Source organism: Epinephelus fuscoguttatus, linkage group LG23 (genome assembly GCF_011397635.1).
Source record: "Epinephelus fuscoguttatus linkage group LG23, E.fuscoguttatus.final_Chr_v1".
Taxonomy (NCBI): Eukaryota; Metazoa; Chordata; class Actinopteri; order Perciformes; family Serranidae; genus Epinephelus; species Epinephelus fuscoguttatus.
The window spans coordinates 23,576,859-23,679,285 of record NC_064774.1 but is presented as its reverse complement, the minus strand read 5'-3'; the positions used below and the strand labels follow the sequence as shown (position 1 = coordinate 23,679,285).

Sequence of the window (102,427 nt, the reverse complement as noted above, 5' to 3'; positions counted from 1 at the left end):
AGAGGATGGTCTGAAGAAGAGAAAATATCCAGTGAGCGGCAGTTCTCTGGGTGAAAATGCCTTGTTGATGCCAGAGGTCAGAGGAGAATGGTCAGACTGGTTCAAGATGATAGAAAGGCAACAGTAACTCAAATAACCACTGGTTACAACCAAGGTCTGCAGAAGACCATCTCTGAACCAACAACACGTTGAACCTTGAAGCAGATGGGCTACAGCAGCAGAAGACCACACCAGGTGCCACTCCTGTCAGCTAACAACAGGAAACTGAGGCTACAGTTCACACTTGCTCACCAAAACTGGACGATAGAGGATTGGGAAAACGTTGCCTGGTCTGATGAGTCTGGATCTCTGCTGCAACGTTCAGATGGTAGGGTCAGAATTTGGTCAGCATCCATGAAAGCATGGATCCATCCTGCCTTGTATCAACGGTTCAGGCTGCTGCTGGTGGTGTAATGGTGTGGGGGATATTGGCACACTTTGGGCCCCTTAACACCAACTGAGCATGGTTGAAACACCACAGCCTACCTGAGTATTGTTGCTGACCGTGTCCATCCCTTTATGACCACAGTGTACCCATCTTCTGATGGCTACTTCCAGCAGGATTTCTGTTGTTGTTATTTTTATAGTTATGTCCTGTTGTTTGTAATTTTTATGATTATTTTGTTCACTTAAACAATCAGTATTCCAATTATTGCAGTTTGTCTAGTCGTCAGCAACTTGAATGTACCGTCATCCACCATTGCAACTTGTCAGTCAGCTGTCATCTGTTTGCAGGTCAGTTGATGTGATGTATCGTCCGCTGTGCAGAGGATTGTGGGTCAGAATAGCCAGAAAAGCCAGAAAAGCATGTCAGCTTGCATACTGAAAAATTGGTCCAGATGTATTAGAACATCTTGGTATTTTTGGCATAATGCCTTTGACATACTATATATCGGGACATACTAAATCTTTTTCTGGCATACTCTATAGTATAGCAGAATGGGTATTGGAATGCACAGCAGATCTTGCTCCCTAGAGGGCGCCGTTAAAAAAATATTGGTACTGAAATTTTCAGAATTGGGGTCAGAGGTCACCAACAGGGTCATTTCAGAAGTCACACACTTGGCATTGAGGTGAGAGGACTTTCAGTGTTTTTTATGTCAAAATGTACATATCTAGCTCTTCAGTGTTTCTCCTATTGGCTTTTACACAATGACCTTATAACAAAAGAATTCCACCATGAAAAAGTATGAAGAGACAGCTTTTGTTTAAATAGTTTTTTCTTACGCTTCAGCATGTGGTTACTTGCTTAGTTGCTTGCGGAAAAAAAATCACCGTTGTAGATGCTTGTCACATTCTCCTCAGGGTTGATCGTCACATATATTTTGCTTTGTTTTGTTCTTTGTATTTTTATGTTAGGATGAAAAATGCCCTTATAAGAATGACATTTCCTGCTTATGTTTTCTCAATGTATGAGCTGGTTGGGTTGTTGCATGTCAATGAAAATGATCACTCCATTCCTACCTGACACTTCAGGCTTCCGTTACATATTAAAAGGGAATCTACTAAGGATACAGTTATTGAGGGGTTCAAATGAAAGTACAAAGTGTGGCAACCAACCCAGTTCTCCCCAACTACTTTGCCTGTCAAAGCAGTAGTACAATGACTTGTATGGCTATGGAGGGAGTTTTATAGCGTGTGAACAGAAAATTGTGATGATGTCATCAGAGTTATCTGATGTGGATGGCTGTAAGCATAAAACACATGCAAAATGTGCACAGGCCTTCACATTTCTTTTGTTTGTTTTGCATAAAGAAGACTAAACACTTCCTGCAGATGTCAGATGAATAGACTGCATTGTCTGTAAAGTTTTTTTGATTTCTCTGCTGTTGACTTTGTAAGAATATTAAAAAAAAGAAATTTAAAAGCCCACTTTTATTAGGAAGCTTTCCCCAAACTCAAATGCATCCATTTTCGAATGGAGGTAGCTTTACTGACGATCTCAAGTAGCAATCAGTACTGTAAAATACAAGAAAAGTACTGTTTCAGCTTCAGACAAGGGCAGTGATTTGCTTTTCTTCCCTTCTCATGAAGCGTCTTCCTGCATGTACACTATCAAGACTAGCTGTGGATTTGGGCGCCCTCCTGTGACCAAACTGTGACACTTCAAGGTGACTCAGAACAATCATGATGCAATGCAGTCCCAGTTGTCCACCCACCTAAATTGTCCTCCAGCAGTTTTAAAGGTTTCTGCTGAACTGCACCACTTTTATCTTTCCTTGGAATTGTGTCACATAGCTTTTCCCATACTTCTATAAGATATACTCTAATTTCCCTTCTATTACCTGGAGGAAAACACAACATGAGTCAGAATTCTTTCTCTTAGTCATCTCTCATGGTACTTCCCCTCTGGGAGACTTTGCATGTTAACCTCTATTTTGTTGTTCCAAAAATGATCTTGATGGACAAGTGCTGTGAGATAAGTGTATTTCCAATGTAGAGTGGAGGGCGTTTGATAACCTTTAACTGTCTGTGAGTGTGAATAAAGTGTGAGTCAGTGCTGCATGGTTACCAAAAAAAACACATTGTCACCACTGTTCATCATTCATAAAACTGACTCTTAAGGGGCAGTGGGGGGTAAATGAAAACATAGGAACAGACATGGAGGCTGACCTAGGTCAACCAAGGGCACCTGTAGCGTGACGTAAAAACCAGTGCATCCACACATATCCTTGTTAAATACTGGTTTCAAATACAAGAATGGCACTTTGACATTTGAAGCCAAAGGGGTAAGTACCATGTGGGTGAAACTCCATGGAGTCTGAATTTCTGAACTTGATAAGACATGCGTGAGATTCCGTTAGGTAAGGATTCCAAAGCATTGTTTGTGGTGTACGGAATAACAATTCCCAGGGAGACACAGAAATCCCAGGGTGTTTCCTGCGAACTACTCAGCTAAGTCTTTTTTTTAATCTGTTTCCTACAGCTTGAACACCTTTGTCTGCACACTTACATCATTGCAGAAGGAAATTAAAGAAAAGATAATGAGGTTATGGTCCATATCTTTCCATGTACAAAACATTTTTATCCACTTTTGAGGATTCGTGGAAGCACCTAAGAGCTGGCATTGCTAGAACATGTAGTGTGAAGTCTGTGGTGTGTGGAGCATGTCATAATTGTATACCCTCAAATGTTGATACAAAGCACCCCATATTAAATAAAAAAAGGGGTCTAGCTTGTGATAGGTGTTTCTCTTTAAGGACTTTGCAGACTCAAATGATCCAGAACCTCATCTCTTATCTTTCTTCAGAACTGTGCTTCCTTCTTCCAGATTTTCCCCTAATTTTTGATACAGTAAGCCCAATGACTCGTCCCCTGCACCTTTCACTGGAAACTGCCCCAGCATGTGTGCATCCACTGCAGTGATGATTCAACACGAATCATCACTGAGATAATAATGTACATTAACCAACTTCAAATTTGATTTTGTAAAAAAGATACATCATCAGCAGTTGTTTTAATCACTGGTACTGACAGCATCCTTTTGACCACTGTGATGCCTTTTAATGGCATGTGGCTTCAAAATCCTGGATAGCTTCCTCTTTTTTTTTTTTCTCTGGATAGACATGGGACTTTGGTTTGGAGGACACAATGATGCGGTAAGTCTAATGAAGTCCTGTAAAGAGGAGCTTTTTCGGAGTGTTGACTTGGCTGGCGGTCACGGTCAATTTTGTTTAATGAGTGGTAAATGGGCAGCACAGTGGCACTAAGGAGACAGTAGATTATATATTTGGCAGTAAAGTACATTTCAAAGTTAAACAAAAGTAGCTTATTTATGGCCAAATAACCATTTACACTTCAAAGACGGAATCACAACATTAAATCAATGGCTGGATAAAAAATATGTAAGTTGAATTGATGAGAAAAGTTAAAAGAAACTATGATAACTTACTTTAAAACTGAAGTCAGAAATTGAAGGACAGTTATTTAGTGTGTCCCGTAATGGATGTAAGCATGGTATGATCTATCTTACGTCTTGTTTACACCCTTCTATAAGTCTATGCCATGATGGTTTGTGGGCTCCAATGTGCTGTTTCTTCATTGTAGTTAAACTGGGATTTTTTGTGTGTGTGGTAGTTGTAGTTTCTTTTTCATTCTGATTCATCTACTTTTGGTTTCAGTAACTGTGTGTATTTCAGAATACACCTATGTGAAGTACAAAACCCTTAACAGGTAAATTACAGTGGTAATCATAGGTGTGGTGGTAATCATAGAATTATTAATAATAATAGAGGTAAGCACAGTTGTAAGGTAAGGCTAGGCAACAGACGCTCCTAGCACCTTCAACTACAAGGCAGTTCACAGTGCTTTAGATAAGATATGAAATGCATTGAAACAGGATATAAAAAAGACACAGGGTAAGATAAAAGGACACATGTAAATAGGAAGACACAAATGAGCTGTGATTGAATACAACAGGAGAAAAAGTAATAAATGTGCTCCAGACTCTTGCACCAGTAAACTGAATTCAGTCTGTTCAGCTAAAATCACATTGTGAAAATTATTTGTCGCTGATCGGCTGTACCTGGACTTCAACATATTTTCTGACTTGATATGTATATAAACTTTGTTTTCCTAAATATCTAAAAGAGTGTTAGACTTAAAAAAAAAAAAAGTCTCAGTGCTGCTTTAATTTTAGTTTATAAGTGTTTAAATACTTTAGACATAGAAGTTACATAGAAGTTACATAGAAGTTACGATGACTTAAGCAACCACGTAACTACCCTTTTTTATACATAATTATGGGAGGCCCCAAAACTGACACACTGAGGACACACCCAGAAATCTCAAAAGGTGTTACTTTTAGAAATGCCTATATATTTATTTATACAATATTAAAACTAATTTAAAGTAATATTTTAGGCTACATCTTTTTAATTTAATTTAATTTAATTTAATTTAATTTTATTTAATTTTATTTAATTTTATTTTATTTTATTTTATTTTATTATTTATTTTATTTTTTAGTATAATTATTTATTTTATTCTATTTTTTATTATTTATGTATTCATTTATTTATTCATTTATTTATTTATTGCTTAGCCAGGTCTGTGCTGTTTTCCAACATCAATGGAATTTACCTGGTTAACTATTTAAATTATTAAATAATAATTTCATAAGCTTTTGATACTCTTTCACACTTTTCCTCAGAATACTATTGAATTGTACAGTGTACACAGAGAGTGATTTAATCACTGTAAATACAAGAGAGACTGTCTTGTTTGCAGTACGTACATGTACAGTTTGAAGTACATACTGTCACTCTGGATCAAAGCAGATTCAGGTGAATTTACTGTAGTGTGCAACTTCATATCAGGGTGATGTCAATACTGTTTTGTAACATTAAGCAGCTCCAACACACGCGCATTGAGAAATAAGAATATCATACACTTTTCGGAGAGAAATCATGCAGGCTGATTCATCAAGTTGACTGAAAAAAGGACAAATCAAGATTCCTTTTAAATTTGTGAGTCAATGGCAGTGCTGGCAGAGTCTGTGGGGATTTTCCCTCTTCCAGCTCACATTTTACAGCCGACCAACTCACTTTCTAAGTCATTTGCCAGCAGTTAATAAACTCCACATGCTTCTGAGGGCAAGGTTAGTAGCACCGAGGGCGGCTTGTTCGGCGAGTCAGCTTACTATCGGCCAGACTTTGCTCAGTGACTTCATCTGCTCGCTGTTACAGGGTGTGCTTGCATTTGACTCAGCAAAAAAAGAAAGAAGAAAAGGTCCCAGAGGAGGCTCCAGGCCGAATCCTGCACACTCACTCAATCCTGTTACAAGCTTGTCTGAGGCAGACTTTGGCTGCACACTGACAGAATAGTTTGAAAATATCTCAGACACAGGCGAGTCATCACCAAAAGTGCCCTGTTTGGCTGTTTTTGGGGGATTCATGTGGGGAGTTATTTTCATGACTCTTTAAAAAAAAAGGGGCCTCAGTGGACTTGAGACCATACGATGACTCACGAGAGGGTCTGTGTTGATCTGAATTGTAACTGCTGCACACATGTGGCTCTGTGATTCAGCTCGGGAACCGTCTGAGAGAGGGTTTTGGTTTGCAACGTAGAGAAAATGATGGACAATAATAGCCATACACGCTGACATGCATTGATATGTCATTATGACTGAGTCAGAAACAGTGGAACAACACCAAATAAGGAGAAAATAGAACAATGTGTCTGAACCTTTCTGAACTGAGCCTTCAAAATAAACAAGTAGTCCTGTAATGAACAGCCGCTCAAATCTAACAACTTTTATCACCTTGAAATGACCACCAAAGGTCACTTGGGACTTCAACTACTGTAAGAAAGGATGAGACATGTCACAAATGACTGGGTGCTTGTCTTTAGTGTATCACTGTGTGTGTGTTTTGTGTGTATTTCCTTGTTGAGTTGTGTATTTGTATGAAGGCCCATCTGGGCAGTCCAAGCTTCGTGGCATTCATCCATGTTGTATACGTGTCCCTGTAAAAATAAACACTCCATAAATAGAAGAAATAAAAAGAATCTAATAAGAAAAAGTCAAATAAGCAGTTCACGTGTTAATAAGGTTGACACTTTGGATTCATGTATAATCACAGCCAGGCACACCTTTACATTTGCCCTGCAGCAAAGTTACAAGCACCTGAGGATTCCTTCATAGTGTGTGTGTGTAAGTGTGCGCTTATGGTATGTGTTACATGTGTCGCCTGCAGTTTGTTGACACCACCACATTATTATTTATTCCTAAACATCCATTTTCTTTTTAGATCATGTATGAAAAATCTGTCTTTAAATCTCCACCTTGTGATATGTAGCAGTTATTGTCTCGCTCTGTCAGTATTTACCAGTGTTATATGCGACACTGCTTTCGTGCTGACAGCTCACAGAAAGGAGAGTCTCCACTTCACTGGGCCTGCATGCTTCAATAGATGTCAAATTAAAATTCTTCGCATTGATTATTACGACCCACAATTTTTATTTACAACGCGGTAACCAAGATAAACAAATGCTTACAGTACGTAATGGAAATGTTAACCCTGTCAGGTGCTGTAATTGTCTTTTTCCTTGAACATGTTTGCTCTGTGGGAGTCGACAGGTGTGGCCCGTGTTGACACCCTCGGAAGTGAGTCATCAGCGCCAAAAGTCAACGTCAGGATTGTCAAATTGTTTGGAAAGAAAGAATTATGTCTCGTTCATCATCGCAGATTCACTCACAGGGCAATGTGATATGTGGACTTAGAAATGACATAAAACAGTCTGGTCAGTGGCTGTGAACAACTCCTTCCCAAAAACAGAAACTAAGGGAACATATTTCTCATCAGTGATGTAGCACAGCTTTGTATCTATGGCATTTTAAATTAGTTAGGAGGAAAAAGTCCTGAGCGTCTGTGGAGAGAGTATTCACATGTTTAACTTCAGTAAAAGCACCAGCACAATGTAAAAACACTCATTCACAGGTAGACGTCTTACAATAGAAATCTTATTTCAATACAAAAGTATTAACAGAATAAATGTAGGCCTACTTAAAGTATAATAAGTAAAAGTCCCATTTACAACTGACACCTTCTGTGACCAAATCCTCCTGGGGTGCCTCAGGGAATTACCCCAGTAGAAATTTTTGGAAACTTTACAGCTAAAATTTGCATTTTAGAGCATTTTGAAACAGAAATCTTCGATCAGGGGTTCCAATCATTTTGATGGCTGAGTGCCATTTTGGGGAGCTATCATATGACTTAGGATCGCACAGGATAAGGGCGCACACTCTGATACAACTTCTTTATTTTTATTTTTTTTTTCAATTATTTAATGACGTACAATACTCTTAACTTTTTATAACATATTATTCTGTGACTTTTTGATGAACTTTTTATGATATAGCAACACTATAGTACCACTACATTCTAACTGTCAACCTTTTAATTCATTTGAAAGTCATCAAATAGAGACAGCACAGTGTTTGACATTGGTTGTACCTATACAGCAGTCTGCTGGGGTACGGCAACACCACATGGACAAACCACAACCAGAACTGCAGCACACTGTAATACTAGAGCCAGTGTTAATATTAATGACAATTTATGTCTATCACTCTAAAGAATTATTCATGGGCTTTATGGATAACACCTAAAATAGACATTTTCAGCATAATTTTTTTTTTTGACATTTTTGAGTGGGATGGAATTCAAATAAATAACTCAGTATGACTTAAAATAATCTGACCACTAAACGTTTGGATAAATATTAAGTTGGTTCAACTTAATTAAGTTAAGATTATAAAAGAGTCATAGGATTTACTCAGTAAAGCCATAATGGAGCTACTGAAGATGCGTGCAAAGTGTCAGATTAATTTTTTTAAGTTGAACCAGTGGATTCTTTTCAAGGTGTTTTCACTGCATTTGTAGCATACTTTTTTTTTAATCACAGGGTGCATTTTGAGCATATTTGAATATTAGTGTGTGTGTGTGTGTGTGTGTGTGTGTGTGTGTGTGTGTGTGTGTGTGTGTTTCTACCACCTTATAGCAGTGGTTCCAAACCTAGGGGTTAGCCACCCCTGAAAATCTGATACACAAGTTTCTATTCATTTTTCTGTCATTTCTCCAATTTTATTTTATTTGTGTGTTTGTACTTGAAATAATGGACACTTATTTGAAATGTTCGTTCAATTAAACCGTCTGAGAAGTTTGGTGGGAAAATGTGTCTTTGGTAAAACTGCTAATGACTCATAGAAATCTGAAGCATGACGAGTGGCCCCAATTAGATGCTGCTGTGTTGTAAGCGGTGAGGGGTAAGGGGTGTGTGTGTGTGTGTGTGTGTGTGCGTGTGAAAAATCTTAATCTGGAAGTAATGTAAGGTGTTAAAGTAGTGGATTAAAAGTCCAATATTTTTTCTCTGAAATGTGAAGTAGAACTATAAAGTGATACGCAAGTGTAGTATCCCTTAAACTGTACTTAAGGAGTCTATGGTAATTCAGTAAATGTGCTTACTTACTCTTCACCCCTGCTGGAGGGGCACAGATGCTCTTTGGTCTGGTTGGTGACTGTTCGCCATCATGAATCAGTTCCAGCTGTAATCAAGTGTTAACCCTTTGTAAGAGATTATAGGCATGGAGGTAAACATCCACATGCTGTCTGATTTGCATTGAAGAGCCAGTGATTAAGGGCCATAAACAGGTCTCTCACAAAATGGTGTTTCCTGTCCTGGATGGCCACCACTCTCTGGTCTAGACAGCTTTTGAATCACTCTGTGTGATTCATTAATGAACCAGTTTCTGCAGTCAGGGTTTATTTTGTGTGTGGGTCAGCAAGTGGGACTTTTGAAGCAGAGTTTAGTTTATGACAATCAAAAAAACAAGAAGGTTGATTTGGCGCTCTCATAGTATGGGATCAATGCTTCCTTGAGTTTTATTTTATGATCACATGTCTTTGTAGATCCAAAAGTTGTAGCAGGGTTGTACTCTATAGACATATTTATAGTCTATTTTGACAATGATCAGTCCAAACAGGTTTGCTCTCTCCTCGGAAGGGTGTCCCCCTCCGAATTAGGCCAATCGGATTCCTCGTCAGCGCCCAAAGGTGCAGGAAGCCACGCCAGAGCTGCCCCGCCAACCCCAAACACACCTACTGCGCTGCGCGCTGCTGTGATAGATAGTCATCCACTGACACACTGGCCGACACACGAGTGGGCGGCGGAGGACAGACTTATCTCTTCCACCCTCAGCCTACTTTTACTGTGCTGGCGCCGGATACCAGCGCACATGGATCTGGGACAACGAGCGAGGGAGAGCTGGATATGGGAATTCCACTTCCACACCTCAACAGGTAGGTGAGAGGATCCGCGTAACAGGGCAAAGGCCTACAGTGGTTTTATTACTCCTGCGTTTTGGTCGTGTTGTGAAATTGTGTATCGCTTTCATAATATCAGTGATAACAGGACCAGATCTGATATCTTATTTTGAAATATCACAGTGTGTTTGTGAAGTTTATCCAAAGCTGGGATGTTCAGTGACGCACAAACCTGTTGGATCAGCATGGCTTTGCGCTTGAGCCACTCCACGTTTTACGAGTCCGGCGTGTCTTCAGCACCATCAGCAGTATGTTGATTTGCCATCCCAGCACTCGCGGATGGACTGTGCCATGTATCCGAACTCTGGGTCCAGGAAGGAAGGCAAGATGTTGGCATAGCTGTTGAGTTGAGAGCCCTGCTATGCCATCAAATTGCCATCTTTCTCTCCCCTTTGCAGCACAGCAAAACCCCCATGGATGTAAAGTGTACCTGCTCACACTGAGGGATCCTGCAGTGAGGCTGGTGGCTTGTGCTCTTGGTTTCATTTTTGTTTAAATTGTGGCCATTTTGAATGCTGTGCATGTGTGATGAATATAATACTTTTGCTCTGGGTGTGTGTGTGTGTGTGAGGATAAGTGTGTGTTTTTGTCACTGTGGCTACTCTTAGGCAGGTTAATATAGCTAATTACTACAACATTTTTTAAACAAACATTGTGTAACCTGTGTGTGACTGTCAATTTTCAAGAGGTATTTAAGGTGTGTCACTAACTCAATTTGCTGAATTGTTCGTTTTTGTTAAATGTATGATGAAGATATTGTATGTCTGACAAAATTTTAGTTTTTTACGTGTATAGATTTGCAGGACAGTGAATGCAACACTGTTTTCTTTCTTTCTTTCTTTCTTTCTTTCTTTCTTTCTTTCTTGATGCATTCATGTGATGTGTGATAGTGTTATTAGTGGCATTCTTATTCATTTCAGCCATATTGCTATTTTGATATTAGCATAATGACAACAAGATAAGGCAAAGTGACAAAAATATGATGCACTGTTGTAGATTTATGTGCCTAATAGTAAATAAAATCAATGTAATTTGCTTCAGCTTGACCTATTTCACCATTAAAATGTTGCATGTACATACATGTAATTTATATTGATGGAGTTAAAATGTTTGAAAATGCTATAACACTGAATGCAGGAGTTTTTTGGTGACGTAGTGCATTTACGTTGATATTTTCTTGCTACTTTTACTTAAGTTCAAGATTATATACTATGTTGGTCCCATTACTGTCAACCTTGCACGTAATGTAACCTTTAATTGTTCCTTTAACAATTATTTCTAATAAATCAGATTCAAGAGGTGAAGTGGAGGTTTGTTTTGTGAAAGTGTTTCTGAAGGCTTCAAAATCAAAAGTGTGTATATGTATGTGGTGGTAAATGCCACTGAGTACTTATTAAATTTAACATCAACTCATTAATAAAACATACCTGTTTAAAAAAAAAAGAGAAAATTAATGTGTGTAAAGTTCTGCTTTTTTTGTATTCTCCTAAAACACACTAGCCACTTTAAACATATTTACAAATTACATTTAAATATTATTATTCACGCACACATTTAAGTTTAATTAAGGGTTTATTTATGTATTGCAGCAATATAATAATAACTTAAATTAAAAATAAAATTTAAATGAAAATTAGTTTTTTTGAAATGATTACATTTTCCATTAAACTGTAAAGTCGGCGATGAATGATGAACAGGCTTCGTGACGTAGCGTTTGAGGAATCATGGCTGAATCATGGTTGAAAGGACGGAATTAGTGTCTGTGAATTATTATAACCCCCTGTGGTGACCATTAGGCAGTCTTTTGTAAAATAAACATTCATGCATCAGTGGCTGAGGTGGACATTGGGTGGAAAATGGGTGGGAAGCAAAGGTTAAGGAGGAGAGCGACGAATATCTGATTCAGATTAATGGCGCTATGAACAAAAAGTCTTGATGATAAGGTGAAAGAACGTCTCAGAACAGCTGAGATCCATCCCTCAGACGAAAGCAGGACCATAGAGAGACAACAAATGTAAAAACAGGGCATTTAATGAAAAGCACTCATCATTTTCAGCACAATACTCAGTGTGCCCTACAAGTTGGGACAGGAGAAAGGCCACTGAGTTTACACAGAAAACACCAAGCAGTCAACTATTGGATGAATTTAAGAAGTTACGAAGATGGTTGCCCAACCAAAAAAGTGTTACAGTCCTGTCGGGAAAGGGAGAGAACACAGAGATCATGTTTTGGCAGGACAGGAGAAGGAGATCTTAAATTTCTTTAATCAAGGCGAGGCATTGTGTTGAAACAATCCAAAGATAAGCAGCAGCACTGGGATCAGGGATCAGTTCAAAATAGAGTGGGCATTGTAAGAAATAGAAAGGAGTAGGTAATAATGACTATATGACATTACACTTCACATTACAGAGAATCATCCGATCGATGTTCATCAACATTGTGAGGCACTACAAACTGTTGAAGGAAATATATCAGGCATAAAAGACATGATGGAAGACATGGAAAAATTAAGGCTAACAGTAACAGGATGAAGAGCATGGTAAAGGTGTATCTTTGGTCAGCTTCCTAAAGAAAACAGGTCTGGTGGGAAACTCTGGCCAACACTGTAGGAGCTGACTAACTCCAGCAGATGGCAGTGTTGCTACGCTGAGAATGTAAGCTACCGTTAACCCCAGAGAAGAAGAAGAAGAGCTCCGCCCCTTCCAAGCTACTGTCGCCTCCTGTCTGTTTCCATGTGTGTTTGGTAGTTTGGAGGCGGGTTGACAGTGTGTGAAACACGGGAGAGACTCACAGGAAAGCTGTGAGGTAAGAAGATATAACAACTGTCATTTCCCAAAGCAGCCCTGTTGGACCTGTGCGCTCTTGTTCCCCGCGTGAAAACATTAGCTTAACTTAGCAGAGCTGCTAGCTGCTTTGCTAACAGATACACCTCGAGTTAGGCGGTTATCATGTTGTAACCGTGCCCACAACTAACTTTATCACGTGCTGACTTGTGTACAACTTTTGTGGTCGGTAAGAAGTTGGTTAACATAAGTGAAACACGAAGTGTCCCTTTGGTTTGTGCTTTTCTTTGGTGTTCTGCTGGCTAAGGAAGATTGGGTAACATTAGCAGATAGACATGCAGCGTTTGCGTGGTGTAGGACTTTGTGCATCCTAGCCTCACAGAGATTGGAAGTATATTTTACAGGAGTGTCCTGGCTTGCTGTAGACCTTTTTTTCAGAGATATTTGGTGTTTCTCAAAGTCAAGGACCCACCCCTGGTAGGACAGGTCCTTTGTAGCATTTAGTGAACATGCTAAGTGTCCCCAGGTGTGCGTCATTAACCCTCAGTAGACTGTGAGGGTTTCAGGTACTGTGGTAATTTTGGCACTCTCTAATGTTGAACAAGTCACATGACTTTTAGGGAGACTATATTTCTGGATTATACTTAAAATACAGGTGGGTTATATGAAACTTTTGTAAAAAGTAGTTTCAGAATTCTGCCAAAATGTGTAAAACAACATGACATTACAATTATTTCTTCGATTAGTCGACTAATCATTTTATTGAAAAATGTTGAAAAATGTCGGTCTGTCTCTCCCAAACCCCAAAATGATGTCATCTAATCTCTTGTGTCTTACTCACGCCAAAGGGTTTTAGTTCACCGTCATGGGAGTGTGTAAAGCTGCCAATATTTGAATGTAAGAAGCTGCAGTAAGAGTATTTTGGGGTACTTTTATAGTACTTTTCTAAGAAAAATGACTCAAACTGATTAGTCAACTACTAAAATATTCACCAATTATTTTAACAGTCGATTAGTCATCGATTAGTTGACTAATCGTTGCAGCCCTAGTGTTAGGAATGTTTGAAGCGTCAGGACTTTAATCTGTTCCAGTAATAAAATGGCTATGGCAGGATAATTAAATGGCTATCTAAAAATGCTCTTCACAGGTGAGGCCAGGTAAAGCCCCCCTCACACACACATATCCACATCCACACCCTAATCCCTTTTTTAGTTTGTTGGTTAGTAGCAGATTATTTCAAGCACATAAGTAGCACATAAACTAAATAATCACACAGTAGTAGACAGGCGTAAAGAAAAGGTTACTAAAGGAAGCATGAAAACTGAAAGAACATATAAAGATTTCATTTATGTCCAAAAAGTAGTGGGAAGGAAGATTCACACTCTAATCACTTGTCAGATGATATAGACCTTCTGTGGCATTGCTTTAAATCACCACACCTGTTACAGTATATATACAGACTCACACTGTGATTCCAAAATGTTCCAGATTTTATACATGTATCACCACACACTCAGCTACAATAATCAGAAAAGCAGATCTGATCTGATGAGCTGCATTGCTCTGAAACACCAGACTGTGCCGATTGCACGTTATACCACCAAATATGTTCACTGCAAAACAAATGAGTGGTGCTTTGACCTGCAGGATATTCCAATGTGTTTACTGTGGCTGTTCTCATAACAATTCCCCAGAAAATACACCAACTGAAACCAAAAGAATGAGAGCAGTTATCGTGGTGTTATCATGTGAATAGTGGGTGGACACTTAACATGATATCAGTGCTGTGACTGATTCATTAGAAATGTTTTGTTAAGATATTTCCGGACCCCACCCACAAGTAACAGCTAATAGACGACATCCAATTCAGATAAGTAGTGTTGGAAAAAATTGTGGCCCGCAAACTGGAAATCACATTCATATTTTTTGGTTCTGCCATCAGAATATCCGGGAAGTGGGAATGACATCACCTCCGAGTTGACAACAGTTTTTGCATTCTCGTTGACAATGGTGGACAAGTCATAAAAAAACATGGACGCCTGCAAGAAAGTCTTGTTGCCCTTGCACTTTCGGAGTATAGACAGCTTCAAAACCATCATGCACTCCAACTGATGAACGCCGCAGATGAGGCTGACCTAATGTAAAACAAATAAGATAAAATTGCTATAAACAGTACTTTAGCAGAGTGTTTACTCGCTGTGTATGTGACCGGCAGCCATCTTGGATTCGTAAGTCGGGGTTGATGCGGCTGCTCCGAGTTTCCGAGTTGGAAATCCGATCTCAGGGTGCGTTCAAGTTTAAACTTCCGACTGGGAACTGGGAATTTCCGACCTCCGAGTACAAAATGAACGCACCATCAGCTCCAGCAAATCATGCGCAAAGAATTGTGGGTACTTTACACCCTCTGAGGATACACACATGCATCCTTGAAAATTCCCTGAATCTCTGTCCTCGGTAGAATTTGAAGAATCCTTGACATTGGACCAATCCGTAGGCGGGATATGATGACATAGCGTCCTTGGAATTCAGCCATTTAAGGACCCCACATTGACTTTGAGAAACCCCTATTGTGACATGTTATAGTAGGAAAAGCACAGGTGTGTTCAGTAACATTGATGATAGCTACGTTCCACTTGTATTAGGGGAACCCCTGGTATTGTGCAAGCTGTGACACTTAATGGAGCATAGCCATTGTTACTGTTAATCAATTTCACCTGTGCTTCTCCTACTATGACAAGTCTCCTGTGATAACGTGACATTTCAAAGAACCAAAGAATCTTGAGAGGTTTTCTCGGTTTTCGCGCTCATGCTTTCTACAGACGTTTTTATTTGAGTATATCATAGCAGACATGTCTGTTCAATGATGGGGATGAAAGGAATTTAAGATGTTTAACCCTCTGAGACCCACATAGAGCCTTTTTGTCTTTTTGAGGGGGATCTGTATGAGTAGATTGCAGGCCAACAATATAAGGCACATAGAAGTGGTATTTACATTCTCTGAAAGCTGGGAACCAGAACACTAATGTGAGATGCAGCCAAGCACTGTGTGTCAAGTTTTTCGAATCATAAATATGTAATAAACATTTTATTTGGTGAGGCACTTATGAAAACATTTTAAATTTAGAGTGTATATGGGCTTTAAACATTATGATGGAAGCCTGTGATGGCAATTCCCATGCTCAATTATGTCTCATACATTGTTGCAGCAATTTTGGGGTTGATATAATTTGTTACACAGTGTTTGCACTAAAATTTAAGCATATTTACTGACACAAGAATCGCTAAAAATGGTAGAAACTCTTCCAAAATACCACATTAAGACACAAAACCCTGTGATTTGGTATCAGCAACTTTGCACATTTGGAGATTTCTGTAAGAACTGTATTTTCGGTGATAGCATGGCAAGTATTTCTGTTCTGGAAACTGCTGAGAAAGTAAAAATTGTAAAGTTTCATGAGGCTCAGATTATCCCAGAGGTCACAATAGGGCCTATTACACAGTGATGTCCATCTTAAAGAAATTGTCTAGCTACAGTGAAATGGCCACTGTGGGGACTAACATCATCAGACATGATTAAAGCAGGGCTCATTGAATCCACAAGGGTCTCAGCTTTACAGTCATAGCTAGTTTATGCAATTCTAAGACTGTTTAGGGACCTCAGTGTGCAGAAATATTCAAATGCAGTAGACAGAAATAACACATGTGTACTGCATGCAAAAAACTGCATGTGACGAGCATAAAGTGGGCATGTCTTGCAAAGTGGAGTTTTGTGGGCACCCACAGAACCCATTTTCATTCAGATATCTCAAGGTGAGAGTTCAAGGGACCCCTGTGACATGGCCAAACTTTGTTATCCTTCTTATTTTCTGCAGTCCGAGACATGCTTCTGAACTGAAACATTATATATGTGTGCACAATGCATAAACAAGAAAAGTACCCGATGGTTGTCAGCTAATGCTAACATAAAGCTGTTTGTTTGACAGAGATGAACAGTGAAAATTTCAGCCTGAGTGAGAGGATAGTGTCGGCCTCCTACATTCGACAGGGGAGCCAGGCTCGTCGTGGCCATGAGCAGCTCATCAGACACTTACTGGAGCAGGTGAAGTCTACAGCTGTCTGCATGTCTCCTCAAGGTCACTGCATTAACCGCAGATTCATTCACTTTTTATATTGTGCATGTTGCAGGGTAAGTGTCCAGAGGAGGGATGGAGTGAGAGCACCATCGAGCTCTTCCTGAATGAGCTGGCTGTGATGGACAGCAATAACTTTCTCGGTAACTGTGGCGTCGGAGAGAGGGAAGGCCGCGTGGCATCCAGCCTTGTGGCAAGACGACATTACAGGTTCAAGCTTGGCATTAACTTTATACTCTACATGATGTCGTATTCAGTCAAATCAGCAAACAGCTGAAGGTCCCGTTCTATCGGTCGGGCTCTAATCAACATATTATTGAAGCATACTCCAAAGTCTGAGTCACACAAATCAGTGGTAGTGAGCAGTGTTAGATTTGAGGATTCTCAGAGTTTAGGAAGTTATTTAACGGTTCCTGTTGTGACATTCAGCTGTTTTATGTAGGTTGATCCATGGCATAGGACGGTCAGGTGACATAGCTGCTATTCAGCCCAAAGCTGCAGGGTCCAGTCTGCTGAACAAGCTGACCAACTCAGTGGTGTTGGACATCTTAAAGCTCTCAGGTGTGTATATGCTATTATTATTTACTTTGCAAGAACACTCAATATTTGTGCCAAATAATGTTTTTATCGACCAAAAGATGTGTTTTGACTACATTTTCCTTAATGCAACTTGATAGCACCTATCACGAGACCCTCTCTGCCTCCTAAATGACCTCCAGTTTGTAACATAGGCCAAGTATTATGTCACTATTCCCTCTAACTTGTAGCTGTTTTTTCATTATCTTTTGAATTTAATATGAATTATGGAACCATTTTTGTCAACGTTTGTTTCCCCCATTTTGTACAATAAATTATTGTTTAAAGTTTCAACAAGTTTCTTTTGGAGTGCAAGACACAAGTGTGTTTTGAAAACGACCGTGGATTGTCACCTGCTCAACGCATCAGTACCTTCGGATGCTGTGACAGTAATAGCCAATAATGTCAAAATATCATTTTAGATTTAACAGACGATCGCTGCTGCCCGACCTGCAGGTCCATTTGCGGGTTCCGTGGGTTATGGGTCGACCCGGGCATCACTACTCAGCTCAGTCTATAATACTGTACACAACAGTAAGGCTACAGACATTATATTCTATTCAGGCCGGCAGAACCAGCAGCGCATCGGCTCTACAGTGCACGGCACTGCTGATTAACCATTTTATTGCAGCACAGAGGGTCTGCCAGCAACCAATTACTTGCAGAGGCTTCCTACAACTTGTTTCAACGGTTCTGATTTAATCAGAAGACAAATTAAACAGGATGACTAGCCAATGTGAAAAAGAAAAAGAAAGAAAAAGAAAGCATAGAATAATGTACTGAAGGAGACTGTTGCGCCATCACATTTTTTTGTGGTTTGAGAGCAAAGATCCGGTCGCCACTGTGCAAAACTCCGCAATACAATTAGGTCAGAAAACCCCCCCGGAGTCCTCAGAGAATTGTTGTGTTTTCATTACCTTAGAATAAGCCATTTATATCCACATAGGGGTCGGGGTCCTCGTCTATAGAGATCGCCATGTTGCACCGCCATGTTTCTGCAGCAGCCCAGAACAGACAAACCAAACACGGGCTCTAGATAGGGCCATTCATGTTTTAGCATTAGCCACAGTTGTGATGAGAGCGTCGGAAAAACTGTTTGGGGGAGGAAGAGACCTCTTTGGGTAATTGGTGTCCCGGTAAAAAGCCTTCTGAACCTCTGGATCCTAAGTTATCAGAGATAAAAGGTGAGCACGCATTAGCAGGTGCTGGGCTAGTGGCTTGCCTCCGACATGCCAGTCAGTGTTGGAGAAATACTGATTTGTGACATGAAACTGCTTCATTCAGTGTTTTTAAATCACCGGTTCTGTTTATTTTGGAGAGAAAGAGACCCCTGTGGGCAGTTCAGCTCATGGTAAAAACTGGTCTGTTTGTTTTGAGAGGACGAGACCTCTGCAGATAATTCGGTGGAGAGACATACACTTAACTTTGTGTGTAATAACACACAATAAGCATTCTTTGTTCCCTTTGGATAACAGGTGTCCGGAGTGTGGCGAGCTGCTTTGTAGTTCCCATGGCAACAGGAATGAGCTTGACGCTGTGCTTCCTAACCCTTCGTCACCGAAGACCCAAGGCTCGCTACATCATTTGGCCTCGCATCGACCAGAAGTCCTGTTTCAAAGCCATGATCACAGCAGGTGATAATGACATCAGCGTCCGATGCCCTGTCGCCCTCACATCCTGCTCACACACTGGATTGGTGTCAGAAATATGATAGTAGACAGCGATTTCTTTTTGGGGGGGGGGGGGGGGATCTCTCTGAAGTAGGGCCTTGTAAAGTTTCTGTTGTATTACTAGACACAATCACACCTGAGGGCTTTCACTGCATCTTGCTCATCTCTGACTGTTCTAACAGGCTTTGAGCCAGTGGTGGTGGAGAACGTTCTTGAGGACGACGAGTTGCGGACAGACTTGGAAGCAGTTGAGCGCAAGATCGAAGAGCTCGGAGCCGAGAACATCCTGTGCGTTCACTCGACAACGTCCTGCTTTGCCCCGCGGGTCCCTGACAGGTAAAATGAAAAGCGCGGACACGGCGTCTCACATCTGCCACAGCGTGCTCGCATTAATCATTCACTGTCATTATCATCTTGTCTTTCAGGCTCGAGGAGCTGGCCGCCATGTGTGCCAGTCATAACATTCCCCACATAGTTAACAATGCATACGGAGTACAGTCGTCCAAGTGCATGCATCTTATACAACAGGTGGGTATCTGTCACTCCCAATCCCATCTCGTATTCATAGGTGTCTTTACTGTCATCATCTGTCCTTCACTCATTGGTGGCAGATATGTTTGCTTAGTTGTCTCTTGGCCGGCTCTCCTCAGGGGGCTCGTGTCGGAAGAATTGATGCCTTTGTGCAAAGCTTGGACAAGAACTTCATGGTTCCAGTAGGTGGCGCCATTATTGCAGGTTTTGATGAGTCCTTCATACAAGAGATAAGCAAGATGTACCCAGGTGGGTAATAACAGTACTGTGGCTCAGCTGCATAAAGTGAGATAATGGAGGTAAAATGTGAAATACCAGATAAGTGCATGTGTTTGATTTAATTTTCTTCTTTTCTTTTTACTTTTCCTTCTTTTGTTTTATTGCAATTGTAATCTCCATATGACTCGTACATTCAGATCTACACTATGTTAAGTACGATGACTTTAGGACATACATGAGATGCAAGGCGTGAATATTTATTCCTTTAATTATTTTTGCACACAGCAGATTCTCTTGTTTTTATTGCTGCTTAATAAAGTCACGTGTTTGCCCTCTCTGTCCAGGTCGCGCATCGGCCTCACCTTCCCTCGACGTCCTCATTACCCTTCTAACTCTGGGTGCCAGCGGCTACAAGAAACTCCTATCAGAAAGAAAGGTGAGAGCACTCACGCATCACCTTTTTAAATATAGCTTGTCACATACTTCAGATGGGCTGTGATATCTGCAGGATGCCTCCAGATGGTGTGATCAGAACAGTATGGATCGGTACAAAAACACTGCAGCAACGTCAGGCTGAATATGTTTCTGTGCGTGCTGTGTCAACATCTTTCCTCCAAAGACTCAAACGAGCAGCTTACATAAGTTGTATTGAATTGCAGGGGATCACATGCTATGACTGCGTGTGTGTGTAGCTCTTTACCTGCACACTGACTGAGGAATGAGACTTTCAACTTGAGCGAGCAATGAGCTTTGTAGAGGGAGGAGTACGCTATAGGAAGATAAAATTGATCCAGAAGTTTCAGAAAACATCCCCTGGTGGCTCCCTGCTTTAAAGCAGACTTGCTCACAATGCAGCATCCCCCTCTTCAAATGGTAGGCACTGCAGCATTCTCACACCTCTAAACTGCTGTACCATAGGCGTACTGTAAATGTACTGGACTAAATCTGTTTCTATTGATGCTCAGACCTCGTACAGATACAGACATTAGTCTTGTTTAATCTTTAAAAATTGAAAGAGGACATTTTTCAGAAGGAACCTCAGATGGATTACATCTAGTTTTATAACATGCTCTGTAAGTAAATTTAGCAATCATTATAAACTGTATCTCAACTTAAAAATGACACTCTTACAAGATGGCATTCAACACCCCGAATGAAATCTGTGTAAAAACCGACTGAAATATACATCTAGGAAATACCTCTGGCCTCTCGCATGACCCGATGCCATCAAGGCTTATTGATTCCTCTTGGTCCACATCATGCATATTTAATGTACAGGACCAGTTTTCCATAGTGTCTGCAGAAGTGAGTGATTTCCTCACACCCCCCCCATGGGGTCAAAAGCTTTAAATAATTCAGACATTTCATCTGTTAATGTTCATTTACAGCCTCATGTAATCATTCGAAAAGTGTCTAGATGTTGCAAAGAACCAGCCGATGATGTGTGCTTTTTGGTTCGGACGGGCTTTAGTCATCACACACGCACTTATTGTCTGCAGAGACGTAGCCGTGCACTCTCTCCACCACTTGCACCCCTCCTCTCCAGGGTTGATAAAGTCACCCATTGTTAGTGGAGAACAAGGGACACTTAGAGACACTTGACATCATTGAAAGGCTGTTTGTGTTTGACTCATGACAGAGAAAATATTTTCCTTCTTGATGCTTTCAAATTAGGAAAGTATGAGTCAGCAGAGTACGCACTAGACACACACACATACACACACACACATACACCCACTGTTGCAGAGAGCAGATCCTTTAATGTGCAGTGCTTCACTGGGGAATCTTAGCCCGCAACAAAAACACTGCGATTTGTTGTAGTGCAGCTCTTCCCCGCCAGGCCCGGGGCTCCTAACACCTGTGTACGTTGCCCTTATTCTGTTTCCGCACACTCTGAACCAAACACACTTTGTCAGCATATTTTAAACATGTTGATCTTAAAGTCTCAGGATAAAAGCACGTGTTCCGCCTCTCCTGCACCTGTAATTGATCCCAGAGGTGGATGTGTGACGGGAGTGAAGATCCTGGCCAGAGAGGGAAAGGAAGTGGACACATTGCTTGTGTTGATGCAGAGAAGGAAACACACACAGTTAGGAAGGGGGAAGGGAAGGGAGGGGTTTGAACATGGACCGGCCTGCCTGCAGGTAAATCTGCTTGATTAGCAATAAAACCAAGGCTGCTGCTGCTAAAATAAGAAAGGAGCATTGTGTGTCTATTTATAGTTCCTTCGCATGGCCCCTGCTCTCGCTAGTTCTGTCTCTCCATGCGTCTTCTCTGTGTGTGCATGTCCTGCAGGAGATTTATTTGTTCCTGGCTCAGGAGCTGAAGAGTCTAGCCTCTGCACACGGGGAGAGATTGCTTCACACCCCACATAACCCCATTTCACTGGGTAAGCACAATGCACTGGCTGCAGACCAGCACATCTACAAGCTGTTTTAATGTATTTTGGTTTATTTTGGGAGTGTTTTGAGTGGTGAAAGTCACATTTCTGACCCTATATTAGTCTTAAGTCTTGTACATTTCATGTAAATTTGTGTATGTGTGTTGGGTGTGGCACCTCTTTCCTCCAGCCATGTCTCTGGATGGTCTCCAGGCTGGGAGCGACAAGGCGGTGACTCAGCTGGGCTCCATGTTGTTCACGCGGCAAGTGTCAGGAGCCAGGTATGAAAACTTTGAAGGGCCACAATCTGGCCTGTAAATGGAAACATGGTGGGGAATAAAAAAAACAAACAGGAGAATAAGGAGGCGCCTGTGTTCATGTGTGTTTTGAGTAGAGAGTCCATCTGTTATAAAATTAAAAAATGGGTTTGTGTGTGTCCTCGAAAATGTGTGGATGAATTGTGCGTTGCCAGACAAAATGGCCAGTGGAAGTCAGTAATCAGCCAGATGGATCTGCTGAATCTGGTTGAGCAGAAACTACTTTAGATGATTAGACTGCCCATCCTATCAGAGCTGCATCCTAATTTAACCTGATGTTTCCATTACGATCCGCAGAGCTCTGTCGTCTCCACCGAGACAGCAGGCACAAGCAGTGACAGCCATGTTCTCGCTCCCACTGGTGGTGTTATTCCTTAGCAGGCAGGAGGAGGATTTGCCAGTCCTTCATTGTTTCCTTCTGCCTCAGTCGCACCAAAATGCTTTCTGCCATTTGTTTTTTCCCTTTTTCCTTTCAATGGTTTTTGACCAAGCATGGAAGCCCATCTAAATATTTTAAATATCCTGAATGAATGATTTATTTATGTCATTGTGTCATGCATGTTTTGTGTTGTTCAGATTTTAAAAGCATCAAAGAAATAGCCTCACTTCCGTCCTCACTCTTGATTTCTTTCAAGCGAGCATTTTCCCATGGTCAGAGCACAGCGCTTCCTCAAATCTTTTATCCTTGTATCTCAGTAGCATACACAATGAGATGCAGCGACTTTATAGATCCATGCTTCAATGACACACACTGTTTCTACTTTATCGCAGGATATGATGCATGTTTATTACAAGAAGTGATTCAGCGATTACCACGATTACCGTGCGAGGGAGCTGGCTGTTTTCACATCAGCCATGAGCTATACAACATATTAACGGAGATCTACATCTTATTACAATGCATTTCTCAACCGTAATGGTCTCTCTCATCCCCGTAGTCCTAATAGCTTGCCAGTAATTGATTTCACATTAAAGTGAGTCTAAACTGTGCTGACGGTGGGGAAACCCTGCCAAATTTCAGCAGCATGTGTATTGTTTACAGTATACCAACTGCAGCTCAAAAGTTGACCTGTTTCTCACTTCAGATATCCACATCTGAAACACTTAAAGGTTGCAATACGTTCATAGTAAAGCATCATTCCTCTCATTTCTGCTTCTATGAGTTTGTAAAGGACACTTTTTTTTAACTTGCAGTAGCTGAATTGTGAGGTAAAGCTGTCATGTGAGGATCTTGAAGCTCTAATGACACAATGAATCACATGCTAACTGCTAATGGTTACCTGGCCAGATGGGAAGCCATCAAGCCGGGCCAAGTATGATCTCCATTAAAGGAATTTGCACTTTAAAACCACTATAATCAATATTAACAGTGCAGTTCTGCACTCTGCGATTCCCCCTGCATCTTTCAGCTTATTGTTACGGTTTGCCGGTTGACTCTTACGGCTTTCATAGTGTTTTCGGCAGCTGCAACAGTTAGCTGTTTTCAGCAATAAAATCCTACTGTACTCCACCTGCCCAGCACCAAATGGAGCTAAGGAACATATTGGAGCGTTTAGCAGCTAAAGTGCCAGACCTTTTCCTCAGGAGGTGGAGACCAAAATGTAGCAAATACGAGAGTGAATAATTCAACACAGAAATATTAAGCATTTCCAGTGAAATATACATCACATATGACATTAACAGTAACGTTTTCTGTATAAGTGAGGAAAGATCATCAAAAATTCTTGCAAGTACCACTTTATGGTTTCCCACACGTTAGATGTGATAGACAGGAGGCACAGAGTTGTGGGTGATGGGGCTGTTGGTGAAAGCAAAATAATGCAGCACTTCTAATTAGACTAGTTAGATAGTTAGAAAACGTTTAGTTTAGTGTAGTAAATGTTTTAATTGAATGCCTAGGCTGCTGCCTTCACTGCAGTTAATTTGTCCCCTTTTTTGTTTAAATATTAGTTGTTATATTTCAAGTGAGTAACTCAGGCCTTAGCAAGGTCATAGTTTTTAAAGGTAAGAAACTGTAGTTGTGTCCCAGCAGGTCAAATAATCATTATTCTGCCACATTATCCTTGTTTTTCACCCATGTCTCTAGGGTGATACCACTGGGCAAGGAGCAGACCGTAAGCGGACACACGTTTCGCGGCTTCATGTCGCACTCTGAGGCATACCCCTGTCCTTATCTCAATGCCGCCGCAGCTGTGGGTATCACTCGAGAAGATGTGACACTGTGCGTCAAAAGGCTTGACAAGTGCCTGAAGACCCTGAAGAAAGAGGGAGACAGCAGGAAAAGTAGTTCGCCAGTGCTTCCACAGAGCCAGGAGGGCACTAATGGAGAGGCACTGACTGAGCTGAAGTAACTTTAACGGGAAGTGTAGACGAAGTGAGTTCTAGTTAGTTTGAGCCCTCTGCTGCCTGAACTTTCCTCTCACTGTGATTTGAACTCACCTATGGATTATCAATCCAGATTTTGTTATCAGGTCAAAGACTCGAGCTCAGCAGCAACAGCTGGCGATGAAACTGCGTGCAGGATTACAAACAAAGTGACACGAGCTGATGTCACTGATTAATTCCCTCCTCTGTGAAGCTAATTAGTAGATACTGTAAGGACACAAGCTGCATACAAATGTTCCTCGGGAGCATATGGTCGTTCACCACTGATCTGTAGTTAGACCAAAGCGTTGGATTGTTGTCTGTATATGCTGAAAATGTTTCGTTAAATGGATAATGGATCAACCATTTACATGGCATGTACTTTCTGTGTGTTATGTCTCCTAATTAAACCCATCTTAAGTCTCCGCAGTGCAGTTATGGGATTACATATTCTGCACACCATCCAGTTTTACAGTTTGAAATCAATGCTGGAATATAATTAAGTGTGTTTCCTCTTTTTTTGTTTGCTAACATCAGGCAGACACATGGCTATCTATATTTGGGAACACATTATGCTTTTCCACCATATTGATATGTGAAACAATATAGCTTTATAATGTAGTATGTTGTGCCGTGTCTTCTGCAGTGTGATGTAATGTGATACAAAGCTGCTGAGCCATTATCTGCACTCCATTTGAACCCAGTGTATTGAATTAGCTCATTTACTTTCAGGCTGTGAAAGCGATCGCAGGGTACAGATAATCAATGAAGTACACCAAACGCGGATGACTCTTGTGTTTAGGAAAGGTTCACTGAACCTCAACTTTATGTTGCATTAAAGGGATAGTTTGGGTTTTTTAAGCCCCACTACAAAAAATCCAAACTATCTGTTGAACAATTTAAGAGATGGGGAGTCAGGTGTTAAACTATTACTGTTATACAGCATTTGGATTTCAGTCATCTTCACTAGGGGAATTGATCGTCAGTCAGGTTTTCTTGCGTCTTTTGTCTCATTCCCCCCGCTCTCCAGTCTCAGTCATTAGAAAGCAGAGCAAGTAGTGCCCCGAGGCACAAAAATAGACTCCTACTAAAGCCTCACTGACTGATGACTAATCTATATTTCGATACTTAACTGTCCAAGTTCTTCCTGTGCCCTCCCCTTCATGTGCTGCAAATTATCAAGGTTGCTTGTTAGAAAGCTTGGGGCATGTAAAGTAGATGCTGCTGCATGCTCTGGAGTTGAGACACTCAGCTCGGGTTGGGTACAGCAAAGTATTATGCATGTTGTTTTTGTAACTGCAGTTGGATGCATGTATAGCAATAGCAACAGCACAACCAATCCACCCAGCAGCCTGTGAGAGTGGACTGGAGTCAGATAGATACTGCGAGGGTGCTGTATCAGCACACTTTGACTGTTCCCAGGCTGTACTGAACCATTAACGAAATATAGTGGAAAAACACTGTGACGGCTCTGGTACAGTGCCGCACTCACATAACAGCTATTCTCTTGATGTTGGCTTCTTTTGTCGCAGCAAATCTTGCATCAGCTTTGGTCGGAATTAAGAAATAATCAGCTGTGGATGATGTGTCTGACAGATTCAGCATATGGAACATTTGGTTTACATGAACAGAGCTCACTGCCTCAGGAAAAAAAAATAATTCTCTTCTCTTTGCCATCACCAGTTTGAGAGGTTTCCCCATCTTTTGCTGAGGTTGCAGAGACGCCGTGGGGAACCAAGAGCATCAGACCCGCTTTTTTTGTGCCTCTCCTCCCCTATTGATCAAGTGTGCTGCAGTGTGTAAATCAGAAAAGGTCTGCCACTGAAAATCTTGCACACAGCATCCAGTTATCGGTGCATCAGATGCCAAGTGTTGCAATAACGAAACAGCCCAGGTAAAAATAAAATGGTCAAAATTATATGATGAAACTTGGCAAAAGACACTCGCAGCCTCTTGTTCCCCTCAAACCCCAATGATTGTTTACCTCCATTCCTCCTCAACAAAACAGACTGCCTGAAAATATTCCTCCTAAGTCTGCTCTCACACACTAAATCATAAGTGTAAGTACCCCAGGGATGCTGCTGGATGACAAATGGCCCCTTGCTCCAGGCTCTCAGCAGCTGCCAGGTAGAGTTTGGCAATGATGAAGTGCCATAGTGGCACAAACAGGGCCACAGATTAACCAAATTGTTACCAAAGGGGCCACAGTTTACCAAACCAGCAAGGGTCATGGATTACCAGACTGGGAGCAGTAGTGACATCGGGCCTGGCTGGTACAACAACACTGGCCTTCTCCGCTTCTTACTAAGAGAATGAGTATTGACCTGGCTCTGCTTTTAAGAGTCACTTGAAATAGCCAATCAAATAAATTGTCAGTAATTACTTAATTGTTAAGAATCCACAAAACATATATAATTATATGTATATTTTAAGTTAATTTTATTTGTATGGAATCTCTAACATATCTAGTAGAAGTTAACATGTCAACAACAATCTTCTATGTTTGTTGCATGTAAGTAGGAATAAAATAATGTATAAAAATGGCTTCAATGGAAACAAACGCACTCATTTAGCACCACACTGACAAATGCAGACTGAAGATGCAGTGAAACATTGTCAGCTCTGTTCTGGACTGCTTTGAACCCTTAATAAATGCAAATAAATTAATGAATTTCAAACATGTAATGTTCAATCTTGATTATCTAGCAGCCAGTTAAGAGCTGCTATTCTTCCTCTGCGCTCTGAAAGTGAGTGACATTTTCTTTAGTATGAAACATATATGGTGATAATTTAAGAATGTCAATTTGTACACGAAATGACTCGATAAAACCCTGAAATATTGTGGTGTACAGATGATCGGGAACTGGAATTTTTTTCTCTCGTAAGTCTGTAAAAGAAGCTCAGTGGATCATTTCATACATTACATTACATCATACATTGTTGTAGACTGACAATGAAGGTTTGACAACTTCAACAATTATGTGTTTTTTCTTCCTTTTTTAGTGGTATTGTTTTAAAGTGTTTCTTTAAATAGGTAGTTTCAGATAGCAATATTTTTTTTAGATTTATTTTATTTTTTAAATTTTTTTAAGAACTATCTGGGGCTCCCTTGCATATGTCACATGTCATTTTTTATCTTTTGTTTTTAACGAATAGGTTTTATTCTTACGTTTTCAAACAGTAGTAACAGTGTCTACCTTTCACTAAAGTCCCGAATTCCACTTCTAGCAGTCTTAAAAAAATATTTGTGGCTGCAGATGTCCCCACATATCCTGTCAGTGTATACTCTGACTGCAGATGCAGCCACTGGGATGATCACTGTATCCAGCTGAAGAGCCCCAGCAGCTGAGCAGAGGCGCTGTCCATGGTGCTGCAGTTATGCGCCTCTCGGATCCTTAGTATGGAGGAGGGGTACTGTACAGCTGACTGTGTTTAAATTCCCCTCAGTAACAGTATATCACTTCCTCTCTGGTCACACAGGCTGGCTTCATAAAGAGACTGCCTTTGATTGTGTGTCAGAAATAACCGAGATAGGTGAGAAATTACGTCAAAATCGGCACCAGCTTGTGCATGTGTACACAACTGACGTCATTAGAAATTTATTTTGGAAATCTATATATGTATATACAAGCCTGACCACACGCGCTAATACAAAAAAACTAGTCTGTATTTTCGTAAATGCCACCTTTATTTAAATAACCATGTTTGAAGCGCGTCTTTGAAAGCAGCATTACTGTATATGACATGTTCAGGTGATCTGTGGCCACAAGCAGCCTAATACCGCCTTATCCCCGATGTATGGCGCATGGTTGTTTAACCAACAGTTACCCGACTGGAGCTCTGCCTTAATAAATAATGAAAGTGGACGGAGGGGAGCTGCAGCTGATTTGCTGATGTCAGGGAGCCAGTGCAGCATTTCATGGTGCAGGGTGTAAACGCGCGGTGCCATCTGCCTCGATCGGTGCTCTCAGAAAAAGCTCACACATGCACGCCCGGCAAGAAAGATGCTGCCAACTCTCAAGATTTGGGCATTGTTTTCCGTGTCGCTTTGTTTCCTGTCTCAACCGGGTCATTTAAAGAAGGTTTTCCGATGTCCTTCAACATGCAGCTGCTCCAGGGAGTCCATCATTTGCGTCGGGTCCTCCTATGTCCCAAGGATTAGCCTCAACGACATCAGCTCTCTGTGAGTACCTCTAAATATACTGTTTTTATTTAACATTCAGGCTTATCACATACCAGTTGTCCCTTGCTGTATTTTTTTTTATAATGTGCACAGTCTTAATAAGAGCTGATGTTGAAATGCATTGCAGTCCATTCCATTTTCTCTGACTGATCACTTTTCAGCATTTTCATTTGCTCTGGTGGCTTTATGATCAGCGTTTCTGCCTCTTCCTTTCAGGAGTATCGTCAATGGGACTTTCTCCGAGGTCAAAGAGGCAATGTTTGCCCACATGCCATCCCTCCAGCTACTGTAAGAGCACTTCAGCTGCATATCACTCCTCTGGGTTGTGCGATTTTTAGGAGCTTCCCTAACCTTGTAGCAAAGGATCCCGTGCAGACAAATGAATTCCAAAACAAACTGCTGACTTTCAAAACTTAGATGTGTCTTTAATGTGGGTGTTTGCCCTGACAAACTCACCTGGCTGTGCACGACTAAGCTGCAGCACATGCAAAACCCTAATCATTACATATAAAACTATAATCTAGTGATGCACACATATGGCCAGCATCAAACTTTCTGCTGTGCCTTACTTTAATACACATACATTAAAGTCTGTTTGCTGAAAGCAATTAGCGGGGGGAGGTTGTAAAAGGCTGGACACCTGAAAAGCTTTCAGTGCCATATTGTACTTACCAGAGCCATCAATCTCCTTTGTTACTCCACGAGTGATGGCTGTGATGCCAGCAGAAGCAAAGGCGTGGCAGATACAGGGAACCAAATCATAACACACAGGATGATTTAAAGCTAAACATGTTGTGGTGGCTGCTGCCATAGCTTTGTTTTTTAGTGTGTTCTGTATTTCCCCCCACTATTCCCCTTAAAATTGACTGTTTCCCAATTGTCTTTTACACGTGTTACATCTTGATACAGAAGGGGTTATGTTTAAGTTCAAGTAGGAACACTATTTTTGCATAGAGTTTGTTTGGCAAGTTGTGTTTGTCTTGACATTTACCAGGACCACTAGTGTACTGACATTGAGATAGAGGCCATGAATCATAATTATAGTGATATAATTACTCATCCCACGTTCGACTTCACATGTCAGCTGTAAGAGCTGGGCTGAGAGCTTTCTGATCACTGAATGCTGAATCACATCTGAGAAACTTCATTGTGTTTTTCAGACAGAGGCTTTAACAGTGCATTGTGTTGGCAGCCAGCATCTGTTAATGTGAATTTCATTTTTCATGACAGGCTTTTGAATTCCAATTCTCTAACAACTGTAAGGGATGATGCATTCTCAGGCCTTCCACATCTGGAGTATCTGTAAGTATTTCTTTCTTCTTCTTTTTTTTTTTTAAATCAAAGACATTCAGTGAATCAGTGCAATAAAAAAAACACGTGTACAACATTAATTTATTCAGTTATAACTGGATACAGCCGCACACTTCAGTCTGACATCGTAAAATAGTCTTCCAGGAGTGTCAGTATGGACAAGAGGTTACTGTATGTGGTTGGATGTTGGTCTTTCAGAGGGTGAATGAGGCAGGAAAGTATCGATCGTACGCCCTCTGGTGGTTCAAAGACTCTTCACCCATTTGCCCACAAACAATTTCCAAATAAATGAATAATAATAATGATACGATTCTGAACCACTATTGTTGCTGGCATCACAGGCAGTTTGGAAAATAGTGTGTTTATTTATGTTCATAACAATCCTCAAGCCTGATTGAACTGAAATTTGCCATATTTGTTAACGAAAAATATGTACTCTATTCACCAATACAGTATCTACAATATCCTGAAAGCCAAAGCCTTGTAAATAACAAATCATTTTTTTCAGCACGTATAGATGGTATTGGTAGTTTTTACACAACTGTGTCAAGTTATTTTTTTCATAAAAGTCAAAGTGATTCTTTCTGAGACAAGAAAACCCCGAAAATGACTCGATCACTTTCACTTTCCGTTGACAAACACATGCTAACTGTGTTCATAGTATGTGTATGACTACTTTTTCTTTCATATTTTTTGAGGATTACTGCAGTCGCGTACAGCATTATTCATTTTAAAAAGGTGTAGTATTTTTATCGCTTATAACTAACATGCTTTGTTATCTTCCACAGGTTCATTGAGAGTAATAAGATTGAGACTGCAGCCAAATATGCCTTCAGAGGACTCAGGGACTTGACACACTTGTATGTTCAAACCTTTAAAATCATTCTCAACATTGTTAAAATGTTTAATTTGTAAGATTTATTTGCTAAAATGATTTTGATGTATAGAAATTTGACTATTTTAAGTGATGCAAACTAGGTCACTGTTTCATTAGGAAGAAGGGTAACAGTGACAAACATTAATGGAGATATATCAGAATTATATCAAGTTTTTTATGTCAGAGTTGTCCAGACCTTCAAATATTACTTTGACTTCTACACAATAAATGTGAATCATGTTTTTTTATTTTCCTGTAATGGAGTTGTGATATTCTAAATAGGTGCAATTTTCTGTATTGATTCATTGCTGTTGCTTCTAGGTCTTTGGCAAACAACAACATTAAAGCATTGCCCAGGGATCTCTTCATCGACTTGGACTCACTGATAGAGCTGTAAGTGTTGGAAAAGTATGCAAATAGTGCCCTCTGCTTTCCTTTTCATGATCTGAAAATGAAAATGTATCCAAGTTTCCAAGCAAAATTCTTCCTTGTCCTTTTTCCTGGTGCCTTCTTGCTTGTTTGCTTTGTTTATCTGCCCTGATATACAGTACTCCTCTCCTGCAGGGACCTGCGAGGCAATGCCTTTGAGTGTGACTGCCGTGCCAAGTGGCTGATGACGTGGCTGAAGAACACCAATGCCACAGTGTCAGATGTCGTGTGTGCTGGACCGGAGGACATGAAGGACAAGCGGCTCAATGATATGACCAGTCTGCACAACGAATGCATCTCAACGGGTGAGAAACACCTGAGCCAGCTGGCCTTGTCTCTGTTCTAGCTGGCATCAGTATCACGTGACTCAACCGGGTCATCCAAAGAAGTGTAAAGAAAAGATGTAGTTTTCTTTGGTCATTCTTTTAATGGGGCTTTGCTTTTAGAATTTTTGTTTTGTAGAAAATGAAAATCAGAATTTGCCTTTCCACAGATTTTGTCCTCCATCAGTCTGTGGCATCTGAGTCTCTGTCTGTTGACACATTCAGCTATAAGAATGATGTCTATGTGACCATTGCTGCCCCGAGTGCAGAGAGTTGTATGGTTTTCCAATGGGACCACATAGAAATGAACTTCAGGACTTATGATAACATCACAGGTACAGCAATCCCCAGACAAACTGTTTCAGAATACCATGGTTGAGTTTTACATGTTATACACCTGTTCGTTTCCTTTTCCTTGACTTCTAGGTCAATCTATTGTGGGGTGCAAGTCAGTTGTCATCCAGGACCAAGTCTTTGTCATCGTGGCCCAGCTCTTTGGTGGTTCCCACATCTACAAGTTTGATGAAGACCAAAGCAGGTTCAGCAAGTTCCAGGACATTGAGGTGTCCAAGATCTCCAAGCCCAATGACATCGAGGCATTCCAGATTGGCTCGGACTGGTTCTTTGTGATTGCTGACAGCTCCAAGGCGGGCCTGTCCACCCTCTACAAGTGGAACGATAAGGGCTTTTATTCATACCAGTCGCTACATGAGTGGTACCGCGACACAGATGCAGAGTTCTTGGACTTAGATGGGAAGGCCCACCTTATCCTGGCAAGCCGCTCACAGGTGCCTGTGATCTACCAGTGGAGCCGCAGCAACCAGAAGTTTGTCCTGCAGGGTGAGATCCCCAACATGGAGGATGTTGTAGCTGTAAAGCACTTCCGGATCAAGGAAGAACTCTACCTGGCTATGACACGCTATATCGGTGACTCTAAAATTCTACGTTGGGGTGCCAAACAGTTTGCGGAGATCCAGGCCTTACCCTCACGAGGCTCCATGATTCTTCAGCCGTTCTCTTTCAAAGAGCGTTACTACCTGGCCCTCGGGAGTGATTACACCTTTTCACAGATCTACCTGTGGGATGATGAAAACAAACTCTTTGACCGCTTCAAGGAGGTGTATATCCAGGCACCACGCTCCTTCACTGTGGTTTCCACTGACCGCAGGGACTTCATCTTCACCTCTAGCTTCAAGGGAAACACACAGATCTTTGAGCACATCATCATTGACTTGAGCTTGTGAGGGGTTGTGCTTTGTTGCCCTTCCTGCAATCGAACGTCTTCCACTAAAAAGATCCATTTGTGAAGGGAAAAAAAAGGACCAGAACAGACTTAACAAACTGTTAAATATCAATTCCTCCATATCTATCTGTCAAAAGTAAGAGCTGGGTCAAGTGGCATTTGGGATCCTTTTAGTTTGTAGGGTTTCTTGACTATTTTTCAATGGCCTTGGCCTATCATCTGTTCACATGGTCTCTCAGACTTTCAGAGACCCTACTATTTTGCATAGACTGAGAGGGGGAGTCAAGAGGGTGCGCAGTTGTACAAGGAGGCTGGTATTCTTCTAGAAATCCTGCTGATATTCCTGAGGGCATAAATATGAAATACAATTTTATCTATTTGGACAAATACACTTCAGTTTAATCTCCTGTGCTCGTGGTTTTATGCCCAAAAAATATACTACAGGACCCGAGTGAAAAATCATATTACCAATATTGTTTCTCATTTAGGGCATGTAACAGGTGTGGTTGCTCATCTATGTGCCACTTACCCCATGTCTCCATACCGTGTGGTAATGTACAGTTTGTTGCCTTATCTGCACTGGGGTTCTGTGTTCTGATGGGCCCACAGTGCCTCCCTCTGGCCGTGATAAAGTATCACACCCCTTTGCTTTTTCCATACAGGGAATGTCTTGAAAGCACAAACCTTTAATTATCGTAGCTGAGACCCCAGCCCTTAGAGTGTAGTTGTTACGTGGAAAATGTTACTGTAGGTGCTATAGATTATACTGCGTACAGTAAAAAATGAAGATGTGGTTTGTTGTTTTAGAAGGTGAAATATTCAGGACCGGATATAGCTAATGCCTTTTTAGACTAACAAATGTGAATGGAGGAACCTTTTAGTCCAGAGGAACTATAGGTGGCAGATAGGAGCTCTTTTTATCCATTTAATGTTTAGGTGATGTCAGGGAAATTAAACCTACTTACAAGTTTGAAAAAATAACCACAGTTGTTTGACTGACATAATTAACTTTTCTTTTTAGACTATGACTAACAAAAAGTCTCTTCACCGCAGAAGTCAGTGGATTCAAATATCCAAATCTGATAAAAGGACATATTTGCTTTTGTCAAAAAAATGAAGGCAACAAAACGTTGATGTAAATATATTCACCCAAGTTGAGAGGCTTTTTCTGTCTGTCATTCTGTTCTTACTAATACTGAATGTTGACTTACAAGCGACAAAATGTACATTAAATTAAAAAAAATGGACTGCAATGCCACTACCTGTTTGTCACACGGAAACCTAAACAGATCTTTGCACTTACTTAAAAAGAAATAAATCGTTATTGCAGCTTGCAAGAGCATGACATTCAAAAAAGGGTGTTTGCCAAATTCTTTTTAGATGAACCTAACAAACTCAGAAGTCTTAAAGTGCGTCTACTTATTACGTGAATGGTATTGTAATTTAAAACAAAACAAAACAAAAAAAAAAAACCATAATGGAATATGCAAGCTTGACAAAATGCAGATTCTTTTATATGATTTTGTTTGAAGCATATTGAATGTTACTCTCAAAATATACTGTAAATCTAATCATTTGAGTATCAAAATAAATGTGTAAAAGTATGATTGTAACAAGTGTTTTATCATTCATTGGAAAATTTCTTATACTTCCTTAACAAAGGCCATAGGGATTGTAAAGCTGCACCAATCAATATTTTTATGTTGATGCGAGTATGTTAATGTGAAAGAGGTCACTCATCATAACAAAATCCACAGTACATTAAAACGATGGCAGGCCCTCTCAGTTCTATTGAGCATTTTGGTGTCTTTCAGCATTTGTTTTGGTTTTATGGACAGCAGCTTTACTATTTGGGTTCAGTTTTGCTGCTGTTTTTAGCCCAAAAGAAAAAAAAAGCCACTGTACACTGCCTGCCCAGCATTTATCAATACACACAATATGATGTCACCATTTCATATGCTGGGGCTACTAAGATGGCCCTGTCCCCTCTGAAATCAACCCCAGTCCGACTTAACCACCACAATACTACTTTATACACAATCATCACATGTGTGTGTCTATATTACAGAGTTACATAATTTGTCTTTCTCCAATGAAATGGCGCACTCCAGTACAAAACAGTTGATACCCTGCCAACTCAGCAGGCTTCGTATCTACATTGTATGTGTTCAGCTGTGACGAACCACTCCATCAGAATGTCAGAGTCTCCTGCAAAGCATCATACACCTTTAGACTTTGAACTCTTACCAGATGACCTTGTTTTTCTAACTGAACAAGAAAAGGTCCTTCAACTCCTGAGGAATATGTCAGTGAGCATACTGTAGTACTGGACTTTGGTGACTGAACAGTCAGAGAACAACTCACAGAGAGTGAAATGGGCATGTCCCTCCATTTTCTGTGGAAACGCAACCCATCTCTCCCAGCAAGTCACATCCAACCTGTGGCTGTAAATGGGAGGAGCGACAGAGACAGAGAGAGGGGCAGAATGAGAAAACGCGGCGTCAGAGTGACAGACAGAAACACAGAAAAAGCACAGCATGTTAAGTTTTGGTAGATATAAATACTACTGCATCAGACAGCGTCAACATTGTAAGTACATCTTTCTATAATCCTCTAATATTTACCTAAAATGGTATTGTGAAATAATCAGCATTGCTTTAGAGAAGTACATTTATATTGCTTTACTGTTATTCATAATCCATCCTTAGGGGTATATGATATCATAATGAACGTTTGTTAGGTAACAGTATTTCATCCATGTACCTACTACAACCAAAAATAATATTCATAGACATGTCACAGCTGTGCACAATCAAAGTTTCTATTCTGGTTTCTGGCCTGAATGAGGAAGTTCAAAGTCTAAAACAGTCAATGACGGCAAGGTGTGGCACTTGTTGTGCAATTGCAGGTAAAAACTATGAAATCATTGGCATTGACAACTGTAGAATTCAGGACCAGTGCTCACTCGACTGTATTTGTTTCCAAATGAAATTACTGCTCAACCTGATGTTCAGCAAATATAGGTGAATTTTCAAGTGGTAGGATGAAATTATTTTGCGTACATATCAGTATTTGGCTGAGGGGTTTGTAAATCTCAACCTTGGTGATTTATGTCACCTCTTTTTCAGCAGTACTGTATGTAGCCATGTCGAGGCTTTCTGATTAAGTTGCCCTCAGTTTTGGGTTATCCATCTTCTGTACCCACCTAAATACAATGGTAGTAAATGGAATTTGGTTTGTGCTTCTTAAAGCACTGACAAATTACACTTGAAAATGAAATAAATATCATGAACCCTTAATTCCAATGAGAGCTTTTGGCTACTTGTCAGAAGTTTAAAATGGCACCAAATGTGACAGTAACATCATCATTTTGTCTTCTTTTTTTTTTTTACAGTTCCTCTGAAGTAAAGAAATGAGTATCTTTCAAATTCCATCAATCCATCTCTCCACACAATTCCAAGTCCCAGTCCCCCCAACAGAAACACATCCCATAATACAGTGTATTATTAACAACAATCTCAAGAAGCTCAAAAAAATACTTAAGGACAACAACGTTAATGACGTTTACCCATGCCAAGAGAGGAATGATTACATAACCCCACTGACTGCTGCTGTTGTAAGTCACAACAGAGATATTTTTACTTTCCTTTTGCAACAAGGTGCAGACCCAAACAAGGCTTCCCAAAATAACTTTACACCTTTGCATTATGTCTCAATATCCAAAGCACCACTCCTTTTTGTGGAGAAACTGCTTGAAGCAAAAGCTAATCCAAATGGATCGAGTGCCAGACAACGATTCACACCACTGCAAGCTGCTGCCATCAGTGACAGGGATGATGTCATGAAAGTGCTCATATCTGCTGGTGCACCGATACCACTGTTGCCTGTCACTGATCCTGAGCACAATATTCACAATGAAAAAATATCTCAGATGGTTCATAACCTTGCATCAAATGGAAATAGGTTTTGCTCCAAGATCAGATATTTTTTGGATGTGGCAATTGCAGTGCGAGGGAAACCGCTCGAAGAAGTGTTCAAAACTTTTCACAGTCACATGCTGCTCGAGGATCCCCAGAACCATCTTGCAATGATTGAAGTACTCTTTAATGTAAATGGGCTGGATGCAGAAAAATACCGGCAGGCAAGTATCAAATGGCTGAAGGACACTGGAAACCTGAACTCTTACATTGCAGGTGCAGTCAGTCGTTTCCCAAATATTCCCCAGGATTATGTCATTCACACAGTTTCCAGTTTACATGCAGTTTTCTGCACAGTGGAAGACATAACAAATGAGCAGGCTTTGGCTATAATCCCCCATCTACTGAAACAGCTTGGCTCAAATAAGAGACATGATACATGTCAACTTGCCCTGCAAACACTATATGTGATAACACAGAAGACAAGAGACACAAATGGCTGGGATCCCAACTTTATTGATAAATTATGCCAAACAGTTGCTCCTTTTATAAAGGACCAGCACTTCTCTGACGCCAGAGTCTTCACATACGGCGTATTTGCAAACTTACTGTCAGTTAAACATGCGGCCAACATCTTTCCATCAGTGGGGATAACTTCAGTACCTGAGGACATACTAACATCTGCAGACATGAAAATGAATGACAAGCTGAAAGAGGTGCTCAGACGACTGAAAGATCACGTCAGCAAACCAAACTCAGAATGTGAAGACTCTAAAGCATCACCTGGATCCAAGAGAAAGAAGAAAAAGAAGAAGAAAAAGAGGGGAAAGACAGAAAAGCAAGAAGACACGAACAATGAAGTTTGCACTGCCACAACTGATCAAACAGCAGCTCCTATTATGGACTCAACTTCAAATCTGCAGCCATTCCACATCAGCACCACCATGTCATCAATAAAACACAAATGGCTACAAATCAGCAAGAGGTGGAGAGGACAACTGGAAAAACTTCTGAGCACTGATGACAGTAAAGTCACCAGAGTTGGGAGCATGAGTTATGTGAACGATGCAGAGTTCCGCATAGCAAAGGGAAGTGATGGCACTGAAGTTTTCTTGGGGCTGAGAGATGACGGCACTGAAGTTGCTATTAAGAGAATGACTAAATGCAACTATCAGGAGCTGAAGAATGAAGAAGGATTCCTGCGACTTCCAGAGCTGGATCATCCATCTATTGTACGATACATTGACTTTGCAGAAGATGAGAACTTTGGATATCTTGGTCTTCAACTGTGTGAATACACCCTGGAAGAATACATAAAAAATAAATCTGATTGGCTGCTGAGGAAGAGTCTTGTGTATCAGGTCCTTGACAGTTTAAAGGTGCTTCATTGTCAAAGTCCTCCAATTCTCCACCGGGATCTCAAACCACAGAATGTTTTGATCGGTAAGACAAGTTCAAAGTATACTGAAATGATGGACTCCACTGTCTGAAATTCAGGAAAAATCATTGTTATTGTACTTAATTTGTTTGTTGAGCTTATCCCCCTGATTTGTTCTACAGATGTTAACAGGAGGGCAAGATTAGCTGATTTTGGCATAAGTAGACGTTTAGCCAAAGGCCAAACAACTTATCGCACAGGCAGTGCAGGAACAAGATGCTGGATGGCCAAGGAAACTTTGGCAGACGATGGTGACATACCTTACAAGTCGAACACTGATATACAGGTCAGTTTTTCTGCTACACAAACTTCATTAATGGCTTTGTGAAAAATACTTCCCTAACTGGTAAAATGTTTTTATTTTTAAGGTGGCAGGGATGCTCACTTATTATATCCTCTCTGGAGGACACCATCCTTTCGGTGACAAAACTCATAAATGTGAGAACAACATTGATGAGGGGAAGTACAGTTTGGACCATGTTCAAGATGTGGTAGCAAAAGATCTTATTGAGGGGATGATCCATGAAGAACCAAAGAACAGACCTAAAGTGGAGGAATGCTTGAGTCATCCCTTCTTCTGGACCTCTGAAAGGTTAGAAAGAAATGGAAATTGATCGTCAGTCATTGGTAGTTCTACAACTTTGGTCCAGAGTGAAATACTGTATTTCTACATTTACTGGATAGAGTGGAACCAAATTTGGTACAAACATTCATGGTTCCTAGGTGATGCACCTTTTTATCCTGAACCAAAAATGTCAACCTCAGACAGTTTCATGTCTTTTGCATGTCTTTGTGGTCTCTATGCAATAAAGTGTGCAAGCTGGGACAATGCCCACTAACAGTCTTTTCTCAAAAGCATTCATGGTGATTCACTGAGTTGTACATACAAGAAGTAATGGAAGTAGAGTCGTGATGTGACGAACGAAACAAGACTGAGAGTCTAACATGATGTCCATGGCTCTGTGAAGTCGTTCTTAAAGGCACACAGAGGTGCTTTCAGCTAAATGGTATCATCAGCATGCTAAACTACTAGTTTAATTACATGTAGTTTACGACTCCTCAGCACTGGAAATAATTTACCTAAAGTCAGTTTCTTCTTCTTCAATTGCTGTTATTTCCCTGTCGACTAATTCCATGGCTTCTCTATACCACAATTGTTTTATCAGTATGATATGACAAAATGGTTTACCTTGTTTATATTTTGTCAAACATGCACTCAAAATGTATATTTTATTTTTCAGGAAAGTTGAATACTTGAGAAAGATTGGAAACAGGAAGGAGGTTGAAAACTGTCGAAATGCTGACCAGGAACTGATCTCTTCACTGGAAAAATGTGCTGAGGATGGATCCTTCAAACAGTGGAAAGATAAGGTGACCGCAACATAACAACTTCATTCTTCATTTGGAACCTAACTAGTTTGTATTCCTGAGGTCCACTTCATTATCTGTTTGGCATTACAGTTTCCACCAGAGTTGCTCCAGAAGATGGATGGCAAGAAGAAACCCTATCCTGCAAACACACTGGGATTACTGCGCTGCATACGAAACCTCCATGAGCACTAGTAAGTCAGTTTTGCAGTTGTAATATTTCATTCCCCTGAGCTCCACAAACAAAATCCCATTCACCTTCATTGTATTGAGCTGAAGGCAGATAAAAGTCAGAAAATATGCTCTGAAGACTGAGCTTTTGTCATTTTGACAAGTTGTAGTTGTTGGTGTTGTTGCCCCACTGTTTCACTGATACCTTGGTGTGAGTTTAATCATGATTCTGAATTAAATGTCCAGCTTTTTATCTCCTTTGATACCAAAAGAGATCAATTAGATTAGATCATGGATGTCATTCTCATTAGATGACTGTCAAATATTTGTAAGCCGGGTGTTCATTATTACTTTATGTTAAAATATTCCTTTTTGCTTGCAGTGAGGAAGATGCAGCCCAAGTTGATGTGATGGAGATGTTTCCTGATCTCTTTGGATGTGTTTACAAGTTTGCCAAGACCCGAGGGTGGAATTCAGAGACACCCTTAAAGCAAATGTTTCAAAGAGAAGACATCACCACCAGCTTCACAAAGCTGTCCATAAGTCCTGAGGAGCATCTGACTGTCCCAGTTCAAGAGTCTCTTCCCAGTGACTTGAAGTTAAGTTGAAATCAGAAAGGAAATCCACAGTTGCCACTAATGACCTTAACAATGGCTACTTTCTATTCAAGTGTCCCACTTAAGTGATGTGCGTGAACCATCATGAACTACACCAGGATGCTGAAACTGAGGCAGCTAAATGGAACTCAACCATCATTCATTTTGTTATTTACATCTGTGTTTTCTTCTACTGTGACGTGTCAACACGACCTATGTGAAATAAGAATGCAAGGTTGGCATGTGTATTGTACATAAATGCTCACAGTAATAGTAAGTTTGTTAAGTTTTGGTTTCTGGTTGGACCCCAAAGCAGAGATGGATTTCATTTTCGTTTCTTGAGCTGGTCTTGACTGCACTTCAAATAGGGGCACGAGCTCACCTGGGAGAGCAGGCGCCTCATGTACAAAGGCTGTGTCCTTGCCACAGCAGCAACATGCCATGATACTGGGTTTGTATATATTGTGTTACCCTATGGACTTTGTTTAGGAGTTTTCTCTTTGTGTTCTTTGTTTCATGTTATGCATTAATTTTTAATCTGCTTCCTGTTTTATTTTGTAAAATCTCTCCGTATCTGGTTTTACTTCCTGTCTTTGTGTGTTTTAGCGCCTGTTTTCTGTCACACCTGTCTCGTTAGTCTTTCCCTGTTCCTAGAGTATTCCCTTCACACTTGTTCTGTATTCGTCTTGTTTTCTCTACCCAAGTGTTCCCCTCCACACCCTTGTTAGCCAGTCATAATTTACCTCCTTTTGCCCATGTCGTCCGAATCCAGCTGTCTCGTTCTCGTGATTAGTTTTTTGTGTATATATATATATATATATATATATATATATACCTGTGTGTTATTTGTCAGTTCGTCTGTGCTCCTCCCATGTTCATCCCGAGTTCATCCCTGTGTTTTTCTTGTGCTCGTCCCTGTTGTCGAGCACAAGTCCACGTTCATTTGGACTTTCAGTTACCCGCTGAATCTGGATGGGGTGTTTTTTTCCAGCTGTATTAAAGCTTGCATTTTGCACATTTATGTCATCAGTTGGAGATCAAGACTTAGCTTTCAAGATAACCTACTGTCTTACTTTGTTAATTTTATTTCTCTAACAAAAGAAATTGGTCTAATATTCCTTTATGCTTCAACAATCAGACATGGTTCCCATTGAACAGCCATGTTTGTTTTTGTTTTTTTTTTTAAAAATCACTACGACAATATGAATAACTGTTCATGCTGTAAAATCACATTATTGCGTTACTTTAACTTTGCTCCCGGATGGCAGGCAATCCAACAACAACCAGTCCTAACATGCATGGCATGGAATACTTGAATGCACTGGAGTGGGAGGAACAAGAGACAAAAAAAGACTACACTGAGGCAGACAGTGCTGAGCTCAGAGTTAGCCGTCCTGATGCCACATGGGATCCTGGATGTAGATTTTTGAAAGATCATTCATATTCAAAGAAGACATTATACTTCAAATGTGTAAGTTATTATTATAAGTATTGTCATTATTATTGTTATTATTATTATTATTATTATAAGTATTGTTATGATTATCATTACCATTATAAGTATTATTATCATTATTATAGGTATTTTTATTATTATCATTATCATTATTATTATAAGTATTCTTCTTCTTCTTATTATTATTATTTTATTTTACTCTTTCCACAATCTAAGTTCTAAACCTAAGGAAGTTGAGGTTTAGCTTCTAGCCTGCATGCGTAAGTAGGAACGAGGGCAAGATGTACTTAAACATTCTTCCAAATTAGTCCATTATTAATGCTCATTTGGACTTAGTCTCTTAGTTACGATTGTGCTGAAGGAAACTTATTATGCCTGTGCATGTAGCCACAACCTGACAAGATGAAACAAGTGTCTGTGGATGGGGGGAGGGGTGTCAGCAGTGTTAGTTTATGTGTTTTTTAAAACTTCAATGGTTTAAGATTTGATGACATCAGCAATGGTCAATGTCATAATGTTCATGTGTTTAAGAGTCTTTGGACAAGAGCTATAGTGTTATACCACGCATTCAGCATTTTGGAAGTGGCAAATGTTTGAATCACCACACTTTCGAAAACCGGCAGTGCTTGGCAGTGATACAAGCTGGAAGTTCCAGCCGAGAAACTGAAACTTAAATGGGAAAAAAGGCTTCTCTCTTTTTTCTTAAAAGAAAACTGAAAGTACCTCCTCTTTGGCTTTGACTAAAATAAAGATGAGACGAGATGTGTCTTGCAGCAGCACTGGTTACATCATATCCTAAAGCCACATGACCCTGCTCACCTAGTATGTGTGTGTTCCCCATTGGCTGATTTGTATATGTACTACTTCCTAACTACTGAAACAGGATTCCATGTCTTGATTAAATACCTGAAAAAGGTTCAGACATGAGTGAAGAAGAGATAACCTGCACCATGTGTCAGGCGTGTCGCAAATTTATAAAAATGCTCTTCATATCCAGATTTATTTGGGCTGGTAAGAGAACAAAACACTTAAATTAAGTCAGGATGAGGGAGGATTATCTCTGCCCAATTTCAGAGACTTTATCTTTGCAGCACGACTACAATTCTTAGTATTTGCATCCTGCCCTCAGTCCTGCGCTAAATGATGTAGAAAGCAATATAGAGACTTCTTAAATCCATGCAGCATTAGGAGACAAAGGGAACAAACTGCATCATAACAGAAATAATGAAATTATTAAGCAAACATTGAGCATCTGGCGCAAAATTGTAAATGAGTATAACATGAAGAGAGACATCAAAATCTTAACTTGGCCTGCACTACACCAACAGCTTCATCCCAGGAATCACTGACATGGGATTCAGACAATAGTCAGGTAAGGGCATTACAGCAATGCGTACATTGCCTCAAGGGAATCAGTTCAAGCGACTTGTTTGTAGTGATCAAGATGGCACCTCTCTCCACTGATGTTTCACTGAGTTGACCACCTCTCAAAGGCACAATGTTGTTCAGCTTCACTCCCTCTGAAATCAACCCCAGTCCTACATTACCACCATAATACAAAGTGCTACTTTATACACTGTCATCAGATGTGCATGTCTTTATTACAGAGTTACATGCTCCAGTATTAAACAGCTGATACCCTGCCAAGTTCAGCAGACTTCATATTCACATTGTATGTGCTGAGTTTGGCTGTGTTGGTTTGACGGACGGTTTTATCAGAATGTCACATTCACAGCAGAATTATACAACTGTGGACGCTGAACCATGGTTTCAGAATTTATCTTTACAGTTATGTACGTTTATATCAGTCTATCAAGTAGCAGATTACTATTATGGAAAAGCTTATTGTTCTTTTCAGAATAGTGGTTGTTTAACCAAATTGTTAAAACGCAAACCCTAACTAAAATCATTTTTAGTCTCCTTAAATGATTGGCCTGCACATGATAACAACTGGAGTCACTCAGATGAGCATATCAACATTGGTGTCAACCCACATCCTCTCATGTATGGACTTTGGAGACTGGACAGTTGGACAACAATGTTTAGAGAGACTTTAGTAAGAGAACCAACGAGAATCAAAAGTGAAAGGGTATGTGGCCCTGTTGTTTGCTGTGGAAACACGTCCCTCCCAGCAAATCTTGTCCAACCTGTAGCTGTATTTGGGAGGAGCAAGAGAGAGAGCAGCACAGTCAGACTCAGAGACAAAGAGTGTCAGAAATACAGGAAAAGCACACTGTGTTAAGTTTTCATTCATACTGCAGTGGACACCTCATGTCAACAATGTTAATTAAATATTAAGTTAATTTTCAACATTTCTATAACATGTAAACCTTAAAATCACCTAAAAACTGTATTTTAAAATAATCTGTGTGCTTACCTAAGAGAGGCACATTCATGTAGCCCTATTCTTATTCATAATCCATTCTTATAGTTATGTGTTTGTTTAGCAGCACAACATTTCATCCTTGTTGGTGAAGATTCTCAGTCATCCAGGTCATGGCAATCTGAAGTGCTGTATCATAGGCAACTGGACTTGCTTCTCGAGGACATTTCACCTTTCATCCAAGAGTTCTGAACTGAAGAAGCCTCTTGGTTGAGAGGGGAAACGTCTTCAAGAAACTCAAGTGAGTCCAGTTGCCTACAGTATTTCATCCATGTACCTACTAAGACCAAAAATTATTAATGGACATTTCATAGCTGTGTGCATTTAAGTTCAAATCTGTTTTTCTGAATGTGGAAGTTCAGTCGATGAGGGCAAGGTGTGACGCTCTCTGTGCAGCAGCAGCAGTGGTGGCTGCTGGTCTTTCAAGGAAGGGAAGCTCATTTTCGGCCTACATCATAAAATGTGTCCGTTTATTTATACGTAAATTCTACCCTCTGGGGCTGCTGCGCGAGGCTAGTGTGACCGCCTGTGAGTGCTTTGGGACGGTGGAGGGGCTCACAGCATCACCTGCTGCTGGTTGGGGACAGTAACTGCAGAGCGACAGAAGTCAGAGTCTCCAAACATGAGTACAGTCTCCAATAACACCAGAAAAAGAAGCTAGATTTGTCACTAGTCGTTTTTAAGAAAGAAAAAGTCACTAAGAGGATTGGAAAAGTCTCCAGATCAACTCAGGACAACGGAATGAAACTTGAAAAATGCTCCGGTGGTGGTTTATATTTCAAGATCGCTGATTCGCTCATTTCGCTGTCAATCAAAAAAGGATTCAGCCTCAGACAGATCATCCAATCATCATGCAGAAGCCCAGCGTCCAGGCCAGCTGAGGCCAGCCCACTGCCCCATAGACCCCCAGAGACGCTGAGCATCCGATGGGCGGGACAAAACTGAGCATTTATCCAATGACTGTCTAGTTTCGCTGCAGTGGAACAACCCACTCTATGCTTCCCCATTGAAGTCTTTGGACGCTGAGCTTCCACTGTTTAATGCACCGTGACGCTACGGGAATAATGAGACGAAAGTTGCGTCAGTGACCTGTGATAAGTAGCTGCTTCTGAACAAAAGTTGAACACGTTCTAGCGTATATTTAGTCAATGAAATGTAAACACAACGGTACATATTTGACCACTTCAAATGGAGGCGCAGCGCACCTGCACTTCGCCAACTGGGTGTGGCCAGGCAGATTTTGCAAGTTTGGCACACCGTGCGCCTGGCGCAGCTACTCCTCTTTCCCACCTCCGTCCCTCCTACCGGCACAAGTCGGAAAGAGGGAGGAGAGAAGGCGTGGAGTGGGTTTTACACACAGCACACCAATCAAATGAGCCCCTCTCCTTGCCCTTAAATGCGCCGCACGAAGGTGTAATGAGAGTTTACTCAATTCGCCATGGCAGAAGAGAGCAGCAGCGTCAGACGGCCAAACTTCTCCCAGGAGGAAACTGATGTTTTGGTCCGGGAGGTCCAAGCTCGCAGTGTCCGTATATACGGAACTGCGAGCAGACCTCCACGGGCTGATGATGCAAAGGTAGCCTGGGAGGAGGTCACCACAATTGTAAATCAATGTTGTTTCTCTCGTGCACGCGCGTGCTCTCTCTTTCTCTCTCGCAGTCTCACTCTGTTTCTTTTCTTTTGACTTTTCTAAGATGACAGATGCTGAATATATACTCCCTATCTGATGCTGTGGCTGTTTGTGGTTGGCTGAGAGGGATGTGAACTCATTAGTTTGCAGCTGTGTTAATCAAATCAGATTGGGTTTCCATTACGCGTGCCAAACGTGCCAAACGGTGCCAATCCCCTTTGATCTGACATCAGATGTGACAGGACAGTTGATACAGAGATACATTTATGTTCTGATTGCAGATAGTTGCATTCAATAGTGGTTTTTGTGGCTATTTATTGCATCGTTAATGTGCCTGATATTCTGGAGACCTGCCTGTGAGGTTTTGGTGACGTGTGCGCACTGTCCGCTGGTCAGCCAAACTTCGGCTTACACCGGCTGCGCTTCCCCTGCGCTGACAGTAGACCTGGTTTCAGTTGGTGAGCTTTTAGCGCACCTTCGGCGAAGCCTTTTGGCACAAAACTTTCACTGCGCCAAGCTGGATCTGTCGACACCTCCCCCTGCTGCACCGCCACACCCATCTCAATGCACCTTGGTCTGCCAAACTACCAAACTGAGCGTGCCTCGGGTTGCGCTGCTCGAAACTAGCTCTGCGTGGGGTTTGCCACCCTGCGCCACGCCAGGAAACTAGAGCCCATAGAATTAAAATTATTTTGCCATATGTATGGAGCTACATTAGGGTCAAAAGTTTTGTACTTGAAAAAATAAAATTTGAAACTGAAAATTCATGTGTTGATCTTGAATTTTGAAAAATACAACAATGTATTCAAAATAAAAATAAGTGTATGAAACGTTTTTTCAGGTTAAATATAATTTTGATTCACTTTGGTAATTCTTTTGAATAAATAATTTATTTTCACTTTTCACTTCCATATATATTTTAACATTTGAGGTCTATCTTTTCAGATTCAGATCTTATTTTTTACAGTTTCAAATCTTTTTTTCACTTTCAGATCTTTTTTTTCAGTTTCAAATCTTTTTTTTTTAGTTTCAAATCTTTTTTCACTTTCAGATCTTTTTTTTCAGTTTCAAATCTTTTTTGTGACAGCGCCTTCAGGCAACGTAAGAACTAAAAAAAATTCTGACTCAACACTTATATACACCATATTCATGTGATTGGCAGTGTAAAAATTGATGCCAGTGACAAACTTCCATTTAGAAATCTGTTTTAGACAGTACTGAGCACCACTTGCTGTATAAGAGTGATAAATTATGCCAGATTTTGCAGTTCAACAGCCACATTTTAAGTGGTGATATGTCCGATTTCCACGTAGCACTGTGAAGGCAGCGTTGTGTCCACTTCGCTTGCGATGATGGCGTCTGGTTGGTCGGGTCAAAATGCTGGAGCCCATACATCCAGCACACAGGTGAGAAATGTTAACTAAGTTTTGGGAAATCATGACAAATATTAAGGGGTCGTTTCTGTGACGACATATATTTCCACAGCTCCATCGTCACGGCCCTGTTGATGCTTCCACATTCCACGTGTCCCCTGGATGAAACCTTTGAGCTTGGGGAAAAGGAAACAATCCTAAAACACCTCCCTACTCACAAGACCTGGCTCCAGGTGATTTTTTTTTTTAAAGATATTTTTTGGGCCATTTTGCCTTTAATGGACAGGACAGGTAAGGGTGAAGGGGGGAGAGAGAGAGGGGATGACATGCAGCAAAGGGCCACAGGCTGGATTCAAACCCGGGCTGCTGCGGCAACAGCCTTGTACATGGGGCGCCTGCTCTACCACTAAGTCACCGACGCCCCACTCCAGGTGATTTTTGTGGCTCCAGGTGATTTTTTTTTCTTCAAGGTCAAGCTTGGGGGAAAAAAAATTACCTGGAGCCAGGTCAGGTGAGTAGGGAGGTGTTTTAGGATTGTTTCCTTTTCCCCAAGCTCAAAGGTTTCATCCAGGGGACACGTTTACTGGATGAGGAAGCATCGACAGGGCCGTGACGATGGAGTTGTGGACAATCACACTTTCCAGCTTTGACAAATTTGCCACTTAAAAGACGTCACAAAAAAACACAGTATGTTGTCACAAAAACGACCCCTTAATGTTTGTTATGATTTCCCAAAACTTAGTTAACATTTCTCACCTGTGTGCTGGATGTATGGGCTCCAGCAGATTGATCCAACCGGACGCCATCATCGCAAGCGAAGCGGACACAACGCTGCCTTCACAGTGCTATGTGGAAATCGGACATATCACCACTTAAAATGTGGCTGTTGAACTTGTGGCAAAATTTATCGCTCTTATACCGCAATTGGTGCTCAGTACTGTCTAAAACAGATTTCTAAATGGAAGTTTGTCACTGGCATCAATTTTTACACTGCCAATCACATGAATATGGTGTATATAAATGTTGAGTCAGAATTATTTTAGTTCCTAGGTTCCCTGAAGGCACTGTTACTCATGATTCCACATCCCTCTCAGTTGATGCCACACCCCCCCATGCCACATCAGGGTCAAAAGTCTGAAACTGAAAAAAAATATTTGAAACTAAAACAAAAAAGATCTGAAAGTGAAAAAAGATTTGAAACTGTAAAAAATAAGATCTGAATCTGAAAAGATAAAACATGCAACTGAAAAAAAATAAGACCTCAAATGTCAAAATATATATGGAAGTGAAAAGTGAAAATAAATTATTCATTCAAAAGAACTACCAAAGTGAATCAAAATTATATTTAACCTGAAAAAACGTTTCATACACTTATTTTTTATTTTGAATACATTGTTGTATTTTTCAAAATTCAAGATCAACACATGAATTTTCAGTTTCAAATTTTATTTTTTCAAGTACAAAACTTTTGACCCTAATGTAGCTCCGTATATATGGGGTCCTGAATGTAGATTTTTGAAAGATCATTCATACTCAAAGAAGACATTATACTTAAAATGTGTAAGTATTGTTATTATTATTATTATTATTATTATATTTTGCTCTTCCCCAAATCTAAGTTGAGGTTTAGCTTCTAGCCTGCATGCGTAAGTAGGAACGAGGGCAAGATGTACTTAAACATTCTTCTAGATTAGTCCATTATTAATGCTCATTTGGACTTTTAGTTGCGATTATGTTAAAGGAAACTTATTATGCCTGTGTATGTAGCCACAACCTGACAAGATGAAACAAGTGTCTGTGGATGGGGGGAGGGGTGTCAGCAGTGTTAGTTTGTGTGTGTTTTTTAAAACTTCATTCGTTTAAGATTTGATGACATCAGCAATGGTCAATGTCATAATGTTCATGTGTTTAAGAGTCTTTAGACAAGAACTATAGTGTTATACCAGTCATTCAGCATTTTGGAAGTGGCAAATGTTTGAATCACCACACTTTTGAAAACCGGCAGTGCTTGGCAGTGATACAAGCTGGAAGTTACAGCTGAGACTTTATTTCTGCCTATAAACTGAACTGACAACTGAAACTTAAATGGGAAAAAAGGCTTCTCTCTTTCTTCTTAAAAGAAAACTGAAAGTACCTCCTCTTTGGCTTTGACTAAAATAAAGATGAGACGAGATGTGTCTTGCAGCAGCACTGGTTACATCATATCCTAAAGCCACATGACCCTGCTCACCTAGTATGTGTGTGTTCCCCATTGGCTGATTTGAATATGTACTACTTCCTAACTACTGAAACAGGATTCCATGTCGCCACGATTAGATACCTGAAAAAGGTTCAAACATGAGTGAAGATGAGATAACCTGCACCATGTGTCAGGCGTGTCGCAAATTTATAAAAATGCTCCCCTTATCCAGATTTATTTGGGCTGGTAAGAGACCACGGGTCAGATACAAAACACTTAAATTAAGTCAGGATGAGGGAGGATTATCTCTGCCCAATTTCAGAGACTTTTTTTGCAGCACAACTACAACTCTTGGTATGTGCATCCTGCCCTCAGTACTGCGCTAAATGGAAAGATGTAGAAAGCAATATAGAAACTTCTTAAATCCACGCAGCATTAAGAGACAAAGGGAACAAACTGCATCATAACAGAAATAATGAAATTATTAAGCAAACATTGAGCATCTGGCGCAAAATTGTAAATGAGTATAACATGAAGAGAGACATCAAAATCTTAACTTGGCCTGCACTACACCAACAGCTTCATCCCAGGAATCACTGACATGGGATTCAGACAATGGTCAGATAAGGGCATTACAGCAATGCGCACATTGCCTCAAGGGAATCAGTTCAAGAGTTTTTGAGGACTATGGGGGAATTTGAATCCGAAAATAAAGATTTCTACAGATATTTACAAATAAGAGACTAAACCAGGAATGTCTGAGGAGGGACATCCAGTCATGAAGATTCTAATTGACGCTTTTAAACAGGGCAGTAAAAAATTTTTTTCCAAATTATATCAGGGCATACAGAAGCAGAAAGGGAACAATACTGCGAATATGAAAGTTAAGTGCGAAACAGAATTAGAGATAGAAATATCACAAGAGGATTTGCATTTAATGTGGAAAACACTCAAGCACTCATACTCAATTTCCAATAGATGGAGATAATTTGGCTGGAAAAATGTGATCCGCTTCTTCGTTACACCTCACATTAAGAGTAAACTATCCCAGCTACAACAGCAGTGCTGGAGACAGTCTGGACACATGAATGCCAATCACTCCAACATTTTATGGACTTGCCCAAAAACTCAAATATTATATACTCGTCCATACCCATTGAGTGCACAGTTGCCCACGTACAGTTTCACATGGTGGTGTGTTTGGGATACAGGTCGTAGGAAATTTCAGATAAAATATTCAACTGAACCCATTAAGCAGAGCAATGTATTCAGACAGAGTTTTTGTGAATTTGATAGTACAGTTGCTTTATTGAAAGTACAGTAGTACCATTGCCAATAGTGGGATAGTTAGTGGGCTAAAACTGTACATTAGTTGTTGAGGTAGCACGTTGAAAGGCAGATAGTTGAACTGTTTATATGTTGTATTGACTTAAAAGTGGGTCGCACTGGTAGAATGACTGACTGACCGACAGAATGACAAACTGATAGTTTCCGTGATTATGTACAGCATACCATACCATGACTTAGTCGTACCAAAAATTAGAAAAACAAAAACCAAACATTCAGCCACAGGGGGAGCCACAGCGATTGGTCGCATTTTAGCCATTTTTAAGCATTTTTCTGTTGTTATAGCGTCACCCAGTTGCCAATTAGAGTTAAATTTCTCCAGTCACCTTGAGGCGTCCTGTTCTACATATCTACCAAGTTTAGTAAAAATCAATATGGCGGTTAGGCCTAGAAAAGAAATTAGCTCTCTAGCGCCTCCATTTTGTTTGATCGGGTCAAAAATGGAGGGGTCCCCTCAGACTATGTGTGGTCATATGCCTACAAAGTTGCGTGGTGATCAGTGAAACCCTTGAGATGTTATACACCTTTATGTGATGAGCCATGCCCTCCACAATATTCATTGCCTTACAGAAGCTCAGTTTTAGTAAGTTTTCCAACTTTTGCCAAGAGGGAACTTTAGATATTGGTCCCTAGATTATGTTCACCGACTTTCATGCAGATTGGTCAAACTTCTTGGGAAGAGATCGATTTTAAATGGTTTCAAAAAATGCAAAATGGCGGAAAAGTTATGGGTTCTTGAGGCAAATTTGTTCCTCATGAGGAGAGGCATCTCTGTGCAAAGTTTCATGTCTCTACGACATACGGGGCATGAGATATGCCCATTCAAAGTTTGCAATTTCAATCGGTTGCTATAGCTCCCCCTTTGGCCAATTGATGTAATATTGCTTCATTGGCATCCTCCCATTACCCTCTACCACTGTGCCAAATTTCACATGGATTGACCAAGTCAGTGAGGAGAAAAACGTGGAACAGACACACAGACACACACACACACCCACAGACAGAGTTTTCATCATTATACTGTATAGTAACATAAGATAAGATACTATAAAAAAAGATCTTGGGATATGAAATACCTTTTGATGTCAAGATCTTGTACTTTGGTGCAGTACAGAAAGATGTAATTAATGGAAAAGATAAATATCTGTGTAAAATGCTGTTAATTGCATGCAAAAAAAGCAATTACAAAGAACTGGTACTGGGGCGTCGGTAGCGTAGTGGATAGTGCCGGCGCCCCATGTATAGAGGTGATGCCTCGCTGCAGCGGTAGCGAGGTCAACTCCGGCTTGCAACCCTTTGCTGCATGTCGTCTCCCCACTCTCTCTCTCTCTCTCTCTCTCTCCCCCATTTCACACACTATCTTGTCCATTAAAGGCAAAACGCCCCAAAAATAATCTTTAAAAAAACAAAAACAAAGAACTGGCACAAATCTGAACCTCCAAGCCTTAAACAATGGATGGACATAATCAGGGAAATCTTTCTCATGGAAAAGATTACTTTCTCTCTGAGGTCTAGAGGAGCAATATTCCTCAACAAATGGGAGAAGTGGAATGTCTTTTTTTTTCAGAAAAAATGGGCGCAGTTTCACAATGAATGTCTGAACAATGAAAGAACATTTAGCATGTGGACTTATGAACACTCAACCCGTGTGGCCCCACACAGTGTTTATGTTGTTTATGTTCTGTCTGAAAATACTTTAAATAAAAAGTTTAGATTTAAAAAAATAAAACAAACAAACGCTTGCCTTGGCCTTGTTTTGGCAAAGTTTTGCACACCTCCAACCTAGTTTCAGCACAACAGCAGGCCATTGATTAGGCTCCCTTAGGGCTCTGCAGGCACCCTTAAAATTGTTGTTTCTTATCGTACATATCTCTGGATACTTTTTTACACTCCACACGCCAGACTTCACTTGATAGTGTTGATGTTGTGTTTCATTCAGTCAGTGCATGCATGCAGCTTTGGCATGTGGAGCAATTTAAAGCATACCATGCCTGTCATGCGTTGTAAGGGATGCTCAACTATGATTGGACAACTGTTGTTTGGAGGAGGGGGTAAGCAAATGCTCAGTTTCCATCTCTGAGTTTTTTGGGGTTTTTTTTTAACCAGTATCATATCAGAATTTTTTGAGGTTACCCTTTTTTTGCAATTCATATATGCTAGAATAAACTCTTTTTTTTCAGGAGAGTTCATTCATTCATTCATTCATCTTCTAACCGAAAGTGATACAGGGCCTTAAGATGTCACCAAAAAGCAATTCTTCATAATATATCAACACTGACCTGTTACATATACATGTTCATTTATTTAATATACAGTATACAATAATATGACATTTTTCTCTTTGTTTGCAGTGCTAAGGATGAAGCTCAAGTTGATGGGATGATGACATTTCCTGATCTCTTGGATGTGTTTACAAGTTTGCCAAGACCCGAGGGTGGAATTCACACTGCCATATACCCTGCTCACCGTGTATGTGTGTGTTCCCCATTGGCTAATATGTATATGTACAACTTCCTAACTACTGAAACAGGATTCCATGTCTCCACCATTAGATACTTGAAAAAGGTCCAAACATGAGTGAAGATGAGATAACTGAACTCATTAACAGTGGCCATTGTGACAGAACTGTTTTTGTAATAGCTCTATATTTGGTAGTCTTGTTTTGTTTGGCATGAAATGTTAAACAGTAACCTTATTGTGTTGTCTTCCAACAGATACCCTGAAGCAAAGAAATATATTTCATTACACAGTTACAAATGGAAGTCACCCCAAAAGAAACATGTTGCTCTCTCATGCAATGTATCATCAACAAGAACCTGGAGGAGCTCAAGAATTTACTAAAGGACAACAACATAAATGAAGTTTACCCATGCAGAGAGTGGAATGACTATATAACCCCACTGATTGCTGCTGTTGTCAATCACAATGAGGAAATTTGTATTCTCCTACTACAAGAGGGTGCAGACCCAAACAAGGCATCGCAAAATGGCTTGACACCTTTGCATTATGTCTCACTGTCAAAAGCACCCCTTGCTGTTGTGGAGAAACTGCTTGAAGCAAAAGCTAATCCAAATGGATGTGATCTCATCCAACGAAATTCTCTGACACCACTGCAGACTGCTGCCATCAGTGACAGGGATGATGTCATGAAAGTGCTCATATCTGCTGGTGCTCTGGTAACCATTTTACCTGTTACTGATCCTGAACATATTACTCACAATCAAAAAATGTCTCAGATGGTTCACCTTGCATTGAATGAAGATGAATTATGCTCCAACCTTGGACATTTTCTGGATATGGAAATTGCTGTGCGAGGGGGACCACCTGAGGATGTGTTCAAAACTTTTCACAGTCACATGCTGCGGGAGCATCCTCAGACCCATCTGACAATGATTGAAATGCTTTTTAATGTAACTGGGTCAGATGCAGAAAAATACCGCCAGGGATGTATCAAATGGCTGAAGGACACTGGAAACCTGAACTCCTACATTACAGGTGCTATCAGCCGCTTTCCAAACTTTCATCAAGAACATGTACATTGGGCAGTTATTACTTTACATGCAGTTTTCCACACAATGGAAGACATACCAAATGAGCAAGCATTAGATGTAGTTATCCAACTATTGAAACATCTTGGCTTAAAAGAGGGACCTTATGGTAAGTTATATGAAGTTATTCTGCCAACACTACATGTGATAACACAGAAAACAAAAGGCACAAATGGCTGGGATCCCAACTTCATTGAGAAATTATGCCACACAGTTGCTCTTTTTGTCTCTACAGACACAAATGATATTACAGCCTCCATTTATGGCATATTTCTAAACTTACTTTCAGTTAATGCTGTTGACATCTTAGATATGAGTAGTCAGAAAGATGTGAGAGAGGTGCACAGACGTTTGAAAGAACATTTCAGCAAACAAGCCTTGGAATGTGAAGATGGTACAGCCTTTACAAGATCTGAGAACACAACTGGCAAGCAAGGAAGTCCAAACGACCAAGTGGCTGCTCATGTTGTACAATCTACTCAAACTGTGTCAGACCAATCAAACCTAGGACATCAAAAGCAACCACAGAAATGGTTTCCAATCAGCAAGAGGTGGAGAGGACAACTAGAAAAGCTTCTGAGTACTGCTGAAAGCAAAGTCACCAGAGCTGGGAGCATGATTTATGTGAATGATGCAGAGTTCCGCATAGCGAAGGGAAGTGATGGTACTGAAGTTTTCTTGGGGCTGAGAGATGACGGCACTGAAGTTGCCATTAAGAAAATGACTAAATGCCACTATCAGGAGCTGAAGAATGAGGAAGGATTCCTGCGACTTCCAGAGCTGGATCATACATCTATTGTACGATACATTGACTTTGCAGAGGATGAGAACTTTGGATATCTTGGTCTTCAACTGTGTGAATACACCCTGGAAGAATACATTAAATTGCCTTGGGGGGAAGTTTGTCCGTTTCTGAAGAATCTGGTGTATGAGGTCCTTGACAGTTTAAAGGTGCTTCATTGTCAAAGTCCTCCAATTCTCCACCGGGATCTCAAACCACAGAATGTCTTGATCAGTAAGACAAGATAAAAATATCCAAACATGTAATTCATGAACTGAAATTCCAATAATATGAATTAAAATTTGTTTGATATGGCCTATAATTTTGTTCACTGAATCAATCCGCACCATTTGTTTTGCAGATGTTAAAGGAAGGTCAAGATTAGCTGATTTTGGCATAAGCAGACGGTTACCCATGGGACAAACAACTCTACGCACAGGCTGTGCAGGAACAAAATGCTGGATGGCCAAGGAGACTTTAGAAGGAAGACCTGACACACCATACAAGTGGAGCACTGACATACAGGTTTGTTTTCTGCTACACAGATTTTCTTGATGGTTTGGTGAAAAATCATTCAGTAATTCAACTTCTATGCTACTTTTCAGGTGGCAGGGATGCTGGTTTATTATATCCTCTCTGGAGGACACCATCCTTTTGGTGACAACTTTAAATGTGAGTGCAACATTCATGAAGGGAACTACACTTTAGACCATGTGCGAGATGTGGTGGCAAAGGATCTCATCGAGTGGATGATCAATAAAGAACCAAATAGCAGACCTAAGGTGGAAGAATGCTTGAGTCATCCCTTCTTCTGGACCAATGACAGGTAGAGATACTTTTATTATGACCAATTCATTCAGATTAATGAAACTGTTTTGCTTTTCTTTATGCGTATGTTCAAGTTTTGTAGCTAACGTGGGGTTAACAAGACTTTGTGTTTAAAGCCAAGATACTGTAGTGCCTCTGTGAGGTTGTGCTTAGAGGCACAGAGGTACTTCAGCTAAATAGTATCATCAGCATGCTACACTCACAATGGCAATGCTAACATGCTGATGCTAAGCAGGTTTAATGTTTACCATGGTCACCATCACCATAATCTGAAAGGTTTTTTTTAATGTGTCATATTAAGAAGATAATGAGCTGGGGAACATAGGACCCTGGGAGCAAAGAACCATGGGAGAGTGCAGCAGTGTCAGCTTTGGTTTTGTAAACAGTGTACATCAGTCTGACACCTGCCTTCAGAAACTAGAGTTCAGGTGGGGGTATTGCACCAAGCAGAGTTACTCAGTTTGCCAGGTAATCTATAAAATAGCATGCAACAACTTGTCTGAACATTTGTTACAAAATCCCAATGATCAATACTGTAGACTAGTTTGGGGTTCAATTACAGAAGAGAAGCAATTTTACATGAAAAAATTGCTTTCCCTTCATGGCCCAAAACATTTTGTGGTTTCTAAAGTTAACTACACAAAAGTGGCAAAAAAAAAGCAAATAACTGTGTGAATCAACATACAAATATGAATTACCAGCAAACTACTGCAACTTGCTGTAAAACTACTAGTTTAATTACATGTAGTTTATGACTCCCCAACACTGGAAATGATTAACTTAAAGTCAAATTCTTTTTCTTCAAATGCTGTTATTTCCCAACACATTTCCATAGCATCTCCATATCACAATTTCTTATCAATGTTATATGAGAAAAGGGTTTACATTGTTTATGTTTTGTCAAACATGTACTCAAAATATACATTTCATTTTTCAGGAAACTTCAATACTTGAGAACGATTGGAAACAAGAAGGAGGTTAAAATGTATGGAAATGCTGACCAGAAACTGATCTCTTCACTGGAAGAATTTGCTAAAGCTGGATCCTTCCAACAGTGGAAAGATAAGGTGACTGCAATATAGTTTGGCATAGCTTTGTTCTTCATTTGGAAGCTAACTAGTTTGTATTCCTGAGGTCCATTTCATTATCTGTAATTCTAACGGGTTGGCATTTCAGTTTCCCCAACTGTTGGTCCAGAAGATGGATGGCAAGAAGAAGGTCTACCCTGAAAACACATTGGGATTACTGCGCTTCATACGAAACCTCCATGAGCACTAGTAAGTCAGTTTTGCAGTTGTAACTTTTCATTGCCCTGAGCTCCACAAACAAAATCCCATTCACCTTCATTGTATAGGCCTGAAGATAAAAGATTGGGCAGATAAAAGTCAGAAAATATGCTCTGAAGACTGAGCCTGACAAGTTGTAGTTGTTGGTGTTGTTGCCCCACTGTTTCACTGATACCTTGGTGTGAGTTTAATCATGATTCTGAATTAAATGTCCAGCTTTTTATCTCCTTTGATACCAAAAGAGATAAATTAGATTAGATCATGGATGTCATTCAAATTAGATGTTTGTCAAATATTTGTAAGCCAGGTGTTCATTATTACTTTATTTTAAAATATTCCTTTTTGCTTGCAGTGAGGAAGATGCAGCCCAAGTTGATGTGATGACAATGTTTCCTGATCTCTTTGGATGTGTTTACAAGTTTGCCAAGACCCGAGGATGGAATTCAGAGACACCCTTAAAGCAACTGTTTCAAAGAGAAGACATCACCACCAGCTTCACAAAGCTGTCCATACGTGAGGAGAATCTGACTGTCCCAGTTCAAGAGTCTCAATCCAGTGACTTGAAAGTTGAAAAGGACACAAGTTGAAATTAAAAAAGATCAAGGACTTTAAAATGACTTTAGAGCCTTATTAACAGTCAAAGGTTTGTATTAACAACAAGCAGTTCTGATGTCATATTTTCCTGTTTGACAGTTACAGTGTATCGCCCATATGTCAAGGTTTTAGCAGCACAGGGCAACAAGACTGCACAAAAAACAAGTGCCATGGGTCTTTTTCACACTTGACATTATCAGACTCATAAAAGGAAAAGCACAGTTGTAACAAATAACATTAACAAAGGCTACCCTCTATTGAAGTGTCCCAGTAAGCCATGACAATGTGACCAACACCAGGACCCGGAAACTGAAGCAGCTGAATGGAACTCAGCCATCATTCACTGTATTATTTACACCTGTGCTTTTTCTTCTGTGACGTGTCAAAATGTCTTCTGTGAAATAAGCCTGTAAGGTTTTGCATATCTATTGTACATAGTAACTATTTTCCAAAGGTTATAAGATACTGTGCAGTCGTTTAGTTTTAAGGGACTTTCTTTTTACTTTTGACTTGTTTTGAGGAATTGTTCTTGACCATTAATATTAATATTATTATTATTATTATTATTATTATTATTATTATTATAATGTTTGACTTTTTTTGTTTAGATTTTACTGCTGATATATTTTACCACTATAGTTATGTTTAACATTTTACAGTTTAATGTTCTTTTATTCCTGCATATTACCGTGATATTGCTACATTATATGGGGGTGGAAGAAAAGGAAATTTAATGAATTACAGTATCATATTCTATGTTGATTTCTTTCACAAATAACTGCAGGGACAGATGGTGTTTTGTGTCATTTTAGTTTCTTGAGCTGTTCTTGACTGTCCCATTTGCCTTGTCTCATTACCTGCTGTCATGGCCTCTTAGAAGTACCACTGTTTCAGAAAGATTGTAAAAGGAACAATGAATGTTGAATGACAAGCTAAAAAATGTGCGTAAAACAAGGGCTGCAATTCCACTCCCTGTTTATAAAACAAATCTAAACAGATCGTTGCACTGACTTCAGTTAAAGATTAAAAATTGTAATAGAATATACAAGCTTTTGTATGATTTTTTCTTTGTTTACAATTAATGTTACTCTCAAAATATACTGTAAATCTTAATAAATGTGTAAAGGTATGATTGTAACAAGTGTTTTATCATTCATTGATCATTATGATATAGTGGGGAATTTCTTTACTGCACCAATCAATATGTTTATGTTGATGTATCCAAATATGTTAATGTGAAAGCGGTCACACATAATGACGAACCCACAGTAAATTCTGAAGAAATGACTGCAGTCCCTCTCAGTTCTAATGAGCATTCAAGCGTCTTTCAGCTTTTTGTTTTGTTTTTTCTTTTGTTTTGCATCAGTTTCCACTCTCATCAACTCTGCCTGTTGAGCTATTTGTCAGTGAAAAAGCTCAACAAAGCCACCGTACACAGCTTGTCCAGCATTTATAGATACACTCAATGTGACATCACTGTGCTCACTGTTGTCCAGAGCTCATTTGCCACAATGCAAATCAACTGCAAAAAAAATGGCATAAATCAACAGGTCTACGGTCAGGCAGGGTGTGTTTGTGGCAATCAAGATGGCACCTTTCTCCACTGATGTTTCACTGAGTTGACCACCTCTCAAAGGCACAATGTTGTTCAGCTTCACTCCCTCTGAAATCAACCCCAGTCCTACATTACCACCATAATATACACAGTGCTACTTTTTACACTGTCATCAGATGTGCATGTCTTTATTACAGAGTTACATGCTCCAGTATAAAACAGCTGATACCCTGCCAAGTTCAGCAGACTTCATATTCACATTGTATGTGCTGAGTTTGGCTGTGTTGGTTTGACGGATGGTTTTATCAGAATGTCACATTCACAGCAGAATTATACAACTGTGGACGCTGAACCATGGTTTCAGAATTTATCTTTACAGTTATGTACGTTTATATCAGTCTATCAAGTAGCAGATTACTATTATGAAAAAGCTTATTGTTCTTTTTAGAATAGTGGCTGTATAACCAAATTGTTAAAACGCAAACCCTAACTAAAATCAATTTTAGTCTCCTTAAATGATAGGCCTGCGCATGATAACAACTGGAGTCACTCAGATGAGCATATCAACATTGGTGTCAACCCACATCCTCTCATGTTTGGACTTTGGAGACTGGACAGTCAGACAACAATGTTTAGAGAGACTTCAGTAAGAGAACCAACGAGAATCAAAAGTGAAAGGTTATGTGGCCCTGTTGTTTGCTGTGGAAACATGTCCCTCCCAGCAAATCTTGTCCAACCTGTAGCTGTATTTGGAAGGAGCAAGAGAGAGAGCAGCACAGTCAGACTCAGAGACAAAGAGTGTTAGAAATACAGGAAAAGCACAGCATGTTAAGTTTTCATTCACACTGCAGTGGACACCTCATGTCAACAATGTAAGTTAATTCTTGAACATGTAAACCTTAAAATCACCTAAAAACTGTATTTTAAAATAATCTGTGTGCTTACCTAAGAGAGGCACATTCATGTAGCCCTATTCTTATTCATAATCCATTCCTATAGTTATGTGTTTGTTTAGCAGCACAACATTTCATCCTTGTTGGTGAAGATTCTCAGTCATCCAGGTCATGGTAATCTGAAGTGCTGTATCATAGGCAACTGGACTTGCTTCTCGAGGACATTTCACCTTTCATCCAAGAGTTCTGAACTGAAGAAGCCTCTTGGTTGAGAGGGGAAACGTCTTCAAGAAACTCAAGCAAGTCCAGTTGCCTACAATGTTTCATCCATGTACCTACTAAGACCAAAAATTATTAATGGACATTTCATAGCTGTGTCCATTCAAAGATAAATTCTGGTTTCCCGAATGAGGAAGTTCAAAGTCTAAACCAGTCAAAGAGGTCAAGGTGTGGCACTCTTGCTGTCTTTTCTAAAAACAGTACATCATAGGTATGCAGTAGCATATCTGAAATTAAGAACCAGTGTTCACTTGACTGTATTTGTGTCCACATTAAATTACCACTCAGCCTGTTGCAAATCTGAGTAAATACAGTAAATAGCCGTAGAAGAGTTTGAAAGTTGTCAAAGTAATTCTGTTACATACATGTTGGTACTTTGCTGAGGGGTTTTTGAATTGCAGTTTTGGTGATAAATGTCACCTTTGTACTTTATGTAGCCATATGGATATTTTGTGATTTAGTTGTCCTCAGATTTAAATTATGTAGAATCTGTACCCACATTAATACAGAGGCGGTAATTTGAATTTTGTGGAATGGACCCTCTCAAAACACTTAAAAATTACACTTGAACATGAAATAAACTTAATGAACTCTTAATTCTAGTGAGAGCTTTTGGCTGCTTGTCAAAAGTTTAAAATTGCATCAGCTGTAACAGTAACGTCATAATTTTGTCTTTTTCATAGTTCCTCTGAAGCAACCTAATGGACATCCTTCAAATTCCACCTGCCCATTATGCAGAAATCCAAGTTGCAGCCCCCCCAACAGAAACACATCCCATAATACAATGTATTATTAACAACAACCTCAAGAAACTAAAAAAAATACTTAAGGACAACAACATTAATGACGTTTACCCATGCACAGAGTGGAGTGACTACATAACACCACTGACAGCTGCTGCTGTAAATCACAACAGAGACATTTTTACTTTCCTTTTGCGTCAAGGTGCGGACCAAAACAAGGCTTCTGAAAAGGACTTAACACCTTTGCATTATGTCTCACTATCCAAAGCACCACTCCTTTTTGTGGAGAAACTGCTTGAAGCAAAAGCTAATCCAAATGGATCAAATCCAATGCAGCTATTCACACCACTGCAAATTGCTGCCATCAGTGACAGGGATGATGTTGTTAAAGTGCTCATATCTGCTGGTGCGCTGGTAACCATTTTACCTGTCGCTGACCCTGAACATAATATTCACAATGAAAAAATATCTCAGATGGTTCATAACCTTGCATCAAATGGAGATGAAGTATACTCCAAGATCAGATATTTTGTGGATGTGGCAATTGCAGTGTCATGTAAACCCATTGAAGAAGTGTTCAAAACTTTTCACAGTCACATGCTGCTGGAGGATCCCCAGAACCATCTGACCATGATTGAAATGCTTTTTAATGTGACTGGGCTGAATGCAGAAAAATACCGCCAGGGATGTATTAAATGGCTGAAGGACACTGGAAACCTGAACTCCTACATTGCAGGTGCAGTCAGTCGTTTCCCAAACATTCCCCAGGATCATGTAGTTCACACAATTTCCAGTTTACATGCAGTTTTCTGCACAATGGAAGACATACCAAATGAGCAGGCTTTGGCTATAATCCCCCATCTACTGAAACAGCTTGGCTCAAAAAAGAGACGAGATACATGTCAACTTGCTCTGCAAACACTATATGTGATAACACAGAAGACAAAAGACACAAATGGCTGGGATCCCAACTTTGTTGAGAAGTTATACCAAACAATTGCTCCTTTTATAAAGGACCAGCACTCCTCTGACACCAGAGTCTTCACATACGGCATATTTGCAAACTTACTTTCAGTTAAACATGTGGCCAACATCTTTACATCAGTGGGGATAACTTCAGTACCTGAGGACATACTGACAACTGCAGATATGAAAATGAATGACAAGCTGAAAGAGGTGCTCAGACGACTGAAAGATCATTTCAGCAAAGCAAACTCAGAATGTGAAGACTCTAAAGCATCACCTGGATCCAAGAGAAAGAAGAAAAAGAAGAAGAAAAAGAAGGAAAACTCAGAAAAGCAAGAAAAACCAATCGATGAAGTTTGCAATGGCACAATTGATCTTACAGCAACTCCTATCATGGAGTCAACTTTAAATGTGCAGCCATTCCACATCAATGCCACCATGTCATCAGTAAAACACAAATGGCTACAAATCAGCAAGAGAGAAGGAAGGTGGAGAGAACAATTAGAAAAACTTCTGAGCACTGATGAAAGCAAAATCACCAGAGCTGGGAGCATGATTTATGTGAATGATGCAGAGTTCCGCATAGCGAAGGGAAGTGATGGCACTGAAGTTTTCTTGGGGCTGAGGGATGATGGCACTGAAGTTGCTATTAAGAGAATGTCCAAATGCAACTATCAGGAGCTGAAGAATGAGGAAGGATTCCTGCGACTTCCAGAGCTGGATCATACATCTATTGTACGATACATTGACTTTGCAGAGGATGAAAACTTTGGATATCTTGGTCTTCAGCTGTGCGAATACACCCTGGAAGAATACATTAAGAAAAAAGATGGTGGTTTGCTGATAAAGAAACTTATTTATGAGGTTCTTGAGAGTTTAAAGGTGCTTCATTGTCAAAGTCCTCCAATTCTCCACCGGGATCTCAAACCACAGAATGTTTTGATCGGTAAGACAAGTTCAAAATACACTGAAATGATGGAATTTAACTGCAAAAAATACAAACTCAACAAAATATTTAACTTTATTTTGTTCAGTATATGATAGTGTTTACTGATTTAATCTACAACATATGTTGTGCAGATGTTAACAGGAGGGCAAGATTAGCTGATTTTGGCATAAGCAGACGGTTACCCATGGGACAAACAACTCTACGCACAGGCTGTGCAGGAACAAAATGCTGGATGGCCAAGGAGACTTTAGAAGGAAGACCTGACACACCATACAAGTGGAGCACTGACATACAGGTTAGTTTTCTGCTACACAGATTTTCTTGATGGTTTGGTGAAAAATCATTCAGTAATTCAACTTCTATGCTACTTTTCAGGTGGCAGGGATGCTGGTTTATTATATCCTCTCTGGAGGACACCATCCTTTTGGTGACATACCCTTTGAATGTGAGTACAACATTCATAAAGGGAACTACACTTTAGACCATGTGCAAGATGTGGTGGCAAAGGATCTCATCGAGTGGATGATCAATAAAGAACCAAATAGCAGACCCAAGGTGGAAGAATGCTTGAGTCACCCCTTCTTCTGGACCAATGACAGGTAGAGATACTTTTATTATGACCAATTCATTCAGATTAATGAACCTGTTTTGCTTTTCTTTATGCGGATGTTCAAGTTTTGTAGTTAACATGGGGTTAACAAGACTTGTGTTTAAAGCCAAGATACTGTAGCGCCTCTGTGAGGTTGTGCTTAGAGGCACAGAGGTGCTTTCAGCTATAAAGTAACATCAGCATGCTGCACTCACAATGGCAATGCTAATATGCTGATGCTAAGCAGGTATAATGTTTACTATGGTCACCATCACCAAAACAAACGTAAAGCCATCATCAGCATTGATGATGGCTTTACGCTGAAACGCGTTCCGCTTTCTGTCCACAATTAAAATACAAAAGAAGATGGATCAGTGAGTGCCGTTGTTTTGTTTGATTAGTCTTTATCGCAACTGTAACACCTGACATTATCTTGAGACTTTGAGTTGTGCGCACTGTTTCTAAGTACCATTTCCCAACATATTTCCATGGCGTCTCGACATCGCAATTGTTTTATCAGTATGATATCACAAAAGGGTTTATCTTGTTTATATTTTGTCAAATGTGCAACTGTGGGGAACATAAATTAGGCATCACATGGAGGCACCAATTATGTCGGGAACAACAATATTAGGCCTCACCAAGGGGACACCATTAATGTTGTAAGTTGGCTATCGGAAATAATTAATAATTATTATGATAGTAATTAATAATTATGTTAAATAAAATGACTTAAAGCTGCAGCAGGTAGAAAGCCTGAAAACGATTGATTTTTGAGTCTCATTTGAGTTAAGTTTCATTCGTCTCCGCCCTGAGCCCCTCCCTCGCGGCCCCACACATACTCCCGAGCCTCGGCTCTCCCTCACCGCGCAGCAGCCCGACCCGCACATACCCCCGAGGCTCGGCTCCCACGGCCGACCCTTGTGCCCTCCAGCTGGGCCCAGCCCCACCTCACCCTTCCCCTCCCCCCGGGGCTCCGGGGAACCGAGTTCTGTCTTCCTTTTTTTGGGTTGTTTAGCTGTGTAGACAGTTGTAGCCAATGCTGGAATAGCTATTTTACTTGGTGCACTGTTCGCCATGCACATCGGCACGATACTGATTCTTCAGAGGCTGAACACAGAGCCATGGTGAGGTACAGAAACCTATTGTTTGTCACAGACCACTTGATTTACATTATGCTTAGAGGATATAAAATTTTTACTCAATTATACCAAAACAACGTTGCCTACTGGAGCTATAATTAACATTAAATCACCTCGTGGGACAACATTCCCGTATGGGGAAAAATGATAGCCAATTGAAAATATCACTCCCATAAAACACGCTAAACTATTAATTTGGAATTTTGATTAATAATTAAATAATAACCATAACCCAACTAACAATACAACCTGTGTGTGTGTGTGTGTGTGTGTGTGTGTGTGTGTGTGTGTGTGTCACAGAGACACACAGAAAGAGAGAGAGAGAGACAGAAAGAGAGACACCGAGACAAAGGTGGGTGTGGTGATCAAAGGGCCGTTTGGCCTACAACACAAAATGGCTGACAACAGAGAGATGGCTTTATCAAAGATTGGGGGAGGTGTTTCTCTGACCATGTGGTCAGGACAAAGACAAAGGAAAAGAAGCGGGAACTTTGAGATGCCTCTCTGAGTGTAGCTCTGTTGAAAGCCTATTTGTTAATGAGTCTCTGTGAATGTGATTTGTGTTGCAAACGGTCTGGATTAGTGCAGAGATTGTTTAGTTGTGTGCAAGAATCTGTTTGTGAACAGCATTAATCCCCCTGAGGGTAAAGTCAATTTTTTCACTCCTTTTGTCTAGTTTAGCAAACTAAACATTTAGCTTTGGTGAAGCCAACTAATGACCTAACTGCAAACAATCACAATAATTACAGGGTGGCAGTAGATCAGTCCATAGGGACTTGGGTTAGGAACCTGAGGGTCGTCTGTTCAAGTGCCTATCTGGACCAAATATGGAGCTTGAACTGGTGGCTGGAGAGGTGCCAGTTCACCTCTTGGGCGCTGCCGACCACCAGACCCTTCAACCGCTCGGGGCGCCTGACCAAGGCAGCCCCCTCACTCTGACATCTCTCCACTTTGTGCATGTATAGGTCCTGTTTGTGCATGTCTGTGTCTTTCGCACCTGTGTGTTAACATGTGTGTTAATGACAAAAAGAGTGAAAACTGACTTTCCCCTCAGGGGGATTAATAAAGTATATTAAAAAATAACTCAATAGCCCCTTTTCCACCAGCATTTCCAGGAACTTTTATTACCCGGAATTTGTTTACCTGGGTAAAATAATTCCCGGTAATCTGTGTGGTTTGCTCTGCAAGTTCCGGAAAATGTATTCAAATTAGCGTGATGACGTAGATGATTTGACGTGTGCCCTGTATTTGGCTCCGCCAGCTCGGTGGTATGCACTGGTAAAGAATTTGGGCTGTTTGTCTCAGTCAGCAGCTAAGTTTAAAAGTATTTTAAGATAAGTTTCAAACTAAGTTAGTCAACATACAGACAGCTGTCATGTGAGCTTTTTAGTAACAATTCGCTATCAGCAGAGCTAGCATGCTGTCCTTGTGTAAGACAAAACGTTAGTGTCGGTGGATGAGAGACTGTGGACGGAGCATATTGAATATTGCTGTCTGCATGTCTACATGTTCATGCCTGCTGAACACATGTCTTGATAAGGTATTGGCTGCTTACCCACTAAAGTTTAACGTCACCTACAGTAATGAGTCTAGCTGCAGTAAACTCGAGTCATTTTCGAGTTATCTTCACTTTGTTTCCAAAGCAGCCGCTCGGCTGTTCATCGGTTACCGTGTGGCATCGGCGTGTGTGTGTGTGTATGTGGAGGAGATTAGAACCGGCACAAAAGAACCGATACCGTTAGCGCTTATCAATACTACGGTCTCTGATAATTTAGCCCCGGAGCTAATTTAGCACCAGGTGTTGGCACCCATCCTTAATCAAAACACAAACGAAGTGAAGCTTGTAGAAATGAAATAAAGCCTGCAGGGGCTGCCCATACCAGGAAATGTGGAACGCTGCAAGTGTGTGTTCCACCGATCAGTGTTCTTCAGCAAACAGCCCCACCTCTCAAGAATTCTGGGTAATCTGAAAAGTCCTACACCCTTACTAGGTACTTTTTCCAGGGTAAATTTGGGGTTGAGGGAAAGTTTTTACCCGGGTAATTTCGGTGGAAACGCACAGAAGTTTTTCAAAATTCCGGGTAATTGATAGAAGTTCCTGCAATGGAAAAGGGGCTAATGACAGCATTAAATCACATACAACAAGTTAAACAGTCTTGCTTAGCCTGTAAAGCTGTGATAAGCTATGCCCAGTTGTTACGTTACCGATCCTTGAACGGATGGAAGTAAGAGTCGCTTTATGGTGTGCTGCTTTGTTAGCTGGCAGAGGAAGGCGGGAAAGAGCTGTGGTTCCAGCTGCAGTCTTTAGCCCTATTCGGACGGGATTAGTTTTACATAGGTACGTGGGGTAAAGTAATAATTACCAGAGATTTTAGTCCCATCCGAATGTGCCATGTCAGTAATCATTACCACACGATGTCAGTAAAGATTACCGCGACTTTTATCTTCTGTAAAAGGGTCACGGACAATTACCTTCACACCCCGTGCGAATAGACCAGCAGTAAATATGTGTGTTAGGGCTGTCAAAAAAAATCGAAGTTAGAAATATATTTGAATATATATATTTTTTTATAGGTTCGAACCTAAATTTGATAATTCAAATGTCATTAATAATTAATTAATACTATCAATAACGTTGTATATCATGGCGAATCCCGTTCGGGCAGAGATGGCTCGCGCACAAGCCGGGCCAAAGAGGGATGCAGCGATGGAGGGAGAGGCGCCGACGGAGGAGCCCGCTGCGCCAACACCACCCACTGCGCTGTCTGCAATATGTGACCATGTTCGGGGAGACATACAGGGAGAATGTTGCACCTGCTGCCTCCCTGCCTACCCTTTTTGAAGAAGAGATGAAACGTTACCAGAATGAGACACCACTACGAGCCGACCACGATCCACTCTTGTGGTGGAAAACTATGCACTGAATTATCCAAACATTGCTCAGATAGTGAGGCAGAAGTTGATCATACCTGGCACTTCAGTGAGGTCAGAACAGATGTTTTCATCCGAGTGTAAAGTGACATTACTCCACATGCCCATGTAAAACTAATCCCATCCTTTTGTTGTGTCCTTTGTTCCAAACTCAGATGAAGCTGGAGAAAGAGAGTCTGTGAGCAATTGCCCTCCCTTTAGTGGTTTGGGGCAATGGTCTCTGAGTTGGTCAGAGGTGGTGTGTCCTGCTCGGCATGTCACGAGCAAGAGAGCATCTGGGCTTTTCCAGGCCCAGCAGAGAAGAGATGTAAGAGAAAGACTGTCTGAAGGGAGCAGACCTTCTACAGATGCTTGTGACATCACAGAGTCACATGTCACTGTAGCAGTCCTGTCCAATCAAGTTTTGAGACTTGTGTCTCACTGAGGTGTGAGGTGACCTCCTGTAGAGATGAGTGTCAAATAGCTGTCTTTGTTTTAAGAACAAAGAGCATGCAGAGAGGAAAAGCTTTCACATGTCCAGTTTAGATTTTAACAAATGACAAATCATCTGTGGTCCTGTGAATCCCAACACACCTAAAATGTATATTTCATTTTTCAGGAAAGTTGAATACTTGATAAAGATTGGAAACAGGAAGGAGGCTGAAAACTGTCGAAATGCTGACCGGGAATTGATCTCTTCACTGGAAAAATGTGCTGAGGATAGATCCTTCCAACAGTGGAGAGATAAGGTGACTGCAACATAACAACTTTATTCTTCATTTGGAACCTAACTAGTTTGTATTCCTGAGGTCCACTTCATTATCTGTAATCATAACTAAGGGTTGGCATTACAGTTTCCACCAGAGTTGCTCCAGAAGATGGATGGCAAGAAGAAGTCCTATCCTGCAAACACACTGGGATTACTGCGCTTCATACGAAACCTCCATGAGCACTAGTAAGTCAGTTTTGCAGTTGAAACATTTCATTCCCCTGAGCTCCACAAACAAAATCCCATTCATCTTCACTGTATTGGACTGAAGGCAGATAAAAGTCAGAAAATATGCTCTGAAGACTGAGCCTGACAAGTTGTAGTTGTTGGTGTTGTTTCCCCACTGATACCTTGGTGTGAGTTTAATCCCCCTCACTTCACTTTAACACTGACCTATTTTACACCCACATTGGTTTTTGCCAATGTCTGATCCTTTACTGTTTTAAAATGATTTTGGTTTTTTTGCCCTTATGATGATTCTGGATTAAATGTCCAGCTTTTTACCTCCTTTGATACCAAAAGAGATACATTAGATTCCTGGTCAGTTTACTGCTAGTTGTTTTATTATTATAAAATAGATTAGCAGTAGAGGATACATACAAAAATCGAAACAGAACGCATCAGTCACAATGTCTACTGTAAGACAGCACACAGTGTAATCATGGGATCATGGTGCCATTCACAAATTAGATGTCTGTCAAATATTTGTAAGCTGGGTGTTCATTATTACTTTATGTTAAAATATTCCTTTTTGTTTGCAGTGAGGAAGATGCAGCCCAAGTTGATGTGATGAAGATGTTTCCTGATCTCTTTGGATGTGTTTACAAGTTTGCCAAGACCCGAGGATGGAATTCAGAGACACCCTTAAAGCAACTGTTTCAAAGAGAAGACATCACCACCAGCTTCACAAAGCTGTCCATAAGTCCTGAGGAGCATCTGGCTGTCCCAGTTCAAGAGTCTCAACCCAGTGACTTGAAGTTGAGTTGAAATCAAAAAAGTGCCATGGGTCTTTTTCACACCTGACATTATCAGACTCATAAAAGAAAATGCACAGTTGTAACAAATAACATCAACAAAGGCTACCCTCTGTTGAAGTGTCCCAGTAAGCCATGACAATTTGACCAACACCAGGACCCTGAAACTGAAGCAGCTGAATGGAACTCAGCCATCATTCACTGTATTATTTACACCTGTGCTTTTTCTTCTGTGACGCGTCAAAATGTCTTCTGTGAAATAAGCCTGTAAGGTTTTGCATATCTATTGTACATAGTAACTATTTTCCAAAGGTTATAAGATACTGTGCAGTCGTTTAGTTTTAAGGGACTTTCTTTTTACTTTTGACTTATTTTGAGGAATTGTTCTTGACCATTAATATTATTATTATTATTATTATTATTATTATTATTATTATTATTATTGTTATTATTATTATAATGTTGACTTTTATAATGTTGACTTTTTTTGTTTAGATTTTACTGCTGATATCTTTTACCACTGTAGTTATTTTAACATTTTACAGTTTAATGTTCTTTTATTCCTGCATATTACCGTGATATTGCTACATTATATGGGGGTGGAAGAAAAGGAAATTTAATGAATTACAGAATCATATTTTATGTTGATTTCTTTCACAAATAACTGCTGGGACAGATAGTGTTTTGTGTCATTTTAGTTTCTTGTGCTGTTCTTGACTGTCCCATTGGCCTTGTCCCATTACCTGCTGTCATGGCCTCTTAGAAGTACCACTGTTTCAGAAAGATTGTAAAAGGAACAACAAATGTTGAATTACAAGCTTAAAAATGTGTGTAAAACAAGGGCTGCAATTCCACTCCCTGTTTATCAAACAAATCTGAACACATCGTTGCACTGACTTCAATTAAAGAAGCAAAATGGTGATGGAATATACTAACTTTTGTATGTTTTTTTCTTTGTTTATATTTAATGTTAATCTCAAAATATACTGTAAATCTTAATAAATGTGTAAAGGTATGATTGTAACAAGTGTTTTATCATTCATTGATCATTATGATATAGTGGGGAATTTCTTTATTGCACCAATCAATATGTTTATGTTGATGTATCCAAGTATGTTAATTTGAAAGGGGTCAAACATAATGACGAACCCACAGTAAATTCAAATGACTGCAGTCCCTCTCAGTTCTAATGAGCATTCAAGCGTCTTTCAGCTTTTTGTTTTGTTTTTTATTTTGTTTTGCATCAGTTTCCACTCTCATCAACTCTGCCTGTTGAGCTATTTTCAGTGAAAAAGCTCCACAAAGCCACCATACACAGCTTGTCCAGCATTTATAGATACACTCAATGTGACATCACTGTGCTCACTGTTGTACAGAGCTCATTTGCCACAATGCAAATCAACTGCAAAGAAATTGCATAAATCAACAGGTCTATGGTCAGGCAGGGTGTGTTTGTGGCAATCAAGATGGCACCTTTCTCCACTGATGTTTCACTGAGTTGACCACCTCTCAAAGGCACAATGTTGTTCAGCTTCACTCCCTCTGAAATCAACCCCAGTCCTACATTACCACCATAATATACACAGTGCTACTTTTTACACTGTCATCAGATGTGCATGTCTTTATTACAGAGTTACATGCTCCAGTATAAAACAGCTGATACCCTGCCAAGTTCAGCAGACTTCATATTCACATTGTATGTGCTGAGTTTGGCTGTGTTGGTTTGACGGATGGTTTTATCAGAATGTCACATTCACAGCAGAATTATACAACTGTGGACGCTGAACCATGGTTTCAGAATTTATCTTTACAGTTATGTACGTTTATATCAGTCTATCAAATAGCAGATTACTATTTTGAAAAAGCTTATTGTTCTTTTTAGAATAGTGGCTGTATAACCAAATTGTTAAAACGCAAACCCTAACTAAAATCATTTTTAGTCTCCTTAAATGATAGGCCTGCGCATGATAACAGCTGTAGTCACTCAGATGAGCATATCAACATTGGTGTCAACCCACATCCTCTCATGTTTGGACTTTGGAGACTGGACAGTCGGACAACAATGTTTAGAGAGACTTTAGTAAGAGAACCAACGAGAATCAAAAGTGAAAGGGTATGTGGCCCTGTTGTTTGCTGTGGAAACACGTCCCTCCCAGCAAATCTTGTCCAACCTGTAGCTGTATTTGGGAGGAGCAAGAGAGAGAGCAGCACAGTCAGACTCAGAGACAAAGAGTGTTAGAAATACAGGAAAAGCACAGCATGTTAAGTTTTCATTCACACTGCAGTGGACACCTCATGTCAACAATGTAAGTTAATTCTTGAACATGTAAACCTTAAAATCACCTAAAAACTGTATTTTAAAATAATCTGTGTGCTTGCCTAAGAGAGACACATTCATGTAGCCCTATTCTTATTCATAATCCATTCCTATAGTTATGTGTTTGTTTAGCAGCACAACATTTCATCCTTGTTGGTGAAGATTCTCAGTCATCCAGGTCATGGTAATCTGAAGTGCTATATCATAGGCAACTGGACTTGCTTCTTGAAGACATTTCCCCTTTCAACCAAGAGTTCTGAACTGAAGAAGCCTCTTGGTTGAGAGGGGAAACGTCTTCAAGAAACTCAAGCAAGTCCAGTTGCCTACAATGTTTCATCCATGTACCTACTAAGATCAAAAATTATTAATGGACATTTCATAGCTGTGTTCATTCAAAGATAAATTCTGGTTTCCCGAATGAGGAAGTTCAAAGTCTAAACCAGTCAAAGAGGTCAAGGTGTGGCACTCTTGCTGTCTTTTCTAAAAACAGTACATCATAGGTATGCAGTAGCATATCTGAAATTAAGAACCAGTGTACGCTTGACTGTATTTGTGTCCATGTTAAATTACCACTCAGCCTGTTGCAAATCTGAGTAAATACGGTAAATAGCCGTAGAGGAGTTTTTAACTTGTCAAAGTAATTCTTTAACATACAAGTCGGTACTTTGCTGAGGGGTTTTTGAATTGCAGTTTTAGTGATAAATGTCACCTTTGTATTTTATGTAGCCACATGAATATTTTGTGATTTAGTTGCCCTCAGATTTAAATTATGTAGAATCTGTACCCACATTAATACAGAGGCAGGAATCGGAATTTTGTGGAATGGAGCCTCTCAAAACACTTAAAAATTACACTTGAACATGAAATAAACTTAATGAACCCTTAATTGTAGTGAGAGCTTTTGGCTGCTTGTCAAAAGTTTAAAATGGCAGCAGCTGTAACAGTAACTTCATAATTTTCTTTTTTTTTTACAGTTTCTCTGAGGCAACCAAATGAACGTCTTTCAAATTCCACCTGCCCATTATGCAGAATTCCAAGTCCCAGTCCCCCCAAAAGTAACACATCCCATAATACAATGTATTATTAACAACAACCCCAAGAGGCTCAAAAAATTACTTAAGAACAACAACATTAATGGATTTTACCCATGCAGAGAGTGGAGTGACTATATCACCCCACTGATTGCTGCTGTTGTATGTCACAACGAAGATATATTTACTTTCCTTTTGCGTCAAGGTGCGGACCCAAACAAGGCTTCCGAAAAGGACTTCACACCTTTGCATTATGTCTCACTATCCAAAGCACCACTCCTTTTTGTGGAGAAACTGCTTGAAGCAAAAGCTGATGCAGATGGATCGAATCTGAATGGACCCTATCCATTTGGATTCTCAACAAATGCATGGGATCCATGGGATTTATTGGAACAAGATACACAGCTATTTACGCCACTGGAAACTGCTATCATCAATGACAGGGATGATATTGTGAAAGTGCTCATATCTGCTGGTGCATCGATAAAATTGTTGCCTGTCGCTGACCCTGAACGGAATATTCACAATGAAAAAATATCTCCGATAGTTCATAACCTTGCATCGAATGGAGATCAATTTTGCTCCAAGATCAGATATTTTTTGGATATGGTCATTGCAGTGCGACGGGGACCACCTGAAGTAGTATTTGAAACTTTTCACAGTCACATGCTGCTGGAAGATCCTCAGACCCATCTGACCATGATTGAAATACTTTTTAATCTAACTGGGCCAGATGAAGAAAAATACTGCCAGGGATGTGTTAAATGGCTGAAGGACACTGGAAATCTGAACTTCTACATTGCAGGTGCAGTCAGTCGTTTTCCAAACATTGACCAGGATCATGTATGTAGGGCAATTGTCAGTTTATATGCAGTATTCTGCACAATGGAAGACATACCAAATGAGCAGGCTTTGGCTATAATCCCCCATCTACTGAAACAGCTTGGCTCAAAAAAGAGACGAGATACATGTCAACTTGCTCTGCAAACACTATATGTGATAACACAGAAGACAAAAGACACAAATGGCTGGGATCCCAACTTTGTTGAGAAGTTATGCCAAACAGTTGCTCCTTTTATAAAGGACCAGCACTCCTCTGACACCAGAGTCTTCACATACGGCGTATTTGCAAACTTACTTTCAGTTAAACATGCAGCCAAGATCTTTACATCAGTGGGGATAACTTCAGTACCTGAGGACATACTGACAACTGCAGACATGAAAATGAACGACAAGCTGAAAGAAGTGTTCAGACGACTGAATGATCATTTCAGCCAGCCAAAATGTGAAGACTCTGAAGCATCACCTGGATCCAAGAGAAAGACGGAAAAGTCAGAAAAGCAAGAAAAACCAATCAATGAAGTTTACACTGCCACAACTGATCAAACAGCAACTGCTGTCAAGGGGCCAACCATGTCATCCATAAAACACAAATGGGAAGAAATCAGCAAGAGGTGGAGAGGACAACTGGAAAAACTTCTGAGCACTGATGACAGTAGAGTCACCAGAGTTGGCAGCATGAGTTATGTGAACGATGCAGAGCTCTGCATAGCGAAGGGAAGTGATGGCACTGAAGTTTTCTTTGGGCTGAGAGATGACGGCACTGAAGTTGCTATTAAGAAAATGACTAAATGCAACTATCAGGAGCTGAAGAATGAAGAAGGATTCCTGCGACTTCCAGAGCTGGATCATCCATCTATTGTACGATACATTGATTTTGCAGAGGATGAGAACTTTGGATATCTTGGTCTTCAACTGTGTGAATACACCCTGGAAGAATACATAAAAAAAAAATATGATTGGCTGCTGAAGAAGAGTCTTGTGTATCAGGTCCTTGACAGTTTAAAGGTGCTTCATTGTCAAAGTCCTCCAATTCTCCACCGGGACCTCAAACCACAGAATGTTTTGATCGGTAAGACGAGTTCAAAATACACTGAAATGATGGACTCCACTGTCTGAAATTCAGGAAAGATCATTATTATTGTACTTAATTTGTTTGTTGAGTTTATCCCCCTGATTTGTTTTACAGACGTTAACGGGAGGGCAAGATTAGCTGATTTTGGCATCAGCAGACGTTTAGCCAAAGGCCAAACAACTTATCGCACAGGCAGTGCAGGAACAAGATGCTGGATGGCCAAGGAAACTTTGGCAGACGATGGTGACATACCTTACAAGTCGAACACTGATATACAGGTCAGTTTTTCTGCTACACAAACTTCATTAATGGCTTTGTGAAAAATACTTTCCTAACTGGTAAAGTGTTTTTATTTTTAAGGTGGCAGGGATGCTCACTTATTATATCCTCTCTGGAGGACACCATCCTTTTGGTGACAAATCTCATGAATGCGAGAACAACATTGATGAGGGGAAGTACAGTTTGGACCATGTTCAAGATGTGGTAGCAAAAGATCTCGTTGAGGGGATGATCCATGAAGAACCAAAGAACAGACCTAAAGTGGAAGAATGCTTGAGTCATCCCTTCTTCTGGACCTCTGAAAGGTGAGAAAGAAATGGAAATTGATCGTCAGTCATTTGGTAGTTCTGCAACTTTGGTCCAGAGTGAAATACTGTATTTCTACATTTACTGGATAGAGTGGAACCAAATTTGGTACAAACATTCATGGTTCCTAGGTGATGCACCTTCATGATTGGTGATCCACTGACATTATATCCAGCCCACTAAACCCAGAAAATAGTTGACAATTTTGATTAAGGATGAAATGTGTTCATGCCTTTTCTCAATAGCCACACTTAAAGGCAGGCTGCTATGATAGCCTCATCCTGGCTGCATCCAATTGATTTCACAATCTCCAACAGTTCCATGTCTTTTGCACGTCTTTGTGGTCTCTATGCAATAAAGTGTGCAAACTGGGAAAATGCACACTTACAGTCTTATTTCAAAGGCATTCATGGTGATTCACTGAGTTGTACATACAAGAAGTAATGGAAGTAAAGTAGTGATGTGAGGACTGAAACAAGACTGAGAGTCTAACAGGATATGAGCGATTCTGTGAAGCCGTTCTTAAAGGCACACAGGTACTGTCACTAAATAGTATCATGAGCATGCTGTGGTTGCAATGGCAATGCTAACATGCTGATGCTAAGCAGGTGTAATGTTTACCATGCCCACCATCACCATAATCTGAAAGGTTTCCTTAATGTGTCATAATAAGAAGATAATGAGTTGGGGAACATTGGGAGCAAAGAACCATGGGAGAGTGCAGCAATGTCAGCTTTGGTATCGTACACAGTGTACATCAGTCTAACACCTGCCTTCAGAGTCTAGAGAGGTGGGGGTATTGCACCAAGCAGAGTTACTCAGTTTGCCAGGTAACCTCTAAAATATTATGCAACAACTTCTCTGGACATTTCTTAATAAACCGCAATAATCAATACTTAGACTAATTTTGGGTTCAGCAATTGTGAAATAAAAAAAATTGCCCTTCATGGCCCAAAATTGTGTGTGGTTTCTAAAGTTAACAACACAAAAGTGGCAAAAAAATATATAAGTAAATGACTGTGTGAATTACCAGCAAGCCACTGCAACTTGTTGTTAAACTTCTAGTTTGATTCCATGTAGTTTACTACTCCCCAACACTGGAAATGATTTACCTAAAGTCAAGTGACAAAAGGGTTTACCTTGTTTATGTTTTGTCAAATGTGCACCCAAAATGTATATTTTATTTTTCAGGAAAGTTGAATACTTGAGAAAGGTTGGAGACAGGAAGGAGGTTGAAAACTGTCGAAATGCTGACCAGGAACTGATCTCTTCACTGGAAAAATGTGCTGAGGATGGATCCTTCAAAAAGTGGAAAGATCAGGTGGCTGCAACATAACAACTTCATTCTTCACTTCATTTGGAACCCAATAATAATAATAATAATAATAATAATAATGATAAAACATTGGATTTGTATAGCACTTTAGGGGTTGGCATCAGCAGACCTGAGAGTGCAGGAGGGAGTTTGCTGGTGGAGGAGCTCAGACAGGTAGGGGAGGGCCAGGTTGTGGAGAGCTTTGAAGGTGATGATGATGAGGTGTTTGAAGTGGATATGCTGGGGGATGGGGAGCCAATGGAGGTTATGAAGAACGGGGGTGATGTGGTCATGGGTATAGGAGTGTGTGAGAAGACAAGCAGCTGAGTTCTGGATACACTGAAGTTTCTTGAGTGTTTTGGCTGACAAACCGAGGGGGAAGCTATTGCAGTAGTCTAGTCTGGAAGTGAGGAATGCGTGGATGAGGGTCTGTGCAGCTAAGGAGAGGGATGGACGCAGGTGGGCGATGTTCCTGAGATGGAAGAAGGCTGTTTTGGTGATGTGTTTGATGTGTTGGTCAAAAGAGAGGGTTTGATTGAAGATGACACCAAGGTTAGGGACATGGGAGGAGGAGAGCACAGTGGAGCCATCGATGAAGAGGGAAAAGTTATGGGTGGATTTGATGACAGATTTGGGGCCGATGATGATGACTTCTGATTTGTCACAGTTTGAGGAAGTTGGTTTGAAGCCAGGATTTTATTTCAGTGATGTCATCGGCAAAGCAGTGAAACTGAAGTCCATGATGACGGATTATTTGACCGAGGGGGAGAATGTACAGGATGAAAAGTAAGGGGCCAAGAACTGAACCTTGGGGAACACCTTGGCAGAGGGCAGCAGTGGGGATTTGCAAATGTTAATGCTGATGAACTAGTATCTGTCGGAGAGGTAGGAATTGAGCCAGGAGAGAGCAGTGCCGGTGATGTTAAGAGTGGTTTCAAGGCCGGAGAGAAGGATGGAATGGTTGATGTGTTGAATGCTGCACTCAGGTCAAGTAGAATGAGTATGCTGAGTTTGCCGCCATCAGAGAAAAAGAGAGGGTCGTTTGTGACTTTGAGGAAACCGGACTGCAATGATTCATAGAGGTTATTGACAGAGAGGTGGGCTTTGAGTTGTGAAGCAACAGCACATTCCAGAAGTTTTGATAGAAAAGGGAGGTTGGAGATGGGTCTGTAATTGTTCGGGATGTCAGGATTGAGTCCAGGCTAACTGGTAAACAAAACCGAACTAGTTTGTATTCCTGAGGTTCACTTCATTATCTGTAATTATAACTAATGGTTGACATTACAGTTTCCATCAGAGTTGGTCCAGAAATTGGATGGCAAGAAGAAGGCCTACCCTGAAAACACATTGGGATTACTGCGCTTCATACGAAACCTCCATGAGCACTAGTAAGTCAGTTTTGCAGTTGTAACTTTTCATTGCCCTGAGCTCCACAAACAAAATCCCATTCATCTTCACTGTATTGAGCTGAAGGCAGAAATCGCAAAAGTGTGAGAATATGCTCTGAAGACTGAGCTTTTGTCATTTTGACAAGTTGTAGTTGTTGGTGTTGTTGCCCCACTGTTTCACTGATACCTTGGTGTGAGTTTAATCATGATTCTGAATTAAATGTCCAGCTTTTTACCTCCTTTGATACCAAAAGAGATCAATTAGATTAGATCATGGATGTCATTCACAAATTAGATGACTATCAAATATTTGTAAGCTGGGTGTTCATTATTACTTTATGTTAAAATATTCCTTTTTGTTTGCAGTGAGGAAGATGCAGCCCAAGTTGATGTGATGAAGATGTTTCCTGATCTCTTTGGATGTGTTTACAAGTTTGCCAAGACCCGAGGGTGGAATTCAGAGACACCCTTAAAGCAAATGTTTCAAAGAGAAGACATCACCACCAGCTTCACAAAGCTGTCCATAAGTCCTGAGGAACATCTGGCTGTCCCAGTTCAAGAGTCTCTCCCCAGTGACTTGAAGTTAAGTTGAAATCCAAAAAGATAAAGGACTTCAAATGACTTTAGAGTCTTATTAACAGTCAAAGCTTTGTATTAACAACAAGCAGTTCTGATGTCATATTTTCCTTTTTGACAGTTACAGTGTATCGCCCATATGTCAAGGTTTTAGCAGCACAGGGCAACAAGACTGCACAAAAAAAAAACAAGTGCCATGGGTCTTTTTCACACCTGACATTATCAGACTCATAAAAGGAAAAGCACAGTTGTAACACATAACATTAACAAAGGCTACCCTCTGTTGAAGTGTCCCAGTAAGCCATGCCAACATGTGACCAACACCAGGACCCGGAAACTGAAGCAGCTGAATGGAACTCAGCCATCATTCACTGTATTATTTACACCTGTGCTTTTTCTTCTGTGACGTGTCAAAATGTCTTCTGTGAAATAAGCCTGTAAGGTTTTGCATATCTATTGTACATAGTAACTATTTTCCAAAGGTTATAAGATACTGTGCAGTCGTTTAGTCTTAAGGGACTTTCTTTTTACTTTTGACTTATTTTGAGGATTTGTTCTTGACCATTAATATCATTATTATCAATATTATTATGTTTGACTTTTTTTGTTTAGATTTTACTGCTGATATATTTTACCACTATAGTTATGTTTAAAATTTTACGTTTTTATGTTCTTTTATTCTTGCAGATTTCCATGATATTGCTACATTATATGGGGGTGGAAGAAAAGGAAATTTAATGAATTACAGAATCATATTCTATGTTGATTTCTTTCACAAATAACTGCAGGGACAGATGGTGTTTTGTGTCATTTTAGTTTCTTGAGATGTTCTTGACTGTCCCATTGGCCTTGTTTCATTGCCTTTCTGTCATGGCCTCTTAGAAGTGCCATTGTTTCAGAAAGATTGTAAAAGGAACAATGTTGAATGACAAGCTAAAAGATGTGTGTAAAACAAGGGCTGCAATTCCACTCCCTGTTTATCAAACAAATCTGAACAGATCTTTGCACTGACTTCAATTAAAGATGCAAAATGGTCATGGACTATACTAGCTTGACAACATGCAGATTCTTGTGTATGATTTTGCTTTAAGCATACTGAATGTTACTCTCAAAGTATACTGTAAATCTAATCATAAGTATCAAAATAAAATGTGTAAAGGTATGATTGTAACAAGTGTTTTATCATTCATTGATCATTATGATATAGTGGGGAATTTCTTTACTGCACCAATCAATATGTTTATGTTGATGTGTCCAAGTATGTTAATGTGAAAGGGGTCACACATAATGACGAACCCACAGTAAATTCCAATGACTGCAGTCCCTCTCAGCTCATTTAAGTGTCTTTCAGCTTTTTGTTTTGGTCTTATGGGCAGCAACTTTACTGTATTGGTTCAGTTTTGTTGCTCTCATCAACAAAAAAAAAGCATAAATCAACAGGTCTACGGTCAGGCAGGGTGTGTTTGTGGCGATCAAGATGGCACCTTCCTCCACTGATGTTTCACTGAGTTGACCACCTCTCAAAGGCACAATGTTGTTCAGCTTCACTCCCTCTGAAATCAACCCCAGTCCTACATTACCACCATAATATACACAGTGCTACTTTATACACTATCATCAGATGTGCATGTCTTTATTACAGAGTTACATGCTCCAGTATAAAACAGCTGATACCCTGCCAAGTTCAGCAGACTTCATATTCACATTGTATGTGCTGAGTCTGGCTGTGTTGGTTTGACTAACAGTTTTATCAGAATGTCACATCCGCCATCATAAACTAATATAGATTAAAGCTTCAGCAATAAGGAGGAGTATGGTGTGTAACTGAGACACCATATTCCCTCAGGAAATTTTGAGCATCAGCCACTTAATTTCCAGCATTCTGGTGAGGTTTTTTGCACCAATTTATGCTGGAAATGTCTTTATTTATGTGATGTAGGAGCCAAGTAAGTCATTTCACTCAGCAGACATTGGTTGTATTTACTATGTATATACACTGGGTGGTGCTGTTTTGGTATTTTGAGCTTAGTGTACAAAGGTAGGAAGGACGTTGTTGCTGTCAGGTGTTTTGACTCTGGGGGGGAAATGGTTTTTGACCGCTGTGGCACGGACCAATGTTGAATATGCTGAAAGTTGTGTGTTCGGTTTGGATGAAAGATAAAGAAACTGACATTTACTCATCCTATGTTTGCTGGCATGAATACATTCAATGGTTGTTCTGTAACCGGAGCCTGCAGCTCGTTTTCTGAGCACAATACACCAAGGAAGCCGTGGCATCAACCAAGGCAAGCATGTCAACCAGGTCAGGCCTGTTGACACATCTCAGTAGCTGCAAGTAATAGACTTAGCTCCTACATGTAAAGCAAAGCATTCAGGCAATGCAATTCAAAATATAAGATAGGGTATAGAATATAATACAGTAAGGCTCTCAGGCATTCTGTCTCCTGCAGATCAACTTTTCTTATTTAATGTTATCTCTGCTGAGTCAACACATGAAGGCTTAGTTTACTTTTCCAACCTACTTTGTGTCTTTCGTTTGGGAACAACCTCTTTAGATATGCAAGTGGCACTTATTCACATCAGTGATTAATTAATCCATTTTAATTAATTAAAAAAACCTGGACTTGAATAGCTCACAGGTGTTTCAGCAAGATTTCTGTTCATGTTAAAAACTTTGTGTACATTCAAAACATATCTCACATATCCCCACAACTGTATACTTGTACTTGAGACGTAAACCCTGTCCCACTACATTTACCTAACAGCATGTTACTGGCTATGTTGCAGATTCAGATTATAACTCAAAAATGTAACAATTAAAACACAATCATGATTATTTAATAAACTTTCCAGCAGTTATATAAGACTTAAAAGCTCCACCTTGAACAGACTTTATGGTCAGGTTAAATCGAACTCAGGTTCGCTTTGCCCCTGAGTGCGTTCGTTTGGGCAGGTGTGAACACAGCAATCGCACCATGTGCACCAAAACAACCGGACTGAGACCTTCTTGAAGAGGTGGTCTCGGTCCAGTTACAAACAAACTCTGGTGCGGTTTGAGAATGTGCTCCAACCTTGATCTGAACCAACTGCAGTCACATGACACATTGTTTGGGTTAAACATGAGCATGTTACAGTCCTGGAGGATTATTAATGTGCGCCTCCTCCTGTACTGCCTTAATATGCACATTCAGCACATCCAATGCATCACAACATTGTTTTCTAGTTGGAGCCGCGCCTCATTTTCAAACTGTATGGTTTGACTAAAATGAACAATGACAGCAATATAGTCCACGATGAGCAGCGCTAAAATCAACCTGCGTGGTTGTCCCTCCATTGTGACAACACAAAGTGTCACATTTATCTTGCAAGTGTACTCTTCTTCAGTTTTTTTTTTTTACTTCCCAAGTGGAAATTCTGACCAATCAAGAGCAGCTTTCAAGGCATTTGATGTAGTTCGCTTGTAAATACTGCCGTGAGAAAACGAAGCAACTCTAGGCAATTATGCAACTTTGTCACAAAATGAATCTCTGATCTGGACAAAAGCAAGTGAACTCTAGGTCTGAAAGCACCCTAAGTAAATTAAAACACACTGTGATAATAAAACCTCTCCTTTAACTTTTGCTGTGTGCTATTAAGAGTTTTACTTGAGAAGAAAGTTTTGAGTAGGCCTACTTCTGAGTGCTAATAGCCTACCAACATTCTCAGTTAGAGAAAGGGGGGGAAATAAAGCAAGGCACTTTGCTTGGGGTCCCAGGCCCCCATAAACACTAAATCCGTCCCTGGTGGTAAGGATAATTAAGGCACAGCAAAAAGCAGCTGATGAAAGGAGAACGATGCGTCCCCGTATTAGTAAAGAATCCCATTTAAAGTCTGACAAAAACAATTAAAACAAAGAAGTCACTTTTCACAGCTGAAAGTTTGACTGTTAATTCAGAGACTGAGGAGCTGTCTGGAGAGGCTTCACTGTGTTTGTCTGCCTCTCTCATACGCTGCGCGACCGGGCACTGTTCTGATCGATTGATCAGTGATCAGGGAGGTCCAGAAATGTTTTGGCAAAAACGTTTTCTTCCCCTGACCGAATAATGCATTTGCTTCACTTGTTCCATTGCTCAGGCGCCTGTGAACCGTGTGTCACATTATTGCTGTGGTGATATAGTATCCTCTTGAGACTCTCTGAAAGGCACACAGTCCAGTTTGAGACTCTGTCAGGACCAGGGAAGGTTTAAGCCGCTGTGCGCTGCTCTTCATCTGAGGTGGAATACCAAAACCTACTGAAAACACTTCTGATCAGATATGATACAGGATCATCCCGTATTGAATACTGAATCAGTACAGCCTACATGACGCAGTCTGTCCGGTATTTTCATGTACAGAACAGTTAGACTGAGAACAATCTGAACCAGTTTGTTCACATATTGGTTGGAACAATTCTGTCCTCCCAAGATACATGCAAACCAGCTGAAGGCACTGAGATGAACATATCAACATTGGTATCAGCTTAGATCTTTTCGCATTTGGAATTTGGTGACTGGATCATCAGTCAGCAATGTTCAGAGAAACTTCTGGAAGAAAATCAGCCTGGAAAAAATAGAAGTGCAGGAGCATGTCCTGCAGTTGTTTCCTGCTGAAGCCCAACCCATTTCCCCTCACAAGCATGTTGAAACCGTCTAAACGCCCAGGGGAGGAGCAGGAAACAGAGACAGAGGCAGAGTCGGAGACAAAGAGTGTCAGACAGAAATACAGGAAAAAAGCACAGCACGTGAAGTTTTGGTAGATATAATTCACTCTGCAGCGGACACCCCACGTCGACATTGTAAGTGTCTTACAATCCTTTAACATTTACCTTAACATTGTATTTTAAAATAATCTGCTGTGCACATTCAAGTTCTGGTTTCCAGCCTGAACGATGAAGTTCAAAGTCTAAAGCAGGAAGCAGGGAAGTGAGACAGAGAGAGAAAGAGCTGTGAAAGAATGAAGCAGAAAGAAAGCCTCCCTAACTGAAGATACGCTCAGCTTCATTTGTGTCCCAGTGAAATCACTACTTAACCTGTTACTTTCCTCAGCAAAAACAGCAAAAGGAGAGTTTTCAAGTTGTAGAATGAAATTATTTTGCAATAATGTCAGCAGTTGGCTGAGGGCTTTTTGTTTCACAGCCTTGGTGGTGAATGTCACCTTTGTACTGTATGTAGCCATGTGGATAGTTTGTGATTTAGTTGCTCTCAGGCTTGTATTATCCACCATCTGTACCCACCCAGAAACAGTGATGGTAATTAGGATTTTGTGAAATGGAGTACTGAAGTACTGAAAAATTACACTTGAAAATGAAATAAATATATGAACCTGTAATTCTTTTTGCTGCTTGTCATAAGTTTAAAATGGCACCAAATGCAACAGTAACGTTATAAATTTGTCTTTTTCATAGTTCCTCTGAAGCAACCAAATGGACATCCTTCAAATTTCATCTGCCCCTTATCCAGGAATCCAAATTGCAGTCCCCCCAATAGAAACACATCCCATAATACAGTGTATTATTAACAACAACCTCAAGAACCTAAAAAGAATACTGAAGGACCGAAACATTAATGACGTTTACCCATGCAGAGAGTTGAGTGACTACATAACCCCACTGATTGCTGCTGTTGTGAATCACAACAGAGATATTTTTACTTTCCTTTTGCAACAAGGTGCAGACCCAAACAAGGCTTCCAAAAAGGACTTAACACCTTTGCATTATGTCTCACTATCCAAAGCACCACTCCTTTTTGTGGAGAAACTGCTTGAAGCAAAAGCTAATCCAAATGGATCAAATCCCATACAGCTATTCACACCACTGCAAACTGCTGCCATCAGTGACCGGGATGATGTCATGAAAGTGCTCATATCTGCTGGTGCACCGATACAATTTGTGCCTTTTATTGATCCCGAACATAATATTGACGATGAAAAAGTATTTCAGATAGCTCATAACCTTAGATTGCAAGGAGATTTCTTGAATATGGAAATTGCTGTGCAACAGAAATCCATTGAAGAAGTGTTCAAAACTTTTCACAGTCACATGCTGCTGGAGCATCCTCAGACCCATCTGACCATGATTGAAATACTTTTTAATGTAACTCGGCCAGATGCAGAAAAATACCGCCAGGGATGTGTTAAATGGCTGAAGGACACTGGAAACCTGAACTCCTACATTGCAGGTGCAGTCAGTCGTTTCCCAAACATTCCCCAGGATTGTGTAGGTCGCACAATTTCCAGTTTACATGCAGTTTTCTGCACAGTGGAAGACATACCAAATGAGCAGGCTTTGGCTATAATCCCCCATCTACTGAAACAGCTTGGCTCAAAAAAGAGACGAGATACATGTCAACTTGCTCTGCAAACACTATATGTGTTAACACAGAAGACAAAAGACACAAATGGCTGGGATCCCAACTTTGTTGATAAGTTATGCCAAACAGTTGCTCCTTTTATAAAGGACCAGCACACTGTCATCAGAGTCTTCACATGCGGCATATTTGCAAACTTACTGTCAGTTAAACATGCAGCCAACATCTTTACATCAGTGGGGATAACTTCAGTGCCTGAGGACATACTGATATCTGCAGACATGAAAATGAATGACAAGCTGAAAGAGGTGCTCAGACGACTGAAAGATCATTTCAGCAAACCAAACTCAGAATGTGAAGACTCTAAAGCATCACCTGGACCCAAGAGAAAGCAAGAAAAACCAATCGATGAAGTTTCCAATTCCACAACAGATCTTACAGCAACTCCTATTATGGAGTCAACTTCAAATGTGCAGCCATTCCACATCAGCACCACCATGTCATCAATAAAACACAAATGGGAAGAAATCAGCAAGAGAGAAGGAAGGTGGAGAGAACAATTAGAAAAGCTTCTGAGCACTGATGACAGTAAAGTCACCAGAGTTGGGAGCATGATTTATGTGAATGATGCAGAGTTCCGCATAGCGAAGGGAAGTGATGGCACTGAAGTTTTCTTGGGGCTGAGAGATGACGGCACTGAAGTTGCTATTAAGAGAATGTCCAAATGCAACTATCAGGAGCTGAAGAATGAGGAAGGATTCCTGCGACTTCCAGAGCTGGATCATCCATCTATTGTACGATACATTGACTTTGCAGAGGATGAGAACTTTGGATATCTTGGTCTTCAGCTGTGTGAATACACCCTGGAAGAATACATTAAAAAAAATGATAGTGGTCTACTGATGAAAAAACTTGTTAAAAAGGTTCTAAAGAGTTTAAAGGTGCTTCATTGTCAAAGTCCTCCAATTCTCCACCGGGATCTCAAACCACAGAATGTTTTGATCGGTAAGACAAGTTCAAAATACACTGAAATGATGGAATTTAACTGCAAACAATTCAAAGTAAACAAAGTATTTCAATTTACTTTGTTCAATATATGATACTGTTTGCAGAATCACTCTACATTATTTGTCCTGCAGATGTTAAAGGAAGGGCAAGATTAGCTGATTTTGGCATAAGCAGACGGTTACCCATGGGACAAACAACTTACTACACAGGCAGTGCAGGAACAAAATGCTGGATGGCCAAGGAGACTTTAGAAGGAAGACCTGACACACCATACAAGTGGAGCACTGACATACAGGTTAGTTTTTCTGCTAAAAGAATTTTCTTGATGGTTTGGTGAAAAATCATTCACTAAATAAACTTCTATGTAACTTTTCAGGTGGCAGGGATGCTGGTTTATTATATCCTCTCTGGAGGACACCATCCTTTTGGTGACAACTTTAAATGTGAGTGCAACATTCATGAAGGGAACTACACTTTAGACCATGTGCGAGATGTGGTGGCAAAGGATCTCATCGAGTGGATGATCAATAAAGAACCAAATAGCAGACCTAAGGTGGAAGAATGCTTGAGTCATCCCTTCTTCTGGACCAATGACAGGTAGAGATACTTTTATTATGACCAATTCATTCAGATTAATGAAACTGTTTTGCTTTTCTTTATGCGTATGTTCAAGTTTTGTAGCTAACGTGGGGTTAACAAGACTTTGTGTTTAAAGCCAAGATACTGTAGTGCCTCTGTGAGGTTGTGCTTAGAGGCACAGAGGTACTTCAGCTAAATAGTATCATCAGCATGCTACACACACAATGGCAATGCTAATATGCTGATGCTAAGCAGGTTTAATGTTTACCATGGTCACCATCACCATAATCTGAAAGTTTTTTTTTAATGTGTCATATTAAGAAGATAATGAGCTGGGGAACATAGGACCCTGGGAGCAAAGAACCATGGGAGAGTGCAGCAGTGTCAGCTTTAGTTTTGTAAACAGTGTACATCAGTCTGACACCTGCCTTCAGAGTCTAGAGAGGTGGGGGTATTGCACCAAGCAGAGTTACTCAGTTTGCCAGGTAATCTGTAAAATAGCATGCAACAACTTGTCTGGACATTTGTTAATAAACCACAATAATCAGTACTTAGATTAATTTTGGGTTCAGTTTCAGTAGAGAAGCAATTGCAAAATAAAAAATTGCTTTCCCCTCATGGCCCAAAATTTTTTGTGGTTTCTAAAGTTAACTACACAAAAGTGACAAATAAATAAGTAAATAACTTTGTGAATCAATATACAAATATTAATTACCAGCAAGCTACTGCAACTTGTTGTTAAACTACTAGTTTAGTTACATGTAGTTGATGACTCCCCAACACTGGAAATGATTTACCGAAAGTCAAGGTCTTTTTCTTCAGTTGCTGTTATTTCCCAACATATTTCCATGGCATCTCAATACCACAATTTTTTATCAGCATGATATGACAAAAGGCTTTACCTTGTTTATGTTTTGTCAAACATGCACTCAAAATGTATATTTTATTTTTCAGGAAAGTTGAATACTTGAGAAAGATTGGAAACAGGAAGGAGGTTGAAAACTGTCGAAATGCTGACCAGGAACTGATCTCTTCACTGGAAAAATGTGCTGAGGATGGATCCTTCAAACAGTGGAAAGATAAGGTGACTGCAACATAACAACTTCATTCTTCATGTGGAACCTAACTAGTTTGTATTCCTGAGGTCCACTTCATTATCTGTGATCATAACTAAGGTTTGGTATTACAGTTTCCCCAACTGTTGGTCCAGAAGATGGATGGCAAGAAGAAACCCTATCCTGCAAACACACTGGGATTACTGCGCTTCATACGAAACCTCCATGAGCACTAGTAAGTCAGTTTTGCAGTTGTAACATTTCATTCCCCTGAGCTCCACAAACAAAATCCCATTCACCTTCATTGTATTGGGCTGAAGGCAGATAAAAGTCAGAAAATATGCTCTGAAGACTGAGCCTGACAAGTTGTAGTTGCTGGTGTTGTTGCCCCACTGTTCACTGATACCTTGGTGTGAGTTTAATCATGATTCTGAATTAAATGTCCAGCTTTTTATCTCCTTTGATACCAAAAGAGATCAATTAGATTAGATCATGGATGTCATTCACAAATTAGTTGACTATCAAATATTTGTAAGCTGGGTGTTCATTATTACTTTATGTTAAAATATTCCTTTTTGTTTGCAGTGAGGAAGATGCAGCCCAAGTTGATGTGATGAAGATGTTTCCTGATCTCTTTGGATGTGTTTACAAGTTTGCCAAGACCCGAGGATGGAATTCAGAGACACCCTTAAAGCAACTGTTTCAAAGAGAAGACATCACCACCAGCTTCACAAAGCTATCCATAAGTCCTGAGGAACATCTGGCTGTCCCAGTTCAAGAGTCTCTTCCCAGTGACTTGAAGTTAAGTTGAAATCAAAAAAGATCAAGGACTTCAAAATGACTTTAGAGTCTTATTAACAGTCAAAGCTTTGTATTAACAACAAGCAGTTCTGATGTCATATTTTCCTGTTTGACAGTTACAGTGTATCGCCCATATGTCAAGGTTTTAGCAGCACAGGACAACAAGACTGCACAAAAAAAAACAAGTGCCATGGGCCTTTTTCACACCTGACATTATCAGTCTCATAAAAGGAAAAGCACAGTTGTAACAAATAACATTAACAAAGGCTGCCCTCTATTGAAGTGTCCCAGTAAGCCATGACAATGTGACCAACACCAGGACCCGGAAACTGAAGCAGCTGAATGGAACTCAGCCATCATTCACTGTATTATTTACACCTGTGCTTTTTCTTCTGTGACGTGTCAAAATGTCTTCTGTGAAATAAGCCTGTAAGGTTTTGCATATCTATTGTACATAGTAACTATTTTCCAAAGGTTAAAAGATACTGTGCAGTCGTTTAGTTTTAAGGGACTTTCTTTTTACTTTTGACTTATTTTGAGGAATTGTTCTTGACCATTAATATCATTATTATCAATATTATTATGTTTGACTTTTTTTGTTTAGATTTTACTGCTGATATATTTTACCACTGTAGTTATGTTTAACATTTTACAGTTTAATGTTCTTTTATTCTTGCAGATTTCCATGATATTGCTACATTATATTGGGGTGGAAGAAAAGGAAATTTAATGAATTACAGAATCATATTCTATGTTGATTTCTTTCACAAATAACTGCAGGGACAGATGGTGTTTTGTGTCATTTTAGTTTCTTGAGATGTTCTTGACTGTCCCATTTGCCTTGTTTCATTGTCTTTCTGTCATGGCCTCTTAGAAGTGCCATTGTTTCAGAAAGATTGTAAAAGGAACAATGTTGAATTACAAGCTAAAAGATGTGTGTAAAACAAGGGCTGCAATTCCACTCCCTGTTTATCAAACAAATCTGAACAGATTTTTGCACTGACTTCAATTAAAGATGCAAAATGGTCATGGACTATACTAGCTTGACAACATGCAGATTCTTGTGTATGATTTTGCTTTAAGCATACTGAATGTTACTCTCAAAGTATACTGTAAATCTAATCATAAGTATCAAAATAAAATGTGTAAAGGTATGATTGTAACAAGTGTTTTATCATTCATTGATCATTATGATATAGTGGGGAATTTCTTTACTGCACCAATCAATATGTTTATGTTGATGTGTCCAAGCATGTTAATGTGAAAGGGGTCACACATAATGACGAACCCACAGTAAATTCCAATGACTGCAGTCCCTCTCAGCTCATTTAAGTGTCTTTCAGCTTTTTGTTTTGGTCTTATGGGCAGCAACTTTACTGTATTGGTTCAATTTTGCTGCTCTCATCAACTCTGCCTGTTGATGAGAGCTATTTTCAGTGAAAAAGTTCTACAAAGTCACCGTACACTCACTGCTTACCCAGCATTGCAAATGAGTATTGTGATGAAAAAAAAAAGCATAAATCAACAGGTCTACGGTCAGGCAGGGTGTGTTTGTGGCGATCAAGATGGCACCTTCCTCCACTGATGTTTCACTGAGTTGACCACCTCTCAACGGCACAATGTTGTTCAGCTTCACTCCCTCTGAAATCAACCCCAGTCCTACATTACCACCATAATATACACAGTGCTACTTTATACACTATCATCAGATGTGCATGTCTTTATTACAGAGTTACATGCTCCAGTATAAAACAGCTGATACCCTGCCAAGTTCAGCAGACTTCATATTCACATTGTATGTGCTGAGTCTGGCTGTGTTGGTTTGACTAACAGTTTTATCAGAATGTCACATCCGCCATCATAAACTAATATAGATTAAAGCTTCAGCAATAAGGAGGAGTATGGTGTGTAACTGAGACACCATATTCCCTCAGGAAATTTTGAGCATCAGCCACTTAATTTCCAGCATTCTGGTGAGGTTTTTTGCACCAATTTATGCTGGAAATGTCTTTATTTATGTGATGTAGGAGCCAAGTAAGTCATTTCACTCAGCAGACATTGGTTGTATTTACTATGTATATACACTGGGTGGTGCTGTTTTGGTATTTTGAGCTTGGTGTATAAAGGTAGGAAGGACGTTGTTGCTGTCAGGTGTTTTGACTCTGGAGGGGCAAATGGTTTTTGACCGCTGTGGCACGGACCAATGTTGAATATGCTGAAAGTTGTGTGTTCGGTTTGGATGACAGATAAAGAAACTGACATTTACTCATCCTGTGTTTGCTGGCATGAATACATTCAATGGTTGTTCTGTAACTGGAGCCTGCAGCTCGTTTTCTGAGCACAATACACCAAGGAAGCTGTGGCATCAACCAAGGCAAGCATGTCAACCAGGTCAGGCCTGTTGACACATCTCAGTAGCTGCAAGTAATAGACTTAGCTCCTACATGTAAAGCAAAGCATTCAGGCAATGCAATTCAAAATATAAGATAGGGTATAGAATATAATACAGTAAGGCTCTCAGGCATTCTGTCTCCTGCAGATCAACTTTTCTTATTTAATGTTATCTCTGCTGAGTCAACACGTGAAGGCTTAGTTTACTTTTCCAACCTACTTTGTGTCTTTCGTTTGGGAACAACCTCTTTAGATATGCAAGTGGCACTTATTCACATCAGTGATTAATTAATCCATTTTAATTAATTAAAAAAACCTGGACTTGAATAGCTCACAGGTGTTTCAGCAAGATTTCTGTTCATGTTAAAAACTTTGTGTACATTCAAAACATATCTCACATATCCCCACAACTGTATACTTGTACTTGAGACGTAAACCCTGTCCCACTACATTTACCTAACAGCATGTTACTGGTTATGTTGCAGATTCAGATTATAACTCAAAAAATGTAACAATTAAAACACAATGCATGATTATTTAATAAACTTTCCAGCAGTTATATAAGACTTAAAAGCTCCACCTTGAACAGACTTTATGGTCAGGTTAAATCGAACTCAGGTTCGTTTGCCCCCTGAGTGCGGTTCGTTTGGGCAGGTGTGAACACAGCAATCGCACCATGTGCACCAAAACAACCGGACTGAGACCTTCTTGAAGAGGTGGTCTCGGTCCAGTTACAAACAACCTCTGGTGCGGTTTGAGAATGTGCTCCAACCTTGATCTGAACCAACTGCAGTCACATGACACATTGTTTGGGTTAAACATGAGCATGTTACAGTCCTGGAGGATTATTAATGTGCACCTCCTCCTGTACTGCCTTAATATGCACATTCAGCACATCCAATGCATCACAACATTGTTTTCTAGTTGGAGCCGCGCCTCGTTTTCAAACTGTATGGTTTGACTAAAATGAACAATGACAGCAATATAGTCCACGATGAGCAGCGCTAAAATCAGCCTGCGTAGTTGTCCCTCCAGTGTGACAACACAAAGTGTCACATTTATCTTGCAAGTGTACTCTTCTTCAGTTTTTTTTTACTTCCCAAGTGGAAATTCTGACCAATCAAGAGCAGCTTTCAAGGCATTTGATGTAGTTCGCTTGTAAATACTGCCGTGAGAAAACGAAGCAACTCTAGGCAATTATGCAACTTTGTCACAAAATGAATCTCTGATTTGGACCAAAGCAAGTGAACTCTAGGTCTGAAAGCACCCTAAGTAAATTAAAACACACTGTGATAATAAAACCTCTCCTTTAACTTTTGCTGTGTGCTATTAAGTTAAATTTAAGTTTAAGTTAAGTTAAGTTTATTCACTTTATTAATTAAGAGTTTAAGAGTATTAAGTATTTAAGAGTATTAAGAGTTTTACTTGAGAAGAAAGTTTTGAGTAGGCCTACTTCTAGCTGCTAATAGCCTACCAACATTCTCAGTTAGAGAAAGGGGGGAAAATAAAGGAAGGCACTTTGCTTGGGGTCCCAGGCCCCCAAAACACTAAATCTGTCCCTGGTGGTAAGGATAATTAAGGCACAGTAAAGAGCAGCTGACGAAAGGAGAACGATGCGTCCCCGTATTAGTAAAGAATCCCATTTAAAGTCTGACTTAAACTGAAACTAAAACAAAGTCTAAAGAAGTCACTTTTCACAGCTGAACATTTGACTGTTAATTCAGAGACTGAGGTGCTGTCTGGTGAGGCTTCACTGTGTTTGTCTGCCTCTCTCATACGCTGCGCGACCGGGCACTGTTCTGATCGATTGATCAGTGATCAGGGAGGTCCAGAAATGTTTTGGCAAAACTATTTCTTCCCCTGACCGAATAATGCATTTGCTTCACTTGTTCCATTGCTCAGGCGCACAGTCAAGTTTGAGACTCTGTCAGGAGGAGGCAAGGTTTAAGCCGCTGTGCGCTGCTCTTCATCTGAGGTGGAATACCAAAACCTACTGAAAACACTTCTGATCAGATATGATACAGGATCATCCCGTATTGAATACTGAATCAGTACAGCCTACATGACGCAGTCTGTCCGGTATTTTCATGTACAGAACAGTTAGACTGAGAATAATGTGAACCAGTTTGTTCACATATTGGTTGGATCAATTCTGTCCTCCCAAGATACATGCAAACCTACGTAACAGCTGAAGGCACTGAGATGAACATTTCAACATTGGTATCAGCTTCGATCTTTTCGCATTTGGAATTTGGTGACTGGATCATCAGTCAGCAATGTTTAGAGGGACTTCTGGAATAAAATCAGCCTGTAAAAAATAGAAGTGCAGGAGCATGTCCCGCAGATGTTTCCTGCTGAAGCCCAACCCATTTCCCCTCACAACCATTTTGAAACCACCAAAACGTCAGGGGAGGAGCGGGAAACAGAGACAGAGGCAGAGTCCGAGACAAAGAGTGTCAGATAGAAATACAGAAAAAAAAGCACAGCACGTGAAGTTTTGGTAGATATAATTCACTCTGCAGCGGACACCCCACGTCGACATTGTAAGTGTCTTACAATCCTTTAACATTTACCATAACATTGTATTTTAAAATAATCTGCTGTAAACATTCAAAGTTAAGTTCTGGTTTCCGGCCTGAATGATGAAGTTCAAAGTCTAAAGCAGGAAGCAGGGAAGTGAGACAGAGAGAGAAAGAGCTGTGAAAGAATGAAGCAGAAAGAAAGCCTCCCTAACTGAAGATACGCTCAGCTTCATTTGTGTCCCAGTGAAATCACTACTTAACCTGTTACTTTCCTCAGCAAAAACAGCAAAAGGAGAGTTTTCAAGTTGTAGAATGAAATTATTTTGCAATAATGTCAGCAGTTGGCTGAGGGCTTTTTGTTTCACAGCCTTGGTGATGAATGTCACCCTTGTACTATATGAGTCCATGTCATTGGTCCGACATCCCATTAATCCGACGGTCCGCGGTGCTGAACGGCTCCCGGCGGGCGTATTTTTTCTGCCTTGACGGTGCACCGCGACCGGCTCTGGGTCAGCTGGGAAAGGCTTGAGGTAAAGCAGGCTCACAGCTTATGTGTTTGTCACTTTCTTTTTCATTTTAACCCACACCATGATCTTTTCCTGACCCTAACCAAGTGTTTTTTGTGCCTAAACCTAACCAGACCTTAACCACAGGGCATCATGATGATTTCGGAACAACGGGACTTCGGAACAATGGGTTTAATATGGTCGGAACAATGGGATGTCGGACCAATGGGCTGTCGGACCAATGGGCAGTTCCCGTACTATATGTAGCCATGTGGATAGTTTGTGATTTAGTTGCTCTCAGGCTTGTATTATCCACCATCTGTACCCACCCAGAAACAGTGATGGTAATTAGGATTTTGTGAAATGGAGTACTGAAGTACTGAAAAATTACACTTGAAAATTAAATGAATATATGAACCTGTAATTCTTTTTGCCGCTTGTCAAAAGTTTAAAATGGCACCAAATGCAACAGTAACGTTATAAATTTGTCTTTTTTTACAGTTCCTCTGAAGCAAAGAAATGAGTATCTTTCAAATTCCACCTTTCCATCTTAGCACTGTCCCAGTCCCCTCAACAGGAAGACATCCCATAATACAGTATATTATCAACAACAACCCCAAGAAGCTCAAAAAATTACTTAAGGACAACAACATTAATGACGTTTACCCATGCAGAGAGTGTGATGACTATATAACCCCGTTGATTGCTGCTGTTGTAAATCAGAGGGAGGACATCTGTACATTTCTTTTGCAACAAGGTGCAGACCCAAACAAGGCTTCCCAAAGAGGTTTAACACCTTTGCATTATGTCTCACTATCCAAAGCATCACTCCTTTTTGTGGAGAAACTGCTTGAAGCAAAAGCTAATCCAAATGGATCAAATCTAATACGGCTATACACACCACTGCAGACTGCTGCCATCAGTGACAGGGATGATGTCGTGAAAGTGCTCATATCTGCTGGTGCATCGATACAATTGTTGCCTTTCATTGCTCCTGAACATAATATTCACAATGAAAAAATATCTCAGATGGTTCATAACCTTGCACTGAATGGAGATCAATTTTGCTCCAAGATCAGATATTTTTTGGATGTGGAAATTGCAGTGCGACGGGACCCGCTTGAAGAAGTGTTCAAAAGTTTTCACAGTCACATGCTGCTGGAGGATCCTCAGACCCATCTGACCATGATTGAAATACTTTTTAATGTGAATGGGCTGAATGCAGAAAAATACCGCCAGGGATGTATTAAATGGCTGAAGGACACTGGAAACCTGAACTCCTACATTGCAGGTGCAGTCAGTCGTTTCCCAAATATTCACCAGGATCATGTAGTTTACATAATTGCCAGTTCACATACAGTTTTCTGCACAGTGGAAGACATACCAAATGAGCAGGCTTTGGCTATAATCCCCCATCTACTGAAACAGCTTGGTTCAAAAGAGAGACTTGTGATAATATGTGATGTTATTCTGCAAACACTATATGTGATAACACAGAAGACAAAAGACACAAATGGCTGGGATCCCAACTTTGTTGAGAAGTTATGCCAAACAGTTGCTCCTTTTATAAAGGACCAGCACTTCTCTGACACCAGAGTCTTCACATACGGCATATTTGCAAACTTACTGTCAGTTAAACACGTGGCCAACATCTTTCCATCAGTGGGGATAACTTCAGTACCTGAGGACATACTGACAACTGCAGACATGAAAATGAACGACAAGCTGAAAGAGGTGCTCAGACGACTGAAAGATCATTTCAGCAAAGCAAACTCAGAATGTGAAGACTCTAAAGCATCACCTGGATCCAAGAGAAAGAAGACAAAGAAGGAAAAGTCAGAAAAGCAAGAAAAACCAATCAATGAAGTTTGCACTGCCACAGCTGGTCTTACAGCAGCTCCTGTCATGGACTCAACTTTAAATATGCAGCCATTCCACATCAGCACCACCATGTCATCAATAAAACACAAATGGCTACAAATCAGCAAGAGGTGGCGAGGACAACTGGAAAAACTTCTGAGCACTGATGAAAGTAAAGTCACCAGAGTTGGCAGCATGAGTTATGTGAACGATGCAGAGTTCCGCATAGCGAAGGGAAGTGATGGCACTGAAGTTTTCTTGGGGCTGAGGGATGACGGCACTGAAGTTGCCATTAAGAGAATGTCCAAATGCAACTATCAGGAGCTGAAGAATGAGGAAGGATTACTGCGACTTCCAGAGCTGGATCATCCATCTATTGTACGATACATTGACTTTGCAGAGGATGAGAACTTTGGATATCTTGGTCTTCAACTGTGTGAATACACCCTGGAAGAATACATTAAAAAAAATGATAGTGGTCTACTGATGAAAAAACTTGTTAAAAAGGTTCTAAAGAGTTTAAAGGTGCTTCATTGTCAAAGTCCTCCAATTCTCCACCGGGATCTCAAACCACAGAATGTTTTGATCGGTAAGACAAGTTCAAAGTAACCACAAAAAATACAAACTCAACAAAATATTTCAGTTTATTTTGTTCAATATATGATAGTGTTTACTGAATTAATCTACAACATATGTTGTGCAGATGTTAACAGGAGGGCAAGATTAGCTGATTTTGGCATAAGCAGACGGTTACCCATGGGACAAACAACTCTACGCACAGGCAGTGCAGGAACAAAATGCTGGATGGCCAAGGAGACTTTAGAAGGAAGACCTGACACACCATACAAGTGGAGCACTGACATACAGGTTTGTTTTCTGCTACAGATATTTTCTTGATGGTTTGGTGAAAAATCATTCACTAAATAAACTTCTATGTAACTTTTCAGGTGGCAGGGATGCTGGTTTATTATATCCTCTCTGGAGGACACCATCCTTTTGGTGACATACCCTTTGAATGTGAGTACAACATTCATAAGGGTGAGTATACTTTAAACCATGTCCAAGATGTGGTGGCAAAGGATCTCATCAAGTGGATGATCAATAAAGAACCAAAGAGCAGACCTAAGGTGGAAGAATGCTTGAGTCACCCCTTCTTCTGGACCAATGACAGGTAGAGATACTTTTATTATGACCAATTCATTCAGATTAATGAAACTGTTTTGCTTTTCTTTATGCGGATGTTCAAGTTTTGTAGCTAACGTGGGGTTAACAAGACTTTGTGAGGCCTCTGTGAGGTTGTGCTTAGAGGTACAGAGGAGCTGTCAGCTATAAAGTATCATCAGCAATCTGCACACACAATGGCAATGCTAATATGCTGATGCTAAGGAGGTATAATGTTTACTATGGTCACCATCACCAAAACAAACGTGTTTCAGCGTAAAGCCATCATCAACGCTGATGATGGCTTTACGCTGAAACGCGTTTGTCACTCACTGATTCATCTTCTTTTGTATTTTAATTGTGGACAGAAAACGAACACATGAACACATGTGGACACAGAGAGAGAGAGAGACACAGAGAGAGCCCGAGACAAAGGCGGGTGTGGTGATCAACGCCTGACCAGGGCAGCCCCCTCACTCTGACATCTCTCCACATTGTGCATGTATAGGTCCTGTTTGTGCATGTCTGTGTCTTTCACACCTGTGTGTTAACATGTGTGTTACTGACAACAAGAGTGAAAAAATTGACTTTCCCCTCAGGGGGATTAATAAAGTATATTAAAAAATAACTCAATAGCCCCTTTTCCACCAGCATTTCCAGGAACTTTTATTACCCGCAATTTGTTTAGCGGAATTTGTAACCAGCTTGGCTGGTTACATGCTGGTCGAGAGTTGGGGCCAGTTTCTCAGCCAGCAGCGAAGTATAAACGTATTTTAAGATAAGTGTCAAACTAAGTTAGTCTACATACAGACAGCTGTCATGTGAGCTTATTAGTAGCAATTCGCTATCAGCAGAGCTAGCATGCTGTCCTTGTGTAAGACATAATGATAGTGTCGGTGGATGAGAGACTGCGGACAGAGCACATAGAATATCGCTGTCTACATGTTTACATGTTCATGCCTGCTGAACACATATATATATATATATATATATATATATATATATATATGTATTTAAGGGGTGGCAGTAGCTTTGTCCATAGGGACTTGGGTTGGGAACCGGAGGGTCGTCTGTTCAAGTCCCCGTCCGGACCAAAAAATGTGGAGCATGGACTGGTAGCTGGAGAGGTGCCAGTTCACCTCCTGGGCACTGCCAAGGTGCCCCTGAGCAAGGCACTGAACCCGCCAACTGCTCGGAGCACCTGTCATGGTGCTCGAGAGACCTACTCCTGAAAAACTCATGCGCAAGGCTTTTTGTCCCTACGAGGCCACCGTCATTTACCCGAGGCCACCGTCATTTACCCGACGACATTTTACACACTGGCTCTTAAAGCCAGACAAAAAGCCTTGCGCACAAGTTTTTCAGGAGTAGGTCTATCTGGCGACAAGGTGAATATTTATTTAGAAATCTAAACCATGTTACGATGTTGTAATGTCTTTGTTGGTTTATTTATACACGCGAAACGCGTTCTCTGGCTGGCTGGATTGTCCGCTCGGTCTGCTGTACATACATGGCGGCGCAAGATGGCGACCTCTCTAAAGCAAGGCCCTTGCCATATATATATATATAAAAGCATAATTATAAGGCTACGAAAACTAAACGGATTTTATTTTATAGCGATTATACACTTGTATAAACATATTAATGGGTAGAATATTCAGATTCAGATTCAGATTGACAATAAACCATGCCAAATATTACACACTGGCCCTTTAATATTTAGATTTAACATTTAGATTTAGATTTAATATTTAGATTTAGATTTAGCATTTAGATTAAACATTTAGATTCAGATTTAGTATTTAGATTTAATATTTAGATTTAGATTTAGATTTAATATTTAGATTTAACATTTAACATTTAGGTGCCACATTTAATATTTAGATTTAACTATTTAATATATTTCTAAGTTAACAAATATTGCTGTAAATGTGGTAAAAGGTGACATTAAAAAATTCACAACACTTTTTTAAACATTGTTTGAAGCTAAATGTGGCAAAATGTTGATGTTATTTTCAGCGTGAGCCACTTTACAAATGGCACCCCATATTCTAGACATCGTGATTTCCCAAAACTGAATAAATACCACACATTTCAACACAAAACTGCTTTCCCAGCTCAATTATGTTGTAACTAAGATATCTGCTGGAAAAAATATTTTTTTCACGGGCCATTTAGTGGGTTTTTTTCCATGGCGGCAGAAGCTATATGAAAGAGCTAACCCTCGTCTGCTGAGTTTTAAAAATGCCAGCTATTTTGTTGCTTTCTGTTGACGTCACATCCCGCCTTGAGTATTTCCAATCAGCACCAAGTAACCCCCAAGCCCCAGCCAGAAGTTTCTCGGGGCCATTCTGAGTACCTACTCCGTGGCAGGGACTTGGTTAGCCCCTGTAAAAGTTCCGGAACTCTGTCCTTCGGGGGTGGTTCCTGCGGTGGAGACACACACCAACAGCCCCGTAAAATTACCCCGAAGTTCCTGCGGTAGAAATGGGCCTTTTGTTTGAAGAACAAAGAGCATGTAGAGAGGAAAAGCTTTCACATGTCCAGTTTAGATTTTAACAAATGACAAATCATCTGTGGTCCTGTGAATCCCAACACACCCAAAATGTATATTTTATTTTTCAGGAAAGTTGAATACTTGATAAAGAGTGGAAACAGGAAGGAGGCTGAAAACTGTCGAAATGCTGACCAGGAATTGATCTCTTCACTGGAAAAATGTGCTGAGGATAGATCCTTCAAACAGTGGAGAGATAAGGTGACTGCAACATAACAACTTCATTCTTCATGTGGAACCTAACTAGTTTGTATTCCTGAGGTCCACTTCATTATCTGTAATCATAACTAAGGTTTGGCATTACAGTTTCCACCAGAGTTGCTCCAGAAGATGGATGGCAAGAAGAAACCCTATCCTGCAAACACACTGGGATTACTGCGCTGCATACGAAACCTCCATGAGCACTAGTAAGTCAGTTTTGCAGTTGTAATATTTCATTCCCCTGAGCTCCACAAACAAAATCCCATTCACCTTCATTATATTGGGTTGAAGGCAGATAAAAGTCAGAGAATATGCTCTGAAGACTGAGCCTGACAAGTTGTAGTTGTTGGTGTTGTTTCCCCATTGTTTCACTGATACCTTGGTGTGAGTTTAATCCCCCTCACTTCACTTTAACACTGACCTATTTTATACCCACATTTGTTTTTGCCAATGTCTGATCCTATACTATTTACTGCTTGCTTTCCAAGCCTCTTGAAATCCTTCAAATAAGGACCCAATACTAATAATTATGATTCTGGATTAAATGTCCAGCTTTTTACCTCCTTTGATACCCAAAGAGATACATTAGATTCCTGGTCAGTTTACTGCTAGTTTTTTTATTATTATAAAATAGTTTAGCAGTGGATGATACATACAAAAATCTAAACAGAATGCATCAGTCACAATGTCGACTGTAAGACAGCACACAGCGTAATCATGGAATCACAGGTGTCATTCACAAATTAGATGACTGTCAAATATTTGTAAGATGGGTGTTCATTATTACTTTATGTTAAAATATTCCTTTTTGCTTGCAGTGAGGAAGATGCAGAGGAAGTTGATGTGATGAAGATGTTTCCTGATCTCTTTGGATGTGTTTACAAGTTTGCCAAGACCCGAGGATGGAATTCAGAGACACCCTTAAAGCAACTGTTTCAAAGAGAAGACATCACCACCAGCTTCACAAAGCTGTCCATAAGTCCTGAGGAGCATCTGACTGTCCCAGTTCAAGAGTCTCTCCCCAGTGACCTGAAAGTTGATAAGGACACAAGTTGAAATCAAAAAGGATCAAGGACTTCAAAAGTTACTTCAGAGTCTTATTAACAGTCAGAGCTTTGTATTAACAACAAGCAGTTCTGATGTCATATTTTCCTTTTTGACAGTTACAGTGTATCGCCCATATGTCAAGGTTTTAGCAGCACAGGGCAACAAGACTGCACAAAAAACAAGTGCCATGGGTCTTTTTCACACCTGACATTATCAGACTCATAAAAGGAAAAGCACAGTTGTAACAAATAACATTAACAAAGGCTACCCTCTGTTGAAGTGTCCCAGTAAGCCATGCCAACATGTGACCAACACCAGGACCCTGAAACTGAAGCAGCTGAATGGAACTCAGCCATCATTCACTGTATTATTTACACCTGTGCTTTTTCTTCTGTGACGTGTCAAAATGTGTTTTGTGAGATAAGCCTGTAAGGTTTTGCACATCTATTGTACATAGTAACTATTTTCCAAAGGTTATAAGATACTGTGCAGTCGTTTAGTTTTAAGGGACTTTCTTTTTACTTTTGACTTATTTTGAGGAATTGTTCTTGACCATTAATATCATTATTATCAATATTATTATGTTTGACTTTTTTTGCTTAGATTTTACTGCTGATATATTTTACCACTGTAGTTATGTTTAACATTTTACAGCTTAATGTTCTTTTATTCCTGCATATTTCTGTCATATTGCTACATTATATGGGGGTGGAAGAAAAGGAAATTTAATGAATTACAGTATCATATTCTATGTTGATTTCTTTCACAAATAACTGCAGGGACAGATGGTGTTTTGTGTCATTTTAGTTTCTTGAGATGTTCTTGACTGTCCCATTTGCCTTGTTCCATTACCTGCTGTCATGGTCTCTTAGAAGTGCCACTGTTTCAGAAAGATTGTAAAAGGAACAATTAATGTTGAATTACAAGCTAAAAGATGTGTGTAAAACAAAGGATGCAATTCCACTCCCTGTTTATCAAACAAATCTGAACAGATCTTTGCACTGACTTCAATTAAAGATGCAAAATGGTCATGGACTATACTAGCTTGACAACATGCAGATTTTTGTGTGTGATTTTGCTTTGAGCATATTGAGTGTTACTCTCAAAGTATACTGTAAATCTAATCATAAGTATCATAATAAATGTTTAAAGGTATGATTGTAACACATGTTTAATCATTCATTGATCATTATGATATAGTGGGGAATTTCTTTACTGCACCAATCAATATGTTTATGTTGATGTGTCCAAGCATGTTAATGTGAAAGCAGTCACACATAATGACGAACCCACAGTAAATTCCAATGACTGCAGTCCTTCTCAGCTCATTTAAGTGTCTTTCAGCTTTTTGTTTTGGTCTTATGGGCAGCAACTTTACTGTATTGGTTCAGTTTTGCTGCTCTCATCAACTCTGCCTGTTGATGAGAGC

At 40.1% G+C, this 102,427-nt stretch overlaps 3 protein-coding genes across 13 annotated transcripts; all 3 read left to right on the top strand.

The window, feature by feature from the left end:
* Positions 1-12,554: 12,554 nt before the first annotated feature.
* Positions 12,555-27,511, top strand: sepsecs (Sep (O-phosphoserine) tRNA:Sec (selenocysteine) tRNA synthase). The gene is made up of 12 exons (XM_049567934.1): positions 12,555-12,668; positions 16,630-16,745; positions 16,832-16,986; positions 17,219-17,337; positions 18,828-18,986; positions 19,205-19,358; positions 19,448-19,550; positions 19,673-19,802; positions 20,117-20,208; positions 22,068-22,161; positions 22,343-22,433; positions 24,556-27,511. The coding sequence occupies exons 2-12, from the start codon at positions 16,632-16,634 to the stop codon at positions 24,818-24,820; spliced, it is 1,476 nt and encodes a 491-aa protein (XP_049423891.1). The 5' UTR covers positions 12,555-12,668; positions 16,630-16,631; the 3' UTR covers positions 24,821-27,511.
* Positions 27,512-28,641: 1,130 nt separating this feature from the next.
* Positions 28,642-102,153, top strand: LOC125883547 (leucine-rich repeat LGI family member 2-like). Of its 4 annotated transcripts, XM_049567903.1 has the most exons (13): positions 33,199-35,788; positions 36,594-38,559; positions 38,677-38,840; positions 38,923-39,146; positions 39,796-39,925; positions 40,016-40,116; positions 40,476-41,140; positions 73,155-75,123; positions 75,241-75,404; positions 75,487-75,710; positions 76,903-77,032; positions 78,314-78,414; positions 88,541-89,922. In XM_049567903.1, exons 2-7 carry the CDS (start codon positions 36,612-36,614, stop codon positions 40,699-40,701), a joined length of 2,793 nt encoding a protein of 930 aa, XP_049423860.1. In that variant the 5' UTR covers positions 33,199-35,788; positions 36,594-36,611; the 3' UTR covers positions 40,702-41,140; positions 73,155-75,123; positions 75,241-75,404; positions 75,487-75,710; positions 76,903-77,032; positions 78,314-78,414; positions 88,541-89,922. The 4 variants fall into 4 exon arrangements, with proteins under 4 accessions (XP_049423862.1, XP_049423860.1, XP_049423861.1 ...); XM_049567904.1 differs by lacking the exons at positions 78,314-78,414; positions 88,541-89,922 and adding an exon at positions 78,781-78,918; XM_049567905.1 differs by lacking the exons at positions 38,677-38,840; positions 38,923-39,146; positions 39,796-39,925; ... (6 more) ...; positions 78,314-78,414; positions 88,541-89,922 and adding exons at positions 28,642-29,016; positions 29,233-29,304; positions 30,247-30,318; ... (2 more) ...; positions 31,769-31,938; positions 32,127-32,291 and having other exon boundaries at positions 32,383-35,788; positions 36,594-37,960.
* Positions 54,726-102,153, top strand: LOC125883548 (uncharacterized). Of its 8 annotated transcripts, XM_049567909.1 has the most exons (8): positions 93,749-94,199; positions 94,310-94,519; positions 94,677-96,624; positions 96,739-96,902; positions 96,983-97,206; positions 99,822-99,951; positions 100,057-100,157; positions 100,770-102,153. In XM_049567909.1, exons 3-8 carry the CDS (start codon positions 94,695-94,697, stop codon positions 101,005-101,007), a joined length of 2,787 nt encoding a protein of 928 aa, XP_049423866.1. In that variant the 5' UTR covers positions 93,749-94,199; positions 94,310-94,519; positions 94,677-94,694; the 3' UTR covers positions 101,008-102,153. The 8 variants fall into 8 exon arrangements, with proteins under 8 accessions (XP_049423869.1, XP_049423871.1, XP_049423870.1 ...); XM_049567910.1 differs by lacking the exons at positions 93,749-94,199; positions 94,310-94,519; positions 94,677-96,624; positions 96,739-96,902 and adding exons at positions 83,551-83,803; positions 84,413-86,318; positions 86,453-86,616; XM_049567907.1 differs by lacking the exons at positions 93,749-94,199; positions 94,310-94,519 and adding an exon at positions 83,552-83,803.
* Positions 102,154-102,427: the final 274 nt, after the last annotated feature.

Excerpts from the sequence above, each read along its gene's own strand:
- sepsecs (XM_049567934.1), top strand. The coding sequence starts at position 16,632 with ATGAACAGTGAAAATTTCAGCCTGAGTGAGAGGATAGTGTCGGCCTCC. Across the intron at positions 16,987-17,218 it reads GTGGCAAGACGACATTACAG|GTTGATCCATGGCATAGGAC; the intron begins GTTCAAGCTTGG and ends TGTTTTATGTAG. Across the intron at positions 18,987-19,204 it reads CAAAGCCATGATCACAGCAG|GCTTTGAGCCAGTGGTGGTG; the intron begins GTGATAATGACA and ends CTGTTCTAACAG.
- LOC125883547 (XM_049567902.1), top strand. The coding sequence starts at position 73,173 with ATGAACGTCTTTCAAATTCCACCTGCCCATTATGCAGAATTCCAAGTC. Across the intron at positions 77,033-78,313 it reads TCAAAAAGTGGAAAGATCAG|TTTCCATCAGAGTTGGTCCA; the intron begins GTGGCTGCAACA and ends TTGACATTACAG. Across the intron at positions 78,415-78,780 it reads CGAAACCTCCATGAGCACTA|TGAGGAAGATGCAGCCCAAG; the intron begins GTAAGTCAGTTT and ends TTTTGTTTGCAG.
- LOC125883548 (XM_049567907.1), top strand. The coding sequence starts at position 94,695 with ATGAGTATCTTTCAAATTCCACCTTTCCATCTTAGCACTGTCCCAGTC. Across the intron at positions 99,952-100,056 it reads TCAAACAGTGGAGAGATAAG|TTTCCACCAGAGTTGCTCCA; the intron begins GTGACTGCAACA and ends TTGGCATTACAG. Across the intron at positions 100,158-100,769 it reads CGAAACCTCCATGAGCACTA|TGAGGAAGATGCAGAGGAAG; the intron begins GTAAGTCAGTTT and ends TTTTGCTTGCAG.